Raw genomic sequence first — 120,345 nt, 5'->3', positions numbered from 1 at the left:
AACTTCAAAGATGAAAAACTGTATTTTAATCCAAAGATTCCCAAATTAATGTGTGTTGGTTTGTTATGTAATGCTATTAACTTTGGTAGATTCAACTATTTTTGAATGTAGCTGCTTATTTCAGTAGTGATTTTTTGAAGGCTGTACAGGAATGTACAAGGCTGATGTGAAATAGTGTAAGCAGTTAGGCAATCCTGTGGTTTTTCTCACACAGGATTTCTCAAAGTCTTTGGAATTATCAACAGAAACTTACCTGCAAGTCCTTCATTTCTGTGAAGGAAGAGAAAGTAGGCACTTAATTAAAAACCTATGAATATTTCTACTTGGCTAGGGAGATTAAGTTTTCATTTGGAAAACTGACTTTCTCTTTTGCTAAATAAAGTCATGAGGCAGTTGGGAGCATTTCTGGATCTGGTTGGAAAATCCAGCAGTCATCCAGATGGGTCATTTTCTGGAGAAGTCTGGTAATGGATGGACACATGATCTTCCAGTAGGAATCTGGTTTGAAACAAATGATTTTCACTTTTGTCACTGCCGTGTGGTGAAACAACAAATGCCTTTTCTCAGTCCCCACCCCTCTCCTGCTTTTATCTCTCTTAAGAGAAGGAAAGGTGGCACAATTATAGAAATTGGTCAGGAGAAGAACTTGAACTTTTATGGAACACCCAGATAAGCTTTGCAAACTAATTGCATTTATTTCTTTTAAATCTTTGTTGATGTCAAACTTGGAGAGTTGCTTTTTGTTAATGTCTGTGTGTCATTTTGCAGTAGAAAAAGGCTGAAGACACTCCCTTGATGGGATAGATTCTGTATATTTATCATTGTTGGGTGTTCTCAAATGTAGGTGGCTATTTGTAGGCCATCCTTGTAGCTCCATCTGCTGTACAACACTTTGAGTCAAAACATTTTACAGTTTGTTCAACACCCTGTTCCTTTCTAGTTTGACAATGTTGTGTTTTGGAGTAACAGTTTAGGTGGCATGCGTGGTTCTGCACTTCTCACCTAGACTTGCAGATGAAGTCACAGTGAAAATAATCCTGAAATGAAGGTGGTGTTTAATTGCCTACTTTTTGGCAGTAGCTTTGCCTCCAGCAGTTTGGGGTTTTCAGGAAACATTCTAGGATAAAGTGGATGTACTTTGTGTGTATGTGTGGGTGTGGGTGTGTGTGGTAGGAACTTCTCATTCCTCAGAAGATGAGCACTTAAATTGTATCTCAAAGTTTTATAGCAGGAAACTATCATGAGATTGTCTGTTCATTAACTCGACCATTTGTGGACTTCTACACCCACCATTAGTGCCAGTTCTTTTCCCTTTTCACCAGAGAATTAAGAGCAATGTCCCTGGCAGTTGCATTTCTGGGTTTTGTTTTGTTTGCTTTGTTTTTTTGTTCTGGTAGACAGCATCTTAAAACTTGGAGAAATAATTTTGTCTGAGATTTCTACTTACTGAGCTTATTTTATGTTCTAGTTTTATATTTTCCCCTTTCATGGTGTTGGTTATAGCAATTTTGAAATCTGGATTCTGATGTTTTTGATTCCCAGGAGACCTAATTGTAAGTGTAGTTTTCTATTGGATCAATGAGGCCTAATCCAGCTGACTCCTGTGATCACTCAGTGGGGATCTGTTGCTGGGAGTATAAAGAAAGAGCAGCTATTTTGATGGCAGTGGATATCTGGGTCCACTTTGGAGTTATGTGTAAGTGTGCTCCCAATGTGGCAGTGCAGGGTGGGTTAGCAAAGCTGATTTTCCTCAGTCCTGTGCCTGAAACCACATTACCCAGGCAGACTGCCACGAGTGTGACAGCCAAATGCTGCTGGTGGTTTTAAAGACAGTTACTGGTGCTGAGTGTTGGGTACAGGAAACTGAAGAGTGCTTCTGAAAAGTGGGTGCTGCATTCTTGTCTGCTTGTTATGGCATGGCAAGGAAAGCTGCCTGTCTCATAAGCTTGCAGAGATTTTTCAATCTGCAAGTAAATTGGGAATTATTCACTTAGTGAATAGCTAAATAACTTGTCTTTAAAATGCAGTTCACCTCCTGAGTGTGATCATGGCATTTGTAAGCTGAACACTTTGGAGGTTCAAGTGAAGTAGGATTTGAAAATGAGCTCCTTCTTGCTGCCAGGCTGTCATGCTGTGACATAGGTCGAGAGGTTTGTGTTCTTTTACAGACTCATCTTGACCCTGACCTTCTGTGTGTCCTTTGCATCTGTGCTGGAAGTTGATGCATTAACAGAATAAAGCTTCCTCTTGAGAAATAGCTGCCTCCTCATGCTGCCAGCAGTGCAGTCAGCTGTGTCAGTACAGCACATTGCCACATTGCCTCAGAGAAAGTTTCCCCCAGCAGGTGGCACATGGAATTTCTTTAACAATACCAGCACCTAAAGGCAGTAACAAAACTTCTACATATATATATGTGTATGTGTGTTTATTTACACATTGCCCAGGGCAGCCCCACCGGTGTGAGCAAGAAGAGATGCAAAGGAACATCCCTAGCTTGTGAGCAAGCTGAGTGTATTCTCTAAGCTTCTTGAGCAAATATTCAAAGGGGATACTTGTCAGATAATGAGTAAGATATGTAAGATGTTAATAACAATTAGAAGTAACATCATTTCTGCCTCAAAGTTAAGTAAAAATGCATATAATGAATTAGGCAAGAAAGTTGACAGGGAGTTGGACAGAAGATAGCATGAAAAAAAGTAAAGTTTACTGCTCTGTTCTTGTTCTATGGGATATCAGTAGCAGGTTTACATTGTAGGATGATCAGAAGGGGCACCAAGAAATTATCTGAAATTATCTGTTCTGTATTCCTCTCAAAGCAGAATCATATTCATCTGAGAATCTTGCTAAGTGTTTGTTATCAAAGGCTCTCATCATAGAGATCCTGTAATCTGTTCTAGTGCTTCCTTGTCCTTTATGATACAAACAGCTGACTGCCATCTGAATGGCTCAACTGCCGCCTCTCTTGCGATTTTGGACCATTAAATCCTTCTTACTGGAACAGACTGACAGACATGAGGGTTCTGGGCAGGGTAAGTGGAAATGAGGAGGCATAGATGGCCTGGCCTCCAGTGGTGTGTGCAGGGACAGAAGGATCCTGTAACACCATCTGCAAATTGATGGTGTTGCAGCACTAAGAACAGCTCTGGCCTCTCAGAGCCCGCAGCGTTCCTGCCTTGCTTGTGTCCTCTCCAGCTCTCCTGTCTGGTGTCCTTCAGCTGCTCTGCCACAATTGCTGCTCCAGGATTCTCCCTGGAGCTTCCCACGGAGGTCCTTGAGGGCTGGGTAGGGTCTGACAGCTCCCCTGTCTTGATTTTCTTCGGTGCATCCCTTATGAGTGCTTCCCTTTCACTTCTCGGTGCATCCCTTATGAGTCCCAGCTCTGAAAACTCACCTGTACAGGGAGAAGGTGCCCATGTGCTGCTCACAGGAGAGGGGATGGAGGTGACATTTCTCTTATCGGCCTTTTGTGGCCAGGTCTCAGGCTTTGAAGAAAACCAAGGCTGTGAATGAGACATGAGTTCTGTAAGATGAGAGTCCAGGTAGGGTTCAACACGCTTGCCATAGGTTCTCTTGTGGATGAGGTACATAATAATATTTATTACTGAGCTGGAGCTTCAAGGGCAGCGTTGTGCCTGCAAATACCACATTGCTGTAGCAGAACCAAGCAGCAACGGAACAGAAGGGCTCATCATGATCCCGTAATGAGCTGCTTCAGTCCTTTACTGTCCACAACAAAAACAAGTTTTGTCCAAGTCAGGCTTAAATGCTGGTGAAGATTTGGGGTTTTAATTCGGGGTTTGACATAACACTAGGTTTAATTTGAATTTCTAATCAGAGTTAGAAGACCAAAAGACTTTCTCAATTGCTGCCTTTGCTAAATTAAGTAATTCCCAAGTAGCAATAAGGAAAGGGGCAGTGGGTCTTTGTGCAGCTGTAACAGTGCAGCACGGATTCCCAGAGCGGTCCTGAAAGAGGCTCCGCTGCGCTTCTCGCGGGTGCGCGATGGATGGAGGAAACGGGCTGCGCTGCCCTTGCCGCGGTGGCTCCCAGAGCAGGGGGCGCGGGCAGGCGGAGCGGAGGAGGCGGCCAGGGAGAGGAAGGAGGGCGGACAGCCCTGGCCGAGGGACGCGGCCGCTCCGGCCCCGCCATCCCTGAGGGTCCGGCCGGCCCCGCCCCTCCCGGCGGGGGCGAGCCCCGGCCGCGCTCTCCCATTGGCCGCGGCGGGCGCGGGGCCGCGGGCGGCGGCGCTGATTGGCTGCGCCGCGCGGGGCGGGCGGGGCGCGGCGGGGCCGGCAGGACGCGGCCGGCCCAGCGCAGCGCAGCGCACCCCGCGCGGCCGCCGCAGGACGCGCAGCCCGCACCTCCCGCACCTCCCGGTGAGCGCCCGAACCGCGCGGGGCCACGGAGGGGCCGCTGCCTTCGCCGCCTGCCGCTCCCGCCCGGCAGCGGGACTCCCCGCGGGGCCCCGTCTCCATCCCCGCGGCCGGCGGTGCCCGCGTTGCCGGGGCAGCCGCGCGTCCCCCGCCGCTCCCCGGTGCCCTTCCGCCGCCTCCCCGGCCCGGCGCACCCTGCGGGCAGCGGGGCGGCCCCGGGCCACGATCGCGGGGCTTCTCCTGGGGTGGCGGGGGCCGGTGTCATGCTGCCCCCCTACTCGGGGGCCCTGCCCTGCCCTGCCCTGCCCTGCCGGACCCGAGCGTGGGGCGCAGCCCGGCGGGGCCCGGCGCCCTCCCCGGGGGACCGAGGGGCGCAGGAGGGTTCGTGTTCCCCGCGCGTTCGGCCGCGCCGGGAGGCGGGTGTGGGATGCTCCGTGCCCCGGCAGCGGCACTCGCGGCGGGTGGGTGGGCCCGGCACGGAGCTGCGGCGGGGAAGGGGGAAAGGGAACCGGAGGGCACCGAAGAAACCGTGGGGAGAACGGCTCTGCCTTTGCGGGGAGGGCGCCCTGGCTGAGGTGCTGCAGGCAGCTGAGTAATGGTGTTGGTGGAGGCCTGGTGCTGCACTTCAGCTGGGGTTCAGCCGGGCTTTTCAGTTGCCTGTTTTCCAGCTAGTGCTGGTGATGCAAAACCCAAGCATGAGCCAAACCTCACGCTGTGGTTTGATACATCCTTAGCATCACTTCTCTTACGGCGCCTAAAGTAGCGCGGGGCTCTTCGGCCAGGGCTTTGCCCCTGCCTGGCTTTTGCCTCTGTGGTTCTCCATCTCTGTTTATGAAATAAACAGAGAAGGAAATGATATACAAAGAAACGAACTACTGTGGGAGGTTTCCAAGTAATTTTGTAATCAGTAATGAACGTTCAGGCTTAGAAATACTGGATTTTGCCCTACAGTTCAAAGGCACAGTTGATGGGTATAGGCTCTTGAAAGGGTCTTTGCTCTTAGAGTTTGAAGCAAGGAATTTGGTAAAGGTTGAAAGCTAACTGGTATAAAAGGAGGGTAATACTAGGGTTACCTTCTGGAAGCTCTGCAGTAAGGAAATTACCTAATGAATCCTGTTACAATCTGGATATTGTGTTATAAATTGAATTAGCAATTTTGCAGTGCTTTTTGCACTGGTTTTTTGTTGTAATTGTCTTTTCTGTAGTGTCAGTATTTGGCAAATTCTGTCTGGGGGCAGTTTGTCTTCTCTGACTGGAGTTACAAATGGAGACTTGGAGGTCAGTAATTCAAATGCAGGATAACAGCTCACCATACTGAAGCACAGTGTATGCAAAGAAGGGTAACACCTGGATTTCATAGTGTTTCTCATCTGTAGTGTTTACAGCGCTCATCAAACATCAGTGGCTGTATAGATGGGAAAGCTGTTATTGTATATTGTAATATTGTTATTACATGCTGGGTAGCCTTGTGGACTGGGAATCAGTGTTCAGGTCTGTGTCTGCAGTGTGTGTGTGGCTCCTCCTGGACACCCCGAGTGCAGAGGACAGTGATTCAGAGATCTGCAGATAAATGGGGACCTGAGTCAGTTTGTGTGTGATGCTATCAGACAAGCTGACCTCTTGCAAATTACGTGTGGGAAAATGTGATAAAACTGTTTCATTAGTCTTTCATTAGGCCTTTAGTCTTCTGAGGGATGACAGCCTCAGAGGCATACTGTACAGTGAGGTGTCTTGTGCACCCAAACACAAAGTAAAGTCAAATAAGTGGATAAAATTGGATATTTATACCCAGAGGCAGTAAGCAAGCATAGCATGCAAATAAACATCAAGCAAATCAGTAGGTGTCCTGCTGGCAGCTGTGCTGTCATTGGGAAAGGAGAACATCCTGATCTGGATTTTTTCAGAAGCAGGGAGGAATTCAGATTCTTGCCTGCCATGTCTGTGTTCATTCAAACCAGCTCTTGGGGGTCAAACCAGCAGCTTGGGGGTCTCCAGGGGGTTCCCCTTGCCCTGTCTGCCTGATGTGCTGCTTAACAGCCAAGTCTGAGAGCAATTTATCCAATGCCTTCTTTGCCCCCAGGCACGCTGGGCAGCAGCCCAGCTGTAGCTGCCTGTGTGGGCAGGTGCAGCTGCACAGGCACCACTCCTGCCCTGGGAGTGCAGAGTCTTCCTCTGGGTTTGTGTTCTGAGGGTTGGGCCTCAATTAAAACAGCTCAGATCATGTAATGATATACCTGTGCTGCTGCTAAGCCTCATAATTTCAGGAATTATTAGGGTTCACAGGATTAGAATTCACAGCTGCTCTAAGGCCAATTGGATCTGGTTCTTGGCTTACAAGCTCTGTTTCATGCATTCTAGGATTGAGAGTCCATTCCAGAAACACTGCTAATTTTTTTGTCTGTTTCAATTACAAATTAAATTCCCTTCCTTTCTTACCCAAATGGAAGCAGCCTGTGGAAGTGTCTCAGGAGAGAAGGCTGTTGAGTGTGTAGGTGCTGTATGAACAGGGTGGCACTCACTGCTGTGTCTATTGTAAAGATACAACCCAGCTGGATCTTTAAATCTTGCTGGATTGGCTGTATACCAGAAACTTTAAATCAAGTGGGGACTCTGAACTTGGTTGAATCTCCTTTGCTTTTGGCTTTGCCTTTGTCAGAGGGAGCAGGGAGGAGAACAGATTTTGAGTAATTCTCAGATTTCACGTAAGCCCTTTCTCATTATTGTTTTCAAATACGTTTTTGTTTCTCCTTGTATGTTGCACCTTGTCCATCTGTGTGTTCAAGCAGGCTTTTCCAGTAGTGCCTGTTCTTCTTTTGCAGTTCTTTTTAAGCTCTTAAGAGCTTTTCAGGCATAGTGATAAGTCTGAATCAAACAGTGAGGTGTCTTATCCCATTTGAAAGAATAAGGAGCATGAAAGAGCTGGGTTCCATCAGAAGGAAAGCAGCTGGTGCTGGTGTGTAGGGAACTGTGAAAGAACAGGTAAGTAATGCAAAAATGACACATCAGGAGCAGTGAAGCCTAAAGACCAAGAATCCACCACACAGATAATTATCACTGTGGGCCCCATTGCCTGTGGAAGGATGGATGTGCTTTAAAAGTTATGTAACAGATTTATCTTTCAGAGGCTGAAAACACCCTATTCTTTTTACAGATGGATCCACTTTCAAATTTCTCTTCTTTATATATAGAAGAGGTTGCCTTAGGGGTCAGAGCTGCTACCAACTAAAAGTAGAAAATTCCTCCACTACAGCCACTATTCTGTAGCTTGAAAACCACCTCTGTCCCCTCTTGGTTTTCTGAATGTTGTGATCATGGTCCTGTTGCCTGAAGTGACAGCTATGGTCCAGGAAAACAGAGAAAGTGATATTTTCATAGCCATATGGTGTTTGTGCAAAAATAACAGTATTCTGAGGGTTTTCCAAAGCAAGCAAAGTGTCTAAAACAGAGAATATTGTTGTAAGCTATTTCTGTGGCTTTCTGATCTGTGGGAGAGGTTCTGTAGTGTATCCTTGTATGAGATTGTCTGTCTTTTCTTTCACAATTTATTTGACTCTTCATTTTCCACATTTAGCCAGTACTAGAAATTCAGCAGAAGAATGAGATAGGAACCTTGCTTATGTGTTGCAGCTCTTGGCTGTGTGGAAGAAGCAGCTTGTCTCTCTTGCTGCCCAGTACAGGTGCATCTACTTGCAGCAGGGAGAATATTTTTGGAGGGTATGATTTTCTTGTTGAAAAGAAATCCCACTTTTTGCAGCATGAAGCTTAGTTTCCTTTTCCTAGTTTGTGCATTTGGAGTATTTTGAATTTTGTCTGTGACAGCTTCTACAGCCATAAATTCTGGTGTGGAAATGGATGCATGTCCTGGCAAGGGCTGGACAGTCAAGGAATGATTTTATGGCATTTTATGATCTCATTAAGTGCCTTTGTGAAGGGTTAGGGTTGGGCATCTGCAGTGTCCAGGACACAGGTCTGCCCTAGTGATGAACTCAACTTTTATAAAATGATAAAGCTGTGCTGTCCTGTTTGATGTGAGAAAGCACTGAAGTCACTCAGCTAAAAGTACTGCCTTTAGTAAATGAATGCTGTCAGCTTGAAGAAATGTGAACTTAGTTTTTCACACTTAATTCCCCTTTGTAATGTCTTCTGCCATTATTTCAGTGAACGTCTCTCAGTTTTTATGCAGGAGATAAAGTATTTGTGTAGTGAGTGCTTGTGTTGTATCAAACCCCTGCTTGGGACTCTGGCTGAAAGGCAGTGTGTGTACTGTAGAATTTCTGTGGCAAGGTGAAAGGCACTTGGAAAGCAATAAAGCTTCAGACTTGGTGACTTTCCCATTTACATTTTGTGATTTTCCTGAAATGCAATTGGCATTGGCAGGGAGTGTTTACCTTCTTGTGACTCTTGGGAAACCTGGCAGTTTAAACACTAACATCTAGTTCTGCTGGTGTTCCTGGGGGATGTTCTGCAGCTTGCTGAACAATTCATGTAAAAAGCCAGTATGTCTCAAATACACTCCAGGTGACAGAATGAAGTGCCAAACTTACTGGTTTAGCTGTGTAGCTGTAATTCTGAGAGTAGAAAAAACTTCTAAACCTATCTCCAGCTTTCCCTTATCTCAAACACTTAAAAATATACCTTATTCCAGCAGGAATTTCCCTTGCTCTCTCCAAACAAAGTTCAGTTTTAATTTTACAAATGAAAATACATTGCTTTGCAGCTGTTCTGCCTATATATAATTTTGTTTTACTTAGGAATTTTTTAGCAATGGCCTCAAAATACCTGAAGTTTGAAACCTTGCAAGTTCAAGTACCTTGAAAATTGGCTGGATAACAGAGAAATTGGGCAATCCTGACCGGGCACCTGCTAGAATACACTAATCCAATTTAACCCTGGCCTGCCTGGGTTATGACAATGTGCCTTTTCCAAGGTGTGGGCAGCTGGTGGAACCCAGACTGTTCTTCTGGGAGTGCAATCCTGGGATGTCCTCCCAGGCAGAAATCTGTTCCTTTGCCTCAGGAAGGGGCTGCTGTTGTGGGAGAAACCTGAACATGCCTCCTCTGGCTTCTGGTGCATTTGTGTTCTGTGCTGGCTCCCTCAGGGTGCCTTTGCTGGGTCAGTGGAGAGCTTTGGGTTCAGGTTCCTGTGTCAGTCTGCTCTCTGTTCCCCACAGACCTTGTCACTGTCCCAGCTCTATGGGCCGTGTTTGGCACCATGGGAATGGGACCACGGGAATTCCATCCTGGAATTATGGGATCAGAGCTTCTCTCATGCATTTCCTTTCATCTCTTCTGCCATCTGCACATCAGGAGTACCACATTTTCTCTTCTGAAGCCTTCCAGCCTGCCCACAGTGTCAGGGTGATGTGCTCTCCATTTCCACTGCTCTTCCCACACTTTCCAGCCCTTGTGTTTATGGTGTCTCAGACCTGTTTTAAGAGCTTTTAGTCCTACCTGTCAGCTCTAAAAACAGATGCCTCTGCCTAGAGGACCATCATATCTCTGCAGGAGGCATGGCAGAACATCCACTGTCCTGCTGGGGGAAGGAGCTGCTGTGTGGAGAGGGAAGCTGGCAGGGCATGGGGTGAGCTGAGGGAAGCACTGGAGAGGTGTTGCCCTGCCTCTGGTGTCAGTGGACAGCTCAGCCTGGACCACACAGCCTACCTGTGGGTGGAATGGTTACAGGAATCATGGAAAAATGTTCCCCAAGAGTGTGGGTTGCCAGCACGAGGTTTTCTTTCTAATTTTTCGTTGGGGTATTGGGTTTTATTCAGGGCTTTTCCCCCCCCCCCCCCTTCCCTTGTAACCTTGGTTTCTCACAGGTTTCTCACAGAACAGTGGGTGTTGGGAAGACACATAAATTAGTGATGATGTTTTTGTGGTGTCCTATTTCTGATGTTTGGCTCAATTTTAAAGCATCCAGATGCCATCAGAAAGCCTTGTACTGGGCAAAGCACAGGGCAGCAAGTTCCTCATAGGAATTTCTAACCCAGTGCTGGGAGATTTCATGGTGGCTTTGTTGACTGTACTCTGAATATAAATCACCCCTTCCTCTTCCTCTTTCCTCCCAGCAAATGAATAACCCTACAGACTTTTCACAGGAGATACCACCTCCTGCCCTTCCAGACCTGTTCCTTTCTGAATGAGATAGTGGCTTCTGAAGCCTGTATTCCTGCACTGAGGAGAACAGGAAATGAAAATTAGTTTGCAGGGAAAGGAAAAAATAATATCCCTCATTTGTATTTGTAACTCATCAAGCTCAATTTTGATTAAAGACTCTGAACATCACCACAGCATTCCAATTTTGGCTTCCTCTTTTAGTGAAGGATGAAATGCGGAGGTTCTTGGCAGCATCTCTTGACAACAAACACAACTGAAATCAACTCATATGTTTTAATTGGTCTGGCAATTCTACAGAAATGTGCATAAGTAACATAAATACAATGAAAATTGAGTATTTTAAAAATAAACTTGGTGTAACCTAATAGCAGTGATATTTTCTGTTTGTATTATGTTTCCTCTCCATTTGTCTGTCAGGTTCCTTCTCAAATAATGGGAACCAGCCATCTTGTTCTTCTCTGTTAAATCTCTTTCCACATCTGTCAGGAATTACACGGTTTTTTGCAAGGTTCTTGCTTCATATTGATGTTGTGATGTTCACAAAAAAAATTAAGACATTGGGAGCAAGATGGGGGTAGTAAGTTTGTACTGAAGCATTATTAACAGTTATCACTGTATTTATCTGATTATATAAATGATTGCCTCAGTGGGAATTAGAGAACATGACAGGTTAAAAAGCTGTTAGAAACCAAACCAAACTGCTCTGGAAAGATTTCAGGCATAAGATCCTTTATGGCAACAGGCCAGAGGGTAATCCTGCCACAGGGTGCTGTGGCCAGGCTAAAAGCCATGACTTCTGCATCCTTAACAGCTGCATCTCTTCAGGCAAAGCTGAGCCCACTGACACTCCTGTGGCAGGTGTGAGGGATAGATTTACCTGTATGGACTGAGATGTGGCTGTGAGGGATGGCATTTACCTGTATGGACTGAGCTGGGATGGGATTTACCTGTATGGACCATGCTGCAGGTGTGAGGGATGGGATTTACCTGTGTGGACTGAGCTGGGATGGGATTTCCCTTTATGGACCATGCTCTGGGTGTGAGGGATGGGATTTACCTGTATGGACTGAGCTGGGATGGGATTTACCTGTATGGACCATGCTCTGGGTGTGAGGGATGGGATTTACCTGTATGGACCATGCTGCAGGTGTGAGGGATGGGATTTACCTGTATGGACCATCCTCTGGGTGTGAGGGATGGGATTTACCTGTATGGACTGAGCTGGGATGGGATTTACCTGTATGGACCATGCTCTGGGTGTGAGGGATGGGATTTACCTGTATGGACTGAGCTGGGATGGGATTTACCTGTATGGACTGAGCTGTGGCTGTGAGGGATGGGATTTACCTGTATAGACCATGCTCTGGGTGTGAGGGATGGCATTTACCTGTATGGACTGAGCTGCCATTCCCTATCATGTTCTCCCCTGTCAGCTCCAGTATAAAGCAAGCCCTGTTTTTTGCTCCACAGCTATTGCTGCAATGCAGCTTCCTGGGAGAGAAATAGGATTACACAATCAGAGTGTGCTGGTGGAGGTAGGATAGCAGAGGATGAGCTGGGCTCGGGTGAACTCCACATTCCTTGTTTGCAGGGTGGTTTTACCAGGTAATGGATCTACAAGGGAGCAGATCTTTGTTCTGTGGCTTGGGCTCTGGGTGTTGGAAGGGGCTGCTGGAATGAGATGAGATGCTTCTGCCTTGGCTGTTGTGAAAAGCAGCTGAAGCAAAGCACAGAGAGAGCTGGTTTGTGTTACAGAGGGAGGGAGCAGAGGCAAGTGGAGACAATGACAAGCAGTGCAAGGGGCTGGATTCATGTTGTAGGGCCTTTGACCAAGAAGGACTTTGCTGATTGCAGCAACAATCTGTGCATTGCAGTAACTATCACTGACAAATCTTGTGCTTTTCTTCTTATAATAATGTAAGTAAAATGCCATTTTCTTTTAGCAGTAACAGGAGACTGCTTGCCTAATTTCTCATCAGTAATTTTTTTTTCCTTTGGCCAAGAAGGTGATTGGAAAACACCTCTTGTTTCTGATCAGGCTGTAGGATTCCCATTGTTCATTTATCCATAAAAATTGGACCATTACCTGATTGTGTATCAGTTTAGAGTTTGTTGTTTTGCTTCTCTGTCGATTTTGGTGTAGTAGGATTTGGTTCAATCAGAATTAATTTTAGGACAGACTATGGCCATGGCTAGGTGATGTTTCAACAGGGAGTCAGCTGTGGTGGCTCCTCAGGGTGGACTTCTTGTGCCTCACACTGCTTGGTTGTTTCCTTTCACTGGTTTGCTCCAAGCTGAACTTGTGACTCCACTGCACACCAGAAGGGTTTGGTGATTTTTCTTCCTCAAGTTAGGAATCTCTCTGGTGTGGATGAGAGACTGAGTGATGGGAGCAGGAAAGCTAGCTCAAAGTGGGGTTCTTCAGAAAAGAAGCTCAGAAGGTGCTACTACCCTGCAAACCCAAGGCTGGTTGCATCATTTTGGGATGCAACACTTGCATAAAGTATCCTTTTTTTCCCGAAAAATATGCAGAGAAAATGAGTTTCCAGAGTGATGTGATAAATGTTAGGAAATGGCTCACAGCTTCCCTTTTGTTGTTCCAAATGGGAAAGAGAAGAGAAAGGAACTGTTTGTTATATCTGGTCAAAATCCACATGCAGCCTTGCATAACTGATCCTCTGCTCTGCCTGGTGGAGCAAGATTAGCAGGCTTGCAGCCACATTTCTCTCATCTCTTGTGAAACTGCAGCCTCTGAATATTGTTTATTTATTGTCACTAGTTAACAGCAGAGGGGGAGAAGGGGCAGCTTGAGATGATACTGACACTAACAAAGCATGTGATGTATCTTCTGTGAAGAATTACCTGATTACTGATAAATCCTGCAGTTGCATCCATTTGGTGAAACCCTGGTTTTATGAAGGAGAAGGGACATTTGCTGTTCTTTTCCTGAGCTTCTGTGACAGTGCCCTCTTGAGAGATGTTAAGAACCAGTGAGGGCAGCACTCTGAAGGAATCTCCCTGTCCCATTGTGCTAATGATGCCCTTATTTTTTAAGCTATCCTTAGGAAGATAAACATCTCCCACAAAAAGTTTTTGTTAAATAAATAAACAAGCTGTTCAACCTAACTGCTAGCTCATAATTCCATGCTGATTGTACTCATCCTGGATTTGTTATCCTGGATTTTCCCACTGTCCATGCAGCCTCTCTTAACATCACAGTAATACAAGGCAGTCTTCATCAGTTTCTTGATTCTGGGTCCCTCTTCTCTTACCCCAGCAAGTAAACTGGACTTGCTTAACTTGTATTAGAACTCCTACAGAGATTTATCCAAATCTTTATGGAAGTTTTCCCAAAATTGATCCACACTTTTTAACTACCTAAATGTGGTGCATAAAATGTCCACTTGGATGTTCCAGACTGAAGAGCAGAGCCCAGTTTCTTGTGGGTGTCAGTGTTACCATGAGAGTTGAGGGTGCAGTAGAGATGTACCTTGATGAGCCTTAACCAGTGAGTTGAGCCATTAGACACTTAGAAAGCTCCAATTTATCCCCTCAAATTCCTATCCAGGTATTTAGTACCTGTGTGATAATGCAGCAGATTCATTAGTTTGGTTAAACAGCAATATATAAGGAGTAAATAAGCACAGTTCATGCAGCAGCCTTGTGGATTTTTCCCTAGTGGGTAACTTTCAGCTTTTGATCACCAGAGAGTCTTCCAGTTCCCAGTTTTTCTACCTTGCCTTTAATTCAGCAGAGTTCTTTGGCTCATTCCCAACTCTGGTTTTGTGAATGGGCCCAGAGAAGTAAAAGGGACCACTCGAGAAAGATGTATCTTGCTGAATCAGATTGGCACTAGTTTCTTTCTCCATCTGGAGCCCAAAAATAATGTTCTAAACATACTAGGGAATTTAGTAACAGTCTTTTTAACACTCTGTACATATCTGTGTTTCCTGAACTGTTTTGAAAACTCCCCAGCTGCTGTTCCTTTTTACCTATTGCCTGAATAAACAGGAAATAATAGGACTTCTTAATAGTAGAATTTTCATAGTAATTGTGTTTAATTCCTAGATCCCTTTCCTTCTGAATGTGAAGTTCTCAGGTTTAATGGGAATGAAAGCAGTTGACATCTGAAGAGCAGAGGGGGTGATCCCCTGTGCCTGGGTCAGTGGGAGTTGCAGCAGTTACTGATTAGTGAGTAGTGCAGGGGCAGGTCAGCTGTGCCCTGCACACGTGCAGCCTCTGACTTTCTCAAGCTCAACATCTGCCCACAAATGAAATCCCTGCAGTTAGTGGTATTGATTGTGCTGAATTCCACTCTGTTCATGAGCCTTTTAACTTCTTTCACAAAAGAAAAGCTGCCTCTGTGCACGGAGTGTAAAGTTACTGGATGTGCTAGGGTAGGAAGCAGCCTTCTGGCCAGCCACAGGCTGGAAAGCTGCAGTGTGCTGGCTTTCCCACAAAGCTAAGCAATCCCAGTTGTCCTTTTTATTTTGATTTGCCCTTCATGGTAATCTTCTTCAGCCAAATAAGATCCTTATCCTGCTATCTGCAAATGGTTTGCTCAGATTTTTGTAATTAACTTGGGGCCACCATTTTTATAGTCTTTGTTTCCTTCCAGCTGTACTGAAATACTTTTAAATATATTTTAAGGTGAACCTAGTGATTACTGCTCACAGTACCTAAAAGTTGATTTGACACTCCAGCTTGTGCTCTATTCCTTCTCCAAACACAGCAAGCCCTTAGGAGAGGCATTGCTTACCCTCTTCATGCAGGTTTGGAGTCCTGAGACCCTGCTGTTGAGTCTTGTGGCACCTCTGTTTTTTGGAGGACTAAGACTTGCTGCTGAGTATCCTGCATGCTTTGCTCTCTGCATTGTGATACTGATGTGTTTTGTTCCCATTTCTTGCAGATGTGTATGACATTTAGGATTTGGACATCTTGTCTCTACCCTGGAGCTGCTGTTTCTGAGTGCTGAATTCTCCTCAAGCACTGTGGCTGCGTTGTTTGAAATGCTCTGTTTTTCTTAACAAAGTGTAGCAGATGCTTTCTAGGGTATGAGGCAGGGGTTAAGGAGAGCTGTGGAGTTGCTTCTGGAGAAATTTGCCATCATTTGCAGTGAAATGCACTGGTAACACAGTAAACCTTCCAATATTTTCCATAAAAACAAAATATCTTTGATAGTAACCATGTGCTTTTTTTTTGGTGTTGTGGACCAGCCTGGCCAGAATCTGATCCCTGTTTTGTTTTGTATCATCATTGTGTATTTCAGAAGGATGTTTGTAGCATTGATACAGAGAAATATACTAACTGTTGGTTCTGCTGAAGCTGGAGATTGCTTTCTAGCAGTGAAGGATTGTGTACTGAGTGAATCTTTGACAACTGCAAATCAGAGCAGAACATGAACTTAGTGCATGTGATTGGCCACATCCTTTCCAATAACAGACTGTTTAAACAGATTTCTGTACCAATGTTCTCTTAATTAAATCAATTGCAAATCCACAAGGTTTTCATTACAGCTCCCACTTTTGTGAACTGCACATTTTTAATACATCTTAAAGAAATTTTTAATAGTTACAGTTGTGTCAAACCAAGTTTTTTGCCCTGCAACAGGACTTAAATAGTCATTGTCATCCTCTTTGTGCATGCAGCCTGCCAGGCAGGGTAATTGTGGGTATGCAGGATGAAGGCAGCCATACAGAACAAGAAGAATTCAGGCTTTACTCAGGAAGTGGCAGTTTGGTGTTAAGCTGTTTGATGCAAGGGTTAAAGCAAAAGAAATCCACTACAAATAAAAGTCTACAAGGGAGCTGTTGTCTCTCTGCAGGATGGGTTTCCAAGCAGTTGGACACAACATGACTCAGCATGAAGGGGCGCAGGGCTGACTGGAGTCTCTACATGATGTTGCCATATAACTTGTTAGCACTTTGCAGCACCAAGTACTTTTCATCCAGCATCATTTTGGTTAATGAGTTTAGCCTCACATCATCCAAAGAAACACTCAGCAGAGGCACAAGAACCTCAGTCTTCCTTAGGAGCCTGTAATCCTGATTATTATTAGTAATAAATCACTGACACAATGAATTGCTCTTGAATTCAGTGTTTTATACATGGTGAGTCTAAGCACCTATAGCTTTTCTCAGTCCTTCCCCCTCTGCTTTGTGATGTGTACCTGCATTAACCATCTGTCTGAATAAGATTGTGGCACTTTGTGTGGTAGATTATCTGGCTAATAGGTTCAGTTTAGAGCCACCAGTCTGTTCTAATGACTGGTAACCAGTACAGGCCAGTTTAAATGTGTTGTTTACAGTCTGTGTATGTAATTAATAACAGCTTTTAAATTATGAAGAAGGTGACGGGTGAGGTTCAGTTCTTACTTTGGATCAAATCAACTGCTTGTTATGGGATCTGTCTTACAAATAACTGCAGTCAGGGCTCCTTTCTTGGCAGTTGCTTACAGTACTCACATGAGATCCCAGGCTACAGTCTCCTGCAAAGGAGAAGGGAACCAGAACAGGATTAACCACGTTGGATTCTCTTCCTTGTTGGTGTTAGTGGCATTTTGATTGGCAGTTTGTCTGGATGCTGATCAATTGTCCATTTTGTGCAGAAAAGCTCTGGAAAACAACATGGTGACTTTAAAATTTGTACTCCCCCATTAATGGGTGTAAATGGGTTGTGTGGATGCAGGTGTTGGTATGTAAATGGCCTGGGCCAGGTATTGTTACAGGTGACACTGCAGAGTGTGTCTGCTCTGCCTGCACGGCTTTGTCCCTCACTGCTCCCGTGTTAGCACAGTGACCATCACTGCCTGTGTCCCTCACTGCTCCCATGTTAGCACAGTGACCATCACTGCCTCTGTCCCTCACTGCTCCCATGTTAGCACAGTGACCATCACTGCCTCTGTCCCTCACTGCTCCCGTGTTAGCACAGTGACCATCACTGCCTCTGTCCCTCACTGCTCCCGTGTTAGCACAGTGACCATCACTGCCTCTGTCCCTCACTGCTCCTGTGTTAGCACAGTGACCATCACTGCCTCTGTCCCTCACTGCTCCTGTGTTAGCACAGTGACCATCACTGCCTCTGAACCCCCCCTGCTCCTGTGTTAGCACAGTGACCATCACTGCCTGTGTCCCTCACTGCTCCTGTGTTAGCACAGTGACCATCACTGCCTCTGTCCCTCACTGCTCCTGTGTTAGCACAGTGACCATCACTGCCTCTGAACCCCCCCTGCTCCTGTGTTAGCACAGTGACCATCACTGCCTCTGTCCCTCACTGCTCCTGTGTTAGCACAGTGACCATCACTGCCTCTGAACCCCCCCTGCTCCTGTGTTAGCACAGTGATCATCACTGCCTCTGTCCCTCACTGCTCCCGTGTTAGCACAGTGACCATCACTGCCTCTGAACCCCCCCTGCTCCTGTGTTAGCACAGTGATCATCACTGCCTCTGTCCCTCACTGCTCCCGTGTTAGCACAGTGACCATCACTGCCTGTGTCCCTCACTGCTCCTGTGTTAGCACAGTGACCATCACTGCCTCTGAACCCCCCCTGCTCCTGTGTTAGCACAGTGACCATCACTGCCTGTGTCCCTCACTGCTCCTGTGTTAGCACAGTGACCATCACTGCCTCTGAACCCCCCCTGCTCCTCTGTTAGCACAGTGACCATCACTGCCTCTGTCCCTCACTGCTCCCATGTTAGCACAGTGACCATCTCTGCCTGTGTCCCTCACTGCTCCCATGTTAGCACAGTGACCATCACTGCCTGTGTCCCTCACTGCTCCTGTGTTAGCACAGTGACCATCACTGCCTCTGAACCCCCCCTGCTCCTGTGTTAGCACAGTGACCATCACTGCCTCTGAACCCCCCCTGCTCCCGTGTTAGCACAGTGACCATCACACCACCCACCCCAACCCAGCCAATGCTGCTGCTGTGGCTGCTCTGAGAGAAGGGGACAGGGAAGGTGATGCTGCAGGAGCAGTACAAACTGGAATCATGCAGTTTCCAGGGACCTTATCTGCCTCCTGCAAGCATTGCATCTTCCATCTCTGTCCCTTGCTGCTGATATCTGTCCTTGCCTCTGCTGCCTCAGGCCCTTCCTTGCACCCAGCTCTGCTTATGCTGAACCAGCAGCACAAGTCTGGGGCTCGCTCTGGCTGCTCCCTCAGCTCCCCCCTTGCAGACTGGGTGCAACACCGAGTCAGAACCTTGTGCTGAGGAAGCATCCTGCCCAAGGCTTGCATCCCCACAGCTGGAACCTGCAGAGCCTAAAGCAGGAGCCCCAGCTCGGGTCTCGTGCCTGCCTCCCTGCTGCACTGCAGCCCTGCCTGTTGGGGGGCATGAGCTCCCCCTCCTCTGCTCTGATTACTGAAGTGGGTAAGTCACCACCTCGCTTGTAATAATTACAGATTTCCTCTGTGATTTTTCACTTGTCTGTTGCCACAGCAACCGTGCAGTGGCTCGGCCGAAATGCTGTCACAGGGATTTAAATCTGAAGCGGCTCAGCCTCTCTGCGTTCTGGCACATCTTCCCTCTTGCCCCCCGGCACCATGGCAACCTGGCCATGGTAGCCCAGCCTCGGCCATGGCACCCTGTGCTGCTTTTCCCTGCATCCCTGTGCCTGAAGGGAGGCTGCTGGTGTTGTGTGGGTATCCACATCCCCCCATTCCTGTCAGGAGCAGCGGGAGGTGCTCTGGGATGCTGCTGCCTGCCTGCTGCCTGTGCACCACCTGGAGGGAGTGAAGCAAACCAAGGTTATTTTGTGACACTTGTCTGCCTGGGTGTCACCCTCAGGAGATTTGCAAACCAGAGTCAAAATAAGGGGTTTAGGGACAAAACCCGTTCTTCAACTTCCACAATTGTTGGAAACTGAGGAGCCATTTCAAACCTTAACGCAGTCTGGCTCTGCCTCTCAGAATTTGTTTTCATAAAGCTGCCGAGGAGGCTTTCGGATGGACTCGGACACCCTCATTCCAGAGCCAGATCCTCTCAGATTTGAGACGAGTCGTGTGTTCCTCTCTGCTGGCTTTGGCTGAGCACAGGCTGTAGCTGCCAGGAGCTGGTTCCATTAACCTTCATTAAGTGGGGCATCCCCCCAGCTGAGCTGCAGGGCTGCAGCACAGGGCTTCCTCCGGGTGCTGCCCGTCCCCGCTGCGCTGCAAGGAGCTGGCAGCAATGGCATTCCTCACCAGCACAACCAGCAGCAGCCTGCGCTGAAGGCAAGCAGGCAGTGAAGCAGGAGCAGCACTTCCAACCCAGGAGCTGGCTGTGGGCAGCTTGGGAGCAGCACTTCCAACAGGAGAGCTGGAGTTTGGATCCAAGCCCTGTAAGTGCCTCTGCCGTGTGCCCCCGGGCGTGGGGTGCGCACAGAGTCTGCCCTGCTGCACTCTCTGTGCCCAGGGGAACGTGGGGATTGGGTCTGGGCAGGTGTGGGGGTGTTGTTATGGTGTCCCTGCCATAATGGATGTGCAGGGATAGCTGCTCCTGGTTTGTTTTCTGGCCCCCTTGTACAAGAAATCTCCTGCATGGCTCTGCTGTTCATGTCCTCAGCTGGAATGGGGGTCACCTTGAGAAACCACAGCTCTCACCCCAGCTTGAGATGTTTTCCCTTGGTTTAGTGCAGGCTGGCTCCAAGTGAGCTGTTTTATGCCTTATGGCACAGGAAAATAAATTGTGCTTTTATTTGGTGCTATTTATCTATTTTCCTGATCTCTGAGGAGGCAGCAGTAAGATGCTAGGAATAAAATCTTACAAGGAATAAAACTGAATTTCCTTGGAAATACCACTTGAGGGTATTTTACAATACTTAAATTTTTTCAAAACTACAAAATGCTTGTGGAGCAACTAAACTGAAAAACACGGCTGTGCCATAATTTGTTTAATCAGTTGTGAGCTGGGCTCTTTTGGTCTGGGAAATGTGTGGAAATGAACAGGCATGTTTTGGATATATTGTTGCCATCTGCATTTAAAATAATGGATTCAAAATATGCTTGAAGGGATGTTTAATACAGGCTTGAAGACATGTTTTTATATGTACCTCACCGGTAAAGTTCACTGAAATATCAATGTGCAGGTTATTTCAGGAGGAGCTACAAAGAAATTCCCCCCAAAAAATTTAGAATATTTTTAGTTAATGTAAGTTTAGTTGTGCTTGGTTTTTATCAGCATTTATGGATACCATTTATGTAGGTACTGTTGGTTTTGCATCTAGAACTCGCCCCATTTCTAGCAGATGCTTTTTCAATTCCAGTTTTTGTTTTCCTGAGACAATGTACTTTCACAGGGAAGGTATAGGCACATCTCATCCCACCTCAGCTGTGCCAATAGTTCTTGGATCAGAAAGGAGCTGCTCAGAAGTTTAGTGGGTCACCTGGATCCTAGTGTGCCATAATCACAACATTCCTGCCTGTTCTTGTTCATTGGTTTAGGGACCAGGAGAGTTTCCTTGGCCCAATATTTTTTGGAGAGAGGGTAAACAGAGACAAGGGCAGAATGATTTTTTTATTTTACAAAAAAAGAAGATCATGTATTCATATCCAGCCACCAAACCCTGCTTAGAGGGCACCTGAGGAGGAGAACTTGGACACATGAGTGTAGTGAGACTTTAGACTCCAAATGAGTTTTAAAACTTGATGGAAGGGCTGAACGTGTTCTGGCTTTGCTGCTGGTTCAGTCCTGACCTGAGTGCAGGTGCCATGAAGCAGGTAGGGATTGTTGTGTCCTGCTGGATACTGGACAGTAATTCCAAGCTGCAGGTGTGAGGTTTTCATCTTGTGCAGTGCAGCTTGGTTTGTGCTTTTGCTGCAGTGCTCACAGCAGACTGACTTGAATGCCAGCTGCATGTGGAGGGAGAGAAGAGAGCTGTGCAGAAAACCCAGTTTATTATGCTTTTGTGTGCAATATTAGCTGTTTTGTCAAGACTTGAAGGACAAAACCAGTCTCTCCAATTCTGTTCTTCTGAGGACTCGTGGGACTGTCCAACGCTGTTGGTGTCGATAAATAAATAGGCAGCCCTGAATAACCAACACTTGAGCTTTACTTGTAACTATGACAACTGTGTCCTTGACAACTTAAGTACAATCATGGAGTTTTCAATTGCATCCTGTTCTACACAAAGCCATTAAGATTATTAGAGGCATAAACAGCCTGCCAGCTTGTGAAGTGGTTTTTGGCAAAATCCATGTGGTGGATACACGTTTCCATGTGCAGATCTGTTACTGGTGCTCCTGGTGGGAATTGCCTGGGTGAGCTCTGCAGGGACAGGCTCTCCAGGCCTTGGGGACAGCCACACTTGGCTCTTTTTTGGCTGCTGCCCATGAAATTGGGCCATGTAAGTGTTGAGCTTCAGAGTGCTCAGGGCTCTTTTTGGCTGGGTCCTGCAGACCCAGCACAGCTCTTTCAGAGTGTCCATCTCTGTCCTGACCCTGCTGTGTGGGCTCCATGTTGTGGGGTGCCTGTAAACACCTTCACTTTTTGGAGTGTGAGGCTGTGGCCTTTGGTTTACCAAGGTGGGGGATGAGCAGCTCCTTTTTCTTTGCTGTGCCCTCTCATGAGGAGGCTGCCTCTGTACTGTTCCTCTCAAAGATGAGGGCTCCAGTTCTATTTTGTGCTGGGTTTGTACAGATATTTAATGAAAAAATCTAATGCCAGCCTTTTATGAACACCAGATGTAAATTTTCTTCCAACTCCTCTTAACAGGACTTTTCAATTCAATTCTATTCCATTTGAGATAACTTTGGCCTAGCTCTGACTGAATTTCTAAATTCTTGGTGTTACTCTTATAGACTTCTCTGCAAATGCTGCTGTAAGCTAATCCACATTTGTTTCAGTGCTATACTCTGGGATAAAACCCCAGTTGAAGTAAAAGGACCTGTTGCATTTCATTGTGTGTACTCAGGCTTTGATAAATGCATAATCTATACTGAACTCTTAACTCTGCTCCTGGGACCAAGTGAACTGCAGTTAAATACGTCAGCTTGCTGCCAGGCCTCTTTGTTTTCATTGTTTACTATGTTTAAGTGGCTAAAGCAGCAAGTCAGGATTTCTAAAGTCACCCTGTGCTCTGTCTGGTGAGCTCCTTCAGTTGTTTGCTGCTGTGCTCTGCTGCATGAGGACTCCCCAAAGGAGGCTGGGGCTGTGCCATTTTCAATCAGCAAGTGCTGTGTTCTTTGGATCTTTTTATGCATGATGACATTGCATTACCTGATTCTTGCTCAAATGCAGACTAAGGAAGGACATGATTGTGTTTAACAGATGACAGCCTTGACTGTCTTCCACCTTGCCCCTACTTATATTTCTTTGTGTAGTTGTGGGGCTATTCCAGACTCTGAGATCTCCTTGAGCTGTTCTCAGAGGTAAAATACCTGAGATAAATCACCTATGTCAATAAAGATGCTTGTTCATGAACACTACAAACCAGGAGATCTGCACCCCTTTAACAAGTCCAAGATGGACCTGTGTCCTGCCTGACTTTTCAACATTGTCCTTTTTAGTCACAGCTGACTTGGTTCCCCAATTTGCAGTTCCTCTGCTGTTAAAAGGCAGAAAGAGCAGTGTCAAAGCATGCTGAGCTGTGAAATAAAGACCCTTGGAGGGACTCCCTCCTTGCAGCCTGTCTGTGCCAGCTCACCTGTGGGAAGGGAGGGTTGCCATTGGGGCACAGTGCTGGTGCTGCCCTGAGCTCTGAGAGGCCTCTGCAGCCCCCAGCAGCCCCTGTGCAGCTCCCAGTGTGTGAGCTTACTGCCGGGCTCACATCCAGGTGGATCCAAGCAAACAGGACTAAGAGATGCTTGAAATGTCACAATTAGCACTTAGCATGACTGTACCCTTGCTGTGCAGCCCAGAAGAGTCAAGCGAAGGAAAACAGAAAAAAAAAGGAATGAATTTGCCTTTAGGATCCTCCCTGCTCCCAAATCCACTTTTTGGAAGCCTTGTGAAGCAATTGCCCAATGCAGCTTGTGCTGCTGTTTCTAAACCACATAATTGTTCCCGGTTAAATGGGTTTGGAGCAGCTGAGGGACAGATGAATGTGCCCCCATGAATTTCAAACAGATTTCTGTGTCTTTGGCAGAGTTGCAAGAAAGAGATGCAAATGTGCAGAGCTAACTTCTCCCATCCTGCTGGGTCTCAGTTTTGCCTTTACCTGTGCAGCTCCCCAGAGGATGTTTTCCAGGGCAGGTTCTGTGAGCTGCAGCCTGGCACTCGATGTCATGCTGCATTAGCTTCTCTGCTAGGGAGTGAGATTGCTGCACAGACTCCTAGTTTCTCTATTTTCTCTCTTGTATCAGGATCAAGCCCCCTCTTTCTAAAACTTTTTCCAGGGTTTCCCCCCAGGAAACACAAGGTCGTTCACTCATGGAAACAATACTTCTTTCTGTGTTCCCAGTAGGCTGCTGCTGCTGAATGACTGCTGTTCTCTCTAGTAACTAGTTTAATCTGTCAGAAATAATCTCTTGGTACAGAAATTTAGCAGCTGCTGTTTAAAAAAAATACATCTAATTTCACAGCATGCATTTTAAAAATCCACATATCCTTATGTTTCATGTGTGCGATAAACCGGACTGAGCTTTCTCTTTGAAAATGAAAATAATTTTCCTTACTAGAAGAATGTGGCTGTGACTTAAACACATGCAGTGGCAAACACAGTTTATATAATGCAGAATTACAGACAAAATTATGCAAATGTATTTGGAAAATTAAGGTACTGAGATTCACTTCAGAATAGCAGTTCTGTGGAGTCATCTGCACCGATGGCCTGCTCCAGCTCAGACAGCTGCCAGTAGAGGAAAAATATTTAGGGAAGACTTAGGAATCTTTTTCTGGAAGTGTGTCACATCTTTGTATTCTGATGGTCCTTCCCATCCCCTTTCCTGTCAGATATCTGAAATTGGTGGCAGTGTTTTGCCTGGCTTTGGGGATTTGTGTGGCTGCAGGGGCTCTGGAGCAGCAGGGTGATGGAGCGTGCCATCGCTGCGGCTGTGACACGTGCAGGAGCTGATTCTGCTGGATTGCAAACTCTGCTGCTGCTGCTTGCAGTGCAGGATCAGGGTGGGCCACTGGGAATCGATCAGGAGATGGGTTATGGAGGCAAAATTCAGTTAGTTGTTGTGATAACCAAATATTGTGTGCTTAGACTGAGATCCCAATCACATCAGCTGATCTCCTGTGAGAGCCTGTGTGCATAATGGAAATGGAAAAGACACTGGGTTTGGTTATAGTCACATGTGGTGTTATGTGATTTATTCTGACTCTGGACTAGAAAATGGTAAAACTTTTTATGTAAGAACTGTCAAGGAAAATTAGGGCTAAGCCACTTTATTTTTAAGCCTCATGCAGTAGTTTTTTTTCTATGAGTAGTTCAGAAAGCCAATATCATTCCCAATTATATTTTTCAGCCTCTAATGAATACTGTAGTTTAGCTATTAAAGGAGTTGAGATAAACAGTAAATATAATTAGAAATAAATAGCATTTCTGGAAGCAGACATAGGTGTGGTTCACCTAGGGAAGGAAGAAGGGAAACCTGCTACAGCTGTGGAAGGTGTGTTTGATTTGAAGGTGAAGAGGCATCTCATCCTTGTGGAGAAGGAAATTTGGGCAGCTGGGCAGCAAAACCCCCATGGGACATGACTGAAGGGTATGAGAACAAGCAGTGAACCTTGGTGGGTGTTAAGTATGTCTGCACTGTCCTTTTGTGAGTTCCCGTGCTTACCTTTTAACAGCTTCCTAAAGACTCTAAAAAAAGTAACACCATGCAGAGCAAACTTCTGGAGGGAATTGGAGACTGGAGTAGTATAGAGCAGATAAACAGCTCTGAGCAGAGGACATCAATCGAGGTGCTGGGCATTTTTTTGCCACTTGGTTTTTGTTAGAGGGTGGTCATGAGATAAGAAATCCATGGTGTTGGGATATTTCTTCACACACTGATTGTGCAAAAGTTAGCACAAGTAAAGAAAGAAGCTGAGAGAGAAAACATTATGAATTAATTAAACTAATCTTGTCTTATAAGTGAAGTTTCTCTTTACTGAAAACAAAATTAATTAGTTCACTCTGCAGTTGTGACCCAGAGCCTTAGGAAGGTAATCTTGCTTTTCCAGTGTGTGCACAAGTGTTGTGCAAGTGTTTGCTCATCTTGGTACATTGCAAAGTACCTTGGATTTTCATTTGAACTAAGTGAAACCAAGTGCTGTGTCAATTGTCTGGGGAGGCACAGGGAATTGGTTTTGTTCCTGACTCTTAATAGGTCTGTGAATTTATAAATCTCTGTAGGCAAGAAATTTTTTATTTTCTTTTATATATTTTGAAAAAGCCACATGTGAAGGAGAACAAATAGTGTTTCACATAAAGATAATACAGAAACTAAATTTCTGATATTTTAGTTCTGGGTACAAGATACTTGCTGTCATGGTAGCAATAGTTCAGCTACTTCCCTGCATCTGGTCATGAACATCTGCTGGCATGTTTTATTGATGGCATAGGACTGATGGAAGCTGTGAACTGTGTTCTCTTTCTGCTGGAAGACCAGCTCTACTCTGAATGTATTTGTTAAACAGAATTTTTTCCAGGTTTATGGATAACAGTGACATTTTGTCACTTGGACTGCAAGCCTCGGTCCACTACTGCTCCATGGTCTGCATCCAGCAAGGTGCAAATCCAGGCAAAGGGCTCCAGTGTCCTACACTGAACACAGGGGCCATGCTGATAAGTGTGAAGTTTGAATTTAACCTGTGTCCCTGGATAATAATTCAAGGACCTGTTTTATCTATTCCTGACTTCCAGCCTGGCTTTCTGCACAAGTGATCCACAGTGAAAAGGGAGGCATGTTATCTGTCATGCTGCTTGACTTTCCAAGGTCATTTGTATGTAACCAGCTGGGGTAGAACCACGGAATGGCTGAGCTTGGGAAGGAGCTGAGGGGTCTGGTCCAGCCCTCTGCCCAAGCAGTGACACCCAAAGCAATCTGCTCTGGACCATTTGGGTTGTGGATATCCCCAGGCATGGTGATTCCATACTCTCTCTGGGAAACCTGCTGGGAGTTTTCCTGTGTTTAGGTGGAGCTCAGAGTATTTTAATTTGTGCCCATTGCCTCTTATCCCATCACTGGATACCTCTGAGAAGCCCTGGCTCCTTCTTTACTCCCTCCCATCAAGTATTTATTACACATTGATGGGATGCAACCTGAGCCTTCAGGCTGGACAATCTCAGCTCTCACATTCTCTCTTCACAGAGTTGTAATTAATGACTAAAAGGCTGTTTTTATGGGGATTTATTTTCTTTTATTTCATAATGCTTGTCCTCCTCTCTTTTGTATTAGATGAGGTTTTTCTCATAAACTTAGATCAAATCAAAACCAGCAGCTTTGGCTTGAGAGACTGACTGCTGACTGGAAACATTTTTTTTTAAAGTTCAACATAGGTTACACATACAGAGAAAGTAGAGAGGAAGAGCAAGGGCAAATAGGTACTGACCTTTACCCCCAGCCCTGCTGAGGCTGGGACATACAGCTTTGGCCTGGAACTCATTGACCTTAGCAAGACCAAGCCAAGAATCAGATGTGGGGCTCAATCCTGAGACTGCTCTGAACATCAGCATTAATCCATCCAACCATGCTCTCTGTGCCTTTGCATGGAAATTAATGAAAGGAGGAATTAATGAAAGGAGGAGTTGAACAGCACAGTAATAGTGGCTGCATCTACAGGGACATGAATAAGTGTTTGATTTTCTTTTTTTTTTTTTTTATTTTCCCAGAACATCAACCAGAAAGAAATCTCTCAAGATTGAGTCTTTTTCAGTAAAGAAAAGATAAAATGGCGTCAATGTTGCTTAGTCGACAGCTTACCTGTTCCCTGCAGCAAAACTCCAGACTCCTGGTATTTGGTAAGTGTTTCCTTGCATTTTCCTGCTTTGTACTTGGTAAGTGTTTCCTTGTATTTTCCTGCTTTGTACTTGGTAAGTGTTAACTTTGTGCTGGTGGACAGAATTCCAATTTGAACATTGGTGGGGTTTATCCTGTGGTGTTGAGTCTTTCAAAACTTGAGGAATATGATGTTCTGTGTCTTAGATAATGATGCAGTTGTACTCCAGTTGTAGTCCAAAGTATATCTGATTTTTTTTCATTCTTCAGACAAGAATATATCAAGTTAATGATTTGCCCTGTAAATATGCTAACTGAAGTAAAGCTCTTCAGCCCTTGAAACTCTGGTTTTACTGTCTGGCACTACATGGTGCAGAGATGAGACAAGCATCCATCAAAATGAGCTGGGTTTTCTCTTTGTGCTGTGTAGCACAACCTTGCCCATCTTCCCTTGTGCAGAGGTTTTGTGTGATTGGCATGAAGATGTGACCCTCACTGGGGTTGGGTGTTTCTGCCTTGAGTGAGCTCTAGTGTGAAATAAAAACCTGCCACACAGCTCAAACTACTTTCTCCTAAGTGAATGGCAAGTTTTGGCTTAGCCTTGGCTTGAAATTTAGCATGTGTATGTGTATATTACACCTGCAGTCTCTCTGAAATAGATTAAAAAAACTAAATTCCTGTTGGCTGTGTTGGACAAAGCAGTGTGGAGTCTTATGAACATTCATTCATGTACTTTTACACTGAGTACAGTGTGGCTGAATGGCTTTTTTGTGACTGAGTAAATCTTAGTGTTTCTCCTGTCCTTCCACCCTCCTGCAGTGCCACTGTGTTCCTTCTGCCACTGCCAGGATAAACCAAGCACACCCTTCCATTTGCTCAGAAACTTCAACATCCTTGATTTCCTTTTAAATAATACACTTCAGGGAGCAACTGACCTTTGACTGAAGAACACCAAGTCATGTCTTATAACTATTAGAAGATATTAGGTCAGTGTTTCAGTGCAGGATGTGTGTCTGTTCCTGGGAGTGACTCACTGATTATCCACCCTGGGCAGGAGCAGGGATTGTTGGGTGATCATGGGCAGTGGGAAGTGCTTGCAGCAAGCAGGCCTTGTTAGCTGGCAGTCCTTTGAGTTAATCTCAGCATCACTTAATGCTCCCTGTGCCTCCCAGTGTCTTGTACAATTCCTGCTGCTTCCCAAGCACAGGTGCAGGTGGCCAGTGGAGGGCAGGTGCCCAAACTCCTCCTCCTCTCTCACCATCAGTGAGGGAGCGTAGATCCCCAGAAGAAAGGAAGGCAGCTCTGGGCTCCATTAATCCATCCTTGCTTCCAGGAAACTTCCAAGCCTGCTAAAATACTGAAGGAAATAATAGAGATCCTTGGCTGCAGGCTGTGTAAGGGACCTGTGTCCTGTGGGTGTGAGTGAGCAGAGATCAGGAGTGACGGAGCAAGAGGAGAGCCCCTCACAGGAGGAGCTGTGTGCTGTGCCCCTGCAGCCTCACAGAGCACACAGGAGGCTCTGGTGGCTGTAGCCAAAGCTGGAGCTCCAGGCCATTTCCCTGAGCCCCAGCTCAGATTGCAGTGCTGCTGGGCTCTGTGGCTTTTAGGGAAGTGCTCAGGGTGACATCCAGCAGCTCTCTGCTCCAGAGTGCTCTCCTCCAAGGTATTTTTGAGCACTCGAGTTCAGAGCTTTACAGGCTAAAAAAGAGACTGTACATTACTCCCACAGAAATCCTGCAGTGCCATTTAGGCTGGTACATTTTTTTTTTGTGGATAATGAAATGACAGTGTTGCCAAGGGGGGATGGAGGTGGAGAGGAGGGAATAGATTGCCACTTGGTGGGTCTTTGTGTCTGTAGGCTGTCATTTTTCAGTTGTATGTGTGCATTAAGCAAATCTTCCTGTTCATCTTGAATCTACAATAAATTTATTTACACAAAGGGATTTTTTTCATCCTTGACTGTTTCTCTAGTTGGAAAATCTTTGTTACTTAACCACTGCACACTGTTCTCCTTACTCACACTCACTCAATGTTAAAGCCTGGCAAGCAAACTAGAAATGGAAAACAGAAATAATTTAAGTTGATCAAAATGTAAAAGCTAAGCAAAACACATGATCATATGTAATAAATGATAAGCAATACCCAACTTAAATTTTACCCAGAAATGTGAAGCCTGTAAGTGTCATGCCCTTCTTGAAAATAAGCCCTTAATCAGGTATGCTTTTGTTTTCCTTCTCTATTTGATCTGCTTGATAGTTTGCCCTCAAAGATAAGGTTCACTAGAATGTGAAGGGTGGCAGAATGACAATAGAGTGAGTAACTAACCTAATCTTCCTTTTACAAAGCCTCTGCATTGTGCTCTCTGTGGGAATCAGCCAGGCAGGGCCAGGAGGGGCAGCTGATGGTGGAGAAATGAGGGTGTATCTTGGTGTTACATCTTACCTGAACTGAGTTCTGTGGCTCCTGTCAGCCTGGTGTGCTGCAGGTTGATCACAGCTGGTAGTGTGCATGTCAGTCTTTATTCCCTTTGTGCCAGCTCTGGTTTTACCAGCTGGGCACTGCAGCAGGAAAGCTCTTCTGGCTCCATGCTTTGGAGGCAGTTGGTTGCTGGCTGGTAGGGCACTACCATAGCTATGAGGACAGGCTGCACTCCAGAGATGTAGTTCAGTTTCCTGCTGATTACCCAAAGGGGTTGAATTTGTCTTTGAATCCTGCACTGAAAGCCTGGCAGAAGGTCAGGCTGCTGCCTGAAGGTAGCATCAGTTTGCATTAGTGCATGCCCATGCCCTTCTAGGATGCTGATCTGTTCTGCAGCTTCTGCAGCCTCCCCAGGCAATTTGTTCATTGCTGGACTGACCTTACCTTTAAAACTTTTTTTTCTAATATTTAGCCTAAGTTTCACAACAGGAAAAAAATCAAATCCATGCTATTTGTCCTGCCCTCAGAGGACCTGGAGGCTGGAATGTTTATTTTTTCTTTGCAGCAGCCTTTTGCATGTTTGATAACTATTGTCTCCCCCAAGACCTCATACCTTTGTCTCTGCTGAATTCTGTTTGAGTCTCTCCTTGTAGGTTCAATTTTTCTCCTCCAGACTCTGTGCCCTTCCAGTGCAGTGCACTAGCACTTGTTGAGGCTGTACCTCACCTAACTCAGCCTGTTTCCTGTCTCTCTGGAGAGGATAATAATGTTTAGCACCTGGGTGCACTGCAGCCAAGTCTGAGAGATGTTCATGCTAGTTATTGACTTGTTCCCATCACAGTTACCACAGAGAGGTTGGAAAGCCATGAGAATGATTTATTCTCAGTCACACTTACGTCTGCAGTATTGATCCTTGCTAAGACATTTTACTTTTTTTTATTTGGTTTGTACATTAAGTGCCTCTCTAAGGAAATCAGAGAGAACAGCCTGGATTTGTGTGAGGGATGTGTGGCAGAAGCAGAGAACAATCCCCTTCTTGGGATTGTGGAGGTCAGCTTGAGGTCAGCTTCAACTGGAGCCCTGGAAACTGGACTGCAACCTCTTCTGCTGGACTGAGGAACGTTTGCTTTTCTGTCTGATCAAACACTTCCACAAAAAGCTGAGCTATATAAAAACAATCACATAAAACCTGTTGTGGTAAGCAGGCTCTGGTACAAGGCAGAGTCCAAGCTGGGACTGCTGTTCTCAGTTCCTTGAGTGAATGTGATATTCCTACCCAGTTTTCTGTGCCACAAAGGGTGGCTGTAGCAGTGCTGGCTGTTTTCCCACCTGGCTGTTCCTTGTGCCTGGTTGCTCACCTCCAGAGGTGCCCTGGTGAGCTCTGTAGCTGTTGAACTGTTGGAAGAAGGAGGATGTTACAACTGGTTCAGATCACAAGAACTACAAGACCAGTGGTTGGATGCTCCTGTAACTCTCCTGAGGAGTTGATTTGGGATTGTGCTGGGATGGAGAAGGGCAACTTCTCTTGTTTTTTCTTCCAGGAGTTTCCACTCCTTTACAGCCTGTGTGGTATTAGTTTTTTCTTCATCTTTGGAGAATCCAAAGTGTGCATGTGGGAGTGCTGAAACACAGACAATCTCATGTGGAAGAGCTTCTGATCTTGCAGCATAAGCACTCTGTAAATAGCAATCTCACTTTTCACAATGTTATGCAATAGTGATGTTCATTTCCCAAACATCTCTAGCTAGCCTGGCCTTTTGCCATTCCCTTTCAAGATCTGTTAGTAACAGATTCTACTTGTAACACATAAAGAGGACTCAGAGGAAATCACAGTCCTCCTACTTTTGGCTGTCAGGGCCTCCACCATGCTCTAAAAATCCTGTCTGGAAGGTGCTTTGATCAACACTGGAGGGGAAGTCTAGGGGAGGTTGCCTGTCTGCAGTGCCCAGGGCAGCAGTGGTGTGGCACAGGGCACGTGCCTCCCTGGGCACTGCAGAGCTTCCCCTTACACCCTTCACAGCAAGACACTTGTGTTTGAGAGCTCTGCTTATGCCAGCATGGGCTTTCATTCCTCTGCTTTTCCTTGGAATTGGAATTGTTCCTTCTCTTCATTACACCCCTGTCCTTTCAGTGCCTCCACTGGTGTTTCTCCCAGCTAATATCCACTTGTACACTCAGGAACTGTGTTAATAGGACTGTTATTTTTGGTCAAACACATGAGAGGTTCAGGCTCTTTCTAGCCCTGCCTTGATTGCATCTCTGTTATCAGAGATCAGCACAGACCTGCCAGCAGTGGTGCTTTGTGACTCCCAGCATCCCCAAATTAGCAGGGTGCACTTCTATTAATTATGTTGCTATAGCAATGTGGCACTTTGTTAAAATTGCTGACTGGGACCCCTGGAGAGCAAGGGGGGCAGCATGGGGAAGCAGAGTTGGGAAATGATCTTTTCTGCCTGCTAGCAAGTGATGACATCCTGTTGGATGAAAAGGAAGGATGTGATAATTTGCTGATGTTATTCAAGTGTTCAGAAAGATGATGTGTGATGAGAACTTTGAGAAGTCTGCAAGAAAAGTAGAATTTAACTTGCCCACCTTCTTTAAATGGAATGGGTAGAAAAGTCTGTGCAAATTGTTCAGCCTGTGTGCTCTCTGAATGAGGTTCATTAACCTATGCTTGTGTTTTTACTTTTGCCATGATAAAAATGAGACTGCTTTGTTTACCAGGGATAAAAGGGTGCTGTTCTTGGTCATGTCAGCTAAATGTAATTTAAGAGCTTTGGTAATGCTTCTTTAGAGAAGGACACTTGGTCAGAACCCATTAGCTCTACACACTTGTAACATGAGAGCTGAGGTTATGTCATTTGCTCCTCTTCTTAAGATAATATAACACAAAATCCCCTTTTTCTAAGGCAGTTTGTTCAGATGTCAACAGAAAATCAAGAGATTACCTTTTATTACAAAGTTAATGCTGTTAGTTCACTGAAGGATGAGAATCCCACCAGGGATTCTCAATTCTCAAAAATACCTTGCATGGTCGTAGTGACAATCTCAGTTTTTACCTGTCCCATCTCTGCTGTCTTTTTGGGAGGCAAAAACCCAGTCCTGGCCTGCAAATGTCTAAAACTCCCAAATATACAGTTGGAGTAGCCTGAATTACATTGTCTCTTGTATCTTCAGGGTTTCTGTTGCTGGGTAAGTTGATATTAAAAAGTCAAACAGTAAAAATTTGGGCTGAGTTGCAAAGCTCATTGAGTACCTTCAAGATAGAAATGCCAGCTGAGCAAAGCCTGCTGCAGTTTCCCAGGGGATGAAGCACTACAGTGAGTGACCTGATTTATTTGCATTTTCTTGCACCATTAGGAGACTGTGGTGCTGATGCTGGGCCTGGGGGAAGCAAGGGAGACAGAGCATGGCCTGAAATCCTCCTCCAGGCTAAACAAAGCAAGTATTGATGCAGCCATCCATCACCCTGTCCAAGTGCCTGGAAAAGCCTTTACAGGAGAGCAGCCACGTCCCAGAGCTGTGCTGTGAGCAGGGCCACAGGCACTGGAGGGCAGGAGGCAGAACCGTGTCCTGCTGTTCTCCGGGGCCTGCAGAACAAAGCATTGCAGGGGGCGTGGAGAGAGGGGTGCCAGAAAGCCATGAGTGCTCAGGCAGGGCTCTGACCTCCTCTGTGCCTCTGGAGAGTGGCCTGAGCTCCTGTTTGGCCTGCAGAGCAAGGGCAGTTGTGAGGCTGGAAATGAGGGAATGGGCTGTGAGAGGGAGCAGGGCTGGGGCCTTACCCTGTGCTCTGAAAACTGTTGAAGTAGTTCTCAGCTGCTCCAAACTGCTGGGCTTCTTTGCCTTTGTCACCACAAGGCTTTGGCCACGTCCCTGAGCACCAAGGGAGCATTGGGCTGCAGAAGTCTTGGGCCATGTGGCAGTAAGAGAATTTGTGTCTGTGCTGTTCAGGTGCCCTTAGCCAGGAGAGCTCCTTGTGGGTCAGTGCTGTGGCTGGCACAGCCTGGGTGTGCCCCCACTGTCCCCTGGCTGTGCCAATAGAGTCACCTTTTGATCTTTTATATGCAGTAGCTTTTTCCCCCTCACTGGAGCAGTTGCCATGCAGTCTCCAATTTACATGAATGTTAAACAGAATGACACAAAAATGGTGTTGCTGTAACAAAACCTATTAATAGCTTTGCAGAGAGGCACTGACGCATCTGAATTAAAGCTGGGGAGAATAATCATCTTTGCAGACTAAGTTTTCCCAAGATGAGCAGTGACTTTAAGTACTCAAAGATGCTTTCAAAGGGCGGTGATTTTCCAAATAGTTTCTTGAAATCAGGCTTGCTTGAGACATCCCAGCTTGGGCTGACACAAGCTGAGGCAAATGTCTCGAGTCACTGTTGGAAATTTCAGCTGAATGGCTGTGCTCAGAGCACTGCTGAGCAGTATCACAGGATACCTTCTGTTTTCCTTGATAAATATTTGGTTTATTTAACAACTGTTACTTCCAAACACAAAACATTTTCAGTACATTGCTGGAACAGAGCTCTGGCAGTGAGAGGTGGGTATGGATGGAAGTGGTGCTGCCAGGGTTTCTGGTGGCTGTGCTGCACCTCAGGGATTTCCATGTGTTTGACTGCTGGCCTGGCTTCCCAGGCATCTCCCTCCCTGCCCCTCTGCCAAACTGGGCTGCAGTTTATTGGTTTAGCACCTGGCAGCATGGCCCTGGCACAGCAGGATGTGGTGAGTGGTACCTTCAGACCCTGCTGCTCCAAGTGCCCCAGGCAAGAGCTGATGTTGCCTGACTTGCCATGCTGAGCCTGGATCTGAGCTGCAGCTGGTGACAAGGAAAGCTAAGGATCTTCATTTTAGGCCATTCAGATTGCACCAGCTTAAAAATACCTACCACAGGTATTATAGAAGTTATGCCCTCTTCTTTCAGGTCTGAGTGTGATTCCCCCAAGTATTAAGAAAAATTTGTTGTTGATAATGTGCTGGGTAGAGGCTTGCAGATACTCCATGACAAAAATGTAATTGCCAAGAATGTTGGTTTAGTTCAATATGTAACCAGAGGAAGCTCATAGTCTCTGCTGGTCACCTTGGTAGAGCTTTGGTATCTGTATTTCCTTTTTTTTGCAAATGTACAATCCCCATATTATCCCATAACCCCCTTAATGGAATATGAACATATTTGGAATACATACTTACCAGAAGAACTGTCTCTGTCATATGAAGTTTGCCTAAACTGTGTTTTAAAACAGTAATTTCAGAAAGGGAAGCAGAGGCTGTTATTGGTAAAGCACAGGATAGTTTTGCCTTGTGTTTTCATTAAGGTGTCAAGTTTATTATGATTCCCCATGCATGTGGATAAAAACCAGCAAGATCAGAAGGAAAACTGGCACTGACTGGGACTCACATTTCAGAGCTGCACTGCAGGATGCTGGTTTATGTGAGACAAGGCCATTTACCTTTCTGAGACAAATCTTTCCCAAAAAGTGTTCTTTGGGCTATTGAAAAACATCATACTGGATTTTTCCTGTGGACTCCATCAGGCTTTTTGGTTATTACTTGTAGCTGACCATCTCTGTGTAGGAGTGGGGAATTTATGGCAAAGGCTTGCACAGGACATAATGGACAGACTCAACAAAAGAGACTGAAAAAAATGTGCTCTCAATCCTCCTGTGCTTTGCCTCTGATTCTCTAGGGTTGCCTTGTGATTTGTTGCCTTGTGATTTCCCTTGGGATTTTTTGGTTTGTTGTTTTTTTTAAGCCACCTCACTGGTATTGGTTTTATTTTAAGACTGGTCAAAGATGAGATACATAGTTCACTTCAGACAGCTCAATGTAATTGGTCTCATCTGTCAAATGTTTTCAGGCAGGCAAGGTATGGATGTATCTTCTAAAAGGAGAGCACAGAAAATATGGTCTGTACTCAGGTTTTCATTATTTCTTACAGGACACAGGTATATCAGTCAAGCTGCAGCTAAAATTGATGTGGATTTTGATTATGATGGACCTCTGATGAAGACAGAAGTTCCTGGACCACGATCTAGAGTAAGTTTCCAAAGTATAGTAGCTTGGTTTTTTTTTATCTTTAGCTGTGTCTAACTTGCTAGAAAACAGATTCATTTCAAACCTTAAATCTGATATGAATAAATATAATTCCATAAGTCTATGCCCACTTTTATCAGGAGGTTGAGAATGAAAAGCTCATTAATAAAATGCCCCTCTCTGAGAGGCAGATCTGAATCTCAACTGCCAAGTTCTCATATAATAATAATAATTCCCATAGAATAATTCAAAGCAAAAGTGCATCATTTTAATAAAACAGCTGATCAAGCTTGGTCACTTGTGCTCCTGCTGAAATAGAAGCTTTTCATTATGTGAAATAATGCTTTGGTTTTGAAATGAAGCAAGAGTTTGAATTTGCTGGATGTTGTTTTATCTGGCAAAGTCAGCATTTGTGCATGTGGTGGGTTTTGGTTTTTGTGAGGTTTTTTGTTGTTTTTAATAAAAAGGAGCTGTCTTTCTAGAACCAATGTACCAGTATCCCTTCTGTGTGACTCTGGCTTCTCTTATTTTCTGATTTCTCTCTTGTTTTCTCAGTTCAGTTGGTCAATATAGAAGAGGCAGCTTTCCCTTTTTGGAGATTTACAGTTAAACTGTGTTTGCAGCCCGTTTAGCTCTGCATGCCACAGGTCATAGTTTTGACTGTAATATTTGCAAGATGCACCATGAAAGTTCCTGTGGCAGGTAGAGTTGCCTGGTAAGCACACAGGACTACAAAGTTTGCATAAGATTTATGGGATCATAAAAAAGAAATAAACATTCTCCATCAGTATTTGCTAATTACACACCTGAGACTGTAACATTTGTTTTTCTGCAGGAATTAATGAAGAAGCTGAATGGCATTCAGGTAATTTGTCAAGTTTTCTGTGTTTTGGGGGGTGTTAACACTTTGATTTCAGAACTTGTTTTAAAATCCTGGTTTGTATGTTTTTGCCACAAAGAAAGGTGAAACACTGATTCCAGGTTTCCACACTGAGTACATTATGTGTGGTTTATATATGCATTTGAATGAAATCTTTCCTAGTATATTGTGAATACTACAGGATCATTTTGCTAGGACGAGGGATTTTTCTTTCTGTTTAAACTATGTGTGTCTAAACAAAAACTTCAGAATTGTTAGAGAGTGGCCAATGAAAGTAAGGTATATTATGGCTTGAGTTTAAAAATATGTCAGCCTGAGTGCATATTGCCTTCCTAAGATGAGCAATTTCTCCATGTCTGTGCTTCATTTCTGTAGAAAAAGTAAAGACTTGCCCTTTTAACAGCCATTATAAAAATAGCTGTACAGTTATTCCCATGCCATGAATATAATGTGTCTTTTTATCCTAGCATTAGATATTTTTATCAGATTTGGCTGTATAACCATTAGTTGCACCTTCCTACATGCTACCACTTTTGAAAGCACTCATTGTTTTTTTTTCCTGAAGAATGCAGAAGCTGTGCACTTCTTTTGCAATTACGAAGAGAGCCGAGGGAATTACCTCGTAGATGTAGATGGCAATCGTATGTTGGATCTCTACTCTCAGATTTCTTCCATCCCAATAGGTAGGAGGCAGATGTACCAAAATGTTTTGTTTTGTCCTCAACCTCTTTTGTTTTGTCCTGTAATTTTCTTATCTCAAGCACTACCAGAGAAGTTGGTTGATTCATTTTAAAAACAGAAGTGATGTAATGAACACCTTGTTGTGATCAGGGACAGCTCACTGCTGTGTACTGTGTAGTGGTGGGTTTGGGTAGCTGAAGGAGCTACAAATTCTATACCTAAAGCTCTCTCAAAGTGCATAGTGGTGCCAGGAAGAGATCTAGTATTAATCTCTATTTGAATGTGCAGGTTCCACAATTCAGGTTGTCTTTTGTTGGCTTGGATCTGTGACTTTGTGATTCTGTAACAGTATGTTACTGTTTTAAACATTAATAAGCATAATGTGGACATTTTTAACATGAAATTATATGCTTTAGTTAACATTTCTGTCTCAATAATTGGGGGGAAAAAAGAGTGGGCCACGTGGACTGCAGCAGGATGAAACAAGCCCAGCACCGAGCTGTGGTGCTGACTGAAAGCAAAGGTGGCAGCTCATTTGTCTGGGGGAGCAGGCACAGGGCCTGGCAAGTGCCTGGGAGAGTCAGCTGATTGCTTTGTGAAGCCTTGCAAGCAGAAGCAAGGCAGGAATGTGAGCCCCAACTGCAAGGCACGCAGGTTTCAGTAGGAGTTCACTCCAGTCCAGTTTGTTTGCTCCTCTCACCCGTGGTTCCTCTCAGCTGCTTAAAAATACACTTCTGCAGAAGTGCTGGGGTAATTTAAAAGGTAGATCTTGTGCTATGTATAGAAAATGTGATGACTCAAAATCATTCCTACAGGCCTCCTTTCCTGGGAAACAGAATTTGATGATGTTCAGGTTGTTACCAAACTTGTGGCATCTAAGACCATGTGACTGCTGTGGGTGTTCACTTACCCCAGCCTTCTTTGCAGCCAAGGTTGTTGCTGTCCTGTAGCACTCAGTCAGTGAAACCATTCCAGAACCCTGCAATGTCTGTAGCTTGTTTCTCCCAACACAAATTCTCACTGCTTTTTATCTTTCAGGCTGCACTGAGATAATTTGGCCTCTGCTCATGAGGAAATAGGGGTGAGACACAGGAGCACAATGCTTGGATACCAGTGAGCTGGAATTTTAGGTTCTAGGAAAGGAGATGCATTTACATGGCTTCCCATTCTTCACACAAGAAATTGATTTGGAGAAACAAATCTCAATCATGTAGTCAAATGCCCACTCCAAAGTATAAAAGTTCATACTCGAAAAGCATGAAATTGTACAGACAGTGCACTGGGACTTTCTGACATTCTGGTGCTGGATGGTGCAAGCACACCTCTTTTAATAGTTTTGTGTATAAAATACTGAAGTATTAAGGAGGAGATATTTTCCTAATGGGCAGAAATGGGCAGGGGCTCTGCAGTTTACTTTCTCTGGTTGGTTGAAACTGGTGAACAGGACAAGACTCCAGTGCTGTGACTGACCTCCTAAGCCACGTAGTTCCTCCTTCTCATGAGGCAGTGCCCTCCCAAGGACAAAGCTGGGTTTTATCCTGGGGAACACATTCCTCAGGCCCAAAGGAGCTACAGTGCAGTGCTTCTTGCACCTTCTCAGAGAATGGCTCTGGGGGTGCAGCAACAAAGAGGAAATGGAACTTTCATACTTACAGGCTGACCTAAGCCTCACACACAACATTAATTTATATGTTTCAGTTGTACTGAGTGACAAGATTATCGGAGGCTGCCCAGGTTACTAATCATGTCCCTCTTGGTGACAGAGGTAGGGCCTGGATTGGAAGAGCAAAACAAGATCACAGGGTGCTTGTTAGTCATCTGTGCTTATCTCTCTGCAAGTAAATCCAATAAAACCTTTCATGAGTCTGTCAGGACTCCCCAAGATTTAATAATGATCTGTTACACTAGAATATATTTATCAGCAGAGGTTGAGAAGTAATAAGTGCCTGTGTGGAGAGATAAGAAATAAAGTATAAAAAACCTCTAGGCTAAGATGCTCTAGGCTGTCTCTTGCTGAAAAACAAAAATTGAAATAGTTTTTTACCACACTTTTATGGGCAGTTGTAGCACAACTGTCCTTTCATCCTGCATCTATTCTGTCTAATAGAGTTAGAAACCCCATGGAGCCAAATGCAAGAAGGATGTTATTGACATGTTTGCCAGCAAACATCCTGGAATAGCAAATGAAACAATGTGGTTTTCAGTGCTGGGAAGGTCTGTTTTGTTTGGGGAGATGCAGAGAGGTGTAGTTTGATATTATTGACAGCAGCCTGCTGCTCAGTTCAAAGGATTCTTTGGGCTTTCTCCATCTCATTATTTTAGCAGGCTCTAGTTGTTTTTCCTTTTGCAGACAGGCACATTCATGAGCCTGGAGGACATGTACGTTCCTGTCACACTGATCCAGACACCCAGCAAGAGAGATGGAGCAGGTGCCCTTCCTTAGAGCCAGCTCTGGGAGCAGATTTGTAGCACTGCAAACCCCTGTGCTGCTCATGGCACTGCAAGGAGTTAGTGCCTGTCTGCCATGCCAGCAGCTCTTTGACTTGTCCACCACAGTTAGAGAATGGTCATTCAAGCATTTACTCCTTGCTGGTGTCAGTTCCTGCCTGTGAGCCCACATGGCAGCTCAGCCCCTGTCACACAGCCCCTGTCACAGCAGCTGGGCCTGCAGGGTCCTGCCCTCCTTCCCTGGGGCCCCTCTGAGGAGGCACAAGGATGAGGGGGTGTTAGGAGAACACCAGACCCCTTGGCCTGAAGTGAACGGGAGAGAGATTCAGTGTGGGTGTGAAAGGGTAAGTCAGGGGGAAATCAGGGGTTTGTGTTGTGCAGGAGAGTGGTAGCTCTGACACAAAGGCATCCACTATGGGAACAGCAGCAGCAGTTCTTACAGGCAACCCAGAGCTGATCCTTGAGCTTCCTGAACAATAGTAGCTGTGCTTTGGAGATTCCTAAAACACTTGATTTGCTCTCAAAGGGGCTCTTAGTGGCAGCCCCAGGTGCAGTTCTCAAGGACACAGCTCTCAATGTGTCATTCCCTCTTCCCATGACAGCTGATGCCACGCAGATTTAGTTGTTCTGTGTCCCAAATAGCCAGCATTATTATCTTCATAATAATTTTAACAGATTTATCAGCATGACATGCTGCCTAAAACAATATGGATATTCTTTTGTTTTCAGCTAATATATTCAAAACTGAATTTATAATTGTTTTGTTAACATAGTCTCCTAATGCTCCATTGCTCAAACAGGATAATCAGGGCTGTTGTCATTCCACTGGAATGGGGATTCAGAAGCACAAAAAGCTTTTGTAACAAAATTACCATTGTCTGACTTCTTGAGCAGTAGGGAAGATGAGGTTTCCAACTGTTTCTACAAGAAAATTTAAAAGATGATGTTAATCTCTGGCGTTGGTATTTTATACATTAGAGATCAGGCTTAAAATGAAATTTCTGGCCTCCTTCAAAGATTATTTTTCTTAACAGCAGATAAATTGCTTTTGCCTGTAAAGCAAGCAAGTTATCCTTTAGACTATCAATGGGTATAAATTAAGCACTGAAGCTATCTTAGTTTCTTAGTAAGAAGGATAAACTCTTGCATCTTTTTACATCAAGCAAAATTTTGTCACAGTAAGGAAATGGGTGTGCCACAGCTCCCAACAGCAGTGCTGTGCTGTGCCCTGCACCCAGACAGGCTGCTGAGGGACAAAGAGCCCAGAGGTTTGTCCTACTTCAAAAGAAGTCCCTTTATTAGTAGTTAAAAATATACAAGTTACATATAAACAGTCAAGCATGAAGTTATGGTTATTCTCTAGATTATGCTTTGCATTACTTCATTGAAACCAGATAAAAAGAACTGCTTTCTTTCTTTGTTCTTTTTAATTAGGTTACAGCCATCCCTCTCTGATAAAGCTTTTACAGCAGCCCCAGAACCTGGTAAGTGAATTAGAACATGAAGGATGTGAAGGAGTTCTCTCTCTCCTTGTTGTGGGCTTTCTCTTTTTTCCTCAGACTGATAGTGAATGCTAATGATTCCATTTAATGTATGATAGGATCTGCTTGCTTTACTTCTCACTAGATGAAAAGAGCTTTGTAGTGTTTAAGAGAACACCAAAACCTCTGGGAAGTTTTACAAAATGTAAACATTTGGTGTTGCAAGCACTTGATATATTTGCAGCCACATTTAAATCCTAGTTCAAACTTACTGTCTCAAATTAACCATTTTAATAATGTTTTCTGAAGATTTATTGAGCCTGAAAGCAAACCCAAAATCTTGAGAGAGAATATCTTGGACATGGTGCCCTACATCTGGAATGCTGTGGGAAGTTTAGGGGTTTTTTTGAAGTTGGGCATAGTGACTGATTCCCATCTCCTAAGTGCACTCCAGCAGGGCAAATCAATGCAGGCATTTGAGTTCCCTGAGCTGATTTCCTTCATGGAGTACTCATGTCTTCAGGTGAGAAATTCTGCCTTTCCCAGGACTAAAATACCTCAAGTTAAAAAAAACCAAAACCAAAAAACCAAACAAATAAAAAACCAAATTTAAAAAACCTCCAAAAACAAAACAAAAACCCAAACAAACAAAAAAAAACCCCAGGACTAGAAATGCTGGAGTTATCAAAGGCAAATCTCAATATTTTGGATGGTCTAATATTTATGAATATTATTAACTCTTTATTAACTTTATTAACTCTTTATTAACTTAATCATCTTTATTAACTCATAAATATGATTTCTGAGAATAATATATTCACTATAATGCAGCAGTAGGCAAAACCAGATTTAAAAAGCGAACAAACAAAAATCCCCAAACCAATTAAAAAAGTCAAAATGCCCATTTGCTGGTGGCAGTTGCTGATTTGCCCACTGGGGAGGGGCAGGTGGCAGTCCTGGAAGCCTGCAGTGAAGGAACTCCTCCAAAGTCCCACACGAGTGGCACAACTTCCCTTAGTGTTAGCAAAGGGGTTGGTGTTTTCCTGGAGAGACTTTTTATCTGGTTTGTCTGTCATGCTCCACATACCCTCTCTGCAGCCAGCTGTAAACACAGAATGTGCATCTGTTTATTTGAGCCCACAGCAGCTTGATGTCAATGTGCTATTTTTCTCAGCTCTGGGTATCTCATTAACTACAAAAGAAAAATACTCTCTTCTGCTTAATGGCAAATGTTGTCAATTGACTGTGACAACCCATAATCAAATCCACAACAGATGTGTGGTCTTCTCTTTTGAACTTGATATGAAAATTTACTTCTGAACTGAGATAAAAAGTCAAGTACAATTTCTCATAGCTACTAAACAAAAGCTTTGTGTTAGCCTGTCATTAACATGCTTGCGTAGCTTTTGTTTTAAGCTTGAGTCTGTTGTAACAGTGTTTTGGAAGTAAGACACTTAAACAATTCACAAAGTCCAAGCACATCCAGTGTTCTGTCCTGTGTGATACTTGGTTTTCCCTAGGAATCCTGGTGAATTGTCCTTGCAGGTGCAGTGTGACCACTTACACCCCTTGGAATGAATATTTGTGCTGAGGAGAAGCACTGAAGGATGCTGATAAATGTGCAAACTTGAGCTGCACTGAAAATATAAGTGTTTTGGGGGAGGCTCTGTGTCCCCTCTGGAGACCCATTGAGGCTCAACTTATCAAAGCTCAGCCTTTAATTTCAGCCATTACTGTCAACAAGAAAAACAACAAACAAAAGAAAAGGGCAAATAAAGCTGCTTGGCAGTTGGCAAATTTATTGAGCTTGTCCTTCTCTGAGAAAATTTAATTTAAAATAAAGAGTAGCACGGTATGAATCAAATAAGATTACCCACAAAGACCAAGAGCAGCAATGAATCGATTTTAATCCATGACACAATTTAAATTAATTGCATAAATGTGACATCCATCTCCATTAGTGGACTGGGGAGGCTGAGGGGCTTTTTCCAGAGCTGCTCCCTAGAAACCCCTGTGTGGGCTTCAGGCTGCTGTTCCCTGACACCAAAATTACCTTTCCCAAAGTTGGGAATCCTGATGTGGCCAGTTCACAGCACCACTGAGCTTGGAAGAGACCTCAGGTGGTGTCTTGGCCAACCTCCTGCTCCAAGATGGGTGGCTGTGAGATGAGACCAGGGTGCTCAGGGTTTTATCTGGGACCTTGAAGACCTCCAAAAGAGCAGCCTGTTTCATTGCAAAACCTGCAAAACCTTTTCCCTATACCCAAATCTGTACTTGTCATGCTTTAATTCATGCCCATGGCTTCTCATCTTCCACTGAAGAGCCTGGAGCCTGGCTCCACCTTCCCAGGGTTCCAAAATGGTCTGTCTTGAAGCTCAGTAGGGATGAAAATGCTGCTATCCTAACTGAATTTAGCTACTCAAACTGAAAGCAAGCCATAAAGATTTTAAAGCATATTTCCTGTGTATAAGGAAAATGGAGATTGAGCAGCTAAAATGGCAATATTGAAGAGGAAATGTCAGGGTGAGTTAGCATGCAACTTTCCTAAGGTATCCTGCAAGAATAAACTAGTGAGGATTGGACAGAAAAACATATGCTAAGGCAGGAATAGTAATCTCTACCTTAAAACCATGTGTGCCATGATACAGATTTCTGCCTGGTATTTATGATTAGAATAAAATGGAACTGCTTTGATATTGACATGTTTTCCATTTGATAGTAAGACCTAACAATTCCTCTTCCTTTGTCTTTTTAGAGCACTTTTATCAACAGACCTGCCCTAGGCATTTTACCTCCAGAGAACTTTACAGAAAAACTGAAGGAGTCTTTGCTATCAGTAAGTTTGAGATACCTGAGGACTGATCACTATTCTTATCACCACTGTTATTATCATTTTGCACTATACTTGTGTTCAGTATTTCAAGAGTAATTTTTCTGTCTTTGCTGACAGGTGGCTCCTAAGGGTTTGTCACAGGTGATGACCATGTCTTGTGGATCCTGCTCTAATGAAAATGCCTTTAAAGCAATATTCATGTGGTACAGAGTAAGTAAAACATTAAGGTATTTTTATAGGTTTAGATGTAGAAATGAGTACTTACTCATAATCAGAATTGTTATTGCAGAACAAAATGAGGCTTGGAGGTTGTCTTGCTCATTATGTTGTTTATGTGCAATCGAGTATAAAATCTTTATTAAAACCTCTTTGTCTAAGCTTTTACTTTATATTGACACAACTTTAGAAGTTATAAAGTAAAGGAAATAAAGAAAATGCAGATTGTAGGCAGCATGTGAAAGCTATAGTCAGGGTCTTCCTTGAATCCAATTTTGAATACCAGCATTCCTGGTTTGTGGTTCAGCCATAAATGCCTTGCTTACAACTACAGGAACACTCATGTTGGGTTGTTTGGATTTTTTTGCAGAACAAGGAGAGGGGCCATAATAATGTCACAAAAGAAGAACTGGAATCCTGCATGATTAACCAGGTAACATTTGTTCTTTACCACACCTACAATGTACCACTGGTTTGGGCTTGGAAGGGAAGATTGGGAGGAAGAGTTTGGTTTGCTACAAGTGAAGTGGAATCTGGGCTTTGTACATTTAGGAAATGGTGAAATACAGACTGCTCCCCACAAAGATCAGGGAGCCATCAGGAATGCATGGGGGTCAGCACAGGGGAGCCCCAACCTCTCCTCTCTGAGCCCCCAGGCCACCCCCAGGCACAGCCACCCCACAAACATGTGCTCCTAATTTGTCTACAAAGGGGGGACTGTGCTGAAGGCTCAGCCTTGCCTGAGCTCAGCTGGGCAGTGCTGCCAGGACACACCAAGGATTTATCCATGTTGACCCCGGGGTTTGGGACCTGAGGCCAGGGCTGGGGTCACCACTGTGCGTGCTGAAGGGGGGAGGCTGGAACAATTTGTGGTGCCTGGTGGAAGAGGAGCTCAGGGGGCAGTGGGGGGATGTTTCTCCCTGGCTGACCCCCCTGTGTGCTCTGCTTGCAGCCTCCTGGCTGCCCTGACTACGCCATGCTCTCCTTCATGGGCGGCTTCCACGGCAGGACCCTGGGTAAGCTGTCCCTTGTCCCCCTCAGCTCACTGTGCTTGTCCTTACACACACAGCACCACTGCAGAAGCTGCAGGTTCATTAAGGCTTGCCTTGGAAGCCCCACCAGCACTGGAATGCTTGAGTGACAGTAGGAATTGATTTTGTGGTTTTTAAAAAGTTCTTTTCAGACAGGCTCTTATTTTCATTCTGAATGTGCAGTTTCCTGTCTGTACTCATGAAAATATAATTCCTGGGGGAAAATCACCAAAACATGCTGTCACTCACTTTTACTGGTTTATATCAGCTCAGTCCTTGTTCTAAGCATGTTACCTGAGAGTGCTGTAACTGTGAGCTTTGTGTCTTTGGAGGGATGAAACCACCTTGTCTGAGCAACCTGTTCAGACTGACAGAGGTTCTCCTGCTCTTCTGGAACATAGTGCATGTGGAAACTGATGCTTAAGATCTAGAGCAATCCATTTAAGCCTGACTAAATCCAATTACCCATTATTTCAGAAGACAGTAAAAACTCAGAGAAGTTAAAAGAATTCTACAATCAGGCCATTTCATCTCTTGGTGGCTTTTTTCTTGTATTGGTCCTAGATGGGTATTATTTTAATTTTTCCTTCTCTGGGCTTAGGTTGCTTAGCTACAACTCACTCTAAAGCAATTCACAAACTGGACATCCCCTCACTGGACTGGCCTATTGCTCCATTTCCAAGGCTAAAATATCCCCTGGAAGACTTTGTGAAAGAGAATCAACAGGAAGAAGCCCGTTGTTTAGAGGAGGTAAAAAATTCCCTGGCAGCTTTCTGTTGTTGTTGATTTGAAATAATGAATAGTGTTGGTAGGATTAGTGCTTTTCACTAAAAGAATGTTTTCAGGGATTGGAACAGCCTGTGATTGGAGCAGCATTCACTGTTGTTTACAGTCAGACCTTTCTCCCTGCCAGCTCACTGGGAATTCAGGGCTGCAAGAGTGACACCAATGTGAAATTTCACCCTCAGAACTTGGTTGTAACACAGTGAACTCACCTGCCAGCTCTTGCCAAAGGGCTGAGAGAGTGGATAACTGTGGGTAACCCTCTCTGCAGAGAGGGCCTCTAAGAGTATTTCAGCCTTTCCAGCTTCTCCATGCAGCTTCTGGCATAAAGCTCTGATTGTGCAGGGGTGGACCTGTGAGTCCACTTAGCCAGACCTGCCTCACTTCAGAGAGCACAGCAAATGCACTCCCTGGGCTGCCCCAGGGTAGCTTTGCTGGGAGAAGTGCAATGCTGTATGCCATTATTTTACAACAAAAAAACCAAAAAGCCAAACATTTTTCTTAGCAGATCTGTGCTGGGCTTACTGGCCCCCTTTGGAAATCATTGCTTTGCACAGCCTGCAGGGGCTGTGGCCCTGAGGGCTGTGAGAGGGATTTCAAGCACAAACACAACATTAATTGCAGCAACTGGCACTAGGAGGTTAATGAGTATTATCTGTCAGCCCCTTACAACAACAGGATTTTTGCACTATTTCATCTGATTAATTTTAATATATCTGAAGTGGGTGACTGGAAAAAGTGAATTTTCCAGATTACTTTTTCTAATGCATTAGCAAAGTTTTAGTTTCTGATTCAAAACCTATCCCATATCACTTAGGTAGAATGACAGCAGTGGCCCAGTGAGCTGCAGTGGTGCTCAGCACACTGCCAGCTGAACCTGGCTAGAGCTTTCACAACACTGCAGATCAATGTGCAGCTAGTTACAGTGTGATTAGGACATGGTTTAAAACATTCAGGAACAAGAAGGCAGTGGTAAATGCTGGAGGAACCACTTGTTAATCCTTAGTGCCTCCTGGTACCTTTATAGCCAGGAATTTCCATGCAAAGTTGAGGTTCTGATGAGATTTCATCTAGCTGGGAGGAAATGTACAAATGTTCTGGAAGGAAGATGTACATTCATAAGTGTTTGATTTGCAGGTGGAAGACCTGATTGTAAAGTACAGGAAAAAGAAGAAGATTGTGGCTGGAATCATTGTGGAACCAATACAGTCAGAGGGTGGGGACAATCATGCTTCAGATGACTTCTTCAGAAAGCTAAGAGATATTGCCAGGAAGGTAATAAAACATTTCTCTGGGTGCTTAGGGGTAGCTGAAACATGCACCCACACATTGTGGGTGTCTCCAGAGGCTTTGCCCTGCCCCAGGCTCTTGGAGGGTCTCACAGGCCTCCTTAGCAGCAGTCAGGGTAGGTGTGTACCACATAGCAGCAATCCCTGCTCTCTTCCATTTGATTCACACTAATGCTTTCCTCAGTCCAATAAATAATCTTCTCATTTTAAAGTGAGAGAGAAATTACTCTGATTCATTAGCTATGAATTCTGCAGGTGTGTTCTTTAAATGATCATGCTTGTTGGTTGAGGAGGTTCAGTTTCTGAAGAAGCAGGTTGTGAAAAGTATAAATTTTTAATTACATGGTTTTAATTGCAAAAAAAAAAAACGCCCTGAAACTCAACTTGAGACCAGCCATAGTGCTGATGTTCCAATAAAACAATGAAAAGGACAGATGTCTTGATATTTGGAATGTAAAGTTACCTATTTAGAAGCTATGACCCTCAGTAATACTTCATGCTTTTTTTCACCCTCAAAACATCTGTGTGCTGAAGAGATGCTGCCAAAAGTACTTACCCATTGTTTTTAAATACAGAATTATGATATAGCTTGCTCTCCCTGTCACAAAGTTTGGACAAAATAGTCCTTCACATAAAAACCCCACATTGCCAGCTCACCAGTAGCTCTTTCAGCAGAATTGTCTGAAAAGGCAGCTTTTCATGCCCCCCAGAAAAGACCAGCTCATGCTGCTGGTACTGCCTCTGTGCCACATAATGCCCAGCTCTGACTGGACACAGAGACTTCATATTTCCAACAAACAAAGTCCCTAGAAATGACACTCTGCTTCCCTCAGGGGCTTTGATAATGCCACCTCTGCTCCTCCCAGGTGTTTTCAGGTATCCTCTAGAAATGCCAAGACTATATAAAAACATGTACTTGATGAGTATGGGTAGAAAACAAATTTCTGGTGCCTTCCTGCAAAAAGAGCTGAATTTTTAATTGTGAAATCTGACACATGAGTGGCATTGGTGGAGGGGTTGAGGAGGGGAGTGAAGGGAGAGGAAGGAGGGGTGTAGCCTGTGACTGGCTTGTGTTGATGTGCTCCCTAAGGGAGGTGTTTCTGGTCTGGGAAGGGGGGCTCACATTCCCTGCTCCTCTCGTGTGTCTCTGCAGCATGGCTGTGCTTTCCTGGTGGACGAGGTGCAGACAGGAGGCGGCTGCACAGGAAAATTCTGGGCACACGAGCACTGGGGCCTGGATGACCCAGCTGATGTGGTCACATTCAGTAAGAAGATGATGACAGGAGGATTTTTTCACAAAGAGGAGTTCAGGCCAAATGCTGTAAGATTTTTAATGAAACTTGGACTCTGTGCTGGTTGGTGACCCCCTGAGGAGTGACTGTGACATCCTTAGAAGGGACAAGGTTTCCTTCAGCTGGATGGGGCTGCTGTTTTACAGAAACTTGCTGTGTGCTCACACAACAGTTACCATCACCTCTTCACTTTTATTCCAGTTGTTATCAGTCACCAAGGTCATAAAGCTGGTGGGGGGGAAGAGGAGAACTGGGTTAAGCCTAATGGAATAAACCTTCAGTACAAAATCCAACCACAAACTGACACCTTCTCCTGTAGGGCAACTTGGGAATTTCAGAGCTTGTATGTCAGCATTACAGATTCTGTCAGCAAAATTTCTTCTTTGCATTAATGACATTTTAGATGTAATAAATGAAAAGTCAAATTAAGGGAAAGAAGATAAAGCTTGATGTAAAGTCTGTATAGATGATGCTGATTCCCTGTCATCTGTAGCTGTGTTCCAGTGAGACATCAGAGTAGCAAGGCAGAGTACACTAAATGAGAAGCATGAAGTAATTACCCTGTGTTTCAGCTCAGCAAATGGGATTTTCCTTTACAGCATAAATAAGGGTGGTTGGTGAGATTAGTGCATGCCTTTTCATACACCATGTTTGAACTGCCAGTGTGATGCCTTGCTTTTCTTAATTTATAGTGATTTGCCTGTTAACATGTTCTTCAACTCTTTTCCCACTCTTTCCCAAGCCCTACCGGATTTTTAACACCTGGCTTGGAGATCCATCCAAGAACCTTATGCTTGCTGAAGTCATTAAGGTTATTAAAACAGAAGACCTTCTAAACAATGCAACCCATGCTGGGAAAGCACTGCTGACTGGGCTGCTGGATTTGCAGGTAAACATCTGGAAGGACTGTGGATGAGAAGGAGAAATTTGGTGCTGAAGTAGGATCTGACCTCATCCAGTTTAAACATTTGGGCTGAGGAGCTAGAGCTGGGGTCTAGACCATTATAGTAACTTCAACACAGGCCTGAATAACTGTGTCCCATTTGGAAATGAAGTAAACTATCTTTTATTGACTTAAAAATGCTGGGTTTGTATGGCTTAATCCAATATAAAGGGTGATCCCCAAAATACCTGAAGGTATGTACTGCAGCTAATTAAATTACTTTGCTAGAAGTAATGTAAGCAGCTGGTATTTCCTTGTCCTAAAGTTCTTTTCAAAGGAAGGTCTTTTCATATTTTGTTCCAATTCTTCTGGGCTGTTGAAATAAGAAAATTGTATCTTTCCCTCCCTTGTTTAAGGGAAATTCCTTACAGCTTCTACTGTGGAGCTCTACAGACAGGCATTTAGAGATGGGCTTGCAGGTGCTTACCTCCCAAAGGCATTTTGCATAGAACAATCCCAAACACAGTCTCTGCTCTCTCCACCCCTTTAACACATAGCAGGCAGGAGAACAGAAAACACTATAATCTCATACTTTGGAGGGCCAGAATACAGCTAGTCCTATCCAAAAGATTGCTCTTCCAAAAGATGAGGGCTGTGACTGAGAATAAGTGATGCAGATACTACTGGCAAGTGTCTCAGTGCAGGGTAAGACCGAGCTGGTTTCCAGCCCCAGTGCAGATGGTTTATGCTCAGGTTTTCCTGGAGTCCACTGTAGATGTAAATAAGGTGTGTCATGCTCGTTCCAAAGAATATTTTACTTGACCCAGCTCGTGGGTCAGACTCATTCTCCCTCCCTGCTTTGTGTGGGGCACTGCAGGCTGAGCAGAGCACCATGTGAGCCACGCTCCACTCCAGCAGAGCGAGGAGGCAGCAGGGTTTCCACCTGGCAGAGCCAGCCCTGCCACCAGGTGCCCTCTGTTGCAGCACCTGCCATGTGCTTGTCTCTCCTCCCTCTGCAGGCTCGTTACCCCCATCTCATCAGCAGAGTGAGAGGAAGAGGAACATTCTGTTCATTTGACACTCCAAATGATGCAACTAGAAACAAGTTAATTACAATAGCCAGAAACAAAGGTAAGAATTTTTTTGTATGTGGATGAGCTTCACATGAGAAGATAATGCTTCACATTTTCCTTTTCATATCCTGCGTGAGTATTTCAGTAGCAGAGGACAGTAGTGAAATTACAAAGTTGGATTTAGGCTTTTCTGGAAATACTTGTTGTCAGAGCCCTCAGAGATGTCTGTTGCATGGTGTGGGCATTTACCAGCCTCTGCAGGTCTGAAGTTACTGGAAGAGATCTGTGTATGGGATGAGATTTTGTGACATCAGGTTGAGAGTCCTTTGCAGTGACTTTAGGTGCCCATGGACATGGCTTACTTTCCTTAGAAGGAAGTCAATGTCACTCAGGAAAACACAGAGAGAAGAACGACGAGTTCTATAAATACATAATTCCTATACCTAGGAATGCCTAATGATTAAATACAAGTGCCTAAAATGGGCACAGATCTACGGTGGCATCCCTCTTTTCCCACAGAACTGTTAACAGCTGCAGACAGGCCCAGGTATCCAGAGGGGAACCTTGGGATCCACACCTAAAATTCTCTCTTTGACTGTGTGGGCCCTGTGTTTGCTGCTGTTTTTGCTGTTACTCCTTTCTGTTGAAAAAGCAGGCATGGTGCATCTAAACTGTGGTGAAACCAAACTTTTAAAGTGTAAAAGACACCATTTTTTGTTCTGGAAAGTAAGCCAGCAGGGAGAGAAGGCAAGTGGTTTGTTTCATGGTAAACCAAGGTTCTACTTTGAGGCAGGGTAAGCTCAGCTTAGTAATAGGGGTTCCCATTCAAACATTTCCAAAAAGTGCATTTAAAACACTGCAGAGAGAGGTTTGCAAGCACTGAGACATTTTAACTTCTTGTCATTAAAAGCAAATTAGTTTAAAAACCAATGCAGAGAAACCTCCTGTGTCTTGTTGTGGCACCAGGACACTTGACCAGGAGAGTACTGCAGCATCTGAAGTCTCAGATGCTGTTTGATCTCTGTGCTGGATGGATTCTTTCCATTGCTGTCAGGATTAGTCCCAATACTCCAACTGTTTTATAGAACAGCTCCAGGCACCCACAGTGTTCTTCCAAGCTGCTGTGAAGCTTGAGGCCATTCACACCACAATGTGCTGTATCATGGTGTGCCTAGCAGGATCTGGGCAGCTTCTGTTGGCCTTCCACAGCGAGGGTATCCCCATTCAGAGACCTGAATTTTTCTGGTTATTTGGCAAAAATGGAAATGACTAGAGGACCTCTTGTGTTCTCATTTCAGGTGTTGTCCTGGGAGGCTGTGGAGACAGATCCATCCGTTTTCGTCCCACGCTGATCTTCAAGGACCACCACGCGCACCTCTTCCTGAACATTTTCAGTGACATCTTAGCAAACTTCAAGTAAAAAGCAGTTCCCTTGCACTGAACAGCTGATTATGAAATTAGTTTGCATTAATTCATGTCTTCTCTACTTACAAGATAAGTGTAAAGTCATAAACTGAGGTTTGTGTTCTGTCTGTAATCCTGCCCAAGGCAAGCTGCTCCATGCACACGCGCCCCAGGCAGAGCAGTGGCACTGGTCACCAGCAGGTCCATGCAGCTGTCCCTCACTGTGCATCCCCAGAACCTCCCTCTTCTGGCCTGGGCCATGCTGACTGCAGAGTCCTCCTACAGCCATGTCCCTGACTCTGCACTGTCTGAGCAGGACCTGGAACAGTCTGTTTCCACGGGTGACCCTGGTAGATTTGCATCCAGAAGCAGCAAAGCGTGGCCAAACACTGGGAGCCACACGCCTGCCACACAGAGTGCCCTTCTCTAATGGCAGCTGGGATCAAATCAGCGTTCCAAGGAAAGCTCTGCTTTCCACCACTGCCAAGCACAGTATCTTACAGAATAATTTCCAGCTTTATTCCCTCGAGTACAGGCATCTGCCATACCAGCTGCACCAGGGCAGCTCTGCCCAGCCTGCACTCACTGCTTCAGGGGCACTGGTGCCCTCAGCCACACCTGCAGCACTGCAAGTGGCACTGAAGCCCTTGTCCTTCTGTCCTCATCATGGATGGGTTTTAAAACTTTTGACTTCTCTTACAAGCAGACTTGTACAGAGAAAACTCTACCCTGAGGTATGTAATCTGACAAAGCTTAGAGAACCATGCAAAGCACATTCTTCCACTTCTGCCAGCAGTCTAGAATGATTCCAGATTATTTTACCATTTGCCCAGAACACACAATAGCCATTAATTTATCTATTATAACTTCTGCACAAATACTTGAGGTATTTTGTAAAACTAAAGCAGAAATGCCATTATCTGGTATCAGAGCCACTACAGTGAAGGCCTAGTCCTGCCTGCACATTTATAATGCAAAGTAATTCTATTTTTGTTCTAATAGTATATTCTAAGTCATCAATATTTCAGAGATCTTCTAGAAAGCCACAGGATCAAAAAATGTGTCAACAGTTGATTTTTCTTCAGAGAATTGTTTTAGATGTCTCTTTACTGTTTGCTGAAGGCTGACTTGAACTAGATCTGGTGCCTTTCTTTTTCTTTTTCTTGGTCAGCATCTGGATTTTGTTTACTAATTTTAACTTTTTGTTGTGCACCAAAAAACAGGGACCACAATGGACTTTTACAGTTGCCCTTTCAGGACCTGACCACAATTTTTAAGTGCATAATAAGAAACAGAGAAGTTAAAAGATTTACATGTTTAATACAACTACCAAAATGTGAAAAGGTTCCTTACCTGCTTTGAGAAGTGTTAATCATGGTTTTCCCATTTTAAAGTACTGGTATTGGGAAACTCCAGCACAGTCACTTCTGCCAGCTTAAACCCAGTGGGATTTCTGTAAACCTCTGCAGAAAGCAGAATTCTGGTGCCAGCTGGGCAGAACCTGAGCAGGTTTTTGAACAGAGGTTGTAGAAATCTGGGGGAAGGACTGGTAAAAATTGGTGTTCAACAAAACTTCATTGTCATCGCTGTCCTCGTAAGCGTATTATCAGCAAAGGAAAGTCAAACCAAGAACTGGATTTGACAGCATTTTGGGAATTAGTTTGTTCAACATATCAGTGCAGTAGTTTTAGTGAATGTCTCTAGCAAGTCTTGTACTTTTACAGAAACAAAGGTCCAGTAATTTGAAGTCTTACCACATCTTCACTTTTATTATGACTACTCTAGGTGTTTTTATAATTTTTACTGACACTCAGTAACTGTATAATTGTGTACAACATGTTGATGAAATCGTTAGAGAATACCATAGAAAGCACTGCAGCTCAAGCATATAAAGTTAATATTGTTTACAGCATACTGTAGACAGTGCCAAATAAATGTTTAAACAAATACTTAAGTACACTTCATGGTGTAACTAGTAACTGTACACAGATTCATAACAAATGACATCAATAATGTGTAATCAATATTCTTAAATAAAATATTTATAATTGAACTTCTCCAGGGCTTTTCATTTTACACCCAGTACATGCCTGAACTGAACCATTAGTGCATATTAAATACATTCTGATGAAGATAAACCTCAGAAAAATAATATATATCTGTATATATTATTTTTTGGAGGTTTATCTTCATCACTGTATTTTGCTGCCATGGTGTTTACACCAAGGAACATTTGGATTTCCTTTGATACTGCTGTGCTACACAGTGTCAGCCAAAATTTAAACTCCCAGAACTCCATTAGGAAAAGTTAAACACGAGAAATAGTAATTCAGGGTTACCCTGTGCACTTAAATGGCAATTTTACTTAACTGATCCTTTGGTGATCCACCAAGAAACAGAGCTTTCACTTCACATGAAGAAAAAATAAGGAAAGAACACTCCAGAGTATTGGTGAGAGTCAGTTTATTTGCCAGTAACAAATTAAGCTAGAACTAGAAGAGGGGTGTAAGGAGTTACCTTGCTTCTGACAATTCAAAAATGTGTTACATGTTATAGGTGATATGTTTGGTTCTTTCTTGGGTTTAAATTCCTCATTTCTACCGAGGTTTCAGAAAAGGAGAAGTCATGCCAATACCATGGAATAAGACCACAATCCTTCATGGAGACAGATGCTGCTTTTCCCATTCCAATGAAGAATGGCAATTTCTGTAAGAGGCTCCTGAAATTTTGTCCCAGCCTCTAACTTAACAGCTGAGCTGCCGGTGTCTCTTTTGCCCAGCTCCACTCCCATCCTGGAGGACCCTCCTGAGGCCAGGACAGCCCACACACCTTCCCAGTTCCCTCAATTGCATTGATACATGAGCATGTCCCTCTCTGACATTCAGCAGTACCCATCATATGGATGTACCAGACCAGCTTTAATTTCCAGAGGCTTCCCAGCCAACCTGAAATGACCTAAAAGAAACACTGAGTTTGAAGTGGGGACGCTCTGGCAGCTCCTGCATTTCATTTCGAGAGATTTTTCATGTTTCATCCCCAGTAATTTGGCACATTCTGAGGACAGTTCAGGCTTGGAATGCTGTGACATTACTGAATGCTACATGGAACAGACACTCCTCACACCATACACAAGATGCAGGACCTTTAATCCAGTGGGCTGTGCCTTACCACTGTGACTTTGTACACTGGGTGCACTTACAGCAGGTTTTGCACAGGAAATGGACAGGGATGTGTAGTTTGGTGAACTATTTAAACCTCGTGGAATAAGCACAATAGACATGGAAAGTCATTGGAAATGACTTTTGTGTGACTTTCCAAAAGTCACACAAATTCTCCAAATATTTGAGCAAATTTCTGTCTGTCTACAATCTGGCCATACTTAATTGTAAAATACAAAGTATCTGTACTGTTATATCGCTTGAACTGCTGAAGGAGCTCATCCTTGCTATCTCCAACTTCATCCAAAGTCACCACTGTCTCTATGGGACAGTAAATGTCATTACGTCTTCCCCAAAATGTCAAGTGGGCCACTCTGACAGTTTGTCCAGTTTCACTTAAGTAGATGAATCCAATAATTCTTCTGAAAAAGTAGCTCATACCATACAGCATTGCCCCAGCAAAGACAGCGATGCCAGTTGTGTAGAGGAGGATATTCTGGGACACCTGGCCCTGCAGGTAGAGGTAGCAGATGGGAGGCAGCATGATCACGGAGGTGGCAGTCTGCAGCAGCTTCAGTCTCGACAGGACCCTGCAGTATTTTATCCCTGGGAACCTGTACACCAGTTTGAACTCTTCTGTCCTCCCATCCACAGCCTTCTGCTGGACCACAGCAGCAGGGGCCAAGTGGGACAGACACACGGACGGCTCTCGCAGTCTCCTGAGATAACTCCTGACACCATGAGCTCGCTGGGCTTGTGACTGCAAACCCTGCCACGAAGCAGCAATCCAGGGCAGGCGAGCAGCTTCCCTTCTCCATGGCCTTGTCCAGAGCTCTTTCTGTAGCGATCTCCCAGCAGGTGCTGCTGTGCAGGCTGTAGTCCTGACTGAGCAGAGCCAAGCCTGTAAGGTAAGATTCCCACGGGTCATCGTCTGAGTCCTATTTAAACCCACCAGTGAGCTCAGAGTTGGCCCGTCGGGCGCCTACAGACAGTAAAGCACAACCCCCGGGTCACTGTAACCTTAAACCAGTGTTCTGATAAAAAACCCGTGATTGTGCTCGCATCCCTCCCTGCAGACCGAGAGGGAAAACTTTGCTAACATAGCTGATATCAGTGAGCTCAGTGACCGACCCTGGCACACCCCCCTGCCTCCCGCTGGCTGAGCAACAAACCAGGAAAGCTGCTGAAATCGCCGACTCCTTAAATAACCACTTATACAGCAGTTTTAGGGAAACAGAAAAAAGTGGACAAAGCACGGTAAAGGAGAGGAGGCCGCGATCAGGCCGAAGGAGGGAGCGGACGCTGGGAAGGCGCAAAGGCAGGAACGGAGGTTCCGCGCTGTCCCCGCCATGCTGCAACACGCGCGGGCACCCGTGCAAGGACCGCCGAGCGGCCGGAGACAGGGATGGGAAAAGGGGTGGAAAAAGGGAAAGATGGAGAAAGAGGAGCTGGGGAGAAAGGGCAGAAGGAGGGCAAGGGGGAACAGCCCACGCCAGCAGCCCCGGCCCTCACCGCCGCCATGGCCCCGCCGCCGCTCCGCGGCTGCGCTCTCCCCGCCCCGCGCGCGGCCCGCCGGGAGGGGCGGCCCCGCGGTGCAGCCATGGCGGCGCCGCCCTCAGCGCTCTGCCTGTTCGACGTGGATGGCACCCTCACGGCGCCGCGCCAGGCGAGTGCGGGACGGGGCTGCGGGCCCGCGGGGAGCGGGGCGGATGGCACAGCGCGGGGCCCGGCTGTGCCGTGTGCCGCGGGCTCTGTGGGCGCACTTCATTCATTTAACGCTGCTGAAGGACCCGCACGGGCTGCTTGTTCCGGAATGGAGGCGCTGGCCTCTGGCAAATCTGACGGCTCTGTTTTGGACTGCAGAGAATCTCGGCGGAGATGGCGGCGTTCATGCAGCGGCTGCGGCAGAAGATGAAGGTGGGGGTGGTGGGCGGCTCGGACCTGGCCAAGATCCGCGAGCAGCTGGGCGAGGACGGTAAGGGCGATCCGCGCTGGGGCCATCCCCCTGAGGCCATCCCCTGAGGCGATCCCCCTGAGGCGATCCCGCTGGGGCCATCCCCTGAGGCGATCCCCCTGAGGCGATCCCCCTGAGGCGATCCCCCTGAGGCGATCCCCTGAGGCCATCCCCCTGAGGCCATCCCCCTGAGGCCATCCCCCTGAGGCCATCCCCTGAGGCGATCCCGCTGGGGCCATCCGCGCTCCGGGCCCCGGGCAGCCGCCAAGGGCAGGTGGAGGTTGAACCCCGTCCATCCCCTTCTTCCCTTGCTTGTAATTGTCTTCCTGGGGGTGCTGTGTTGCACTCAGGCTGTGGGGAGCTGCTCCCCGGCGTTTGGAAATCGCAGCCTGTTTGCACTCTGCAGGTATCTCGATGTTAAATTAAGAGGTTGCTGCTAATGGTGAAATCCTGCCTTGGTGGCAGAGCCCTGGGAGGGCTTTGTCACAGTGCTGTGTACAGTGCAGTCCTGTGTGTGACATACACGTGTGGGCTGCTCAGCTGCCGAGCACATCCCTGAGGACCTGGATTTGTTCACTGTGGGGTTCACTATGGATTCTTGTCTTACTCCTTTATTCCTAATGGTCTTCACTTAACTGATGCCACTGACAGCCTCCTGTAGTGCCCAGACAGCTCAGTTTGTTTGCCTTCCAAGTGCTCTCCAGTAAACCATATCATCTTGTGTGGTGCTGAGACAGCTCCCAGACATCTGCTGAGCATTAGTGACACTGAGGAAACAAACCTAAAAGGGCAATATTTGACTTGCTCTCAAGCCAGGCCATGTGCCAGTTGTTTGGTCATTCCTTTACATTTAATGCAAAGAGTTACATGCCTCTAAGTAAAACCACAGGTAAGTCAAACAATTGACTTCACATGATTTGAGGTGTGTGTTAATCATAGTGAGAAATGAGACAAGCTTTCATCTTGCTCTTGATGCTATGCTGCTGAAATTCTCATGCTTTAGGAGCTAATGTTTGCTGTATTTTAAGCTATTTAACATTTAAGATAATTCTGCACTAAGCATTGATGGGAAATGATGAGTTACTGTCTTTTTTGCTTGTTTGCAGTGATTGAAAAATATGACTATGTGTTCTCAGAAAATGGCCTGGTAGCATACAAAGATGGGAAATTCCTGAGCAAGCAGGTAAGTGTGAAATTTCCAATAGTGAGAAAAAGAAATCTTCTAAACAATATTTTGATTTATTTGTACAGTGTAGTCCTTTGTAATCACCCTTTCAAAGACCAAAGTTGCTGCTGCTTTCATATGTTAGTCCTGTTAATGGATCATTCATTTGGCATGTAATGTTTAACATAAATAATGGAGAGTAAACATTTAAGAGATCCTGGCTGAATTTGCTGCCTTGACCAGTGGTTCCAGTTTACTGCAGGAACGAGCTCCATTTCTTCGTGTTTGGCTGTAGCAGACATTAAATGGAGCTTTTTGTTTGGGGCTGCTGCCTGTGGCACAGTTTCCTTCTGAAGCAGGTACAACTGGGATTCATATTAAAGGACAGTTTGGTGTTATAAAGTGAACAAAAAGAAAAAAGAGAGCCTTTAGCTAGTACCATGTGAGCATCAGCTGATGTTACTGATTGAAGGCATGTTTGTTTCTCTGTGCTATTAACCATGCCTGATTACCCAATGTCTGTGTTTTCCATGTGACTTGCTTTTAGAATCTCAAATTCTGGACCCTTGGTTGAATGGTGTTTGTTTTGTTAGAGCATTCAGGGCCACCTGGGCGAGGACATCCTTCAAGATGTCATCAACTACTGCCTGAGTTACATTGCAAAGATCAAACTGCCAAAGAAGAGGTATGTGCCCACAGACATCTCAGTGTGGCCCTGTTCTCCATGGGGATGTAAAGCTCAGCTCAGGGTGCTCAGCAAAAAAAATGAGTAATTTCTGCTTGGGGAGCAGCACTGTGTGTGTGAAACAGAGCTCAGTCCATGCATACAAAGACAAGTCCCCAGCTGGAGCACAGGGATTGAAATACTGATCAGCACTTTGTGTCAGAGGGAAGGAGATTCAGGTTTGAAGTAGCAGAGTTCCCTTGCCATGTTTGGAATTCAGAGATGAGAAGTGCAGCCAGAGCAGCTCTGTGTGAGGTGTGAGATGCAGCTGTGCAGACACTGAAAGGTGCCCTGTGAGGCAGGGCACTGCTCACATTGCTGGGAACTCTGCAGCTTCACCCCACACTGACAGCCTGGCCTGTCAGGCCCTGAGCTTGATGGGATGCTCCAGTCACACTTGTTAAACCAAAAGGTGCTTTCAAAAGCCAGTAAGGATGATGATGATGAGGTTGCCATATTCAAAGTCCAAAAGACTTACTGGTGCTAGAGGTACCTGCGTGTAGTGAGACAGGTGATTCCCACTGCCTGTAGAATTAAATGGAAATTTACTGTGATATTTAGTGTTTTGAGCAGTTTTCTCATCCATTTTCTGTCTTGTGATCAATTTCCTTGCAGAGGCACTTTCATTGAGTTCAGAAATGGGATGTTAAATGTGTCCCCCATTGGAAGAAGCTGCAGCCAGGAGGAACGACTTGAGTTCTATGAACTTGATAAAGTGAGTTACAACTCCTGAAAAATACCCAGCTCTCCTGGAGGAGGCAGTTATGGCCAGGTTATGATTTTTTAAAAACTTTCATCGTTTGTGCAATTGTTGGTTTTTCATTTTAATCCTTTCCATGTGGTTTAACTAATCTGTTCATTCAGACCTAAAGCAATAGACAATGGGTTTTTTGTTGGAATAGCAAGGATTACTTGCAGAAGGGTGGGTTTGGCTCATGTTTTTAATCCAATATCCAGAGTACTGAACATCCTACTTCTATACATGGGGTTTCTAAAAAACCCTGTCCTAGGTAAAACCATACTTTATGTTGTCCTCTATAGTGTAATCAGCCTGGGTCCATTCAAATCAATAAAACCATTCTTTTTTAGAGGTGTTTTTGGGTTATCTTTTCATTGGTAAATCAACACAGTTACAGCATGTAACTGTTGTTTGGTTTTGTTTTCTTTTTTCCTTAACAGAAGGAGCATATAAGAGAGAAATTTGTAGCTGATCTACAAAGAGAATTTGCAGGCAAAGGCCTCACATTTTCAATAGGTAATACTTTAAAAGAATGTCATTTAAAACATCAATTAATTTAAATTTCATTTAAGTCATACTCTCTTATGGCTGTGACATCCCATCTCATTTGTGTGACAGGTCTCTCTGGGGGTGGTTGCAGGCAAGACTGAGCCTCTTTTTCCTCTCAGCCTTTTATTGGGATATTTTAATTGAAATCCATCAACAAAGAGAACTTCATTTCTTGTCATCAGTTCATTGTCCTTTAATGTCAGTTGTGTGACTGATTCTGCTCATTTTGGAGCATATTAGATGCTTCAGATTAGTCAGAGTTGTTTCTGTGAATCAGTTTTGATCAGAGCTACTCCCTCAGTGCTGTTCCAGTTGCCCTTGGTTCTTCAGCTGTACCTGCACTGTGTGGGAGGAAGGAAAGAATCCAAAAGCAAGTGCAAACTTAAGGAAAAAAATATAATAAGGGGGAATTAATTTTTGATGCATTTTTCATTTTACCCTCTCTCCTAACATATTCCCACACTCCTGCCTTTTATTGTTTTTCAGAACTGCAAAGTATGGTTGGCATTAGTGCTGAAGCACTAAGGCAAAAGGGAACTGCAGTTCAGTGTCTCCTTTATGTTGTAAATACCTTTTGGACACCTGCTTCAGCTGGGAATCATGCTCTTGGGTATTGGTGAAGGCCAAGGGCTCAGAATTGGAACAGCTGCTGAAAAGGCTGATTTCTTCCCTTTCCTACTCTGAAAGCCTTAGAAAGTCTTTTGCCTGTGATTTTATGGCTGTACATACATCAGTAGCTGTGTTCATGTGTCCTTTCTTTCTGAAAGTAAAAGAGATTAAACGTAATTCTTCTAAAAGGTTCATTTGGATAGCAGTGAGTATTTGGGAACGTGCTCAGACTTTGTTGAATGGATAAATAATCTCTGAATCACAGCTCTAATAACTGATATCCTATAAAACACTTTCTGTACTTGCAGGACTTAACTCCAGAGTCTCACAACATTTCTGTGTCTTCTGCAAAGCTCCCTCTGCCTAAAATCTTACCCGGTTTGGGGTTTTTTTCCCTTCTTCTCCCCTCAGCAATACATTGTTAAAACGTAACAAGTCTTGGTTCCTCTCTCTCCTAGGAGGGCAGATCAGCATTGATGTGTTCCCAGATGGCTGGGATAAAAGGTACTGCTTAGGAATTGTTGCCAAGGATGGATACAAGACTATTTATTTCTTCGGAGACAAGACCATGCCAGTGAGTACATTAGTTTGATACACTAATTTGAGAGCTGCTGTAATTAAACCTCAAGGAGTGCAGGTTCTAACCTTACAACCTTAATCCTGACAAGAGCTGAAGTCAGGGCATAAACTTGTGTCCATGTTTACCTGGCTGCAGATGAGAAGTTTTCCTTGTCTCCTGAATTGAACACAGGGTTCTTGCCTTAACAGAGGTTGTTTGAAAATTGAACTTGTATAATTCTGCTAAATGCCTAGGTGACATGACTGTGTGAAACTGATTGTCCTGCCTGCTCAGTGTAGATTGATTTTTGTTGGCTGGTGTTTATTACACATATTTATTTCCTGTCTTATTTAACACTGTGCCTTTGCTCACTACTCTGTCTGGCTCCACCCTGGGGAAGTGAGCAGAGTCCCTTGTCTCTCACCATGGAGCAGAGTTCTGCAGGGCACTTCAGAGGCTTTTAAAAATCAGACACCTGATCAGAGACCTGACAAGAGCTTGTGAGGGCACTGGCAAGCACAAGGACTTGCTTGAAATTAAAGCTATCTGAATATGGCCAAAGAACAGTGGCAGGCTAAGTTTTATAAGAAAAGGCTTGTTTTGATAAGAACTCACAGTTACAAAACTCTTAAATTACACAGGACTTTATAAATTTCAGAAAATAACATTTTATAAGAGAAAGACAAGCTTGAAATTGAAGTTTTTTTCCCCCCCTGACATCAGCTGCAAAAGTAATCACCTGTCCCTCTGGCACAGAGCTCACAGACAGTTCATTTCAGACCCTCTAAGTGGCAGTGCAGCATTTCCAGAGCGTTGAAGTACTGACAGCTGATGCTGACCTGTGGAAGCAGTGTGGCAAACAGAAATTTGGGAATGAAGCTAGGGATGGATTTTGCGGATCTGTGCTCATCCAGGGCAGTGCTGTTGTTCACTGAGCCTAATCACTGCAGGCCCTTGGAAAAAGTCCATTTTCCCCCTGTTTCCTTTCATCTGTCCCTATTTGTGACTGTGCTTTCTGTTAAATAAAATTAAATCATCTTCTGCTTCCAGGGAGGGAATGACTATGAAATTTTCACAGACTCCAGAACAGAAGGCCACAGTGTCACATCCCCAGAGGATACAAGAAGAATCTGTGAAGAGCTATTTTTTAAATAAAAGAAGACTCAGAATTCACACTTTGAGGACAGTTAAAACAGCAAAATAACTTGAAACATCATCTTCATTCTGTATTGTTTTTATGTAATCAGTCGTGTATAGCAGGTGCTTTGCAGGTCAGTCATTAGCAAAGGGAAATGTTTTACTTGAATACCCCTTGCTGCCTGGGGGAACACAGCAGAGCTTTTAGCACCATCCTTTCAATTTCCAATCACATAAATTGTTTTCTTTTTGCTTGGTTTTGGGGCTTGGGTTGGGTTGTATTTTGGGTTGGTTTTTAAGATACCTGTAAACTTCCTTAACTAATTAATTACAATTTAGGGAGGGAAGGGGAGACATAATCTGCCTCTAGTTGATTCATGGTCTTAAAATTGGCCTGCAAGGCTTAATCCTTAGTTTTTTATGTTGAGGCAGCTTTTTAAAAGAAACAGTTGATTTTTTTTTAAATACTTACCTTGTGCTATATGAATTAACATGAATTATAAGACAGTTTTTTTTCTAAAACTGGAAGATGAGTAAAAGGGAAATGTTTTATTTCTTCCTGGGGTTGGAAAGATGGCACTGAACCAGAAGTCCCTGACTGCCATCCCTGGCTGGTGCCAAAGTTCCCTCCTCAGGATGGATGTGGTGCCAAGGCACAAGTCAGGTCATGCTACCTACATTCTGTGCAGACCAAATCTAAAAAGTCATTTCTAAAAATTAATTAAAATAACTTCAGCACATTAGTGAAATCTATTTCTGCCACTTTCTGTTCATTTTCTGAGATTCCTGGTTAAGGCATTAAGGGTAGGTGAGATTTTTCATACTACAAAAATGACCTAAACTACGTTTCTGTTAAAATTCAAGTCAATGCCTGGCAGTCTGTATAACTGTTATTATTACTTTTCTCATCTGGTATTAGGAAAGTAATCTTGAGTAGAAACGGTTTGATTTAGTAAAGGAGAATAAAATCTGATTTTATCATTAAAATATCCTGTTTTGATTGATCATTATGGAAAATAAAATACTTGAAGCAGACCTGTTGCATGCTGCTCTCTGTACCAAAAAATTAATAATACTAATTTTTACAGTTCCAGGTTCATGGGATACTTGCACAATTAAAAAGCAGAGAATAGAATCTTGGTACCACCCAAAACCCAAAAGGGCTTACAAAAACAGAGGGGAGCTGCAATGCACCTCATGCACCAAAACTTTGTCTCCCAGCACCCTTCTTCCCTAACTAATTCCTGTTTTCATGGGACCAGGACCATCCCTAGTGTAGGAATGCTCTTTAAGGACAACAGTTTAAGAGCTGCTGCTTTGATTGGTTTCAGTCCCAAATACATTTCTGGCTGCTCTGTCCTGGGAGCCTCCTCTGACATGTGCTGGTCTTGTTATTTCCTCATTGTTCTGCTAAGTGCAGTCAGTGGCTGGGAAAACATTTCCTTAAATAAAACCGAAGTCACCACACAGGGGTGCATGTGCAGGCAGCAGCATTCTCCCCTTCCTTAAAGCTGATCCTGCCCAGCACCAGCTACCCAGGGAGCAGACTGGAAACACATGGAAGCACTGCAATGGTTGCATTTATTGTAAAGAAAGCAGGGGGTGATATTCCAACAAGTTGCACAGTGATAAACCCACCACTACCAAGGCTTATGGGTCATAAAAACAAACCCAACCCAAACCCCACTAGAGCAACACAGGCACAGCTAAAGAAAAGAAGCCAGCACAGCAGTTCCTGACCCCACATCACACCTGGGAACAGACTGGCTGCTGGGAGAGGCTCAGGACAGCTCCTGACAGCCAGCACCTTTGGTGAAGCTCCAAATACACAACTGAAGCTGCACTGTTTCATACAACTAACAAGAGTTGTGTATTTTTTTTAACTTTTATTTGCAAAGTCAATAAAAATCCACTGTTAGGAAAATAACAGAGAAAAATACTTCATTTGAAAAAAAAAATGTGGAAGGCAAATAGGAGCAAAAACAATTTAGTAGCACTACAACTACACAAAAGTCTGGGGAAGGGTGGCCCTATCACATCCTACCAAGGGAGTTTGCCAGGGAAACAGATGCAGAATTTACTTCACCAAGACAGCTGAGCCTGGGCAGCCCACACCTGCTGTGCAGCAGTGCAGGTGTCCTGCCTGCCCCTGGCACACCATGCCAGTCCACTGCATGCAGTCTGAAAGGCAAATCCTCAGCTTGGTCAAAATTCAGACACCCTCTGAGGCAATGAAGTGTCCACTACTCTACGGTTTTCTACCACTTACCTTGGAGCAAATTTAAATTTGGGATGGATTTTTTTTTTTAATACTGGCCTATAAAATCTGTTGCTAATCAACCATCAAGGCACCTAAGTAAATTCACAAACAACCCCAGCTTTCCCAGTACAACACAGTTTCCACACCTGTGCAGCCACACCATTTGCAGGGGTGCACCTGATGGGCACTGGAGCACAACCACCTGATGGAGATTTTCCACCCTGTGGCAGCTGCTCTGTTTGTGAACTTCCTTCCATGAGGAAAACAAGTCAGCAATGAACACCTCTGTCTGTCAGCCAGGGCATTCAGGCACTAAATCAGCAATGAAGGTACTGCAGCCCTGGAGAGCAGCAGAGGGAGCACAGGGCTCACCCCACACCCAGGGCTCTGAGCTGGGCTGGGCCACCTGCACTAGAAGAGCTCTCCTTGAAACCTCTCCCCCCTTCCCCTGGGCATTTCCTGGAATCAGTTCACAAGACAAAAGAAAACCCAAACCTCCCCTCCTCCACCAAGCACACAAACTAGGTCTCTTTAAATACATTTCTTGTAAACACATTACGCTAGATTTTTTTCATTAGCATTTGAATTGCCTTTTTTTTTTAATCAGGCCAGCTGTAAAAAAAATGGTGATTTTTGGCCTGCATCTGCTTTATTGACAATGCAGTATTTCCTCACACAGAATTCTTCAGCCAGGTCCTGCAGCCAGTTGCTGAGCAGAGCCCCCCTGGCAGCAGCCACGCTCCAGGGGACCCCTCAGGAGCTGATGACATGCCCTGACCAGGTCTCGTGCTTGGTGCCAGGGGCCAGGTGGGTGATCACCACCTCCACTGCCTGCAGCTTCTCGTTCTTGGGAGGGATGGTGCACATCTTGTAGGTGACCTCGTCGCCTGCCACGGGCACGTACTCGCCTTCAATGCTGCGGAGGGAAGCTCCAGTTAGTCAGGAGTCACAGAAACACTCGTTCTCTTCTGCAGCTGACTGAATTTTTTATCAGAATTGTTAGCTTAGACGCTCAAAGTACTTCAGGGATTTCATAGAGCCTGTCATCTGTCAGAGTCTGAGGCTGATTTTGGTTGTCTCACAGTGAAATCCTATGAAAACATTATAAACACCACCATCGTCCTAAAAAAAACCAACCAACCACAAGAAGTACAAAATAAAACCCAATAAAACCCACAGAAATCACCTCCTCAATCTGCTTTAAAGAATACTCAGGTGTGCCAAGGCTTGGACTGAGAGCCGTGCACCAGCACCTCACTCGCAACAGCACTAGAGGGCAGGGCTGCCACTTACTTCGAGGATATGGATTTAAACTAAAGAAAATTGATCTCTTTTTGGTTGTTTTTTTCCCCCCTTCTCACTTAAGCTTTTGAAGTTTCACTTTGGGTTTTTTTTTTCCCATTTTTTCTTTAAAAGAACTGTACCATGTAATGGCAAGATTTTCCCTTTAGATTACTCTACCATAACACAGTTTGTGGTATAAAATAAAAAAGAGCCCAAGTGAGATATGGTATCAAATATTTCAAAATTACTTGCTGTGAGAAAAGAGAGTGTTGTCATCTTATTGCAGGGGTTCCACACTGCTGTCCCCTTATCACAAAAGTTCCAAACCTTCTTGGTGTTTTTCATGGGCAGCTCCTCAGAGCACTGACTCTTTCTTCTTCCCAAAGCAGCCACTGACCCCAGTTCCCTTCTCACCCAGCCACCCCACTCTTTTATAGCATCTTCTTCTCATTGCTTACACCTGGGGCCTGTTAAAGTCAGGCCTGTTCCTGATCTTTGATAATTGGCCAAGCTGCAGCTCCTTAGGGGTGAGATTCCTTTCTACACTGTCTTATTTTCTTATATTCTATCCCCCTACAAGAGAGCTCTGCTATCCCGATGTGTGAGCCTGCAGAAACACCCACTCAGCACTCAGGGAGATTTCCAGGAGGCTCCTCCTGGCCTCACCTCCCCCAGAGTGATGCCAGGGGATGCTGCAAGACCTGCACTGTGCATTTGCTACTGACCATGAGCCCGGGTTTGGAATCAGTGGGAGATGCCAAAAGAGCTTCAGCTTCTGCTCAGATCAAGGTGCTGATGACACAGAGAGCTGCAAACAGCCCTCCTCACCTCCACCCTGTGTTTGAGATCAGAGCTTTGTAATAAAAATCCCAGCATGTGCCACTGAAGACTGGCAGAGATTCCTCCCTCCTGCCTTGCCATGAGGCTCTGACAGTACAGAAGATGCCACTTCACCTTTCTTTAAATGTACCCACACCTATCGGCTCAGCTTCCCCTGCCCTGACATTTCTCAGTGAAGGTTTTCAGTGTTTCTCAGCAGTATCTGTATTTGGGAACAGATCAACACTAAAAACAAATTCTACTGGATGTCTAATTGGTGAGACTTGCTTGTGAGCTCCTGTTACACTGGAGGTAAGATTTGGGTCCAGGAAATAAAATAATTGGTCTAGGTCAGGACCACTTACTGTAGTGCACCACTGAGTTTGATATTTGCCTTCTCTGAGAGCTCACTGGGAGCACGCTCACCCCACCCAGGAATTTTACCCCATGTTTTCTTAATAGCAGGGATCTCAGATTTTAGCAGTGCCCTTTATATCCACTCTCATTTTGTGACCCATTAATCTTAGGGATTTTCTATTGCAGGAAAGGCTGGCAGGACTGATAGGAGGTAAATACACTGGCCCCTACTGCCACTTCTAACCTCACATCAGAGTTTGCTTCTCCTCACAGTTCTGCAAAACTGCTCCAGCTCCATCACCAGCACTGCCTCTCCCAGCCCTTCCCCTTTTGAGGGCTCCTGTCTGGCTGTGGTGAGCCAGAGCAGCCCAACCCACACAGGACAGGGTAAGCAGGCATGTACAAGGGAAGCTAAAAATGACCCCTATATCAAGGCTTCTCCCATGGGAAACTCAAAAGAAAAGTCATTGTTTGCTAACTGATTGTATCAACATGATATTGAAAATGCTCCTGTATCTAAATATTAATCTAAAACCTGCTATGAGGAGTTAAAGGCACTCCCAAGGCCTGGGGCTTGAAATGTTTGAGGGAATAAAGTCCTTCAAACTTTATTTCCCTGGAAATATCTCTACTCCAGAGCTGCCCCTGACTGTGGCAATCAGACCCAGGAAGGCAGGTCCTGAGCTGAACCCTTCAGAGCAGTGCCTGGGAAAATGGGAGTAAATTGAAGGCAGAAGAAATATTTACAGCAAAAATCGAGATAAAGCCTCCTTCATCAGACCTGACAGCCCTTTCCAACCCACACAGGCTGATCCAGCTGACCTTTATTTACTTCCAAAGTCTCCAGGCCACCCTGTCAGCCCAGCCCAGTATCACACTGGACAGGCTCTGCTCAAGCTCTCACATCTGACCTTTGCTGTGCTGTCCTCTCCAGTCACTGCCTCCACCTATGCCCCATTTCCCCCAGTTCCATCAGGTTTGGGATCCTTTCAGGTGTGGAGGGATTGCACACCCAACCCCTACTGTCCTTCCAGGAGCAGAATCTAATTTACCTTTTCTAGTGCCAAAGACCCAGACGTTTCCCCTGACTTGAAACAGCAGTTTTGCAGAGAGGATGTACTGGAACCTGATGAGGGGACATAAAAGCCCCAACAAGAGACACAGGAAAGGGTTAAAAGACTCAAACCAGAAGTGAAAATAAAAGTGGTATATAAAAAAAATGACATCACCTTTCCTACTTAAACTTCTTGAATCTCAAGAAGGATCAAAGGAACCTTGATCTTTCATGGCAAAAAAAAAAAAAGATAAAAAAATCTTGCAATAAAGCTAAAACCACTAAAACTGAAGCAGCATCTCCCCTTGGTGCTCCAGGCACCACTGCAGAGCCCCAGGCCCCAGGGGGAGCAGGAACTCATCACCAGTGCACAGCCACCCCCAAACGGATGCCCTGCCCAGGAAGGGATCTCAGGTTTGGCTGAAACATCTTTTTTTTTTAACAAACAGGAACCTTACATGTTTTTTAAAACCTCCTGTAAAACAGGATAAGCCACAGTTAGTAAAATAAACGTTTGAAATCTGCAAAGAGGTAATATGGTTAATGTAAAAGGAAAGTGGATTCAGAGTCTCCCAAAGCACCAATATAAAAAAGCTTTAAGGTCTTGAAAAGTGGAGGTAAATGAGGAATCACTTGAATATTCAAAATCAAGTGAGGAAGAAGTGCAGCTTGAGCATTTAAAAGGATGGGTGTTTTGTTAGGGAATGTTTTATTTAAATGGAAATATGAATATGTACCTGGACAGGTTCTGGTAAGGTGGGTGTTGCAGGTACACTGGTAACAAAGTGATTCTGCTTTTCCAAGAAGCAAGACCAGGTGAATCAGTACACACACACAGAACATGGCTAACACACCCCACACTGCAGCCAGGGGGAGGAGAAGCAAAGGCCCAGACTGCAGGACACACTCAGCTGTCACTGAAAGCCACCACGTCCCCCAGGCCTTGGGGGTGACTCTTTGGGCACTGCCTGTCAGCCCCTGGTCTGCCAAGGAAAAAGGAAAAAACCAAAATATTTGCTGAGCCACATTTCTTATGCTGAATCATGAGGTTAAACACTCGTGTTCCTTCTACTGAAGGGATCAGATTATGCCCCACAGAGCCCTGAGCCTTACCCAGCCCAGCCAGGGGCACTTTTCCCTGCTAGAGAGCATTTCTGGCAGGGCTGAGCATTATGCTGACAGCATCAGATCCTGTCTTGGTTTCACTGCTTATCCAAGCTGACACTACAGGTGACTGGAGCTTGTGATAAAACCTCATTCAACCCCAGGACAGCTTCATCTGATCCCTACTCTGCTGTCTTTCCTCACTTGTTGAGGTGACCCTGCCCCACCAGAGCCAGGCCTGTCCTTTGCACAGCTGTGTGTAAAGGCTGTGGCCACACAAACATCTCCAATTTCATTCTCTGCTTTTGGCCTTTAAACTTTCCTCCCACAGATCAGATATTCTTTTTTCTCCTGCAGGTTTGTGATCCCTAGTTATTTTTGGTGCCTAACAAACATGAGATCATTAGCTCACTGCCCCCAGTGCACATGAAAAGCAAGAGGACAAAGGTCTGCAGCCTGAACAGAGCTGAGAGTGAGCAGTGTCCCCTGGGCAGGGTTTGCCACCAAAAGCTGCTGCTGGGACAGACACAGAGCCACTCCAGCCCTGCTGTGACTACAGGTGCTGCTTGGAAGGAGGAACAAACCACAGCCAGGTTGTGCAGTGCTTGCGGGGCAGGCAGAAAGGACAATCTGATGGCACTCAGAGGGGGTGGGATGTGGCAGGGGAGGCAGAGCCCTGCACAGAGCTGGGGGAGACCCTCCAGCAGGATGCAAACCTCCAGCACTGGGCAGGAAATGAACTGGAAAAGATCAGAGAGAGTAAACAGAGCTCTTGGAACACTCAGCCTACAACTGACATTCTGTAAACAATGGAAGTTACCTGGAAAATTTGGTAAAGGAAGTTAAACATGGACTTTTTTGATGTTACATATTGATTAAATAATTTTAGGTCTGTATTTTTTACTTACACCCTCCACATATATTAAATGTTGATCTAGAGGAATGTGGAGGTTTCCACTTCTGTTTGAGATATTGAAGTGCACTTTCAAGTCAAAATAATGAATATCTACATACCCAGGAATCTTAAGGCACTTCAACAACTTCAAATTCAAGCTAAAAATAGGAAATGTTTCCCTGATGTTAGAGTCAGAGAGAGACACAATAGAGTGAGTTTTAGATTATCCAGCACCTCCCATTTCCCAGCTCAGTGCCAGTCTGGTATGGTGGAGCATTTTATCCTGCACTATTTTTAGGGAACTGGGAGGTTATTAGGAAATTACCTAAATAAGGAATGTTCTAGTTCTTCCTCCTCACAGCTGCTATTCATATTCCAGGGCTCTAGTTAAACCTCTTGGGACAAAGCCAAAGTCACATGGAAACATTTTGGAACAAGAGTTTTCAGAGAATTCTGAGCCTTGCTGGTCACCAAGCCCGCCATGGGTGACACCATGAGCACTTCATAGGCTCTGTTTCCTCCTGGGCTTCTTAAAGCTCATTTAACACCTCAACATTTGCCTCAAGAAACCTGAGGTGTTTTTAACAGCAAGATACAACAGAGTAATGAACCATTGTGAGTTACTAATCCCAAATGCCCTCCCATGCACTCCCTGGGCAAGCCAAGGGCCCCAGCAGCCAGCACAAAGCCAGCAGTGACCTGAGGGAGCTGGCAGGCAGGAGCAGGGCTGCCTGCCCCACCAGCCACACCAGGGACTGGGACACACCAGTGTAAAGAGGCTCAGACTCTGAAGAATCCCAGCAGTTCATATCCAAGGCCTCTGCTCCAGCATCCCCTGGTCCCTGAGCTGCTGCAGAGAAACTTCCCAGGAGCTGCACCTCCAGTTCAGTGGATGCACCACCCTGGTGCCCAGCTCCCCGGGTTTGAATGGGTTTGAATCCCCAGTCAGGGATGGCTATGGCTCCAAATCTACTTCCAGCAGCCAATTCCAGCCCAGGCAGCACAGACACCCTGGGAGGAAGGAACAGGAGAGAGCTTTGCAGGGATGCCTCTGTCCCTCAGCCACAGACAGACACCTGCTCCTGCACACAGCCAGCCTGCATCCTGCCACAATCCCACCCAACACAGTTTGGATCATGGAGGGGCAGATTCTGGGGAGACTTCACTGCAATAATGACCACAGCAACCTGACTCTCCTGCATGCACCACTGCAAAGGGAGTTTTCTGAGCCAGCTGGGGTGGGGGGGTGGAAAACCCTTAGGAAAAATATTATCCATGTTCTATTCATTTCCAAACCCCTCTCAAGAAAGATCTGGAATTCTGCTGCCTCTCCTTCCTGCCCCAGATAATTTACCTATTTCAGACACTTCACCCTGCAGCAAAGCATCAGAAGGGGAGCCCATCAGGAAGGATGTGTGCTGTCCAAAGCATGTAAGTCATCCAGGATTTTGATGGCAATCAGAAAGCTGAGATTTGGTTTCCCAGCACCCCCAGAGCAGTTGGTTGCAGTCAGCAGGAACTGTTTTGCTGGTAGTTCACAGAAAAGCCAGAGAGGCCAGAGAAGTTTGTTCTCTCAGCTCAGATTCAGCTCTCAGATCATTTAGAATTACCAGGTAATTTTAATTTCCAGTCCATATTGTTCCACTCCAGCAGAGGAGCAGCACCACAGAGAAGCCAGGAGATGTGGCACTAATGCTTTGCACCAAAGAGTGATCTTGCAGGAAACAGAGGAAAGGAAGGAGCATGACAAGATGATCTCTCCATGGACACAAGCAGCTCAGAGCCAGCTCCTCAGAGCAGCAGGGACACAGCTGGGCTCTCCCTGCAGGAAGATGCAGCTGACAGAACATCTCCAGCACAGCAGCTGGAATGCACCAGCAGAAAGGGACCATCCCCACCTGGGAGCCCAGCCAGAGCCCTCGGGTGCCCAGCCCTGCTGAGTTACAGACACTGGAGGCAAAACTGAGATCACACCACAGTGGAGAAGTGAAGCACAGCAAGCTCAGGGTGTCCCTGGGTGCTGGTGCCAGTGTCCCTGGGGGAAGCACAGCACCAGTCCTCCAGAGCCATCACTGCCCACGGGTCAGGAACCCAGCCTGAAGGACAGCCTGAAGGCCTCTCTGCAATGCAGCATTTTCCCCTTCAGAGCCAAGTGCTGGCAAACTGCAGAAAACCCACAAGCACTGCATGTTTTTTCTTTTTCATTAAATATGCTGCTTTTGCAAAACAAAATCTTTTAAAACACCAAGAGTGTGGTCATTCATCCATCACTGCTCCCTGGTGAGCCACCTCCTTGCCTTGCCCTTGCAAGTACACAGGCTTCAGGCCAAATCCCAGATAAATGCAAAATCCTGGGGCACAAACCATCTCCATCATGTGCCCACTCCCAAATGCTCTGGGGAAGTAGAAGAGTGGGTGCAGTGCTCTAATGCACAACACTTGATCTGCTCCCCCAGTCCCCCTCAGCAGCCCAGCTGGGAAGGGAAGCTGATGTGAACCTGAGTGCAAGGCAGAACCTGAAACACCAACAGCCAGCACTGCAGGGAGTCCTGTCTGCCCTCTGGGAACATCCCACAGCTACAGGTGGGACAGCAAGAGGGGGAGAGGGAGGCCACCAGAGGCACTGTGTGTGCTGGCAGCCACAGCAGGGAGTGTCTGGGAGAGCTGATTTAATCCTAGGAGGGAACACGAGCCAAGGAGATGACACACAGGAGGATAAAGCTGTGACACCACCATACAGGAGGATAAAGCTCTCACACTGATGCTGTAACACCACCACCAGTTTGCTGACAGTGGATCATCTGACAGGCTGGTGGAAATGGAAGCACTGACTGTACATGTTGCTATTAAAAATGTAATTATGGCCTTTTTAAAATTTCACTCCGGGCAAATGAATTTGCCTTTGCTTCCTGCTTTCCAGAGATGTTATCTGAATTACCATCTCAGCAACTCCTCTGCCTCCATGCTTGCCAGCTAGGGCTTTATATTCACTACACCAAGCACACTTGTGTTTGTTCTAGAGAGGGGTGAATCTGGATGAATCTGAGATAAACAAAACCTCATCACACCAAAGAGCCATGACATTTCCCTAGCACAACTATTTCTACCAGGTTGAGAACTGTCTGCAGTAAGCACAAAGAAGCAGGACTCACTTGTACCCAATCAGCTAAAAAAGAGAAGTGGCTCCACACAAGTGTTATCAAACACCAAAACAAATAATCTCTGCAGCCTTCAGAGCCACATTAAATCAAAGCCAGCAGACAAAAGGCCCCTTCCAAAGGCTGTGCTGCCATGCAGCCAGACCCTGACAGGCTGCAGAACTGGGCAGGAGCAGCTGCTGAGCTCCAGCACAGGCCAGGGCAGGGTCCTGCAGCTGGGGAGGGAAAACCCCAGGCACCAGCACAGGCTGGGCTCACCCACTGGATGGCAGCTCTGCAGAGAGGGACCTCGGGGTGCTGGTGGGTGACAAGTGACCATGATGTGTCCTGGGGGCCAGGAGAGCCAGGGGGAGCCTGGGGTGCCCTGGGGGCAGTGTGGCCAGCAGGGCAGGGAGGTGACCCTGCCCTCTGCTCAGCCCCACTGAGGCACAGCTGCAGGGCTGTGGCCAGGCCTGAGCTCCTCAGGAGAATGACAAGGAGCCACCAGAGAGGGCCCACAGAGGCCACAGAGATGGTGAGGGGTCTGCAGCATCCCCTGAGAGGAGAGACTGCGGGAGCAGGGCCAGCTCAGTTTGGAGGAGACAGGGCTGAGAGGGGATCTCATTAGATTGAATTATCTCAAAGGCAGTTGCCAAGAGGATGGTGCCAGGCTCTTTCCAGTGGTGCCCAGCAACAGGACAAGGAGCAATGGCCATAAACTAAACACCAGAAGTTCCACCTCATCATGAGGAAGGAATTCTTTATGTCGAAGGTGACTGGCCCTGCCCAGGGAGAGAGTGAACCCTCCCTGTCTGGGGACATTCCAAACCCTCCTGGGTGCATTCCTGTGTAACCTGCTCTAGCTGACCCTGCCTTGGCAAGGACAGTGGCCTAGATGTTCTCCACAGGTTCCTTCCAACCCCAACAATTCTATGATCACATATTTATACCCATATCTCACAAGTCCAACTCAATAAAGCAGCTTTGGTGCAACTTCCACTCATAAAACATGTCTACATGTCCACATTCCTGCACAGATACACAGAAAATTTTGCAGATATCAAGTGAAGCTTTTGAATGCCACATATATTTGACTTTATTTTTGGGCTAATGTTCACTTATAAAAAGGAAATGCCAACCCAAGTGTTGTTATTATCTTACAAAAAATAAAGAAACTTACAGGAAACAGACATCCCATCCTATGGAAGACATTTTCACTAAAATGTAACCTCACAACTCCTCAAAGCTTATGGAAGAAAATAATTTAATTCCTCAAATTAAAAGTTTATGTTGAAAATCATAATAATCTGTGTGCAAGTCAGGCAGCTGGTGCCTATGCTTAAAACCTTCACTAATCATCACAGCTTAGTGATGAGCACAGAGGAACAGTCTATCTTGGCGAATCCAAACTGGCATAACCATTTTATCCAAGCTCCTGAAATCCCAGCTTTTGGGAAGAATTTGGGAGAAACAATCCGCTCTCATTTCATGAGAAGATGCCTGAGACAGTGAACAGGCTAACATCTCCCTCACATTCAGATTTAACTGAATAAATAGATGGAAAAGAATCACTTGATAAACATGAGGAGGATCTCAAAACTCTGGCAAACCAGAGTCACTGGAGTCCCCTGAGCCACAGGCCTGGCTACAGAATGCTGCCACAAAAAGCAATTCCAGTTAATAAAGAGCAATCTATCAAATTCACTGTGAAATAAACTGAAATGAAAGGCATTACTAATGTGTCCTTCCAGTGTTGCCTTGCATCAGGATTAAGACAGTGACACCATCACCCTCCAGCACGAAAAGCTGTTTCCAGCAACTCAAATATACTCTGAGTAATTAAAGAACACAATGTGCTGAAACCTTCAGTACTTCAATAATAGCACTTTTCACTAACAGGTTGAGGCAGAAACATCAGCTATTTTTGAACTGAAGCTCTGAGACAGTACCTACATTTGAAACATTTCAAACAGTGGCCCATTCCTGCTACAATAGAAAATGCTGTTGAATTCAAGAGAGCAGAATTGACCTAGAGAAGCTGTAAAAACACAAAACACTTCAGTCCTACAAAATCTATATGAACTAAGATGTTTCTGAAAGTGGGAGGAAAAGAGCCTTTGAGCACAGTTTCTGCCAGGAGAAGGGCATGGTTTGCCTGCTGTGAGATGGGAGGAGAAGTGGAGGTCCATGGTGAAAGCCAAGTCAGTAAACACCACAGTGAGCTCAGAGCCTGTCTGTGGCAGGAGGAGATCACCAGGGAGGGAGAGGACCCTCAGCACTGGACTGGCAACCATGGTGGGGCAAAGCCTCTGCCAGAAAGGTACAGATACCTCCCAGCAATGGATGGGGTACAGGAGGTGCCCTGCAGCCTTCTCCTGCTGCACTGCAGGGACACCACAGCACAGGGAGCCTGTTCCTGGTGTGAAATGGCACAGCTGAGAATAGAGAGAGCCAGGCTGGTCCCGTGGCTGGGCTGTGTCTGAGGGCCCAGAGCCTCCCAGCCCTGCCCACAGAGCAGCTCTGCCCCTCTCCAGCCTCCCCACACAAGGGTGGTGCAAGGGCACAGCTGGGGGAGGCTGGCAGAGCAGAGAACCTCCTGTGCCAGCCAAACAAACACTGAAAAAAGCCTGAAAACACCTCCACCAGCGAGGCTGGCCATAAACTTTTACAACCTTTTGGCTCATTCAGTGGTGCTTGAGGATGGAGGGAGTGGGTGGCAGGAAGGGGAGGGTGGCACAGCTCTCTGGTTACTCCAGTACAGTTTATTGATGGCTCCCAGTCAGAGCAGTTTGAGAGCAGATGGGATCAATACACCAACAGCACAGCCCACCAGAGGGGACTCCTGTCACAGGGGCCTCGCACAGAGCACCAAAAATCACAGCACACAAAGTTATTTTTGTAATGTCACTTGGGACCTCAGCATAGGAGACATATGGGAGTCTTAAACAGGGAAACAGAAAAAACATCTCTGGAGTTGCTACTGAGTGGAGGGGAATTGAGGGCAGGAACACCTTGTGCACCCAGAATCAAGTCCAAGACAGAAAAATGTGTTGGGCAGTACGATAGGGACCTGAAAGAGCAGTTCAGTTTGTACAGACAAACAAAACAGCAACCCCAATCAAAAAGTCATCTCCAGGGTTTTAAAAGGAATAATTTCACATAACTGAAGAAAATTTTACTGAACTAGTTGGAAGAGAAACTGTACTGGGGAAAAAAACCAGGACTGAAAATAGACAGTTCTTTAAAAGGAATTCATTAGAAGGCTGAAAATTCATGTTTCTGCAAGAAGGCTGTTGTAACTAAACCCCTGCTGATCAGTAACTGTATAGGTCAGACTAGATGTTCACAGTTAAATTTTTTTAAATTGTGACATAGGAAATGCTATTTTTAAGTTATTCAGGAAATGAGGAGAAATAGTGCATTTGCATTAGACAAAAGAGAAAGGAGGTATTAAAAATGTCACTTCCTTGGGTTGAACACAAGTCAGACCACTGAACCTATTTGCACCCATGAGCCCTACAAAGCTTTGGGCTGTCAATGCCCACGGTGCAGCAACATTCCAGAAACCTGGAGGAGAGCCAAGTGCTCCTTCTCCAAGGACATGTGCTGCACACATAGCCAGGAAAGACAGCTGGGGCAATGGGAGTGGGTTTGGTGAGGCTTTTGTTGACTTACCACTGGATAACCACTCTGAACAACAAATAAGGATTATACAGCTTCAGTACTGTGAGCAATAGGTAAAATAAAACTGGTGGTAGAAGAGGTTACAGGAGAATAAACATCAGTCTTAACACACACACCCTCAGAGACAACAGCCACTGGTCAACATCCCAGCCTAGGAACAAATATTAAAATTGCCCATTAAACCTTGCAGATTAGCCAGGCCATAAACACCAAGGGCAGTGCAGGCAGGGGATGTGCTGGGCAGGCAGGGCTGTCCCAGGGGATGTGCTGGGCAGGCAGGGCTGTCCCAGGGGATGTGCTGGGCATTCCTGGGCAGGCAGGGCTGTCCCATGGGGATGTGCTGGGCAAGCAGAGCTGTCCCAGGGGATGTGCTGCCCTGCAGCCAAGCCAGGAGCCTCACATCCAGGAATCAGGAATGCAGCCACAGCTGGGAATGCCAGGCTGGATCTGCACCAAACTTTGACACTGCAGAGGATGCTGAGGGCACAGCAGGTAAGCAACGCTGCAAAGACTGGGGATCAAGGGCTAATGCGATTATGGGATGTACAGAAAGAGAAACAGAGCAGAACTGGAGGAGATTTTATCTCCTTACACTGAAAGTGTGTGTGCAGTGTATAGTCTTAACATTATGCTTAAATTCTTCAGTCTCTTTTCTAAGCATGCTGCAAAGACTGGCTTAGACTGGAGAAAAATTCTCAGCAAGGGACTTAAAAAGCTTTATCTGCTTAGTTTATCAAAAGGTAAATTCAGAGGGGGTGGTTCTCAGTGTGTTCAGGACAAAAAGGGTTCAAGTACTAATGAACCCTTTAACAGAGAAAGCTTCAACTATAAATTGCTCACAACCTAAGCTAGATAAATTCAAGGAAGTAATAAAGTGTGACTTTTCTCAACAGTAAAGGCAATTAACCTTTAGTTTAATAATGGTACAAGCAGTGCAAAGTAAAAGTAGTGAATTTTCAGTGTTATAAATCTTTACGTTAAAACCAGACACTGCATGAAATATTTGCTTCAGGTGAATGCAAGTTTCTGGGTCTGGGCAAAACTCATAGCTTATTCTAAGAGATTTAAGGATCATCTTCTAGTTTTTAACTCAACAGATTTATAATAATAACAACAGGAAAAGAACTGCATAATCTATTGCTGCCAGTAACATCTGCATAACCCCTCTTTGCTGGAGTGAGGATGACAGATTATAAACCAGATTGTGTCTGAAATGTTGAGAGCAGTTGATAATGAAGGCAAAGCAGAGCTGCAGCTCCCCTTGGGAACATTTTGTATTTGCAGGGAAGCCCTGATGAGGGGGGGAGAGAAATGATGCATCTGACTCCATCTTATCAGAAGGCTAATTAATTACTTTATTATACTATATTATTCTATACTATATTACATTACATCTAAACTGAATCTGCCAAGCACTCAACTCTGCACACCCTGCCCAGAATCTCGTGACTGTCAGCCCACAGTCCTGACACACACACATACCTGACCCTGACAGGCCAAGGAAACAAAACACCATCACTGTGGGTAACCAATCTCCATATTGCATTCTACTTTGGCACAAACACAGGCACAGCAAACGAGATAAGAATATTCTTGGGAAGAATTGTGCCTTGCTTTTGTCTGTGCAGAGAAGAGTGGGGCTGGAGGCACACGGACAGAACTCACTCTGAGATGTGCACGAAGATGTCGGGCCCTCCGTCTGCAGGGGTGATGAAGCCGTGGCCCTTGGAGCGGCAGAAGCACTTGCAGACCCCTTTGTAGATGGGCCCCTCCGAGGCCCTCACCGTGCTGCAGGAGGAAGCACAAAGAGCAGCTCAGGGCTGGGCACGCTCCCACTGTCACCAGGGCACACTGGGCACAGTGGCCAAGCCCTCCCTCCCTCCCTCCCTGTGAGCTCTGCAGCAGCGCTCGGCTCTCACTGCCCCACACTGCACTGCCTGGGGCCTTTGGAAGGGACACTCAGATGAAGATGATGTTTGTTAGCACTGTAATGCACCTACTGCCATCTTGAATCCAACTGCTCCGTCACTGGGCCATGTTTTCCTCCAGACACCACACTAAATGTGAGAATCTTCCACTTCCAGACACCATCCTGCCTTTGCTTCCTGCTTTCCAGAGATGTTATCTGAATTACCTATCTCAGCAACTCCTCTGCCTCCATGCTTGCCAGCTAGGGCTTTATATTCACTACACCAAGCATATTTTGTGTTTGCTCTAAAGAGGAGTGAAGTATGAATCTGAGAAAAACAAAACCTCATCACACCAAAGAGCCATGACATTTCCCTAGCACAACTATTTCTACCAGGTTGAGAACTGTCTGCAGTAAGCACAAAGAAGCAGGACTCACTTGTACCCAATCAGCTAAAAAAGAGAAGTGGCTCCACACAAGTGTTATCAAACACCAAAACAAATAATCTCTGCTAAATGTACAAATCTTCTACCTTTGATGAGTTTGGGAGTACCAGTGTCCACCTAAGTGCTGTGCTTTCACAGATTTCACAGGAAGTGTGAAGCCCAGCTGTGGTGCATAACAGCCAGACTCACGCCTGAACTCCTCCTCCACTGCCATGGCACTTGTATTTTAAAATGAGACACATTTGCAGAACCAACTTTAGGGTTTTGATGGTACTGCCATCCAAAAAAAAAACAATTACTTGTCCTGAAAACTGTGGTTAAATCCTTTTCTGCATCAAATACACTGATCCAGGGTTTGGATCCAGGGTTCCAAACTCACTCAAACACTTCCATTAATGAAAACCAACTGGTTTAGACATATTATGGGGTTTACTCTGATCATTGCTAGGTCAGAACCTTCTTCATGCTAGGAATATCCAGTAGATTCCATGTTAGAAGAGGATTTTGATGCGATTCTTCAAACACATGACAGTGCAGCCATTTGTTTATGTGCATCATGGCAACTTGGACATCATTGTCCCAAATGCTTAAATTTTACTGAAGTCCAAATGAAATTGTTTTTAAAAAATGGTAACAGCTTTGTTCCTTAAATCAAACTAACAATAAAGAAATGTAGCTGAAAGTGCTAAAGAAAGAAATCTCCATTAAATCACTTCATTTCCAGCTCTATAAAGCTGTCAACACACCTGACCTCACAAGTGCTTGTTACACAGAAAAGCACTCACTGTCCTAAACAAGCTATTAAAGTTCAATTGCATCTTTCAAAGAGACAAGGCACTGTGGGGGATGAGGCCCCCCACTCCCAGTGAACCAAAATTAAATAATACCACTGAATAATAAACCACTGCCTGTCACATTCATCTCTTTATACAACTGCTCACCTAGAGCTCTTGTTTAAAGAGGACACACACCAAAAAAAAAAATTCAGAGCTATTTTGGTTTTCAGGGCAAACAAATACAGCAAGATTCCTACACTAATTAATGATTAAAGAACTGTGGAAGCCAAATAACAAATTCTTTCTTTTTGTAAGAACCAAACTAAGATTAACAGCTGAGAAGATTTACAAAGAGTTCATTATTAACACAGCACTGAAGCAAGCTAGCTTGGACTTGCTTTTCAAGGGCAACCCCAATTATTAAGTCAATTATGTTCCTTTTAGCAATCTACTTCCATCAGGAAGTTCAGGGCATTTGAAAGCTTTTGGAACTGACAATATATAAAGTTTTCTTCTGCTTCTCTTCTTTTTTTGCCTCATTTTGAATTCAGAAGTAATAATATGAAGCATCAGTGAGAGTTATCATTTAAATCCTCATGGATAACCCTGGAAGAAAAGAGCTGGATAACACTGCAAGAAGCAAAAGGGAAAAGCACACCAACCAGAGTGAGTGGCCCAAAACAGGCTGGCTGTGGGGCTGAGATCTTACTGCCACAGCTTCCATTCAGCACTGCCAGACCTTCCTCACACAGAAATAAAAGGCTGTGGCAGAAGCTTCACATAGTACCCAGATTCAAAGGCTCTGAGATGAACAAAGGAGCCCACATTGCCTTCTTCAGGTCTGCTCCTCATTGGGAGGCCTCTGACAGGCTCTGGGAATTCTTTGCAATGGCCAAACCTGGCCACACCATCAGCTGCCTGCACTGGGAGGAGTTCCCTCTGGACAGGGCTCACAGGAGCCTGCACAGCACCACAGGGCCCCTGGAAAGCTCTGGTGAAACATCACTACCTCAAAGAACTACAAAAATAAACAATTATTACCTTGTTTCATGGAAAACCTCATACAAAAAACCTTAGAGAAAGAGATCAGGCATAACTGATCTCCTTGATAACCAGCATATTCTTTAACAGGTCTATTTGAACAATCTTAAGATGAAGGTATAAAAGCTGCATAAGAAAAGGAAACAAGGAAATAATAAATAATTCCACTGAATAATAAGCCACTTTCCTCTGAAAAGTGATGGAGCATCCCTAAAATGTAACTTTGATGACGTTAGCACAGGTGTCAGGAGTAAAAAACCCAAAACTTCCAGTGAGGTTTGGTCCAGTGCTTCAGGGGCAGTGAGAAGGGAGACCATGCCAAAAAAAAAATCAGGATCTGAGAAGGAAGCACCAACACAAACTGGTGCTGGAAGCCAGAACCCAATGTCTGAAGTGAAGCAAAGCTTCAGACAACAAACTCTGTTTTGAGAAATCTCGGTGTATTTTCCCCTCCCTGTAAAACTTTTGTCTTAAAAAGCCAAGTGACTTTGAACATCCTTTTCTAAAATAGAGCATTGAAAAACTAAAAATCACTTGGGCTGAAAGTCCAAAGGCATCAGAACTTCTTGGAGAAGAGTATCACAAAGCATCTTCAGACACCAGCCCCCCTCCAGCCCCGTGCAGGGACTGCTGGCCGTGTCCTGTTACTGCTGAGTAAGAAATTACACAGATTGTTAGAAGGTTGGTTTGCAGAACAGTAGCTTTAATATGAAAACTCTCTCCTTTTATAGATAGGTTTGACATATTCTAATTGATTGGTTAATTCATAAAAACATTTTTCTTCTCTTCTTTTATAGATAGATAAAAGAATATTGCAATTCTCTTCTTTTATAGATAGATATGAAATTCTCTTATTTTATAGATAGGTTTGACATTGGTTGGTTCTTTTATAGATAGTTAAAAGAATATTGCAATTCTCTTCTTTTATAGATAGATATGAAATTCTCTTATTTTATAGATAGGTTTGACATTGGTTGGTTCTTTTATAGATAGAATATTGGAATTCTCTTATAGATAGATATGAAAATTCTCTTATTTTATAGATAGGTTTGACATTGGTTGGTTAATTAATTAATACTTGATTGGTTAATTAATAAAAACATTTTCCTTACAAACAGTTTTTGAGAAGAACAGAAAAACAGAGCAGGAAATCACTACTTGTAGGTCGTTTACACTAATAAGTTATCATTGTTTCTCTACAGCTCTCTACAAGTCCCACAAATCCACGGTGAGAAAAGGCGTTTTCCCGCTCTCTGGGCAGGCTGCCGCGCTCGCGGGCCCGGGCGGGGCCGTACTCACGCCGAGAAGGTCCTGGTGCGGCGGGTGGGCAGCGGGCTGGGGATGAGGTAGCCCCGCAGCGGGGACGGGGAGCGCTCCCGCGGCCGGCGGCTCTCGGGCAGGTGCAGCGAGCTGGGCGGCGCGGCAGAGCCGGGGCACGGCGGCGAGGAGGAGGAGGAGGAGCTGGGCTCAGCAGACATTCCTGAGGCCGGAGCAGAGCCTGGGGAGAGGAAGGGATCTGATTTAGCCCCGAACGGGAATTGTCGTAAACGCCACGGATATTTGTGATGCTGATTTTGTAAGAACGTGACTCACTTCCTGCAGACGTACACACGGACACAGCTCCCACCGCCAGCTCTGCTCGTATCAGTGAGTTGATGTTTTGTAAAGTTTATTTCTTTGAAATGTCACAGTTTTGTCAGCTGTAGTAGGAAGCTCCTCTGCAAACAGATTACTCCACAAGCAACGTGTTTGCTCACTGCTGCCTTACTCACAGGCCCATGAGGCACAGCTGAAGCCAGCTCCTGGTCTTGGTGTGCCCCACACACCTCCCACAATGATGATGGGCTTTGACCACAGGCAGCAGAGAGGAGCTGCACACATCTGCACACAAACACACATCACAAGAAAGAAGCCCTTGAAGAAGAAATGCTGAGATAAAGCTGCACCTCCAGTGCTGCAGGTTGGTTTTGCTGTGTGATCACCATGATAACTTCATTGCTGCTGCTCACTTATTAACACGGCTCTGTCAGCTCATAACACCTCCAGCGTGACTGTGAGAAGAGAATCAGAGGAGAGCTGCTTAATTCCCCTCAGCCTGAGCCAGCCAGCCAGCTGATTTACTCTGCCTGGGAAGGAGCACAGGCAAAGCTGGGAGGCAGTGCCAGCCCTGAGGAGCTGACCCCTCCTGCCTGGCAGATCTGGCAGACCCAGCAATCCCCTTTGGGGGTCTGAGCCTGCCACAGCTCCCAGCAGCTAGGATGCCAACAGTCCACACCTTCATCCAGACCCCCAGCAGGCTCAGGTGTGCTCTTGCTCAGGTCCTACAGCCCAGGAGGGAGAAGATGTCCTTCTCAGCACACGAACAGAATACATCTGATCACACAACAGGCAGAACTCCCAGAATCCATGCAAGGAGCAGGATCAGAAACAGCAGCACTTCTACACACATATAAATGCATGGCTCACAGCAGCAGTAGCAGAAATAAGAGGAAATAACCAACACTGTTCTGATATTACTATACATGTCCCCATCCACACTGAAAGGGGAAGATGATTTGCAAAAATAACCAATAACCCACTACAGTCTTACTGAAGAAGACTAAAAATATCTGGTTATCTGGATGAGTTAGCAAAAAATGTGGCGATCTGAGTCAAGAAAATATCACAAAGACAAGAAAAGCTGCCTTTAAGACCAGTAGTTTAATTGAACTGAAATCTCTCATATCCATTATGCACCCTCCTCTTGACACCCACACTCCCCAGCCCATGAATTATGGAGTGGATCCTTGACATGACATTTGAGAGATGCAGCCTTCTTGTCAATGACAAATCCATATTATTTCTTCCTGAAAATAAAGACTAAAATTAAAAAGGCTTCTTAAGAATGAAGTCACCAGGGAACAAAGGCTTTTGTCTTTAATTGCTCAGGGTGCTCAGAAGATAGAAGTGAATAGTCAGTCATACTCCCTCCTCTACAAGCTTGAGCTTTCCTAACTGTTCTCAAGAACAACTCAGCTGAGAACAAAACCCCAGCTTTGGGGATGGAATTTCACATATGGATGGTATCTGTCACCTATGAGCTAATGCCCTGCCCAGTGTCACAGCACAGTGCTCAGCTCAGACCAAGATGATAACACCAAAGGGTCAGGATTTTCCAAACTTCCTCCTCCTCAAAATAGACCTGCTGTGCTGGCTGGTACAGAGGAAGTCTCAATTTTCTAAAGCCCTCTCCTTTTGACACCTCGCTTTCAAGGAATGTGTTTGACACAGTAGGACCATAGCCCTAGTAAGACACAGGAAAAATAAGAGCAAACAATAAAAACCTTATTCTGATAACTCAGCACACATGGGCTGGCACAAGTGAAAACACAGCTTTTAGAATCACATGCTTTCTCTCCTCATCTAAATATAAACCAGCTTGTCAGGTGACAAGCAAAATGCAGAGTATTCACCCATCTACTGCAATACAGCCACAGAATGCTGCCTGTCCCCTTCCTCAAACAGGGCTAGAGAGGCAGAATTTTCCCTCCTTTCTTCAAAACACAGACAAACCACAAAAATATTTACAAATAAAGAAGACTAAATGGAGTTAGAAGCGTGCTACCATATGTTATTGTTCCCATTTGTATTATTTTGGTGCCCTTTGCTCCGCACAGGTAAAATAAACCAGCGATGTGGAACATTCAGTGCAGTGTCACTGCACAAATGTCCTTTTTGTTCTCTGCCCACGGCAAAGGTGGGCGAATAGCCTCAACTCTCATCACTGCTATTACAGGAGCCCTGCATTGTGCTCAGAGCTGGGTGAGACCTGACCCAAAACCACACAGCTGAAGGCAGAGAGCAGCAGCCACACCTGGCTTCACCTCCACCACAACCAGTGGGGACATGGGGGGATCAGAGCCCGTGCTGCAGCTCAGTCTCTACAGGCAGGCAGGATGGTGCATCTCTGCACAGGAGAGTGCACTGCCTCATCCCTCTGCCTCTGGGCTTCTCTGCCAGCTCTACAAACCAGGCACAATGAGAAGGATGGGAGCCTGACCGACCAAGCTGAACCGTGTGTGTACAGCAGGATGGCAGCAGCTCCCACCTCCTACGGCAGAGGATCAGCTCATCTGGACCTTCACAAAGACAAAGGTGCAGCTGGGCTGTTTCAGTTCATGCTGGTGTGGCCACTTGTTGACGTTGTTCATGCAGGGATTAGCTCATTTCCCTTGGCAGCCCTCCTGCAGGAGCAGACACTCTCCCCACTCGCAGGCGCAGCTGGAGGCCGGGCAGTGTTGACACAGGAAGCCTACAGCAAAAACTCAAAACAAAACAAAACCCACACCCCAGCCCTCCCAGCCGCCTCCTCACAAATGCTTTGCCTTCCTAAGGCAGTTACCAGCAGTCTGCAGAGATGTTTTCCAGATGTTATCCTGGGTTCTGAACTGACTCCCTGTAAAATCAAGGATCACCCCTGGTACTTGGATGGCAGCCCTTCCTCAGCACCCACAAATTCCTTCCTCATTTTTTGACCCTGTGACTAGCTGAACAAACCCACTTTCCTACGTCTCTCAGAAGTCAGAAGCCCCTTACATCTCCCAACCCAGGGAGGTCCATCAGGTTTTCCCCTAATTTTCCCCTACAACCAGGGAAACCCCCTGCATTTCCTCCAGCCCAGCCAGCACTCTCCCCTTGGCCATGGCAAGGACATCATCCCACAAAGCCCAAGAGCACCAGCAGTGCAGGCACCCTGAGCTACCAGGAGCACCCATCCCCCTGTGCCAGCCCTGCAGAAAGGCCAGCAGTGAGATCCCAGCCAGGCCAGCAGCAGGGACAGCACGGCCAGCAGCTCTCTGCTGCTTGAGCCAGCAAAACACGTGCCTGCGGGGATTTACAGAGTGAGTGCAACATGACGTAGGGTGGGGATGTTTTCAGGCTCTTTAGGAAACTCCAGCCACGTGCCACATTACCCTGAAATCGTCCCATATTTCAACATGCATCATTTCTCTTTCTCCAATGTGATTTTTTTAAATATTTATGGTTAGGAACGCAGCAAACTGGAATATAAATAAAATGAATTACAGTAGCGTCATGGCAAAAGTAGACTAATTTAACATTTCAAAGCAAAAATATTTTTTAGCATACCTTTTTTAGAAAAATTGGCCAATGTGTGCAGAAAGAGACCCCAAAATGTCATCTACAACAAGTGACCTACAAAGCACCTGTAACAAGTGAGCTACAAAGAGCACAATACAAGCAGGAGAAATTTCTGAAATTCTCCATGAAAAATAACTTTAAAGAGCAATTGAAGTGATAAGGTTGGGGGTATATAGATATCACCATAATTTCTCTATACATCTATACATCCTATTTCTCTTAAAGTCTGCCCCATACCTCTAGGAATACCCTAAAATAGCAGGTTTGGGGAAGTTATCCATTCTGACCAGCACAACATTACCACAGAAATCTTGTCTCACTTTTAGTTCATGTAAATGCCTGGAAATAGTCCAAATGGATATGGCAGGGTGGCAGGCTTCATGAAATCTCTCCATCTATGAATGGCTTCTTTTTCACATCAGAGACTGCAACACCTTCAGTGAACATCCCCAGGGAATGTTGCTCTGCATCCTCCAGTGCTCCAGCATACAGAAAATGCTCTTCTGGCCTCCTTAGTCTGGAAACAGCCCTGCCTGGAGGAGCTGCTTTCAGAGGGTACCACAATGGCCCATGAACAGGACAGCACTGGCTATGCTTGCCTGGAAAATGAGGGTTTTTCTCAAAGACAGAACAAAACTCCCCAAGAGCAGCTGCTTTCAGCTGCAGGTTCTGCAAGATCTCTTTCATTTCAATCTCTAAAAGGAATTTGAAAAGTATGTCTAAAATACATCTGAAAATCTGATTGTTTTCTGGGCCTTTCCTGGATTTAGAAACAACACCAGAAACTCTGCTTACTTTTTTTTTTTAATTTTCACTTTCAAACATCCTGGTTTCCACACTTATTCTGTGCAGCTGCATTTCTTTCCTTCTCCAAGGAAGCTGTGCAGATAAACCCCTGAGCTCCACCTGCTCTTCTGCTGACACCCAAAAAACCTCATCTCAGCAAGAAAATCCACAGCCCCTGGCTCCCATCTCTGAGAGAGTGAAGGCACCAGGGCTCCCCGCTCTGTGCCCTGATAAAGGTGAGGGACTGAGGGTGTCCCCAGTCCTACAGCAGCTCCCAGCTCCCTCTCTGAGGTGCCTGAGCACCAGACAGAGCACAGCTCCTCCCTGGAGCTCCTTCCTGAGCCCTTTGTGGCACTGGGACCCCGTGCACACAAGGATCCCAGCACTGTGAGCATCCCAGCACTGCCCCTGCACCTCAGGGTGAGGCACTTACAAAACACAAACAGTTACAAAACAGCTTCTGAGAGCTTCCCCTTCCAGCTTAGTCTGCATGACTAACTTTCCACAGTTCCTACTGGTATTTCAATTAGCACTGAAACTCAGAGGAGTTGCAACATGCATGTGACATGTCACAGAGGATTATGATATAAGCATGATGCTCTTGGAGGCTGCAGAGTGCCCACACACTGGAGTGATTTGTCACTTAATGGAGACCAGGACATGTCCAGTAAAAGCCTAATTATAAGGTAAGCAAAATGCAACAAGGAAAATTCCTATGGCTTGTTTGGGTGTACAAATTAATTTGGGTTAAAAGAGGGTTTAGTTTACAAACAGTAGCAGCTATTTCCAAGCAATCTCAGCATTGAACACTTTGTCCCCAGATGCTGGGGGTGCCCTTCTGCTCCTGCAGTGAGCAGTGTCTGTGTCTGAAGGAGACCCTGCTCAGGCAGCACAAACCCACCCTGCAGAGCAGTGCTCACAGAGAGGGATGGGGAGGAACTCAGTCATCAGCAGCCTATACAGCACACTGACAGAGATGAGGACTGCCTGCAGTCCCATGTTTTCCACTGTTCATGAAAGCTCAAAGAAAAAAAGTTTAGGTGAAGGAACTGAGTGGTTAGTCAGATTAAGTACATGTTTCAACTGGTTTAGGATTATACTGAAGGATGTATGGTGATACCCTGTGGCTCATTTTATCAAAAATATAGAGGAATCAGGATTCTCTCTCACTGGAAATCCAGCATTTGCCATGATTGATGATGCACAAATTTGTTGCTCCAAGCTGAGCAGAGCTAGCCAGGGTCCTCCACTGGTCCGTGAGCACAGGAGGCTGTAACAGATGCACTGTCAGCTGCTAGGGGACAGAGAGTGCCCAATCACATGGGAAGGACCAACTTCCATCCTGCCCCTTGTAAAAATGTACTTCAGTGGGAGCAGAGCACACCACCAGCCAGTGGCAAGGCAAGTTCCTCAGGACAGTGCTGGGAATGGCACAGAGCTGTCCCAAGACCAGCACACCTTCCCTCACACTCTCTCACAGGAGAAGCCCAGGCCCTCAGTTTGCTTATAAAATCTCATTTTTCCAGCTCCTTTTGTTTAAAGAACAGATTGCAGGAGATGGAAAACTCTCTCTAGCTCGTGGTGAGCCTGGACAAGCAGTGACAGGTTCCAGACAAGCATCCTCCTCTGGGAGCTCTTCCAGGCAAGGTTGAAGATGGTGGTTGAAGATGATGATGGTGGTAATTAGGTGCAAGTGTTGCCCAGTGACTTAATTTGCTGTGCACCTATAGTATTGGTTAATGTAATCAAGTATTTAAATAACAGCAGAAAAAGGTGGGGATTCTCACCTGGGCAGGACACCACAGCCTGTCACCAACCAGGCAGGTGGCAGTGCCCTGTGGGATGGGCTGGCACACCCATCCCTGTGCCCACAGCACGCCCAGGGGCACTGAGCCAGCACCAGCCTGGGCTGAGATGCCCAGCATCCTGCCTTGCTTTTGGTCTGCCAGCTGCCTGCTGGGTGAGCTGCCAGGCTCCAGCCCTGGCTGTTCCTGTGCCAGCAGGGCCACCCTGTCACAGCAGTGCCCAGCTGCTCCCAAAGCCACTGCCAGGTGCCCCCACAGTGCCAGAACCCAGAGCAGAAGCACAGACACCAGCTCCCAAAGCCCAGCTCCAAGCCAGGTGCTCCTTCCCTGAAGCCAAGCACACAAGAGGTCACCCCCAGGAGCAAGTGTTGGTGTCCCCAGTCTCCTCAGAGGTGTGATTAGGGTACAGGGCAGTGTGAAGGGAGATCCCAAAGGAGCCTTGCAGTAAAGCTGGGGACCATCAGGATGACTTTACTTGATCCAACACTGGTAGCCAGGTGAGGCTGCCCAGGTCAGAGTTAAATACAAGGTGAGAGCAGCATGTATTATTATTATGTATATATTGCTTACCATCAACACCTTTCCTGCATCCTCATTTAAAGAAATGGCCAACTAAAAGTTGCATAGTGGTATTTAATAACCTCCTAGGAGATTTTTCAGGCCCTTCCTGAGCTCATATAATCTTTTAACCTCTGCAGTATCCTGTGGCAAGGATCCCACAGCTTAAGTGTCTATGAAGAAAGGGCCTCCACTCCTTTCAGTGGACTGTCAGGAGAGGCCCTTTTTACAGGGAAATTAAGAAAGGACAGTGAGACCGAAAGGCAACAATAAATTAGAAAAGGAATAATGAAACAAATGGGAAAAAAAAACATTAGCTTAGAGGAGCACACAAGAAAGGGTGTACAGACTTATTCATAAATCAAACCTTAAATTTTCTAGCAGAAGAGACATAAAGAGGGTAGAGAGCAAGAATAGTTACAAGCTGTTTCTGGTGATCTTGCCCCCTGCCCTTTAAATTTCCAAGCACAAATTAAAAACCATGTGCCTTTTTAAAACAAAACACTCCCCACTTTGTCACTTGAATGGCTGCCAGGACTCTTTCTTAGACAATAAACCCCACTAGTATCAAATATTTCTGAAGATTTAGCTTTGTCAACAAGATGGCTGTTTTGGGCCAGAAAGCAGATATTATCTATTCAATGTTTTATTGTCCCCAGCACAGAACCATTGTGCTGGTCTCTCCAAGTTCCTGCTGCCTTCATGTCTCCTCCATTAGCCAGGGCTGGGAACTCTGCTCTGGGATAGCAGAGGCAACACTTCATATATCTCATCCTAAACTTGTTAACATGCTCAGTCACAGTGAGCTGATGTGTTTCCCAGACAAAACACAATATATGGCTGAAAAGGGAACTTTCTGTCCCTTCCAGTGCTTGTTCTCCAGCTTTGGAACCCAGCTTCTCCTTCAGTGTTTTTGCAAGTCTGAAGATTTCCCTCTGCCATTGCTTCCATGCTGGAGCATCCTCCTCGAATTTATTCCAGGATTTATTTCATATTGGCAGAAAATACTTGTACCAGAACATGAAAATCTCTCATGTGTCTTGTGTCTAAGCATCTTAAAGCTCATCTACAAGGCAAATGGGTTATGCAGTGTCATACTATTACAAAGAAGTTATACATATGTAAATCCCTAGGCACTTTTGAAAAGTTCTCCCCTTTTCAGCCTCCTCTGACATCACAAAACTTCAGGCACAATTCTGGTTAAGTTTGTTCATGTGCAACTTTGAGCCTTTTAAGGCTACTGAAATCCCCTGAAATATTTATGTGGCTCAAGTGTTACTCAGAACAATTAGCTCACTGTGTTTCCTCCCTAATCAACATTTTCAATAGGGGAAAACAGTTCACATTACAGAGATCTATAACCATGGAAATTTATGAGGCATACGTGTATTGGCAAGGAAAAAAAATCCTCTGAGAGTATTTCATCTGCCAGCATTGCAGCAAGATGCAGTTGGCAGGGTACAGAGTCAGAAACCACTCAAAACCAGCTTCATCCTCACACCAGCTCTGTGAGGCACCCAGAGACCCCAGATGCCCTTCTGGACAGGCCAGGCTCTACTTTCTGGTTATCCCAATGCACAGAACACATCCCAGCCTCACTGCCTGACACTTTCTATGCATATTTTTAAGCATCTCAGGTTAATAACTTGGGTCTCTTTCAAAAAGATCACTCAGAAATCAATTAAACAAAAGGTTTGTGATGGAGACAGAATTATGAACCTACATCAATATCAAGTAATGGCCAAAAGATATAAAATTGACTGAAATACTTTAAGAAACAGAAAATGCTCTGCATCTGATGGCATGATAGACCTAAATTTTAATGGAGAAACAGATAGACAGGTAGATAGATAGATAGATGATAGATAGATGATAGATAGATAGATAGATAGATAGATAGATAGATAGATGATAGACAGATAGATAGATAGACAGATAGATATTTCAATATCACAGGCCCACTCAACAACTGCATTTCTGTTTTTTCTCCCCTCCATTACATCCCTCAACACAATTTCCAGTATATCTCACCATGCTGTACACAAGTTTGTGCTTGTGACCCTCTCAGTGTCCTCATGCTCCAGCAGGAGGCAAGTGCTCCATCAACACTGTAAAACTAATGGTTACCTCTGAACTCTCAGCTGAAACTGCCTTAATATGTTTAACTGAAGTCTACAGGATAAGAATTACATAAATATATATGATGCACAGGTCTGGTTTTTCTTACATAACCTAACAACTGGTGGAACAAAGAATACGTAAGCTAACACAGACAACCAAACTCCTTGGCTGAACAGAAAATGTTGCATTTTGCCTCACAGAGCTGCTCAGTCCTGGCAGCACACCTATCCCCACTGCCAGCTGCTGCCTTACAGAGCTCTGTGTGATCTGCTGCACTGACAGCAGCCCCTACACGTGCAGTCAGACCCGTGATGCATCCAGAGCACACCCCACAGCTCTCAGCCTCCAGAGCTGCTCCAGGGACACCAGCTACCCCAATAAACACCCCAAATCCTCTGGCTGCTACACACCCTCCATCACATCCTCTCGTATGGCAGCTTGGAAAACATCACTGATGATGCACTTTAGAGTTCTAGGGAAAAAATTCTTTTTAAGTCTCAAAAATGCTTACAGTACCCCTAGTCCAGCCAGCCTACTGCAGGTACCACATGGGGAAATGGGCCTGTGGGGAGTGTGACTGCCCTCCCTGATTATCCTGTGTGCACAAACCAGTCTTTCTGGCTCAGCAATCCAGCCTGTGCTCTCAGCAATGGCAGAAGGAGTCACACTGTGCTGCAGTGGCTGCAAAACCGCAGAGCCAGCACGGGCACGTGTGCGGGGCTGCATTTCGTGCCTACTCACCCAAACAAAACTATTCACTGCTCTGTGAGTTCCAGAGCCACGGCCCCAGTGCTGTGCAGGGCAGGACAGAGCTGTCCAGAACCACAGCACTGGTTTTGTGTTGTTTGTGGCTGCTGTGTTTGTGCTCAAAAGCCAACACAGACCATAGCAAGGGCAGGGGTGTCACTGTCAGATCTTCTGAACAATCCCTTTGCCAGGATTTCTTCTCCTGGGAAGATGAGAAGCCTCAGAGAAAAAACAATATTATCTCATTTGCCTCTCCCTGTTTTGCTGCTTTGGAATGTGGCTGGAGATTGTTTACCAAGAGGTGCATGTTTGATTGGTTTCATGTGAATTGTTTTTAATTAATGACCAATCACCATCAGCTCTGTCAGACTCTGAGGAGTCAGTCACGAGGTTTTTATTATCATTCTTGGTAAGCCTTCTGTCTGTATCCTTTCTCTATTCTTTAGTACATTTTTAGTATAGCATTCTTTAATATAATATCATAAAATAATAAATTAGCCTTCTAAGAACACGGAGTCAGATTCATCAATTCCTCCTTTGTCCTGGGGACCCAGCAAATACCAAAAAGGGGCAACTCAAGCTTTTCAGGCAAGGTAAAAATCAAGAGTTGTAGCTGAAAAAAAGCAGGCAAATCTTGAGGCATGTACATTATTAGTATAAAACTAAACCTCCATATAGAAACACATGTTTAATAGGAAATTGTACTAAAGTGTTATGTTAGAGCAATCACTACCCCAAAAAACTGCATCTACTTCAATCACAGGGACAATGGGACACACAAGAAGAGCAAACACTGCACACAGGAGCAGCAGGGAATGCCTTTCTGAAGGATTGTTTTGATTCAGTTTACCTGTTTAGCCACATGCTAATAGCTACATGACCTTATGAAACTGGGCCAGAGCCACTACCAAGAGTGATGTGAGATCAGTAAAGAAACAAAGACAGGGATATATTTAACAGTGCCTTTGTTATTTTTTTCTAGAGCATGCTTTGTGTGAAACCCAGTGTTACACAGCTAAGGATCCTCAGGGTCTGCCTGCCTCAGGAACAAGCCCCAGGTCCAGAACAAGCCATGTCATGGTACTGCATGCACACCCCCTGGGTTCACCCTGGTCCTGCTGGCCAGGAGAGCCCACATTGCACAGCTCCACATCACAGGGTACCAGAGAGGGCTCCTCCTCAGGACTCAAGCCAGGGAACAGGCAATGCAGCCACACTGCAATGTTCAAGAACAAATTTGATTAAAATCCCAGACCCCAGCTGTACCAGTCTAGTGAGTGTCCAGCAAAACCACTTTTGTCCCCATGGGGCTGTGGTAAGTGCTGAGACAGCTCTGCACTACCTTTGTTTCTAATTTTATTCCTCTGGGATGTTTTTCAGGTGAGGTTTGTCTACCTGAAGAGCCTGAGGGATGGAAGGAAAGGTGAGCATGTGAAAAATGGGTAGTGCAGGCAGCAGCATGGTGACATCATGACGCTGAGATGCTGCTGGCAGTGCCTGGGCAGCAGCTCTGCCAGATTCAGCCTGGACTGGGTTCCAGCAGTGTTCCTGTCCTGAAATCCCTGCTGCCATGGGTAAAAGACACTGCAGTGGATCACACATCCCCCGGGACAGAGACCATGTTTGTCTAAGGCTGGTACAGGGAGAAAAGAAAAAAATTAATGTAAAAAAATAATTATCAGAAACCAGTGGAACCGCACAAATATTTAAGTATATTAAGATACTCCTTCAACTCCTGGTGTCCTAAACATTGGTGAGAATAATTTCTAGGACTGACACAGTTCCCAGGGTAGGGAAAAATCATCCTTCTGCATAGAAAAAAAGAGAACATGTTTATTCAGAAACTGAGACCTGTGTAAGATTCAAACACACTTTCTGGAACACCATATAGCAGAAAATTGATAGTCACTCTATTTACTGTCTCCCCTACCTGTAAAATGAAGAGCCCACTACTTTAATAGTTTGAAACAACTTTAAGAACTCCTCCTACCAGTCTCCATCACAAAGAGGCTCCATAAAAAGGCTATCACCATGTTTCATAATTCTCATTGCTAGATTTTCTTCAAATATTGGAGAAAATAAAGTCACAGTCTTCACAATTGAGTAAATTTTGCCTTTGCTGGCTGAGATCAGCAGCGCTCCTGTTCTGCACCTGCCACTGCACAGAAAGGCACTGCCTTGATGAGCTGGGTGAGAAGATCCAAATCATGTATTTAATGTGTATTTACACTCCAGCAAGAGGCATAAATTTTGTAAACAGGAAATTCTTTAACGTTGCTTTCTGGCAGTTTCATTTACCCTTTTAAGAAATTGACAAGTTGAAATCACGACCAAGACTTTCTTTTATCAAATGACTGATGTAACTGAAAACAAGCAAATGTCTTTGACCAGCCTTCTGAAATCATATCATGAAGGGGAAGGCAGCAGACAAGAAGCACTGAGAAGGCAGGAGCACATAAAACAATATAGTCCATTTTGCCAGAGGGCCTCCATCAGTGTGACTGGCTGTGCAACGTAAACAAACCAAACATTAAACCAGGACTGACATAAAAAGAAAATTCCTCCTGCACTGACAGGCAAGATTAAATGTTTATTTCCTGGACACAGTCTAGTCTTTGCCTGGTCATTTTCTTAAATAGCAAATGGCAAAGAATTTGAAAACCTGGGAAAAGCAGCATTCCTGGAAAACAGAGTTGTGCCTGGAGGAACACCCCATGGCAGAGAAGTCACCAGGCCTCCCACCCTGCCCAAAACCAGCTGTGGGAAGACATGGTGAACATCAGATGCTGAATGGGCTGCAAACCTCCTGCAAACAGCCAACTGATAAACAGTCCTTTGGAAGCAGAGGTTCCCACTCCAGTTCTCGGCAATTTTATGTTTTGGTTTTGCTGTTAGTCACCAAGGTCTGCAATTGCAGCAGGCAGCTGCAGCCTGTCCTCCCCCATGGGACAAGTACACCATGGTTGATGTGACAAGTGGCTGAGCAGGACAGACCCTTTGCTAGAGGCTCTGCCAGCGTGCTGTGGGAGCTCTTCCCATGCTGGCCATGCTCCTCTGGAACCTCCTGGCTGCAGCCCCATCAGTGCCCCATCCAGCCTGGCTTCAGCTCCCAGGCAGTCCCCAGCACTTTGGCACACAAGCTCCCACCTGGATAACACCAGCACACACTTTGCTTCCCTCCTTGGGACCAGCCTTAACTCTTAGTGCTCTGTCACTTCCCCAGTCATGTGCTGCTCATGAGACATGGCACAGGACCAGCAAGGTTTAATATTCCAGAGAAAATACCAGGTCAAGGTTCTCTGTTTTCCTTGGTCCCACACAAAGCGCTCTGTGATCAGATCAGGCATGGAGCCATCTGGGTAAGGAACACGTGGTGCACACAGGCCTGCTTGCTTTTTCCAGAGAGAGGTAATAGAGCCCTCCCTTGCAGTTCACAACCCCCTCAGGATTTAACTGCAGGTTGTTTTGTTCCCTGTGTGCCTTCACCCCTCGGCTGTCTGATCACTGGGAGGCTGCAGCTCAAGCCCAGGTTTACCTTCCCAGATCCCAGTGCTGGGCAAGAAGTGTGGTCACAGGCCACCAATTATTACCCAAACAGCTGGGCAAGCACCCAAAGGTCAAATTCACAACTGCTGTCCTTGAAACAGCCCTATTTAAACATATGTTGAGACCTTGACCCTATCACCAGCTCCTCCCTGCAGAAATACACAATTCAAGGTAAGCAGAGCCTAACACTCACACCATGGATCAAAAATTTAATGTTCATTTTCTTTAGACTTCTATTCAGTTTCCAAATTGCATTAATAATGCAAGAGCCTCAATGTGAGTGGCACTACAACCAAGATAATCGTTATTTTTTAAAGATTGGATAGGTTACTTTGTTATATATATATTTATCTATCTATATTTTAAATTGACCCAAAGAAAAAAAGCTGCTGTGCAAACCAATGGCAAATAAAGAACCAGCAAAGCCCTGGAGTCCATCAGTAGGATTGTAGCACGGGAGGAACCACAGGGATGCAGCTGATTTCAGTGAGGCAGGAGGGGTTTGCAGGCTGCTGAAGCCGGTCCATTAGAGCAGGCTCAGCTCCCGGGCAGCACCCACGCCCCAGCTACCCCGGGGCACTACAGCCAAGCCTGGGCAGATGCGATCTGACTCACATGGGACTGCACAGCTTCCCTCGGGGAGGGGGCAAACACCACTTTAGTGTGCTCCACATGCCCCAAAAATGACAGGAACAAAAGCCGGGTGTCTTCCTGCACAATGCAGAGACAAAGAAAGCGTCAGTTTGGTTCCTCTCCCGGCTGCCACCGAGGCAGGGACGATGCTCTGAGGTGTCGCCTCCTGTCAGAGGGGATCCCATCTCTGCATCTTCTGTACCTTAGCCTTTTTCTCAGCCACTAGCTGAGGGAGGCAAACCAAGATCACGGCAGAAAGTGATCGTGCTCTGCTTGTTTACAAAAGCCAGGAGGCCCTCTGTTTATTCTCGGGAAGGGGCGGCGAGCACAGCGCTCGCCCTGCTCGCCTCTGCAGGCCATCGTGGGCTCCAGCATGGCAGCCACAGCAAAGCAGCACACAGACAGACCTGGGAGCTGCCTGGCCTGCTGAGGGTGGCTCAGACAAACCTGAGAGTGCTGCCTGGCCTGCTGAGGGTGGCTTGGACAGACCCTGGGAGCTGCTGAGGGTGGCTCAGACAGACCCTAGGAGCTGCTGAGGGTGGCTCAGACAGACACTAGGAGCTGCTGAGGGTGGCTCAGACAGACACTAGGAGCTGCCTGGCCCACTCAGGGTAGCTCAGACAGGCCCTGGCCAGCTGAGGGTGGCTCAGACAGACCCTAGGAGCTGCTGAGGGTGTCTCAGACAGGCCCTGGCCAGCTGAGGGTGGCTCAGACAGGCCCTGGGAGCCCCCTGGCCCACTCAGGGTGGCTCAGACAGACCCTGGAAGCTGCTGAGGGTGGCTCAGACAGACCCTGGAGCCCCCTGCCCAGCTGAGGCCTCTCCAGGCAGGCACAGGAGCCCCCGCAGCCCCGGGAGCACAAAGCCGGGAGCCGCAATCACTGCAGGAGGGAGGAAATAAAGATCACTGATCCCTCATGGGAGTTGCCTCAGGAACCAGGAAAAGACACAGAGAGAGGAGGAAGCAGAACAATTGCCTCTGCCCTGCTCAGTCAGTCAGATGAATGCTTTCTGTTTCTCATTTTATCTGGACAGTGCTGGGGACTGATGCATCATGCAAACCCAAATCATCTCTCTGCATCTCTCCTTTCTTTACAGTGCTTCAGTTGGGGTTTTTGTTTGGTTTTCCATATCAACCTGTTGCAAAAAACAGGATTAGAGTTTTTAAAACTGTTGTGCAGAAAGAAAAACAAACATTTCATCCCCTTTTTTTTCTTTCCTCTTCAAAGACTGCCACCCCTGTGCTGTGCACAATGCTGTTCCCAGCCTACTGGCCCCAGGAGATGGCAGCTGCCACGCCAGAGAAGGGATGTGATCCCCACTCATCCTTCCCCTTGATGTTAATGGGCTTTACACTTTGCAAGCTGAATTCTTCTCCTTAGTCTCTGCCAGAAACCTTCCAGCAGATGAGGGGCAGATTAATCAACAACTCTCACCACCAACATTCAGAATATTTATCAATCTAGACTTGAACAGTTACAATGCCAATAAATTTTGCTAATGCTGATCCCCATCAGTCTTTTCCCAAGTTTCAAGCAGTTACTATCAATCCCTGCCAACTCTACTCCATGCCCAGTGATTCAAAAACTGCTCCTTACAGAAACTTGAGACAAAAATAGACCAAAAGATGCAATAAACAACTTCAGCTTTCACCCTGAAGACACCCCGGCCACAATAAATGAGACCCCAAACCCTTCTACACCCCACAGCCCACTCAGGGTGAAATGGAAGCAGGGGAAGGATTTATTTACTTCTGTCACTGTCAGGCTTGACACCAAGAACAGCCTTGGCACAGCCTGCTGGTCCTATCACCTGGAAAGAGCCCCACACACCACATTTCCTCCCAGGAACCACATTTGGTGTGGTGCACAAACAGGGCCTGGCAGTTTGCTGTATCTACTGAAGCAGATACCTTCATGTTCACGGTGGGTTTCATTCTACAGCTGGATATAACCCCTGGATTCACCCTAAGGACAGCACTACCCAGAAAGCCACTGTGGTAAGAGGAGACAGAAGGCAGCATCACCTGGCCTTATCTGGCTAATTTCAAATTACTTGCAGATAAGCATTTCTGTGCTTACATGCACGTGAGTAAAGGAGAGGATGCTGCTGGTCAAAATATTTACAACCCTGGGCACAGCAGAGGCAGAAGCTCGGGACAGTGCAGGGTAGCTGCAGCCAGCAGCAGGTGCCCAGGACAGGGGGGACAGGGCAGCATCACAACCACACCCTGGGTCAGGTCACACATGGGTGTCACAGCACACACGGGGCCGTGGGACCAGCTCCTGCCGCAGCTCTGCCCCTGCTAAGGGCCACCAGGAAAAACACATGCTTTCTCTCCCTTACACCCCCACACAGAAAGTGAAAATAAACCCATTGTCAGAGAACAGGCTCATCTTTCCTACAGTTTCTTTGGCACACGCAACTTTTTTTTCCTGTAAACACCCAAAGCCTTCATATGAGTTGGGGCTTTTTTTAACTTTACTGCTGTATGTTAGTTAAACCTCTTTAGATTTAATGAGATACTAAGATGTATTTGTGAAAGCCAGAGCCCTCTGCAGCTACATTAACAGGCCTTGCTATCGTCCATTATTAATAATCAACAGAAGGAAAGAAATTATGTTTGCCAAACATAAGATAATAGGTTAAGAACAGCAGTCAAAAAAACCCTTTCAACCTTGCAAAAATTACGACGAGGAGAGTCACAACAAAGCAGCCTGAAAGTTTTCTGAGACTCTCTAAGAAATCAAATCTAACACCACAAAAGGTTTTGCAAACATTTCTCAGAAGTAGCTCGACAGGGCCAGCAAAAACAGCATCAGAAAAGAGCTCCAATTCCCCTCCTTGAAAGCCAAATTCAGAGGCATAGATCCAAAAATCAGCCTCGGAGGCTTCTCTGCAAGAGCAAGAAGTGACACGCACACACATCCAACATGCCGAGGGAGCACGATAAAAGGGTTGCTTCCCGATTTTTTTTGCTTTCCCCGTTCTCCCGAGCAGAAGTGCTGACTCTCAGAGAGGGCAGTTCACGCTACAGCAACAGAGCCTTTAGCGAGGCTCCGAGTTCTGCAGTGCCCCTCTGAGCAGCCAGCGCTGAGTGCTTTCTCTCCCCAGGGCTCCAAAGCGCTGCTTTAGCGCTCTTTGTCTCGCTCGTCACCTCTAGAACGAGCCACCCTCCGAGGAACAATGTCACACCCGCCGGTCCAAAGCGCAACAAGAAGGCGAAAGTGTTAAAAAAACGCAACAAACAAACAAACCAAAACAAAGGAAACTGGCCCTGATCTCTGAGGCGAAATCAATCCACCGGCCCTGGAGGAGGAGCAGGCGGCACCGGCACCTCCCGGGGGCTCCCCGAGCCCGCTCCCCCCGGCCCGGCCACCCAACCCCCCGAGGGATGCTCCGGGAGAGACCCCGCTCACCTGGGCCGGGCCGGGCCGGGCTGGGCTGGGCCGGGCTGGGCTGGGCTGGGCCGGGCTGGGCCTGGGCAGGACGGGCTGGCGGCGGCCCCGCTGCCCCGGCTGTGTCGGGCTGGCCCGGTCGCTGTGCCGGGAGGGCCGGGCCGGGCAGGGCCAGCCCCGCTCCGCCCCGCTCCGCCCCGCTCCGCCCGGGGACACCTGGCCCGGCCAACAGCGCCGCAACTTGTCCGGGATGCTGCGGGCACAGAACGGCGGTAAAACACGACAGCCGAGTGGAATCGGTGTGAAGGGAAGGAAGGATGGCGGGCGTGGAGAGCGCCGTGGAACCAGCGGAGTTGCAGCTGGGTAATCCTGCCTGGTGAATCCTCCCGAGCGGCGCGGTGGGGACGAGGAACGCGGCTGTGCTGTGCGCTGCCGAGACAGCGCACGGTGCGTGCTCTGTGCTGTCATCATTTGGGTGTGCTTGGCATCTCCTGCATGAGCAGAGCTGTCACACAGGGCCTGCAGCGGGACAGCTGATGGCACAGCCCGGGGCAGCAGTGACAACCAGTTAATGGTCACGGACTTTACTGGGAGCTCAAAAATCCCTGAGAGAGCTTGGGACAAAGTGTGCTGTCTTCGTCCAGCATCCAGTTTCAGCAATGCTTTCATTTGTGCATTATTTCCCTAGCTGATAATAACCCACAGTATTTTTAAAGATAGTTTTACAAAGAGAGCTTAGAAAGTGAATCCATTCTAGTTCTTTTCTACTTGTAGATACCAGACAAAGCACGCCCTCATATCATTACAAAGGTGAGACTCTGGAGACAGAAGTATACGCTCTTTTAGCTGGCTAAAATCACACAAGAAATGGCACAAAACAATTTGTGATAAAACTACTGCACACAAACCTTAGCAGGGCATTTTTTTTTTCATGAGGAAAAGCAAACAGAAGACCCATAACAGAGTGTGTTTGACCTGAGACAGGGCATCTAGAAAAGGCCTCATAATATGCAGCAACAAGCTTCCTATGTCAACCACATGGTTCTCTTCCACAGTACTTTACCTCTCCATCCCATTCTGTTCCACACAAGATCTCACCTCTTTCTAAGGTACAGTTACAGGACTGATGACTCCTTTTGCTTAAAATATTAATTAAAGCTACAATTAAATATTTATTTCTGGCAATCTTTCTCCTTTGTTTTGTGTGCCAAAACTGCTTTTTCCAAGGTGGAGGAGGATGAATGCACTGCATGAGCAAGCACCGTTCAGAGCAGTCCCCCAGCCACAATCTGGGACTACAGCTGTGCTTTCCTCGAAGGTTCAGCACTCCTGAGTCATCCCTCTTGCTTCCCTCTCTCTCTCTGCTTCCCAGGCAGACACTCACAGCCCATGGGAGTTCCATGGCAATGGATGCCCACAGCCTCAGGCTGGTTTCCAGCAACAGGGGGGGTTTGAGGGACCCTCCTATGGGTGTGAGTGCAGTGCACGCCCAGCCACCACAGCCAGGAAATGGGAATTTGCCTGCCTCTTTTTTTCAACAGCTGCTGGAGACAGGAGAGGTTCCAGCTTCCCCCAAACTCCAACTTGTCTCCCTGCCCTTCTCCTTTCTCTCAGCACAATTATTGACCATCAGTTAATCATTTCCAGCCCTCGTGCCTACCTTGCTCCTTCTGTCCCTGGTGTGGGGGGCCGGCAGCAGGGCAGCTCCTTCCCAGGATGCAGGCAGGGCTGGGAATGTTCCCGAGAGCCAGTGCTGCTGGGCTGGGCCAGCAAGGAGCACCTCACAGCTGGGAGGAGGGCAGGAGGAGGTCCAGAGCTGCAGGACTCACCTGCCTCTCTCTTTCCTGCTGGATGATCCCCTGCTTACTCAGACACTGCTCTGGGCTGTTGCAGGGACTGAGCATTTCCCTCAACAGTCCTGACAGGAGAAAAAAAAAAAAAAGAAACAGAAGGATTTCTTGATAGCATAGCATCATTATACCCCTTTTCATTCATTTAAAGTATTCAAAGTGCAATTACTCGCACAATTTGAGTCAAGGAAATGAGTGTGTAGGGGGAAGATGTATCAGGTAATGTGATTCATTAGTAATGGTGGGTGATACATGTCCCTGTGCTGCTGCAAGGATGAGGAGGCTTCTACAACTCTTAAATAATTCGATGGGTGCTGCTTGTCAACATAGGGCAAATATTGCCCACCTCTATTGAAAAGGCATGAATTGGTCTAGGATTGCTCCACACATCACAAAGACAATCCTGATTTCCAGTTGGGCTTCAGAACTATTTAATCTAAGAGCTATGGTTGGCACAAGCACAGAGAGTGTAGGCTGGACATGAATGAACTGTGCCTGGAAATTAGGAACAGGCTCTTAAAGATTAGAGCAATAAGATTGTAATAGAGAATAATAGGAGGAAAAGTACCCTTAACTCCTTGAATATGTGGCATATTAAGTATGCTTGAGTCCAGATTGCTCTATTGCACTTCATGCTCTCGTGTCCAGTCCCAGTGCTGGCTGGAACCCACATTGTGCCAGCCCCAAGAGTGGGATCTGCCTTTCACTTAAGGCTGTTTACTACTACATCATGGGATACACTCATTCTATTTTCCCAGATCCATTTTTTCCTACCAGGCATCTGACAAGTTATTGTGTGCTCTCACTATCTTAATCATCTGTAATTCTGAATCATGCTTCAGATGAGCTCTGTTCAGTTTGCAAAGCGTAGGAACTGAGGATGTCTTTGATGTTCTCAGATAAATCATAGCAGCAAGACCCAGGGAAAAAATGCTCACAAAGAAACAAATCATCCTCTGTGGTTAGGGTTAAAATTCAATTCACATAAACAAAAGGTACAAATAACCTTGCAAATAGTTTACAAAGATTTGAAATAATAAAAACAAAGACCCAAATTGCCATACAGTCATCAATAACACAGTGTACTGAGAGTAGCACTAACACAACCTTCTCAAAAAGAATTTAATAAACATCTTTCCACCTTTCCCTTAGGGGAGGATTTAGCCCCCACACTTAGTTATCAAATCCACAGCACTCCTAATAATAGGGTGAGAAATTAGTTCCTGAACCCCACAGCCAAGCCTGGGACACAATGTCATGGACAAGGAGCAGGTCAGCTCCAGGTTGTAATCAGCTCCCATTTTGTCATCCTGGAAGGTGTAGCAAAACCCTACCAAACAGGTATTGCTTAACTCCTAATCTGGCCAGCTGGCTATTTCATTTGGCTGGTGAAACAGTGACAGCTGGCACAAACTTGCCTTGAGCAGGGATATCTTCTTATGTTCCTTTTTCCTTTTCTTACAGCAAAACAGTTCCAGGTTCTTTATCAGGAAACAAGGGACTCCATAGCAGTGCAGAAGTCATCAGTGAGCAGGTTGGCAGGTGGCACAACCCACCCAGTCGCTGATCATTATTTTTTCTCTTTGCTATCTTTTTTTCAGGCTCCACTCCTTCTAAAGAAGAATTATGTTTATCATGAGCAGAGGAATCTTTTGATGCTTCACATCAGTCAGAAGCTACACAGCTACCAAAGATTTTAAGGTCAGTCAGGCTGTCTCTCTGTTGGTCCTGGTACAGTCACTTAACATTCAGCTCTCAAATCTGATTTTTCAGATCGTTTGTCTTCACAGTCAAAAGGATAAGTTTTTTACTTCAGGAAAAATAACACCTATGGATTGTGCTGAAATAGAAGCACAGAAAATCTGAGCTTTTCAGCAAGGTGAGCTCCAGGGAAATTGGGATGTTTTAAGAGGATGTTGGGATGTTTTGCCTTTTAGGTGGTTTTACTTCTCATGCAAAAGACTTCCTTAAAATAACCCAAACCCATTCTAGTAGAAAAACACAGCCTTCAAGAAGAACTGTTTCTGTCATTTGCTTTTTATTTTGTTAATATTGACTGCCTGACACAAATAAATACTGTCCCCTGCTCCCTGCTCTTCAGCTGCCATCTTCTACCCTCACTCTCAGTCACTGTCACCAGCTGCCTCACTGCCACCCTGCCTGCCCTGTGCAGACTGACATCCCTCAGCCTCTGCCCCTCCTGAAAGCTTCTCCTCTGCTTCCATCCCTGGCCAGCTCAGCACTGCACCCACCCTCAGACCTGTTTGCCAGGAACTCAGCACCAGGTGCCAAGCAGCTTCCTTTCCATTCTTCACTGAGACCCCAGGGTTTGCATGATGCAGGCTGAGGGTCAGGCAGGAGCTGATAGGCAAAGGCATCAACATTGAAGAGAGATGCAGCAGCACAGCTGCAGTTTCCTTTCCAGTACAGAGTGCCACCAAGGGGTTAATCCACAAGTGCAGTGCAAGGCAGAAAGCAACCACAAGCACTGAGGAGGGCTGAGCATTCTGAGTGTGCTCACTGTGCACAGCACTGAATCAGGCAGCTGCTTTTTGGAGTGCAAAATGTAAAAGCAGCTCCTCAACAAACACATTACCATGGCCTTCATACGAGTTTCCAAATTTGAACTGAAGCAAAGATCAAACTGACTCATATTTAACTAGTTCTGACAGTTGTCATGATCCAAAGATGGCAGCAAGTCAGACTGCTGAGCCACTCTGACAAAACTGCACATATATATCATGTTGTATTATCTGCAGTCATTTAAATACATTTGTTTCACCACACAGTGGGTGATAATATTCATAATTCACAATGATGAAGAATGATGATAATGATCACATAATTTGTAAGGATGATGAAAAGAAAAGAAAAGAAAAGAAAAGAAAAGAAAAGAAAAGAAAAGAAAAGAAAAGAAAAGAAAAGAAAAGAAAAGAAAAGAAAAGAAAAGAAAAGAAAAGAAAAGAAAAGAGAAAGTAGCTATGCTCTGTCCAAATGAATATACAGGAAAATCTTTGTGGTGAAAAAGAGCCTACAAAACAATCCTCTCCCACACTGTGGTTGGGTTGTTGTTGTGACCTGCCTTGAGAGATGGCAATTGCCTGTGGAGAGTTACCTGGGGGAATTTCCACATTTCTTCTTCCCTCACTACCTGTCCATCCTCAGATTATGCACTGTTCTCCTCTTTTCCCAGTCTGTCTAAATTCTGTTTCGATCCCAAATTGCACGCAGAGGTCACATCTGCACTTAAACTCTGTATCCTGCAAAGAGCTCTGTTCACTATCAATAGACATTCTGTCATAGCTGTGGTTAAACTGATACAAATATCTTTTCCTCCCTTTTGGTGAAAGATTGACTCTTATTAGCAATAGGAATTACCTGGACAAATAGATTCTTCCAAAACACTTGAAACTGCAATGCGCTACACAGCAAGAAAAAACTATCAATAACTGGAATTTTTTTTTCCTGAGAAAAGGCTTAGATAAAAATTCCCATGGTGCTAGAACTATCAAGTGAATGAAAACAGAGATGGAAAATAATACGATGGGGAGAGAGCAGTACCAGGCTCCAATGTCCTGCATCCAGAAGATTCTGTGCTCTCGTTTCCACAAGTTTGGAGCAGGACCCACAGCCACAGTCCATGTAACAAGATGCTATTTCCTGTGTTAGTGATCAATGTGATATATGGATTAGAATATTTGTGTTTGTTTAATTTTGGGCAATGATCCCATCAGCATTTTCACTCCCACACCAGGGAGGGAGAGAGGCATTCTCCCAGCTACGTTTTTTAATGTATGGTTACTTGTTTCAATCTACAAGACACAATTAAAGGCACAGTCTCTGTCTTCTTTTTTTCCCTTAAAAGACTCTGAATATTAAATCTCATGCACACATTACCCCCAGCCTTCTGAAAACTGACAACAGCAAGTTAGATCTGGCAAAACAAGGATGTTTTCACAGGCTGGCAAGCCTGCCCTCTTGAAAGCCTACCAGGTTTAAATATTTAATGATCAGTCTTAGCATTCATTGTCCTAATCAATTCTTTTTTTAGATACGAGTCTGTAGAGTCTCAGACAGTGCAATCAGGCTGTGCTGGAGACCTGTAGAGGCTTCTCACACCAAGCAGCCAATGGCTACACTTGCCAGGAAAAGAGATGGGGAGGCAGAGCTCTCTGCCCTGTTCCATTAGAGGCACACTGAAGCCATAAAAGGGCAGATGGCCTCGAGATAAATTGGCTTTGACAAAGCCAATTTCAGAATATCCTTCATGCTGGTGGCATTTTTTACTTAGAATTAAATGAAATGGAAATTTTTACAATGTTGAAATAAGGCAAATTCTTTCTTGGAAGGCAGGTGGACAGATGTAAGGCCCTCACATGCAGAGGAGCTGTGCAGAGGGTGCATGTGAGCACAGACAAGGGCTGGGTTCAGCCAGGCAGTGGGGCACACCATTTGTTCTAGAGCCCCATGGAGCACATGTCAGGCTGATGGAATATAGGAAATAAAACTGACAAATAGTCAGAAAACAGTGCCTGAAGCCATCTTTTGAAAAGAACTGAGGAACTTTCAGCCATAGGCTCCTCCTCCTCTGACTGGGGTTCCCAACCCTCCTTCCCTTCAGGAGCCAAAATATTTACCCCATTCCTTTCTGCAGAACAATAGCCAGAGGGGGATTGGTGCTTTTCCCCCCTTTTTAGAGTGCTGACCCATCCCAATGAATGTGGGAACCTCCAGCAAGGGCAGTTCCTAGGGAAGAGAAGATTGCTTGAGTCTCTCAGCTGGTCTCTGTTGGCCCAAATGTACAAATCATCTCAGCGGGAGCTTGGGTTCTGGACTCTTTTCATACAGAAGATTCCTCTCATCAGTAGGTGATCCTGTAATCCCTTCACCATTGGATTAATAAACCTTGGACTGTTCTTATCAAAAAGAACTGCACTGACTGAGAGCTTCAGGACTGAAGACCACACAGATCCCCAAGAGATTCACGTTCCAGATGTAGACTCAGATCAATTCAGACAGAGGAACAGACTAAACCCCGCTCCCTCCACAATTTCAGTGAAGTGCTGAGGTTAGTGACATCTTGCATTGCAGAGAATAGTTCCTAGGAAATTATTTTGCTCTAACTGAAGCAAATGAAGCAAACTGAATAGTGCTCCCTACCCTGGTGTTTCTCTTGCAGCCCCATGGACAGAAGCTGAGCTGTGAGAGCTCATTAGCACAGCCCTCCTTTGGGCACAGGGCTGCACCCTGCATTTGATGCTTAGATTATGATGTGCCATGAATACTCATATCTAAATAACAGAAATCAAAATTGGTTTGAAAGAGATTTAGTGAGAATTCTGGTTGGCAGGAGAAGGGGAATGGTGTATGCAAGGATTAAAACCTCTCCTTACAGAGGTGCAGGACTGATCTGGCTTGTTAAAGCCACCCAATAAACAGCCCAATAAACAGTGGGGCTGTTGTTTTTCTAACTGCAGCTTGTCCTTAAGAAAGAAGCTTGTTTATGCTTTCCACAACGTTCACAGGTTCTTTTTATGGCACTTCATATTTCTCTACTGCACAACTTGAATAGAGATTAGGAGAAAATGTAGCTGTGCTTTATTTCAAAGGGCTGTACAATAATGACAATTGTACAGTCCTTTGGGTGAAGTCCAGGACAGCCACAACTGAAGGCATCTTACAAACTGATGGACAGGATGAGCTGATAAAGGTAAACCTGTTTAAATATGATTGGAACATTCTGAGAGTACTTCTCTAGATCAGATGAGTGGTAAGAAAATAGTCATTAGTGTATTGAGGTGGAAAATATATGGGAATATTTTCACTCATTCTCTTGCAGAGCTGCACACTTCTCCATTCAAACTGCTGCTGCATTCCACCTCTGAGGAAACCCTTCAAACACATAAAGGGGGTCCCAATACAACCAACCATTTCATCCTGTAAATCAGCATATAGTTGAATGCACAGAAACTGCACAGAGTAGGTAGAGATGTATCACTCTGTATTTTATATTGACAGAAACATTTGTGTGTGGTACAGGCAAACACAAACAACCCTTGATGCGAGGAGTTCAATGTACTTTCTGCAAGTCTGTGTGCAAGGAAAGACCAAACACTGACAAAGAAACTGACAATTAAGAAAATGAATAGAAATTGTTCATCTAATTTTGAATCTTCCTCAGGAGCTCAAATATCAGAAAACGCTGCTCAAAAACGTGTGCATGTGGAGAGAGTCAAGAACAGGTCAAATCCTCTGTACAAATTTGATGGAGTAAGGGAGTAAATGTATTAAGTCAACAAGTAAATAAGATTTAAAATCTCCAGGCAGCGCCATGTCCATTCGATGGATGAGTATTGAGGCTCCCTGCAGCCATTCTGGGGGAAGGATCTGGAACAAGGGTGCTGCAGCTCCTGCAGGGAGCCCCCCAGTGCTCACTCCATCCCTCTGTGTCCCTGTGACCTTGTTTGTGCAGCCTCCAGAACCTTCTGCAGCACAGAGGGTGGTGAATTGTCCTCAGCTCTGGCTGGCCATGGCTCTGGAGGTGTTACACACACACATTTCCCACACTGACCCTGCTCCCAGCACCAAAGGAAATGCTGCCCAGCCCTTTTGTTTCAGAGAAAGCAAACAGGAAATACTCAGCTACCTTGCTCCCAGTCTTTTGCCATCCTCCTCACTGCTTCCTGCCTCTGTCTGTTTTGGGAGAGAAGTGTTTGAGAAAATTCCTTCTTCCACAGTTCAGGTTTCTCTTGTGGAGGCAGATTGAGCCTTCAGTGTCTCCTGGGGTTCTCCCTCCTCCTGCCCTCAGGGTGGGGAAAGGGCAGGAGCAAAAGAAGGATAAAACCAGGAGGGCTCACAAGATCTGCTTTTAGTTTTAGCCTTTCCTTCCTTTCAGCTGAGGGCTGTTCTCACAGCACAGAGAAATTGTTCACAAAAATTCTCTCTGTAGTGACTGGCTGGGATGCTTTGGCAGTGGGAACTGGCCATGCAGGGGCAGGCATCACAGTATTTTTTTTTAACTCTTTAAACTGACAGTTCCAGGTGTTGATTTCATTAGTTATTTAGCAGAGTCAACCACTGGCTCTGTATTCTTGAAAAAACAAAACAAAACAAAAACAACCAAAGAATTTAATGCAGCCTAACAATTTCTTGTTATTTTCAGAAAATTCTGAGGCATTAATGCAATACTAAAAAAATTAATTCCTCTTTGTATGGCAAATACAAAAATAGAAGGATTTAATGTTTGCATCGCACTAGGGTATAAGGCAGGGGAAGATTGGAAACATTAGAGAGGTGTTTGCACAAAGATGGCAGCTTGAAGTGGCTGTCCTTTCTGCTTGTGATGAGCTGCAGTGCTGCAGAAATGTCCCATCTTTGTTGGTTTTTAGGGAATATTGAAAATTATTTTATGCCAACGCCGTATTTCCTCAAGATGCAACAAGTCATTTGAAAATACTAAAATTCCTAGAGACATTGTTTGAATTAAATTATATCTTTAAGAAGAAATCAGTATAACACTTCCTACTACTTCATCAGGTCAGTTTGCACCTCATCCTTCTCTCCAGATTTTGCAGAGCTCTGTGTGTGTTGAATTCCTTTCTGCTGATCTCTAATTATCTTTTGACCCCAGGAAAGATTTCACAGTCAGCCTGTAGAGAGTCACTCCTGTGCAGTGTTGTTTAGGAACAATAACCCCAATACATGCTCAGTTTTACATGGGTTAGTGACAGCTTTGGGATGTGTCTAACACCCTTTAACCTTTGGGAAAGCAGAGCACACATGAGACAGCAGCCCTTACCAGCTCTGATTTTTTCAGGATGATATTAAATCAATATTTGGTTCAATTAAACATTCAGATGATGCCATGACTACCTCCAGTCTATGCTGAAGTAAGGAGGACTAAATAGGAATAAACAGGAAACAACATTCCAGATCATAAACACTAAAGAAGGAGGAGGCTCCTGTTCTTTAGGGTTTCTCCAGGTATAGGTTGTATCCAGGTGACAACAGTATTGCAGCACTGCTCTTCGTTTCTTTTTGCAATTTTCTCCTGTAACCTTGTGCTTTTCCATTAATCCTCCACTTGCACTCTCAAATTCTGGACCAATGCACCAGAATTTGCTGTATAAAGGTTGATTTTATTAATAATATAAATTTTTGTACATGGTCCAATACTTAACCTAGACACATAAATGTTTCAGCAGACATGAGAGGAATAAAATCTTCTGGCTGACTTGGAAAGAAGTGCTCACTAATTTCACTCTGTGAGCAGTGTGGTGATTCCCCATTCTGAAGCTAAATCTGCTGCAACTCCATCAAGGTTATCACTCTACAGCCTCTTGAAATACCACCTCAGTAATAGGTTTAGACAGTTTTTATTATTATTATTATTATTATTATTATTATTATTATTATTATTATTATTATTATTATTATTATTATTATTATTATTATTATTATTATTGAAATTTCTTAAATGCTGCATCATGGCAGAGATGCTTTATGCCAAATACAATGATGCATTTAGTGCAACCTGTATTTTCCAATTCAGTCCATGTTTTGTTTTGAGCTGATTCAGAGTGAAATTGCTTTCAATTTTTCAGTTCAGCCAGGCAATCGAAGAAGCAGCCCTGCAGCCTCACCACTGTGCTGCCACCAGGTACCCAATTGTTCAGGGATGACTTGCTTCTCTTTTGAAAAGATTGGTCAGCCCCAGATCTCCCTTTTGTCTGAGACATTCACAATTTATGCATGTGAAAAAGAAAATAAACAAACAAACAGAACCAAAACCCAAACAAAAAAACATTAAAAACCATAAAAACCAAAATAAAACAAGCAAACAAAAAAACCCAAAGTAAAACCAAACTAAACCAGATATTATTCATATTTTCAAGTTCCTCATGATGTACTCAGGTGCTTTCATAACAAAGGAAAATGTGCTGATAAAACAGACTTGAAAATAAAGAGATGTAATCTTGTTGAAGTTCAAATACCCCAGCAACGCCTGATTTTTCAAACTAGGAGTCAGCAGGAGCACTCCCTGCTCATGGGTTGCAGCGTTCACTCTGAATTTCCCTTAGTTTGGTGAAGGTGAGCATCTGCATGCCAGCTTTTTGAGCATCAGGAGAGCTCAGGAGCAGGATCTGAGCCTGCTGAACACACAGCCCTCCCTCCCCTCCCATCCCAGGCCACAGCCTGGTGCAGTTTTTCCATCTTCCCAAGCTACACACATTTCTCAGCTCTTTAAACACTCTGCTGTCTCTCGAGCATAAAACCTGGGGGCAGCCACTTGTTTGGCACAGAGGGGAAAAGTGTCAGAGGAAAAAGCACAGCAGCAATGGCCCTTGGACAAAGCAGCTCCACAGCTTTGATGTTTCCTCTCTCCTTTTCCCTAATTGACTCCATGGCTGCTCTCTGCACAGAACCCAAAAAATGCTCTTGCATTGGAGCAATCTTGGTATTGGTTTTGGGCTTCTCATCTTGCCACGTGTGTCCAGTCCACACCAGTGTTTCACTGCAGCCTGTGGTCTGCAGGGATAATATGGACTAAAAAAATAAATTCTGTCTTAATTTGGGGTGTTGGAATAGGGGACTATTTGAGACACTATGCACTATTTCTTATGGCAACACAGAAAAGTACACTATTGTCAGTTATTCCAAATCCACTGTCCCAGGGCCAAAAACTCAGCTCTTTTCCAGTCACAGGAACCAGGAAGCTGCCAAGCCAGGATGTCTCCATTTGTGCCAATGCTGACACAATTGTCAGGGCTTTAGGAGTCAGCATCACCCTAACAGGCAAATATTTACCCTGCAACTGTTATTCCACCTTCCAAAAATGTAAAGCTCACTAGCAGGCAGTGGATTTTATTTTAAACAATGTGCCTGTCTTGTGGTTCCATTCTTGACTGAGAAATTGCTTGTATTGGTTTTCCCTCAAGGGCCTCACTTACAGTAAACACAATTAGGGCTAAAGATATTATCTATTATAAATCATCATTAGAAACTGCCTGTTGCTTTTAGCTTTGCTTTGGGTGTAGTCTGCTCTAGACACAAGCCATCCCTCAGTGATTAGGATGCTGCAGCTCCACATCTTAAAACCCTTCTTAACTTTAAGGGCAGCCTTAGATACTGCAGACTGTAAGTCACAGGATAATGATTTTACTCAAAAAATGCTGCCAAAGGTTTTTTAATCTGGTTATAAATTTAAGCTGGAAAGGTTCTGCTACTGCTGGCTGCAGCACCAAGCTGGCTAAGGAAGAGGAACAGGGCACAGAGTTCCCAGGAATGTGGAAACCCATTTGGCACTGTCCTTGTGCATCAGCTTTGGTTTTGTGTGAGTGGCTGATGAGTGACTCTGTCAGGAGTGTAAGAGGCTTAAATCAACATTTCCTGCCTTTGTCCTGGAAGTGACTTTATTCCCAGAGGATGCCACTGGACAGGGTACTGATAACCAACCCTTCCAGATCAGCTGGGAGGGACAGAATTTTTCACACTTTTTGTGTGTTTGAGTGTTTGCTGCTTTAGTTCCAGTAATTCCTCTGCACAAAGCACATCACAGACAGGCACAGGCCAGGACACTCCTGCCAGCAGATCCTGCTACAGCCCCTCCCCAGGAGACACTGAGAGCCAAACCTGAGCTCCCTGACTCTGCTGCCCAGGGAATGTTTCAGAGCAGAGCAGGAAGCTGACAGCTCAGGCAGAATGTGACTGCTCAGCCCCTACAAAAGCATGGATGAGGCAACTCTGGGTCTTTCTCTGTCATTTGGGTTTTGTCAACAATGCTGATTAATGCTGTTACAACAATCCAGAGACTTACAAAGGCAGATGGGAAAGTGTCATAGCTGACAGACAAAAAAGGAAAAAAAAATAGTATTTCTGAGCTTCTTAATGCACTGCTCTGACTGCTCCAGGAAACTCTGAGCCCTTTTGCCATGAGCCACTGAGAGCAGCACCCAACCAACAGCACAGCAAGAGAAATACTCCATTTGCTCTGCAAGAAAAATTTCTGTATTTCACAGCATTAATCAATTAATCAGTAATTTGACCATTTTCTGAGAAATAAAATGAAATAGATGCCAGGAGAAAAGAGGGGTCAAGGAAAAAGACTAGGTTCAGCCATGAAAGGTTTTATAATCTTTTAATTTCTTGCATAATGTCATTGCTCCTAATTGATAGAGGCACCATGAAACAGATGAGTTATAATATATTTCTCTGACCAGTAATTTTGCAAGAGCTAATGAGAGACAGAGCAGTGCAAAGCATATCCAGAGGTACGTAATCTAACACACTCTTGTTTAATTATTATTTTTTGAGAAGAAACACTTCCCCTCCAAGCAGGGCTGTTCAAGAGAAGCACACTGTGCTCAAATTAATCTGCTCTCTGACCTGTCACTTGCATGAGTTCCTCATGCTCTGAAAGTGAAATCATTTGGTTAGGAGCACCAGTGTGTCTCTTGATCTTTCAGTACATAATCACTGGGCATCTTGCCTGGCAAAATATCTGAGAAGCAAATGGAGCAGCTCATGTGCAGCACTGAAATCCTCCTGAAACCAGTGTCCAGTGAAATACAGCCGGCCCAGGTCAGAGTTTTGTGCTGAAGGAGTCCTCTGTATCTTCTCTTTCAGCCTAACATACTCAAAACCACTTTAAAATTAAAAGTGGCATTACAGAACTTCAGACACTTCAAAACTAAGCTGAACTCACAACTGAAGCACTCAGCTGGTGCTCAAGATACCCTGTGCTGGCACAAAGTCATCATCTCTCTCCCACAGTGCCTCCTGACAGCACTCACACAAATTAGCTTTGGATGTGCTCTGCTGGAGTTATCCCCATCTTCCTGGGTCAGGATTTTAAGAACCTTCCACAAGAGCAGCCCAAGGAGTTTAGAGCACAATAACTCTTTCTTTGACATATTCTTTTGTCTTATTCTCTTTTCCTTCGAGCTCACACACATAGCCAGGAGAATTCCCAGTTCCTGCACTTTTGGATTACCTAGCCTGCTCAGCTCTCCTGTGTAATAAATTAATAATAGTTAATAATTAAAGTAATAATTAAACCCCCCCAAGGACCTCACTTCTGGTCCTTGGGGGGGTTTAATGATTTTGCTGTCAGCAAATACAGGGATGTTGCATGGCTCACCCAGCAGCTGGAACAGCTGCCATCCAGCTGAGGGACACAGCAGCCCAGGCAGCTGGTACCCACAAGAGTAAACAGGGGCAGAGTTTGTCTCTTCAGGCCAGGAAAAATAAAGGTGGATCAGTGTGGTTTTCACTTGCCCACAGTGACCACAGCTTCCAACATCTGCAGGGCACCTGGCTGCTTTTTCACAGGGCTTGCAGAACGAGGACTGCATTAAAAAGGGTGGAATTTCAGCAGTTTTTTGGGACTGAAACCTGAAATAGCAGAAAATGGCTTTAAACTGAGCAGAAGTGACTTGTGAATTAGAAGGGACATACCCCAGCATAAAGATGTGGTTTCACAGCCTGACAGGAGAGCATTAGGCAAATTCTACAGTACAGTAAGTACCTTAACAACCATCCTGCTTACAGCTGATTTCAGGATAATTCCCTCCCTGATCTCCTGGACTACCTGTGCACACCTTTAACTCTCTACAAGTCCCTCTTGACATAGTTTCAAGACAGATAAACACAGACTGATAAACATTTGGACATTGCTGGACAAGTTTCAGAGAATTGTTCCGGCCACAAGACCAATTTCCTGCTGTGACTTTTGTTTCTATCAGGAAAAGCACTGCACACAAAGTAGAAGGGATCACTTCAATAAGGTCTTGATACCTCAGCTGCTGCCCAAGGCTCAACAACAGGGTCATTCAGATAGGAGAGGGCACCTGGAGCAAGGCCAAAAATAACTTTAAAAGTACCTAAACTGTGAGGAAGGGATTATGGAGGACTGCAGGTTCTGGCCCCAACTTCAGCTACAGAAGAAAATCCCATTATCCTGTCCCCACACAGATCTTTGAGTGGCCTACTTTGAACTCAGTGATGGAAAGGATTCATTGCTTTTAAGCTGTAATCTCCATGTAAGAGATGAGATCCTAGGCTACAGACCTTGTGAGTGACCATTAATAGGCAACATTATTTCTTGTTTTATTTCTGATGGAATAGATGATAAAAGATCTAAGTAGATGGCTCTGGGTTTTTCATTACTTCTGTTTGGTTTTGTAATTCCCTAATTTTGTTAACTATTCTGTAAAACTGCTTGGAAGCAGATATTTTGGGATGTAAAATACAAATACATTTTAACCTGAGGCTTGTAAAAGCAAGCAGCAGATGGGCCAGAGGTGCCCTGGTTCTGTCAGTGCCGCCGTCCCGAGCTCTGGAGCTCTGCAGGCTGCAGAGGGCAGCAGCCTCTCACCAACCCCAGCAGGGCAGGACAAACCAGGAGCTGCCGTGTGTGCCCCTGGGCTGGAATCCACTCCTGCACACCGGCTGCTGGGCTGGCTGAACGATTCCAGCCAGAGCTTTCCATCTTAGCACAGCTTGCCCATGGAACACTCACGTGCATTCTAGTTTTTGATTTTATGACATTGCTTTCTACATATCACACTCACAATCTCAACAACTGGAGTTGTACATAGTTAAATTTACATGTAACTTGTGTAAATTACTCTTTGGCCAGCACCATCTTCATCAAGACACCAGGCACACAGAAAAGCTGCTTTGTCCTTTGTGCAAGTCAGAGCACAGGGAATGCTGCTTTCTCTAAGTGCAACCTCTTTTCTGGCAGATTTTTTGTTAAGTGCTCTAGAAGTTCAATGAAGGGAAAGAGGTAAGAAAAGACACGATTGTGAACTATAAAAGAGGAATATATGTTCTCTTATAAAATGTCATTCTTTACCTACCAGGCAGGTGAAGCAATCTTCCAAGAAAATCTCGGTGTATAAATTCCAAGAACACTTTGCATTTCCAGGGAGTTACTGGCTGGGATTTGTATGGCAGTAATTCAGCCATTAACCTGCCACAACTACCAGCAGCTGTGCTGAGCTCTTCCCATCCTTTCTCTCACAGGAACGATGCTCTACCCAGCTGCTCCTTTCAAATGAGGAAATTGAAGCAAGGTCCAGGTGCTCAAGATTTAAATTTAATTCTCTTGGAAAGAAAAAGAAAAAAGCCTAATTTTCAGATAATTTTGTTTGCTTCCAGAAGCTGACACAGAATATTGCAGGTTGGAAGTGAACTATGAGGATCATCAAATCCAGCTCTCTGCTCTTCACAGGACTGCCTAAAATTAAACCTAAGAATCACAGACCTAAAAAAAAATCAAACCAAAAAAGTCCATCTCAACTCATGAACTATGGATGCTCAAAATAAACAAAAAGGTGCATTTGCCATTGCAGAGCCCCGTGCAGGGACTCAGGTTAATTACTGCCCCAGTTAATTAGAGCCCTCCAGAGTCTTTGGGAGCCTCCCCCAGGCTGAACCCGCTGCAGCTCCCTTAGCTCAGGCTCCTCCTGGCTGCAGGAACTTGCAGCCCCTCTGCTGAGAGGGATCAGGCACTGGCACTCTGAGGTTTTGAGCCTTTTGCATCCTTAGACCTTGTGGTGGAAGACAGGAGTGCACTCACCCCTCTGTGTACAGCAGCATTCCCTGGGGGAAGCAGCTTTTAAAACATTTGGATCGCACTTGCAAAGGCTGTGCAAAGTCAGCACGGTCACATCTTGGCCTGTTTAAACTGTGCTCAATCTCCTTTCCACGTTGTCCACTTGTATAATTAAAATAAAACAGAGTTCTAGGGACAGCTGGAATCCTGAGATTCTTATTCCTGTGGTACACCAAAGTGTGCAATTAGACAATAATTCAGGCCTCTGACCACACACTGTTTCTTACATCAGAAACATCCCAGACTTGCAAGCCAGCTGTGCTGATCAGCTCCTTCCAGCATCTCAGTCCTCACCACTGAAGTTAATTAGCTGGATGTGGATAATGAACTTCCCAAATGACCCTGAGGGTTAAGGGTCCACTGCTCCTCCTTCCCAGATCAGCATGATGATCTAGAAGGTGTTCTTGTCATGTGCACCACGTAGGTGGCAATCCTGTTGATTCCCATCGTTAGAGAAATCTGAAATCCCTTTAATTCAAGCAGAAAATGTGACACCTCTTGGACATGCCAGGCACAGCCCAGCTGTATAATCAGCACTGTCAGCACCACAGTCACGTCAGCAGAGCAGGCTTTGTTCTCCCTGCATGAAATTTCACAATTCCCTTTTTTTTTTCCAGTCTGTGAGTCTAATCCTTCATGATTCTGGCTCTAGCAGTTGTTAAGGTGTGATAATAACCAGGAGATGCAATCCCAGGCTGTGGCAGGCTGTCTGCTGGGGTTTCACACTGTGCTCCATCACTCCAGGGCTCAGCAGTGACCTCGCAGCTCCCACTGCAGCTCTGCCTGCCCTGCCCACACCAAACTCTGCTCCAGGCTGAAAGCACAAGAATTTCTCTCAGTGGCAGGGGTGTATTTGCAGAAAATTAGAATTTGTTATGAGTGCAAAGGCTTCTCACATAACAGAACAGTCTCCACTTGAAAACCATTAACAGCCACGGTGGTCAAAAACAGCAAAAATTTTTTTAAATGAATAAATTTTGAAATGTTCTCACTGACTTCTCCCATGTATTGTTTCAAAACTTTTCAAATACCAAGATAGGATTGTGTATTTTTTTCAAAATCCAAAATAAAAATAAGAAAACAATGATTTTCATAAAGGTATTCCTTGCAAACCAAGAGGGACATTCACTCATTTTCCTTTGATTCAATCATTAATTTTGAATTAAACTGTTAAGTGTTTTCTGCCTCACATAATCAATGAGCAAGACTACATGGATGTATAACCATCCTTCTGACACCAAGCTCAGAGCTTTTAAAACTGTTATTTTAAAAGGAACCAAAAAAAAAAAGGAAACCCATGACAGTTGTGCTGTTAATAAAACTGGCCAATGGCTGAGGTCTCAGATCAGATGAGTTGCAGAGGGTACAGTGATTTTTCAGATTCCTGCATGATGTGCTGTAGGTGCTCTTTCTACATCTTATTTCAGTAAGCAAATTACCAGAAGAAGCCAGCACCCAATTTGTCATGCTGGAGATAATTTTTCATGTGGAAAGCATTGCACAGAAGTGGTTTCTGCTTTAAGCTCTGTGCCACGTGTCACCCAAATATTTACTTTGCACATTAAAGTGACTCATCTCTAGATCTTATCAGAGAAGAATAGTGTTTCATATTTGAGTCACTCTTACCCTTCTTGTGTAATCAGTGTTCCAAGAAAATGCTGCATTCAGATCCTGAGCAGGACAGGTGAGTTCCAGCCAGGGGCAGCTGGGTTCACCTGTACTGAACTGCATTTTACCTGGGAAAGGAATTCTTCCTCCCTGCACTGTATTTATGGCAGACAATAGCAGGGATATTCACAGACACTGAATTTCTTGAATTACAACACACAGCTCCAGATCCCACTGGCTGCACACAAATACCTGCTGGTGTAAGCAGGGGGGAATTGCACAAGGGCTCTGCTTTCTGTAACTGGAAAAGTGGTTCAGATTTTTCTCCAAGCTTTATTAGCTGAAGACCTGTACCCATTGTTAGTTTTCCAGTAACAGAGAAGCCTTATCAAAACATGAGTTATCTGTAATAAGATCTCTATTCAACTTTATTTTTGACATGCTTTAACACAAGATGCAGTCAGCTGGGCTAGACCTGAGCACAAAACAGCAAGAAAGAGGCAATCTCACTTCAAAGAATATATGAACTATTTAATGGGATCAAAGAGGGAATTAAATCTCAGTTTCACCCACCTACAAGTCAGAAGCACAGCATGAGCCACTTGTCTGAGGCCCCCCTTAAAGTCAATGGAGAGCCACAAAAATCTCCTTTGTGAGGAGATTTTTGCACAGGTTTTGCACAGATTTCTGCACAGGTGGGTGAACAGGCCCTGTCCTCACTGCTCTGATGGGTGCCCTGTCCTGCCCTGGGCCAGGTTCCAAACCTCCCAGAGCCTCCCCAGGGGCAGCTTCCCCTCCCTGGGTCGGGTAGGGGTTGATGTCCAGCCGTGCTCTGCAGCAATCCCCAGGTGAGAATTGACAATTGTCAGTCTTTATCTCACACTAAGATCCTTCTATCTTAACTCCACAGTTACAATATCCACAGTCAGAAACAGGGCTACCAACTTCATGCAAGAAAACAAACAAACAAACATAAAAAATCTTGAATCCAGTTTTCCCATCCTACGAGAAACTGTAAGCAAAAAAGGGAAAGAAGCCACCAATAATGGTGAACAGCTCCTAGATGCAGCAGTTTGTTTTTTTTTTACAAGGATAGGAAAAGCAGTCATCACTTGATGGACTAATTTATAATGATCATTGCACCCTGGTTTGTCCCTGATAGCACACATGATATTCAGGGGGCTGATAGCATCTCTCCCCTCCCAAGCCTCACAGTGTTTCTCCCAGAGCAAGCACTGTAATCAGGGTTGGGAAACAAAGCCAGTGATACACATGTAAACCAAAGTTTAAAACCCCCACCTCCCCCACAGGCTGGGGCATCACTGGCAGGGCAGCACAGAGGGACAAAAGCAGCTTGGCAGGAGGCAGGAGGATCTCTGCACCCTCCAGCTCAGCTGCACCAAAGGCTGGGGGTGACAGAGCAGCCAGGGCCACCAGGAGCAGGGCACAGAGCTGGCACTGCCCCTGCACCAAAGGCTGGGGGTGACAGAGCATCCAGGGCCACCAGGGGCAGGGCACAGAGCTGGCACTGCCCCTGCACCAAAGGCTGGGGGTGACAGAGCAGCCAGGGCCAGCAGGGGCAGGGCACAGAGCTGGCACTGCCCCTGCACCAAAGGCTGGGGGTGACAGAGCAGCCAGGGCCAGCAGGAACAGGGCACAGAGCTGGCACTGCCCCTGCACCAAAGGCTGGAGGTGACAGAGCAGCCAGGGCCAGCAGGGGCAGGGCACAGAGCTGGCACTGCCCCTGCACCAAAGGCTGGAGGTGACAGAGCAGCCAGGGCCAGCAGGGGCAGGGCACAGAGCTGGCACTGCCCCTGCACCAAAGGCTGGAGGTGACAGAGCAGCCAGGGCCAGCAGGGGCAGGGCACAGAGCTGGCACTGCCCCTGCACAGGGCCCTGGGAGCTGCAGTCAGGGCAGGGCCTTGCCCAGGTGCCAGTTGGGCAGCAGACTGAGGGAATTAAAGCTGCTGGAAATATTTAAGCACTTAAACCATCCTACATCACAGCCAGAATTTCTTGTGCATGAGTACTTCTGGATGCACTCATGGTTTCATCATTTCTTGTCCTCTGCTGTTCAAGGACAAGGAAAGACACC

The 120,345-nt window shown here is 45.4% G+C and overlaps 4 protein-coding genes across 7 annotated transcripts; 2 read left to right on the top strand and 2 right to left on the bottom strand.

Annotated features, from left to right (window-relative positions):
• The first annotated feature begins 4,279 nt into the window (after positions 1-4,279).
• Positions 4,280-54,134, top strand: ABAT (4-aminobutyrate aminotransferase). 3 transcript variants are annotated; one of them, XM_036392359.2, is made up of 16 exons: positions 4,280-4,376; positions 27,228-27,356; positions 35,693-35,790; positions 36,623-36,652; positions 37,233-37,350; positions 41,231-41,280; positions 44,033-44,113; positions 44,228-44,320; positions 44,697-44,759; positions 45,279-45,342; positions 45,959-46,107; positions 47,278-47,415; positions 48,583-48,750; positions 49,464-49,610; positions 50,624-50,735; positions 51,976-54,134. In XM_036392359.2, exons 2-16 carry the CDS (start codon positions 27,287-27,289, stop codon positions 52,095-52,097), a joined length of 1,503 nt encoding a protein of 500 aa, XP_036248252.1. In that variant the 5' UTR covers positions 4,280-4,376; positions 27,228-27,286; the 3' UTR covers positions 52,098-54,134. The 3 variants fall into 3 exon arrangements, with proteins under 3 accessions (XP_036248252.1, XP_036248253.1, XP_036248251.1); XM_036392360.2 differs by lacking the exon at positions 4,280-4,376 and adding an exon at positions 12,077-12,094; XM_036392358.2 differs by lacking the exon at positions 4,280-4,376 and adding an exon at positions 19,134-19,808.
• A 393-nt stretch (positions 54,135-54,527) lies between these two features.
• Positions 54,528-56,768, bottom strand: TMEM186 (transmembrane protein 186). The gene is made up of 2 exons (XM_036392362.1): positions 56,752-56,768; positions 54,528-56,140 (listed from the first exon to the last, which is right to left on the bottom strand). Exons 1-2 carry the CDS (start codon positions 56,758-56,760, stop codon positions 55,403-55,405), a joined length of 747 nt encoding a protein of 248 aa, XP_036248255.1. The 5' UTR covers positions 56,761-56,768; the 3' UTR covers positions 54,528-55,402.
• A 52-nt stretch (positions 56,769-56,820) lies between these two features.
• On the top strand, positions 56,821-63,710 carry PMM2 (phosphomannomutase 2). Its single transcript, XM_036392363.1, has 8 exons — positions 56,821-56,905; positions 57,103-57,214; positions 58,300-58,376; positions 58,952-59,043; positions 59,698-59,797; positions 60,262-60,337; positions 61,438-61,553; positions 62,589-63,710. The coding sequence occupies exons 1-8, from the start codon at positions 56,840-56,842 to the stop codon at positions 62,691-62,693; spliced, it is 744 nt and encodes a 247-aa protein (XP_036248256.1). The 5' UTR covers positions 56,821-56,839; the 3' UTR covers positions 62,694-63,710.
• A 528-nt stretch (positions 63,711-64,238) lies between these two features.
• Positions 64,239-101,990, bottom strand: CARHSP1 (calcium regulated heat stable protein 1). 2 transcript variants are annotated; one of them, XM_036392364.2, is made up of 4 exons: positions 101,833-101,990; positions 82,741-82,939; positions 78,935-79,057; positions 64,239-65,851 (listed from the first exon to the last, which is right to left on the bottom strand). In XM_036392364.2, exons 2-4 carry the CDS (start codon positions 82,917-82,919, stop codon positions 65,689-65,691), a joined length of 465 nt encoding a protein of 154 aa, XP_036248257.1. In that variant the 5' UTR covers positions 82,920-82,939; positions 101,833-101,990; the 3' UTR covers positions 64,239-65,688. The 2 variants fall into 2 exon arrangements, with proteins under 2 accessions (XP_036248257.1, XP_036248258.1); XM_036392365.2 differs by lacking the exon at positions 101,833-101,990 and adding an exon at positions 100,194-100,535.
• Between the last annotated feature and the right edge of the window lie 18,355 nt (positions 101,991-120,345).

The sequence above is a fragment of the Molothrus ater genome, chromosome 16 (assembly GCF_012460135.2).
Source record: "Molothrus ater isolate BHLD 08-10-18 breed brown headed cowbird chromosome 16, BPBGC_Mater_1.1, whole genome shotgun sequence".
Classification (NCBI taxonomy): Eukaryota; Metazoa; Chordata; class Aves; order Passeriformes; family Icteridae; genus Molothrus; species Molothrus ater.
Note: the sequence above shows the minus strand (reverse complement) of the source record. Positions and strands in the feature narration are given on the sequence as shown.

What these genes read in the sequence shown, in the direction of transcription:
- ABAT (XM_036392359.2), top strand. Translation starts at nt 27,287, where the DNA reads ATGGCGTCAATGTTGCTTAGTCGACAGCTTACCTGTTCCCTGCAGCAA. An exon ending in CAATATTCATGTGGTACAGA is followed by an intron (nt 44,321 to 44,696) that starts GTAAGTAAAACA and finishes ATTTTTTTGCAG; the next exon opens with AACAAGGAGAGGGGCCATAA. An exon ending in AGGAGTTCAGGCCAAATGCT is followed by an intron (nt 48,751 to 49,463) that starts GTAAGATTTTTA and finishes CTCTTTCCCAAG; the next exon opens with CCCTACCGGATTTTTAACAC.
- PMM2 (XM_036392363.1), top strand. Translation starts at nt 56,840, where the DNA reads ATGGCGGCGCCGCCCTCAGCGCTCTGCCTGTTCGACGTGGATGGCACC. An exon ending in AGGCCTCACATTTTCAATAG is followed by an intron (nt 60,338 to 61,437) that starts GTAATACTTTAA and finishes TCTCTCTCCTAG; the next exon opens with GAGGGCAGATCAGCATTGAT. An exon ending in TCGGAGACAAGACCATGCCA is followed by an intron (nt 61,554 to 62,588) that starts GTGAGTACATTA and finishes TTCTGCTTCCAG; the next exon opens with GGAGGGAATGACTATGAAAT.
- CARHSP1 (XM_036392364.2), bottom strand. Translation starts at nt 82,919, where the DNA reads ATGTCTGCTGAGCCCAGCTCCTCCTCCTCCTCCTCGCCGCCGTGCCCC. An exon ending in CGCACCAGGACCTTCTCGGC is followed by an intron (nt 79,058 to 82,740) that starts GTGAGTACGGCC and finishes TTCCTCCTGCAG; the next exon opens with CACGGTGAGGGCCTCGGAGG. An exon ending in ATCTTCGTGCACATCTCAGA is followed by an intron (nt 65,852 to 78,934) that starts GTGAGTTCTGTC and finishes TTCCCTCCGCAG; the next exon opens with CATTGAAGGCGAGTACGTGC.